Consider the following 140189-nt stretch of genomic DNA (forward strand, 5'->3'; position numbering starts at 1 on the left):
TTGCTAAGTCTATAGGTCATATTTGCTTTAACAATCTTATATGCTAACAATCATATATGCTAAGTCTAAGTGTCGTATATTAGAACCCTAGATAATCATTAAAACTGTACTAATCTTGTACTAAAACTCTAACAATCATATATGCTAAGTCTAATTACAAATCTAATAATCTTATATTAAAACTCAAATAATCTTGTATTAAAACTCTAATAATCTTATATTAAAAATCTAATAGTCATATATGCTAAGTCTAACTGTCGTATATTAGAACCCTAGACAATCATATATGCTAAGTCTAATTACAAATCTAATAATCTTATAATAAAACTCAAATAATCGTGTATTAAAACTCTAATAATCTTATATTAAAAATCTAATAGTCATATATGCTAAGTCTAACTGTCGTATATTAGAACCCTAGACAATCATATATGCTAAGTCTAATTATAAATCTAATAATCTTATATTAAAACTCAAATAATCTTGTATTAAAACTCTAATAATCTTATATTAAAACTCTAACAGTCATATATGCTAAGCCTAAGTGTCGTATATTAGAACCCTAGACAATCATATATGCTAAGTCTAATTATAAATCTAATAATCTTATATTAAAACTAAAATAATCTTGTATTAAACCTCTAATAATCTTATATTAAAACTCTAACAGTCATATATGCTAAGCCTAAGTGTTGTATATTAGAACCCTAGACAATCATATATGCTAAGTCTAATTACAAATCTAATAATCTTATATTAAAACTCAAATAATCTTGTATTAAAACTCTAATAATCTTATATTAAAACTCTAACAGTCATATATGCTAAGCCTAAGTGTCGTATATTAGAACCCTAGATAATCATATATTTACATCACTTGCCTGCGCGAATTCCTTCGAGGGCTAGCTACCACTCCGGCTTGAGGGACGACGATGACGACGTCTTTTCTGCAACATACAAAAAAATGTATTAGGCTAAACGCAAAGTAACATATATTGTATTTCACATTCGCGTTCTCGTTAAGTTCATGTTTCGTTCACGATCGTTCACGTTTGCGTTCTCATTAAGTTCATGTTTCATTCACCTACGTTCGTTCGTTCACGTTAACGTACGTTAAGTTCATGTTCGCGTTCTCGTTAAGTTCATGTTTCGTTCACGTACGTTCGTTCGTTTACGTCCGTTCACGTTAACGTACGTTAAGTTCACGTATCGTTCACGTACGTTCGTTCGTTCACGTTAACGTACGTTAAGTTCACGTTTCGTTCACGTTCGTTCACGTTCACGTTAAGTTCACGTTTGTTCACGTCCGCGTTCATGTTCACGTACGTTCGTTCGTTCACGTTCACGTTAAGTTCACGTTCGTTCAACTTCACGTACGTTCGTTCGTTCACGATCGTTTGTTAACGTTCACGTTGTCGTTAAGTTCTCGCCTAAGTCACGTTTCGTTCGTTCACGTGGCGGCAGCGGAGTGGCAGTGTGGTGGCAGCGGAGCGGCGGCGTGGCGGCGTGGCTGCGGCGTGGCGCGGCGGCGGCGTGGTGGCACGGCGTCGGCGTGGCGCGGCGGCGGCGTGACGGCGCGGCGGTGGCGTGCCGCGGCAGCGTGGCGCGGCCCGGTGTCATGGCACGGCGGGCGTGACGCGGTCCGGAGGCGTTGCGGCGGCGTCATCGGCACTGCCGGCGCGACGTCGTCGGCGATGGCGGCCGCATCGAGGTCGGGGTCGGCATCGGCGGGAGGCGGAGTCGTGTTCGGCCGCGTCGACGTCGGCGGCGGCGTCGGCAACGAGGCGGCCGGCGGTGGTTTGGGGAGAGAGAGAGAGATCAAGGTCATCGAGAGAGAGAGGGAGGCGGCGGCGGCTCTCACCCCAGAGATGCGGCGGCAGCGGAGGCGGCGACGACGACGCCCGTGAGACGACGGCGAGATATGACGGCGGCGTCGGTGCGAGGATGCCCTAGGCATTGGCGGCGAAGGAGAAGCCGAGAGAGATCGACTGGGGAAAAAACTTCTAAGTGTTGGTGGAGAAGACGAGGACGCGCATCAGGAATATATATACCCCTAGATCTTTAGTCCCGGTTCGTAAGAACAACCGGGACTAAAGATATCTTTACTCAACAACCGGGAGTAAAGATATCTTTAGTTCCGGTTGTTTTCATCAACCGGGACTAAAGATATTTTTCCGCTATTTCCAAATTCTTTTTAAACCCGGTTAGGGTTAAGAACCGAGACTACTAATAAACACACTGAATATTGATTTTCATTACACATATGTGTTTCTAAAATAGAAAATAATGCATTAAAATTATTTAAAGTCGAAAAAGTAATGACAATTACTTCGAAAAATTATTGTTGTCTGTTGTAAATTAAGTGGATAAAACGTAATAAGCAAATATATGATTTAAAATTAATAAAAATTCTAATAATCATATATAATTAGCATATGAATGATATTAAGTTGTTAAAAATTTTAATTAACATATGTACATACCACATGCATGATTTAAAATTAATAAAAATTCTAATAATCATATATAATTAGCATATGCATGATATTAAATTGTTAAAAACTCTAATTAACATATGTAAATACCACATGCATGATTTAAAACTTTTAAAAATTCTAATTATCGCATATAACTAGCATATGCATGATTTAAAATTGTTAAAAACTCTAATTAACATATGTAAATGCCACATGCATGATTTAAAACTTTTAAAAATTCTAATTATCGCATATAACTAGCATATGCATGATTTAAAATTGTTAAAAATTCTAATAATCGTACGTAATTAACATATGCCATACAACAATTGATTTATATGGATAATCAATACATTCAAAATAGTTTACATCGTGTACACAATAATTACGGCAATACATCGGCGGTGACGATTGACCGCACGTACTTTCTCCTCACTATTGTTCCCTCCTTGTGATCGCTACGTGAGTAAGGGGTGTCTTCATTTGATAGCAGGATGCTAGGGCCAATCGTCACCGTGAAAGGGGGTTGCCCATCCAACTGATCGTAATCCTCGTCAGTCTTGTCCTCAACTCCGACGATTTTTCTTTTGCCTGGGAGAACCACGTGACGCTTCGACTCGTCAGGCCCTTTGCCCTTCTTTCCTTTGCTAGACATGTCATTCACGTAAAAGACTTGCGTTACATCATTGGCAAGGACAAAAGGTTCGTCCGAGTATCCAACCTTGTTAAGATCAACCGTTGTCATCCCACTGTCATCAATCGTTACGCCTCCACCAGTTAACCTAACCCATTGGCACCAGAACAGAGGGACCTTGAGAGGACCATAGTCAAGTTCCCATATGTCCTCGATGGCACCGTAATACATGCCAGTTGTTCCATCGTGTCCCATGGCATCGATACAAACAACGCTATTTTGGTTCGTGCTCTTCATGTCTTGGGCTCTCGTGTAGAATGTGTACCCATTGATCTCATATCCCTGGAATGTCGCGATCGAGCCAGATGGTCCCCTCGCCAGGAAGGCCAGTTGTTGGTTGATCATCTCGTTACCCATGAGATGTTGTCGTAGCCACGCAGAGAAAGTATCAATGTGATGCCGTGTAATCCATGCATCGGACTTACCGATGTTTCTGGCGCGAACTAAAGCCAAGTGCTCCTCGATGTAAGGAGCTACCAATGAAGATTGTTGCAGAACCATGAAATGGGCTTTACGGAATAAATTGTTGTCTACCGTCATTATTGCTTTCCTTCCGAGAGTTCCCTTTCCCCGTAGTTTCCCTTCATGGCGTGATTCAGGTACCCCGATTGGGCGAAGGTCTTCAATAAATTCTATGCAAAATTCGATGACCTCCTCTGTTCCATACCCCTTGGCGATGCTTGCCTCTGGACGAGCACGGTTACGAACATACTTCTTCAGAACGCCCATGTACCTCTCGAAAGGAAACATGTTGTGTAGGTACACAGGCCCGAGAATACCGATCTCTTTGACAAGGTGACAAAGCAGATGCGTCATTATATTGAAAAATGACGGTGGAAATATCAACTTAAAACAGACAAGACATTGCACCACATCATTCTGAAGGGCTTCTAATCTATCTGGATCGATGACCTTCTGCGAAATTGCGTTCATGAAAGCACATAGCTTTGTTATTGTTGCCCGGACATTGTCTGGAAGGATACCCCTTATTACAACTGGTAGCAGTTGTGTCATCAACACGTGACAATCATGAGACTTTAGGTTTGTGAACTTCTTCTCCTTCGTGCTTATTATTCGCTTTATATTCGTGGAGTATCCAGACGGTACCTTTATAATCTCCAAGCATTCAAAAATACTTTCCTTCTCTGCCTTGCTAAGAGTGTAGCTGGCTGGACTTAAGTAATGGCTTCCTTTCTCCTTTGGTTCCGGGTGAAGGTCGCCGCGTTGTTCCATATGCTTCAGATCATTACGTGCTTCCAGTGTATCTTTCGACTTTCCATATACACCTAGGAAGCCAAGAAGGTTTACGCAAAGATTCTTAGTGAGGTGCATCACGTCGATTGCGTGGCGGACGTCCAAGAATTCCCAATAGGGTAACTCCCAAAATATAGAGTTCTTTTTCCACATCGCCGCGTGACCATCTTCGCTCTCTATAGGCTGGCTTCCAGGCCCCTTTCTGAACACTACTTTAAGATCTTTAACCATAGCAAACATTGTTTTCCCGCTGCGATGTTTAGGCTTCGTACGGTGGTCCGCCTTATGTTCAAAGTGCTTGCCTTTCTTCCGTACCGGGTGGTTTGCAGCAAGGAATCAACGATGACCCATATACACAACCTTCCTACAGTGCTTAAGATACGTACTTTCTGTTTCATCCATACAGTGAGTGCAAGCCTTGTACCCCTTATTGGACTGACCGGAAAGATTGCTAAGTGCAAGCCAATCGTTGATGGTTACGAACAGCAGCGCTCGTAGGTTAAACTCCTCCTGTTTGTCCTCGTCCCACACGGGGACACCTTCCTTTTTCCACAACAGTTTAAGATCTTCAACCAGTGGTCTTAGGTACACATCGATGTCGTTACTAGGTTGCTTGGGACCTTGAATAATAATCAGCATCATTATGTACTTCCTCTTCATGCATAGCCAAAGGGGGAGGTTGTATATACACATCGTAACAGGCCAAGTGCTATGGCCGCTGCTCATCTCTCCAAAAGGATTCATGCCATCCGTACTTAAACCAAACCATATGTTTCGTTCGTCCTTTCCAAAGTCTTTAAATTTTTTGTCGATGTTTCGCCACTACGAACCATCGGCGAGGTGTCTCAGCATCCCATCCTATTGACGCTCTTCAGCGTGCCATCGCATCATTCTAGCATTCCCCTTGTTCCTGAACAAACGCCTTAGCCGTGGTATTATAGGGAAATACCACATCACCTTAGTAGGAATTCTCTTCTTCGTTAGCTGCCCGTCAACTTCTCCTGGATCGTCTCGTCTAATCTTGTATGGTAGTGCTTTGCAAACAGGGCATGCTTCTAGGTTCTCGTACTCCTCACCGCGATATAGGATACAATCATTCGAACATGCGTGAATCTTCTGAACTTCCAGTCCTAGAGGGCAGACTATCTTCTTAGCCTCATACGTTGTCTCGGGCAATTTGTTTCCCTCCGGAAGAATGTTCTTGACGAGTTTCAATAAATCGCCAAATGCCTTGTCACTAACACCATTTTTTGCCTTCCATTGCAAGAACTCCAGAGTGGTATCCAACTTTTTGTGCCCCTGCTCGCAACCTGGGTACAACGACGTTGTGTAGTCCTCTAACATCTTGTCCAATTTATGGGCCCCCTTTTCACTTTTGCAGTCCTCCTTGGCGTCCTGCAACATCTGACCAAGATCATCCGCAACGTCGTTACCAGCAGCATCCCTTTCCTCCTCGCCCATTTGATTTCCTTCAAATCCAGCGTACTGAGCAAAGTCCGGAATATTGTCGTCTTCCACTTCATCTTCTTCCATTTCAACCCCTTGCTCTCCGTGGGATGTCCAACAGTTATAGCTTGGCATGAACCCCGACTCAAACAAGTGGAAATGAATAGTCCTGGATGCAGAATACTCCTTCTGATTCTTACACTTATTGCATGGACAACAAATAAAACCCTTATGCCTGTTAGCTTCGGCCACTCTCAAAAAATAATGCACGCCGTCAATAAACTCTTTAGACCGCCAGTCAGCGTACATCCATTGCCGATCCATCTACATGAGATGAAAAAAATCGTACACAAATAATTATTCGTACAATAATTATAAAATAATTACAAACTCTTTCAACAGTCATACAATAATGACATATCATTATTTATACAAAAATTATAAAATATTACACCAAATAATTCTTATTTACTATTTCTAAAGTTTTAAACTAATATTAATGTGTTGTACTTCTTTTAATTTTCATTTTAGTTTGTTTTCTATTATTTAAGATTAACTTTCACTATATTTTCCTTCTCAACTATTTTATAAAACTTTCTTTAGCAAATAAACTAAATTTTCATATATTCTTTCTTCCCCACACAAATTTTCTCTCTCATCAACTTACAACTAAATTTTGGAGACAAAAAAGTGTGCAAAACATAGCTCCAAATGTAATATGAAAAAAAAACATTGGAGGATGAAGTTGCTAACCTTTTAGGCACCTCCGATTTGTATATAATCACCAAAATAAATTCACTAGAAATTTTGGCATGACCTCCCCTCTTTTTTGAAGAAATTTTGAAGCTTGCTCGGGCAGCTGGAGGACGAAGAAGACATATATATATAGGGGTGGGAAAAGATCCCAGGGGGGCTTGACAAGCCCTGACAGCATTTGAACTGATTTTTAGTCCCGGTTGGTGGTTACCAACCGGGACTAAAGATCAAATATGCCCGTTACCCTTTTTAACCGGGACTAAAGATCACCTTTAGCCCTGATTTTTATTGCAACCGGGACTATTGTGGAATTCGTCCGACCGACGAAAGATGGTTTCTCCACCAATGGGGACAAAATAGGATTGGCTAGATCGGGCCTCATCCTAGAGCTGCGATTATCCGTAAGGCCTTCAGTTTGAAAAGGATTGGAGGGGAGTGGGGATGAATAATTCCACACCATATAATATATGTAGAATAAATATCCTTCCGTCCCTTCCTCTTGAGAATTAACTGAACATGGCCTAAATGTGTTGAAAGGAGTTTGATTATACATAACTTCCAACTTCCATCGATCTACTTCTTTTGTTTCATACTATAAGCCGCTTTGACTTTTTGCGCCCCTGTTCGCAACCTGGGTACAACGACGTTCTGTGGTTCGCTAACATAAGCTCTAATTTCTGGGCCTCCTTTTCACTTTCGCAGTCCTCCTTGACGTCCCGCAACATCTGACTAAGATCATCCGCAGCGTCGTTATCTTCAACAGCCCCGTCCACCTCGCCCGTTCTATTTCCTTTAAATTCGTCGTACTGAGCCCAGTCCAGAATGTTCTTGTCTTCCACTTCATCTTCTTTCATTTGAACCCCTAGCTCTCCGTGCGATGTCCAATAATTATAGCTAGGCATGAACCCCGACTCAAATAAGTGGAAATGAATAGTTCTTAATGTAGAATACTCCTTCTGGTTTTTTCACTTATTGCATGGACAACAGATAAAACCCTTATGCTTGTTAGCATCAACCACTCTCAAAAAATAATGCACGTCATCAATAAACTCTTTTGACCGTCGGTCCGCGTACATCCATTGCCAATCCATCTACATGAAATACACAAAAATCGTAAAAATAATCAACAAAAGTCAAACCAATTAAACAATCATACAATAATTGTATATAATTATTCATACAATAATTATAAAATAATCCCACATATTATTCTTGTTTTAATTATTTTTATAGTTGCAAACACATATTTAATGTGTTGTACTTATTTTAGTTTTAAATTAACTTTTTTTTCTGTTCTCTTAGATTAATTTTCAATATTTTTTCCTTCTCAACTCTTTTATCAAAACATTTTATAAAATTATACATAAACAAAAATTCTATATTCTTTCCTCCCTACACAAATTTTCTTTCTCATCAACTTCCATCAAAGTTTTAGACGCAATAATGTATGTAAAACATATCTCTAAATGTAATATGCTAAGCAAAAAACATTGGAGGATGAAGTTGCTAACCTTTTAGATGCCTCCAATTTGTATATTATCACCAAAATAAATTCACAATAAATTTTGGCAGCACCTTCCCTCCTCCTCAAGAAATTTTGAAGCTTGGCTCAGGCTGGAAGAAGACATATATAAAAGAAGCTAACTTTAGTCCCGGTTGATAACACCAACCAAGACTAAAGATTGGGGGGGGGGGGCTGATAGCCCCTGACAACAAGTGAACCGGGACTAAAAATCACATGTCCATTGCGCTTATAAACCATGAACAAAGATGATTTCTCTAGTGAACCTTGAAGAAACACATATATGTTTGGTTGATTCCGTGAACAATAGTTAGAGTTGATTATACTCTCTGTAATTTTTTATGGGAAATATATCATTTAATGGTGAAAGAACTGCAAGAGGGCCAGTGTTCTATAAAGGCTAGTTGCCTAGGACACCCATGATCCAACACAAGCAAACACATGACTTTTCTCTTTATTATTATGAACGAAATGTTCACACATGAAAGGAGGAAAAGTAGCATCTTTAAGTTTAAACATTGAGAAATAAATAAATGGATACTTTATGTTGCATTTCTTAGATAGGGTTTAGACTTCAATTTTTTTATTTAAAGTTTACTTACGCACCTAAATTTGACGCAAGCAAGTGGAATCAAATTTCACTTCCCTAATCTGCTGTAGAGCCAATATGCCTAACTGAGCTATATAAAGTTATAAACTCATTCCACTTCGTCTAATGTTAAACGAAGAGGGGCAAAATTACACATATGTGGCTCAAACTTCCTATGAAAAGCTAGCCCAAATATTTGCCTCATGCATGCCAAGCTATGGGCTGAGACACTATTGCTAACAAGTGTGGGCTTTAAAGCTTCACCGTCTGGTTTGGTAATTGTGGTCCTATCTCATGTTTTCATTTCCTTTGAGAAGTCCAACGAACTTTCACTCTCTCTCTTTAGTTCCACAAAGTTCCAGTGTTAGATTTCCTGTAAATTACTCAGATACACTACCCCTAGTATTTGAATAAATTTTATAAAACTACATATTTTGATTAACTTATTGCAAAAATTACAGATAAATCACAAAACTACAGATTTAATGACAAAATTATCACAAGCTATATATTTAATATTGAAGTTATCACAAAACTACATATTCTAGAACTTAAATCCTAGCACTATCGTTATATTGGAGCTATAAAAATTATAGTGTTATGATTAAATTGCCCAAACCTTTAGTTTTATGATAATCAAAATTGCTACTTATTCTTTATTTTTGTGACACTCCATCTTAAATCTATAGTTTTGTGAGAAATTTTACGCTAAATATATAGTTTTGTGATCAACATCTTAAATATAGTTTTATGATAGTTTGATCGAAGTATACGTAGTTTTATGAAATCTACTTCTGGTATTTTTATGGTTTAGAATCCTATACAACATCCTATTTATACATTTTTTTTATGTTCTTGCGTTATCAAAATCACATGTTTGAAAGGAGCCCAGAGAGTTAAACCTGCTAGAGAAGTGACTTTTAGATAATGGATGAAATCCGACATTCACTACAACCGAAGCTACAACCAATTATTATATAATTATTGGTTTATAGCCTAAAAAGGTAGCTACCATAAGATGAAATGGAAGATAAATAACCACTCCGCCACCAAAAAGAAGGGATACAACTTACTGAGACATCAATCCTATTAGAAAATCTTCATTCAAAGTTGATGAAAATATGCATAACCGTAATCTCTAAATTTTGATATGCAATATGAATGTATTCTTTCTCCTCATTACACCTTCATAAATTTGTGCAAAATAAAAACTAATATGGTGCTCTTAAGAGTATCTGCGTACAAACACATCCTTGTAAGTACACAGTGTACACTAAAATGTGAGGCAGAAAAGTTCCTCCAACTAAAACTACTATCATGTTTCAGACGGGATCATGTCCACCATCGCGTGCGATAGCTGATAAAGCTGGTGGGTGATGCCATTGCCACCGTTGACATTATTTCAGTATATTCTCACTTCTCAGGGAGGAGAAGAGGCAAAGGCTATTTGCTCAAAGTTTCCATAGCAACCCTTGCTAACCAGAATGGACGACGTCTCCAGGCGATCCCGTAGTAAAATGCATATACTCCTTTTTTTTAAAAAAAAAACAGGTTCTCACCTTAGGAGCTCCTCCGCCGGCGCACCCAGATTTTACGCCTTCTCCGGGGGAAAACCACTTTCTCTCTCCATCTCTCTCTCTCGCTCTCGCTCTCGCTCTCCAACCCCAACAACCTTTTCCCACCCGGCATCTATCCATTCCTCCGCTGCGAAGTATCTCCTCGGATCCCCTACGCCGCACAACCCCACGCACCACCGGTTCAACTACCCATACACATGTATCCCAACCCCCAACTACCAGCCGCCACACGCGTGCACGCCGCACCGGATCCGCCCACCGAACGCTGCTCGTCTCCCTCCCCACCCCGTCCGCCTACCCGTACCACCCACTGCCAGGTGGGTCCATATCCCAGTGGGTCCCACTCGTAAGTGAGAGGGGTTAGGATCGGGCCCCGTGATGTCCGGGAGATATTGGGGGACTAAGAGATTTCTTTTTTTCGTTTCCTCTCTCGCCCCTATAAACTTTACCACTACTCGCCCCGTGCGCTCTCCTCGTCGTCGTCGTCGCCGCCGCGAGCGAACCGGGAGGAGAAAGTCCAAACCCTCGCGAAGGCAGAGTCGGGGATAGGGATATCGCCGAGGTGGGAGAAGGCGACGTCGCCGACATGAAGCTGTTCGTGAAGACCCTGAAGGGCACCAACTTCGAGATCGAGGCGAGCCCCGAGGCGTCGGTACGATCCCTTCCCCCTTCCCCCCTCTCCTTCTCTCTCCCCCAATCCGCGCGATTTCGAGGGAATTCTCCGGGAATCCGCTCGATTCGGGGGGCGTTTGGGTGCGATTTTGGGATAGGGTTTGGTTCGGGGGGATCGGGCGCCTTGCGCGGGTGTGGTTTTGATCTGAATCTAGGGTTTAGAGTAGAGTAGTAGACGACGCGATGCGGAGCTTCGGATCGGTTTTTTTTTTTGGGCGCTCGGAGTTTGTTATTAGGGTTGTAATCTGAGTCGTGTGCTACTAATTCGGCTTGTTGTGAACTGATCGGTTTAAGTTACATGTGTAGATGTTTTTTTGGTAGAAATTCGAACTCGGCATCTGTAGGAGATGGTTTTGGAAATTAGAACCTGGCTGTTGTCAATGTGGTTGATGCTGCAATGTTTAATGTGTGTATGCTTGGATATGGGACTATTTGTGCCTTATACTTACAGCTAGCTCTGTTTTGCAGGTGGCTGAGGTGAAGAGAATCATTGAGAGTACTCAGGGGCAGAATGTGTACCCGGCGGATCAGCAGATGCTCATACACCAAGGGAAAATTCTCAAGGATGATACAACTTTGGAAGGCAACAAAGTTGCTGAGAACAGCTTCCTTGTTATAATGCTGTCTAAGGTATGTGATGATCTTGTTTAATGGCATTTGATTGTTTAGCAGTAACTATCCTTCTAAATTATTATTTACAGCTAGACAATAAGGGTATTTGCAGACCAGAGTATTCTCGATAATTTGCAGTAAAATCATGCTATATTTTGAATGCTGTGGCTTTGTTTCCCTTAAGCTGGGCCTTGTAGCTTTTTATAATCGTGCTATTATGTGTACATTATTAGTGAATATATGTATTTTTTTTGGTTAATGCTGCAGTTTCATACTAGATATTTCTTTAAATTGTAATGTTATAACTGAATGAATTGCTAAATGTATGGGATGCAAACTTTTGTGTGATTGGGGTATTCTTCCCATCCGATAGCCAAAATCAGAGCCCAAACTTTGTGTTGTGTCATCAAACCCGAACAAATCATTGATATGCAAAATCCGGGTGCAAGCTTTGCATGATATTTATTGCTGTTAAATACACCCTCTAATTACAGGAAGTAATTACCTTTTTTTTTTAGTTTTAACAGCCGTTTGTGTTATGTCCAGGAGGCTGAAATTAACATGTTTAGGTGAAGAACATTCCATGATTTGCCTGAGTTCTAAATGATATCTCGACTGCTCTTTGAGCCTTTGACCTCTGATGATCTTATGTTAACATTTTAAATTCTGCTGAAATTAACGGTGGAAGTGTAGTTTGAAGCTCTTTTAATTATTCATTTTTCTGTGAATATTAATCACTTGTTGAATATGTATAAAATTTCAGGCCAAAGCATCATCAAGTGGAGCTTCAACTGCTTCAAAGGCACCTGTGAGCCAGGTAATTTTATTGGCATATATAATTCTGTCAATAATCTCTGCGTGTCTCTGTTCATATGAAAAAGTTTTATCTAATTAGTTAGGGATTCAACCTGCACTCCTCTCTTTTTTTTTTGGTATCCAGTATTTGGGATAAATATATTCTGTTCTGTTATGCACCTTCATCTCTTGTTTGAAAATTTGTTATTTTCCTGGTAATTTTTCCATTTGTTAATTCGTAAATTGTTGCACATCTCCAATTCATGTGATTAATGACTAGAACCAACAAGAGCTTAGAGAGCTGTAAAGAAAGTAATCTTATTTTCTGATTATGGAAAGGTATAATTTGTCATTTTGTTTTTGTTTTAGCTTTAGCTGATTTTAGGTTCAAAAGCAATTGAATATGTTCATCATGTAATTTTGTTATTTCTGCAAAACTTTTGAGTGTCTTTGTTTCGTTCATGACCTGAAAATTCCTTACTGTTTATTTGCACTAGTCTCAACCAGCAACTCCAGTTGCCTCAGTTGCAAGAACACCACCTCCACAAGCACCTGTTGTTACACCTGAACCGTGAGTTATATCTATTCCTCTAATTTGTATAATGTCAAATATTGTTTTTCTTATTTATTATCACGTCATTCGTAGGGCACCTCCAAGTGCACAGCCTCCAGTTGCTTCTGCCACTCCAGCTGCTGCTGTGACCGCATCGTAATCTCCCTTTTGGATCCATTATTTCAATTTTTTATTAGGTCCCTGTGTTTGTTTGGAACACAATAAATTTGATAGGAATTTTGCACGAGACAATTCGATTCTGGCCTTGAATGAACTTATATTTTGTACTTCACTTGTGCAAAGATGTATATGGAACAGGATTCTGTTAACTGCTGCATTCTATTTTCTTCCACATCATCTGTTGTCATGTCTAGATTAGTTTCTATAAACAATGATCCAGTTTTAGGAATAGTTCCATTAATGTTCCTGTAACTCCATGGTGTAGAAATGTATCACTCGATGAGTTTCAATGTGGCATCCTGAAATGTTTCTCCAGCATGTTGTAAACTAATAGACAATTAAAGAATGCTAAAAAAATTAGGCATACCATAAGCTAGTGTGTGGTACAGTCATACACTATACACAATGTTTCTGGACTATGTGGCTTTGACTTCTGTAGGCATTTAATGTAGGGCCATTTTGGTTTGGTGCCAATTCTTGCCCTACCAATTCTTTGGTAGTTTTGAATAGTACATGTTAGCATTTTGGATTGGAGCCAAATTTTGCCAAATCAATAGAGTGGAGCCAAATCTGTACTATAAAAAATTTGGTAGTGCCAAAATGTGCCCAAGGTTTGGTACTACCAATATTTTGGTAGGGTTTCAAACCAAACAAGCCCGTATTTGTCTTTACTACATATTTGTAACTTGCACTGCAACTATAGTAGATAACACTATACTAAACAGTAGAATAGTTTTACAAGTGTATTTATGGAATTTTAAAGATTCAGCAATTCACATCGTATAGGTATCATGTTTAGAACATCACATGACTGATTGTCCTGGTCAAAAAAATAGAACACAACTGATTTGTTTATAACCAGAACGTTTTGGTACTGTCCATATTATTTTTTGTTGGTAAGATTTATGAATTAAAGTTAAGACTACGTAGTTGTGTATATTTGGCATAAACACATATGGTGCTCAGCTTGCTCGATTCATCTGTAATCTTGAAACTTACAAAGCTCCTGGATTTGGTTTTGTTTCACGTCCACTGTGATGATTCCTCTTTTAATGTCATATTAATGTTTCCCTTTTATTGTTATGATAAACAGAAGTGATGCGGATGTCTACAGTCAGGCTGCATCAAATCTTGTTTCAGGTAGCAACCTAGAACAGACAATCCAACAAATTCTTGACATGGGTGGTGGCACCTGGGAACGTGACATGGTTGTCCGTGCTTTGCGTGCTGCATATAACAACCCTGAGAGAGCTATTGACTATCTGTATTCTGTAAGTTCCATGTTTGATAATTTCTTTTCACAAATGCACATTTCTATGCTGATGGGGAATTGGAAAACTCATTTGAAGAACTTATGTTTTTAAAGAGAATTCTGCAAGGGCAACGCCCAGCAGTTTTAAAATTTATATAGAACAAGAGAGTTCAATCCAATTTTCTTACATTGTTTGTAACCAAATTATAATCCAATGTTAATTTTACTGTGCATAAAATTCAACTATTGATGTTGTACTCTGGTTCATCTGTTAGGGAATTCCTGAGAATGTGGAGCCCCCACAACCTGTGGCTCGAGCACCTGCTGCTGTTCAACAGGGAAATCCACAGGTTCCATCTCAGGCTCAGGCTGCACCTCCACCGCCTGTGCAGCCAGCTGGTGGTGCCTCAGGACCTAATGCGAATCCTCTAAACCTATTCCCCCAGGTATGTGTAAATGTAAATTGCTACCTTTATATTTGGAGGTTAGTTTTATAAGAAACCAAAATGTTTCCAACTTCTGGACTGCTTGTAAGTCTATAAGGATCGAGGCAGACCAGTTAACATCTTATTAGGAAGCTGTCATCATTAGTTTGTCAAGAATATTCTTGAAAACATTAGCACTGATGTTCTTGGGTAAGACAATTTCAGGACATCCGGCATCGTATTATATGCTTTTGAATTGTTAGTTCCATACATCCATGGTATTTTGCACTGGCACATATACATACAAGCAGTTCAGCACCTGTTTTGACTTTTGACAATGCATAGTCCAATGTATCCATATTCTGGGTTCAAATTCTGGTTAGCTGGTTACGCGTATTCCTCATGGGTGTTGGTAGAGCTGATATTACCAGTAACTGTCACCCATATTTGTAGTTTTCCTATATGTTGCTTGGATGTTTTGAGTTAAAGTCTGTGTGGAACAATCGAATTAGATTCATATAGAACCATTTTTATAGAAAGTTGCTTTTGCTTTATTAAACCAGTGGTTTCACAGAAACTGCTGTATTTCCTGGAATTTTGTTTCTATTTGCTTGCTATTGTGTTTGTTTTGAAAACATGATTTTTAAAATATGTTTAGGGCATTCCGAGTGCTGGGTCAAATCCTGGTGCTGCTGCTGGTGCCGGTGCCGGTGCTGGTGCCCTTGATGCATTGCGACAACTTCCACAGGTATTATTATATGTTGGTGTAACTTTTATACTTGTTAAAATAATGCATTGCCCTAACAGCTATTTACTTGTTTCTGCTCAGTTCCAAGCGCTGCTTGCATTGGTCCAGGCTAATCCCCAAATCTTGCAGGTGCTAATATAAATCAACTCATAAGCTTCTTGTTGCTTTTCTTTTTCTTTGTAGACATTAAAATGCCAGTGCATATGCTATTTTATGTGACTTGAGCAATTCTGTTGATTCACAGCCAATGCTTCAAGAGCTTGGGAAGCAGAATCCGCAAATCTTGCGGTTGATTCAGGAAAATCAGGCTGAATTTCTCCGTCTGGTGAATGAATCTCCTGATAGTGGCGCTGCTGGGGGGTAAGAACCAAGAGAACTACAAAACATGTATTATATTCTAATTGATACACATACAATATTTACATTACATTTTATACGCTCTGGTAAATCAGAAACATACTAGGTCAACTAGCAGCCGCTATGCCACAGGCACTTACAGTTACTCCAGAGGAACGGGAGGCCATTCAGCGGGTATGTTTGCTTTATATGCTATTTTGGATTTTTTAATGAAAGACAATTCGCTGCTTCTGAAATTTTCACACCTCAGTTTCCAAATGTTGACACTTATGTCCAATTTGTGATTTACATCAAGAAACTTACCCAAAATACCCATTAGTCCTTTTTGAAAGTTCTATATTTGAACTTTTGTTTTATAACCATTGAATGGATATTTTAAATTTTATGACCAGTTAGGGCTGTTCTTTTAACATGAGCCTGTTCTATTATTAGTTCTTTTGTTGAGACAATGGCATCCTTAAATAACAGCTTTTTCATTGATTTAATCATCAGCATGGTTTTCGAGTTTCCTTGTAAACTTTCATGTATACTTTCTTGACAGCTGGAGGCAATGGGGTTCAACCGTGAGCTCGTTTTGGAGGTCTTCTTCGCATGCAACAAGGATGAAGAGCTGGCTGCCAACTATCTTTTGGATCATGGCCATGAGTTTGAGGATCAACAATAGGTGTTGTTAGTTTGGTCTCATCGTGGCTGGGAGACCCCAAAAAAAAAATGAAATCGAGGCAGAAGCAGTGCAGTTCAGTATCGTTATTATTTCTGACTGCTGAGAGATACCTGGCCGTGTGTGCAATGCCGCTGACTATGTTTTAATTTCCTGTGTCTTGGGAATGCTTTTAAAGTACATATTAATTTCATATTCACATATTATACTGTGTATAAAAGTTGCATGTTGGCCTTGTGTGCAAGTTCTGTTGCAATAGGAAAAATGCGCAGCTAATTAGTTTTACGAGGGCTCGTCTGTGTTACGTGTTCCGTATGCTAGAATCGTTCTCACGTTGATGGGGTCACTTTGGCTGTTGTGATGCGTGGGATTGAGATTTGAGATTCGGTAATTCAGCGCGGTTATTATATATTTATTACGTAAGCCGGAGTACCAAGCACCAATTCTTTAAGGTTGCTAATGTGACCCAGTCCACGGTTCTACTGGGTTCAATGCAGAATGACTCATCCCTTCGTCAACTAGTTTCCAAGTTTGATTTATCCCTCCACTACAAAAACAGATCTGAAGGCTCCCTCTACTAGTTTTTTCCTCCCAAAATGGTTTTAACAGAGATTTTGTTCTAGGTGGCACTATCCGAGTGCACATCCGAATCCATATGAAAATATGAGAAAATATGAATAAATTAACTTTTAAACTGAAAAGAAAATGCTTGAAGGGAAGAAGTTATCTGTTTTTTAATGAACGAAGTTAGTTGGGAAAGAAAGGAAAATATGAAAATATGGGGCAGAATAAGGAAAAAGTTATATCCATCTATATAAAAGATTAGTTACCGTGACCCAACTCCGCTACTCAATATTGAGTGTGGCACTATTTCATCCCCTGCTCACTGCTCAGCCGCCTTGACCGGTCACCGGCGTTGCGTTTCTCATGGGCCATACTTACTATACTCACAGTGTTCTCTTCATCGCCCCCGTTAGCCAGCATTGTAGTTTATCGTGTCGGCGCTCACCTCCACTCCTTACTATCACACGTTGACACTAACGGCACCAAGACAAATTCTACCATTGACATCACCCTTCTAGGCTACCTCACCTGGGTCCTCCTCAACCATTTCCTCACCGCCACAAGCTACCTCTCAACTCTCGTCCTCACTCCTTTCCTTCGCACTGTCCTCCTTAAAATGAATTGATTTTAATAGTTAACAGAGTCTCTATAACTGGTTTTATGGTTGAGCCATATGAATTAGACTTGGACCATAGTCATGAGATTCAAAACAGACTTTTTCTAAATATATATATAGGCTGATGGCGGTATGGCTTGAGCCGCCAAGTGTAGGAGTGGAAGAGCGGGTGTAGTGAGACCCCTGAAACAAGAACATGCAAAAATTTCTTCTATGAGTTTGTGAGCCTCCATCAAGTTTAGATACTTTGGGCTGCTCTAAAAAAACGCTCCGCCACAGAAGTCTCGAAATGCAGATTTATAGTTGTAGAGAAGGAGCTTCTCAGACGTAAAGTTACAGGGACGTGAGTCCCGGACAAGTGAAACTCACTCTCATAGAATACACGTCAGAGACATTTCTCTAAAATATATTAGAGGAGGTCACAGCAGTTGTAGACATATATATACTTGATCATGCCCTCGTGCATATCCCTATCCAGATACCGTTGGCTCATCACGTCGGATTAATTGTCTAAAGTTTTGCTACGACTTCTGCGCGACAAACGAGTGAGGTGAAGGACGCAATCTTTTGTTGCTACACTGCAAACATCTAAGCCCCACAACCACGAAATCGGGAACTTCTTCTCGATTACTCTTCAGCGTCACCTAACATTAATTCTTCCTCCCAAGATTTCTGCTCATTGTCAGTCGTGACCATGCTGATTTCATCGTCTACCTTCGCTTACTCTTCATGCAGATCTTACACAGATTTCCCTGTGCGTATATATATATATTTCTCCTGTTCCTAGCGCAAAAAAGATCCTTCAAATTTTTTTTGAGACAATCCTTCAATTTAATCTCTGCTGGAATTCAGATTGAACTAACCATTTTGGCATCTTTTTGTCATCGTTTGCTAGACAGGATGTCTCAGCATATCAAATTATTGGGTCGTGTCATGCATGCATGTCCCTACTGGTAGATCAGGACAATAGACAAGGGTGGCAGCTTTGAGCAAATGTCCCGGTGCAGACATGGCACAAGAGATTTGGAAGTAACTTGAAATGACAGAATTGTCTCTATGCAGAGAACAGAGAGGATGTGAAGCAGTGCAAGTAACACACTAGATGCTTTCTCACTGAGACTAGCAAAGCTGAGGAGCTGCAGGACAAGGTGAAGAATCCCCAGAAACAAATAACTAATAAGTGACAGTTTTGGACATATCGACATGGTCATCAGGACACTTGTTTGATTATGAATTTTCTAGTATAAAGATTTGGAAAAATAGCAAAGTTATAATATTTTAAACTATTTTTAAGATAGATCTAACCGTACCATTTTTAACAGTTGAATTTGAAATACTCAAAATAATATCTATGGTCTTGATTACACGTATTTTAAAATGTCACTTGTGATTGGAGGGAGTAGTTGATCATTTGACCACCATATGACACCGGATTTGTCATACTCAAATGCTTTTTTTCTAGCTCAGGGCTAACATGCAATCCACGATGTTCAGTCACTGTGTTAGATAGTACAACTTACTTAGATCGAGCACCTCTGTTTCTGCCTAATCCTATCTTGCAGTCATGAGCTTGCTGATAATAAACAAGGTGTGGTTGCTTCTACGTAGGAATACTACCCATGACTAGTCCATGCTTTTGATATTGATTTGATAGGGTTAACGGACGCATCTGCCTCTGACAGGATAAGTTAGGACGACTGAAGTTTCATGGCTGTGGCAATAGGCAATTGTCGTTGCATGACTGTAGATGCTTTCCCATGCAGAGATCAGCTCAAGACCGTGACTGATACGGGCATGGTGCCACTTGCATTTCGATACTACAGATATCACTCCAAGTCACCAAGATGGCCCATGTTTTATTTACTCTTTTCACAAATGGAAAGCAGTAGAAACAACAAAGTAAGAAAGCTATGTGGACTCCTTTGAAATGCAGGATTTAAACACAGCAATAGCTAGGAAAAACATAACACCATATAAGATTTTTTTTCATAGGAATTCAATCGTTCAAAAGTCCCCTAAAATTCTTTTTTTTTTTCAAAGGAGGCTTATGCATGAGCCTGTGGAATGATGGATTACTTGGCAGGCTGCCTCGCTTGTCAGTTGTCACCGATCAGCTTGAGTGTCATATATAGGAACTGAGTGTCATATGCTGCAACTTCCATTTCCATGATCGAAAAGGGTGTGGCATGCAACTTCAATTATCTGAACCCAAAAGACGAGACTCAGACATTCAGACTCTTGGATGTCTTCGATCGATTCTTCATATGCATCTCTTTCAATATGTGAAAGCAAAAATGAAAGAGGCGCAAGCTAACACTACCACACAGGCACACATAGGTATTCGCTCTTCCTCTTCCCGATCGAACAGTAGGATCGATGCATTCACGAGTCACGACGGATTTGCCTTCACCGCCTGCCTACCTGCATGCCTATCAGCTGTCTCTTGCCCTTTGTCTCTTCCCTGCATTTTACTTCCCCAGCACAATCCGTGAGTGCGAGAGAATGAACAAAACCGAGGCACTGCCAAAGGTTAGCTCACGTCCATTTCACGGTCCCACCGTCCTAGCAAGCTAGCTCTAGGCCACATGAGAGGAACACACTCTATACGTAGGGTACTACATAACTCCTAATAGGCGGGGATAACTCATATATGCTGGTTTCTTCTTGTATGTCTCAGTTCTTAAGCGGAGCCTTAAATATAAAACTGGTAACGGCTCATCGGTGATTATCTTTTTAAAAAGTTGGACACTAATAATATCGGTACCGTTTTTTTTAACTAAACCAACACCAATAGGATGGATCAAGAGAGCAGAGCTGAACATTCACTAAGTCATCGGTTATTTTAAGCGCCTTGAAACCCTCTATCCCAGCTCACACACTCTCTCTCTCCTCCGCCATCGTACCTCCTTCTTGGCTGTGCCACTGCTTCCTCCTCACCGCCACCGATGTGTCTCCTTCCTAGCTGTGTCGCTAACATCTCTTCCTCCTCTGCTAGCAATGCTACACCATGTCCTCCTTATTGACACTGCACCGCTACGTAGCCGCCGTCTCTTCCTCCTCCCCTAAGCTTGGGTTGTTGGAGCTGACCATAGCGTCACTATCTCTTACACGCCGTTGAGGAGAAGGGAGGGAAATGTGGAGGTAGGGTGGATATCCAGCCACCACGAGCTTGGGGTGGCCAGAACTGTGCGTAGGGGCCCGTTTGACATGGAAGGCGGATGGACTTATCCAGGATGGCGAGTGCAGGTTGCTCCAATGATGGAGAGCGGGGCACTTCTACGTCACCATCACCCTGATCTAGCCTCCACAAGGTTGGCTGCAACGGAGACAGGGAGGGTGATCTATTCTTTCACTAGGGTAGAGACGATAACCTGTTACATGTTTTTTTCTTTGTTCATCTTCTTCTATTCTCTTCTAATGCATGCAAATGATATGTGTAATATATTTTGATTGCAGTGATTCAATTGTTTGTTTGTGTCAAAATTTGTGACTCGATTTTGTGAAATGTGATGTTGAAGAACAAATTTTGATTGATGGAAAATAATTTGAGATTATTTTTATCCTTTTTCTGAGATTATTTTTATCCTTTTTCTTTAATCCAAGCATTGGCTCGAATCAAACCGGGCCAGCTCTTTTTTAAAAAAAAAATCGTGTGACTTATCGGTACCCATTCTTAATGAGTCTTCATTATTAATGCAGTTTCTATGGTGCCAGCTGGAAATTCGGCATCTTTGTGAGAGGGATTCTCTACTATGTGGTCTCCTTGTGCATGTTTGAACCATATTATAAATCGGATTATTGCTAGGAATGAACTAATTGATTATAGGGATAAACAAAATATTTTGAAGACATAAATTAACAAATAACTTTAAACAATTGTTCTGTACTCATCTTTCCTAACTTAATTATACTCTCTCATATTCCGTGCGTATAATTAAGTATTATCTAGACAACTTGAAAAATGGAATTAATATGATTTTTTTTACATCAACCCTTTTTTAGAAATTTTTTTAAAAAACACCATTTAGCAATTTAGAAAGTGTGCGCGTGAAAAACGAGGGAATAGAAGTTGGGAGCTGGACACTAGAACACAACCGAAGCCATGTATGATTTCTTTTTAAAAAAACATGTTTTTGATACGTGAAGCAAATAATTTATGATAATGATGTGATAAAGAAGCAGAAAAGAACAGGGAGTTAGAAGAGGAAAATATGTGGTGTAAGTCACATATATAGTAAAAACTTGGGTACTATCTAGTAAAAATGAACGTTTGAGATTTATCACGTCACCAAGAGTATAAATTTTACTTGCAAATTTTTTACTGTACGTAAAAATTTTAATCTAGTGATTTGGATAAATCTCATACGTCTATTTTTTTAATCCAATGGTAGTTTCTAGGTAAATCTATAAGTTTTTTTTTTACTTTTGCTGACGTGAATAATTTTTAGACGTTCATTTTTGATCTGATGGTAGTATCCAGATTTTCACAATACATGTGATTTTCACTATATATTTTACATATTTCCCGAGTTAGAAGAAAGGAAGCTGTGTCCTACTTACTCCTACAGGAAGATGGTTGGTTCAATCACGCATCAACTTGTTGTCGACTGTTGCTTTCGCTAGACATAGCAGGGGGCTCAATGATTTGTAGTGCGTCGGGATCACGGGACCTGGCCGGCGATCGATTTCCCTGGTGGCGTACGTACGTCGCGGTCTCTGCTCATAAAAGTGGTCGTTTTTATACCTGTAAGGCAGATCTGAGCAAGACATAAAGATAATATATGGAGGTGCTTTGGAACTTCTGGATATCAAAGTACTTTAAGAGACCTTGAAAATATGTGCTCTGCTTTCATAAATGTGATTATATTTTTATATAGAACATCATAGATAAATTATGGTATTAGAACACATACGTGCAGCAAATTTAGATTTACATATCTAGAAAAAAATCGAACTAAAAAAGTATATGGACATATCAAAGTTACATTTGTTTTTTAGAGAAGGGTATTTTTTTTACCCGGCCTATACATCCAGCTGAGTAAATTGGATCAAATTTGTAGTTACATTTGTTGTTTTATTTCTCTATCGGTAAATTGGCTATGTACATCTCTGGTTGATATAGAGGCTGGACTTAATCAATCTATTATCTAAACTTAATCAATCTATTATCTAAACTTCTGTAGATTGAATTTCTCACTAATATCTCTAGAGCAATATAAAATTCAATAATATATATTATGTTTTCTTTAAAAATTCATAACCAATTAACAATTTAGATAATTTCCGTACACACCTGTTCACGTACGTGCGGAATCCAAGCACAATAATGGAAACAATGCTCTGCTGTAGAGAATAAGCAATATAGAAAGAAAACGCTGGTGGTATAATGGTGGAGTCATGGGTGTAATATATATAGGTGCTCATAAATATTAAGTTAAATTTGATCCATGCAACTACAAATTCGTCCTATTAAAAAAATTAAAATTGCTATCCAATTAGTTGAAACCATACCATTATAATTCTTTTTTTTTAGGGATAATGGCAGGAGCTCTGCCTAACCTATTCATAAAAGGAGAAGAAGAAGGTCACGTACAAGAGCACCTCCAAGAGGTGTCTATTGTTTGAAAACAGGAGGAAATTACAACACTTTGAGACAGTGCAAGGCCACTAACATCAAAAGTCGGCGTTCTATCATCTATCCATTTTGCGCCTCATCAAAAAATTTGCCCATGTTGATGATGGAATCAACCACATGTGACACCGTACCATAATCGTCATTAAAAATTCTTGCATTCCTTTGAAGCCAAATACCTATGTCGTGTAGATGAATAGGCCATCAAAGTTCCTTCTCTGTTCTTTGATCATTTCTCTCCGGCATGCTTCCCACCAACCTATTATGTCTCCATTGAAAGAAGAAGACGCAAGCATGTTGAGGCCTAGTTTCATCCAAATTTTTGTCCATACCAGTTTCGCGAAGGGGCAGTCCATGAAGAGATGTACCGTTGTTTCTGATTTTGTCTCACAGAGGGAGCATGTCGGGCTGTTGTCCCAACCTAGAAGTTGTAGCTTGTCAGACGTCAAGATTTTCTTTTGAACCATGAGCCATCCAAAGAATTTGCATTTGTTTTCTGTTTTTGCTCGCCAAATGAAGTTAGATCTATTGTCCTGTATGCTTCCAGTGAATTGGATTCTGTAGATCCAATTGACTGAGTAGATTCCATTTGCAGTCCATTTCTATGTTAAGTCGTCTTCCCTCTCCTCATCAATTTGTACCTGTTGTATCAAATGCCATAGGAGAATGAATTCTCGAACTTCGATTGTCGAGCTCATCCTCCGTAATGGCCTTAACCACCTGTGATTTTTTTAGTTCTTGGGCCACTGTTTTGTTTTTCCTCGTCACCAGCTTATAAAGGGAAAGAGTTATCTCTTTGGGGAATTGGCCATCAAGCCATCTGTCGTGCCAGAATTTTGCCTTACCCCCATTGCCTAAAGTAATGATCATTGAAACCCTGAAGAGTTGTTTGTCTGTTTCATCGCATGGTAGGATGGAGCCCTGCCAAGGTTTCCCTTCTGCCGTCCAGTCATATCAGAGCCACCTAAGATGCAAGGAATGGCTGAAGTACTCCAGATGAGTGAGGCAATGTGAGGCGGTGGCTGGACTCATTGAGGCCAAAATTTTCACTCGGGGCCTATGAGGTGGCTGTAGTGTGAGGCAGCATGCAGGATACGACACAGGCAAATGACCCGAGGTGATAGGAGGGCATGGAGCAACGACGCGGGTGGTACATGAAGATGCTAGCGGCCGCTTTGCCAATGGCATGTTGGAGTTCTGCGGCGCATGGGACACCATTTCCTTCTTAGGAAAGGGCCTCCTTCCTGATGGCCAGCTAGTGGTGGGGCACTGGTGCGATGGCCGCGTGCTGATGGTGTTCATATGGGATTCAGATCGTCTGCCTTCACAGGATGAAGGCACGGGCGTGCAGTTGACCATCATCCACTGTCCATGCCATCTAACGTTTTGCGTGGTGTATGCGTTGAAGAGAGCTAGCCTAGCCAAACCATCATCTTCCTTGCCTTTCTGTCACCGACGTCTAGCCCAGCCAACAATCTTTCCTTGCCTTGTCACCGGCGTCGTCTCCCACAGGGACCGGTAGATTGAGCAAATCATGTCACTACCGTTGTCACTAGTCACAATGTTGTGTCTGCCGTGACCCGCGGTGCGTCGACGAGGTGGAGGAAAACCTTGGCTTGCCATCTGCGGGAGGCTATGTAGGCTTGCCGCTGCGAAGTCGGAGGCCGCCGATGGATGGATTAACCACACCACATGGCCGGCCGGCGTGGAGCTTGACGACCGCTAGCTAGGTTTAGTTGGTTGTTGATTTCCCCTGTTGCTGGTTCTGGAAGGAGATGAACTGTAACATATATAATACGATCAAAGCACTAGATTAGCAGCAGATTAGTTAGCTGGTTTGATCAAGGCTGCTGATATATGTTGAATTGATAGCCTAGCTTGACTCCACGTCTCCACCTCACTGTCAAAATAGGTAAATGAAACAACTGAACAAATCATGTCGCTTGACGACCTCGCAGGCAGTTAGGTGACTATCTTATTGGCGCCCAGGCAGCGACTTCAGCGAGCGTGGGCCTCAACGCGGCCTTCAGCGGTAGCGACGCGAGAGGAGGCCGATGTGTGCGACGGGTTTTTTCCCTGACGAAAGTGGTGGTAGGGAATGGGATTGGGGAAGCCGTGGCTCTCGGCGCTGTCGGTGGCTGGTGGCGGCGCATACACAGGCGACGGCGAACACCATTGTAGCCAGGTGCATATGCTGCCACTAGGTGGCTCCATTAAGCGTCATGCCATGCGAGCCGTGAGCCATCGGATGACTTGCACGGTGGATGAGGGCTGACTGCACGCCTGTGCTGTGAAGGCAGACGATCCTAATCCGTTCATATGGTGGTGGATGATGGTGACAATGTGGATGTAGTGACAAGAGAGGGGAGCAAGATTTCCAGGCGAAAGGCTAACCCTATTCAAGGCCGGTCGTGGCGACGCTTAAGAGCACCCGCAATAGTAAAGTAAGGTGCTATCTATAAAACATGTACATCTCAGCAATAGACTAGATTAATAGTAAACCAACTTAATAGTATGTCTACATGGGTATCTATAGCTCTCTAATACATTGCCTCGTTTTTCTCTATAGACTATCTCCAGGTTAGTAGATAGCTTTGCTCTCTATCTTCATTTAATCTCTTCCAAGTAGGAAAATATGCTGACATGGATCTCTTATAGAGAGCCTATAGATAACCATTGTGGGTGCCCTAAGAGCACCGTTAACCCCCTAGAGGCGTAGTTGTCGTATCTCTCCTCATGTCTTTGGTGGAGTTCTTCAGTTGAAAACCACATCTTGATTTTCCAGGATGGGCGTGGCAAAGTCCTTGGCATCTCAATCATCTTGGATGAGTGGTTGAAGGCCTATTTTGTGACATCCTGACCCAGAGCTTAATAGGATTAATAGAATACTCATACCACAAGTTGCAGCTTTTTATCCGGATACTGATCTCCAAAGAACTCTGAGGTTAAGCGTGCTTGGCCTGGAGCAATTTCGGGATGGGTGACCGATTGGAAAATTCTTCTCGAATGAGGACAAAGTGTGCAGAAAAGACTTGTGTTGGTCTGTGAGGACAGTCGATGACCTATAAAAGCTGCCAGATGTAAGAGGTCCCGACCTGGCATGGCAGAGGCGGGACGTATGGGGTTGACCGACGAGGACGTCGATCTCTTAAGGGGGTGAGGATGTGACATCCTAGCCCAGGGCTTAATAGGATTAATAGAATACTCATACAACAAGTTGCAACTTCTTTTCTGGATGCCGATGATAGGAAAATTCTTCCCGAGTGCGCACGAGTGAGAACAAAGTGTGCAGAAAAAGACTTGTATCCCTCTGTGAGGGCACAGTTGGGATATGGTGCTTCTATTTGTTTTCTCAACAACGGGGTATTCTATTGTAGGCGTGTGGCATGGCTTAATGTCTATTTTTTTCTCAATCATGGTCTCTCATAACTATACTCTTGTAATTATTTTCTCAACAACGAGGTATTCTATTGTAGGCATGTGGCATGGCTTACTGTCTATTTTTTTTTCTTAATCATGGTCTCTCATAACTATACTCTTGTAATCTTTTACTATATTAATATAAAATATCACACTGTTATGTAGGCTGATCGCACACATGCACTACTACAAAAGGCACATAGATGTTGGCACTTTAGATACCGGAAATACTAAAACTGATACCTATAGATCTTTTCCCACCTCTGCGGGCTAAAAACACAAAAAACCAACACCATTAAGCAACTATAGGCATCGGTTCTGAAGAAAAACCGGCATATACTATAGGTGTCGGTTTTCTTAAAAAAAAGAGCACCTATAATATATTATAGTTTCAAAACTGGACCTATGTGCTGAGCCGACTGAGCTGAGCCAGTCAATCCTATCTTTTCCCTCCGTGGCTCCGTCCCCCCACCTTATCCACTCCCTCCTTTTCGTCCGTCCTTTCTCACTCTCTCTTTTGCTCTCGTTTTCTCGCTTCCTTTCTTGTTCCACCTCGATGACGACGGTTACTTGCGCGTGCGGATCCAGCGGCTTCGGCCACTCGCGCGCACGGATCTGGTGATATCGGCTCACGCATGGGGATCTGGTTGTGGGTAGCTCCCTCTTCCCAGGCATGGTGGCATCAACAATTGCTCCCTCCTCCCCGACGTGATGCCTGCTGCTCCCCGACGACGGCGGCGGCGTCTACTCCACCCTCCCTGGCATGGCGGCAGTGGCGACGGCTACTCCACCCTCCCTGGTGGTTGGCCCCACTTCCACCACCGAACCTCTTCCCCTCATCCTTCTCGGCGGTGAAGGCAGCGACGACCTCGTCATCTCTGAGCTTTTCTCAGCAGCGGGCTCCCCTCACCTTTGGCGGTAGCGGCAGTGTTCTTGATTTCTTCCTGACTTGTGGATTTTCTTAATTTGCTCTAGAGTTGTGGATGTTCTTGATTTCTTCACCTATGGAATTGTGGAATTGTTGTTTCTGAGATTCAGTTGTTGGCTGAAAGCATTGGCTCGATGCATTTGATGCCGGTTACCTTTGAATCTCCACATCAGTGCCGTCATTGGAGTGGGTCTGGATTTCCGACCAGCACCAATAGACTTTTATCCAGTACTGATGCATCAACTAATAAAACAGAGGAAGAAAGGCAACGGGTAAGCTAGTCTTCGCCATCAGTGCTTTTATTACTAGGTTGCATGCGTGTGTACGTGGATCGTATTGTAGGCATCAACTCTACGGGCCACGGCTCCAATGACACATTGACGCTGACCCTTCATTCCAATGAAATCTGCAGAGCGCACATGAGCGATTCTGCTCTTTTCATGCCTCCCGGCCCGATCTCGGTCGATCATCTGTCAATATTGCTTGATTTCTGAATTTCCATTATGCAAACAAGAATGTATTTTATAACCTGTTGCTATCTAGCTACATGCACAGTTGTACCTGTACAATCCAACTCTCTCTCGGCCGTACGTGTCCCCTTCTGTTATTTTTCCTGTACATTGCTCCGTATGAAAGTAAATTTAAATCTCAATTTAATGATATAATTTTTAGCAAATAAAATTCATTTCATATTATACTAGGTTTTGGTCAAATGTTTTAAAGGTTGAATCTTACAATGTGTACGCGTCTTATATTATGGGATGGAGGGAGTAAGAATTAGCTAAATATTTAAAAATGAATTAATATGATGTTTTAAAGCAAATTTATATAAAAAATATTTTTAAAAACATACCATTTATTAGTTTAGGAAACTTGTGCATGGAAAAGATGAAATAAAAGATGAAAAGGTGTAGTTGAAAACACACCCTTGTTGCTACAAACCTTATACTATATGAGAAATTATAAGCTAAAGATTAGTTTTAAGAGTAAAATACATTGGTGGTCCTTAAACTTGTAGGGTTATGTCATATAGGTCTCTAAACTCTTAAACTCTCAAAATGCATATCTGGGTTACAGAACTTGTCAAAGTGTATCATCTAGGTCCCAAATCGACACATCCCATATAGTATCCTACGTGGCGCTGATGTGGCATGCCACATGGACATGACATGTCCTTTTCTTTTTTTCTTTTTTTCTTTTTCGTTTTCTTCTTATTCTTCTTTTTTTTTCTTTCTTCTACTTAGGTTACAGAGAAAGGAGAAGAAAGTGAAAATAAGAGAAGAAAAAGAAAAAATTTTAAATGGATCCCATTTGTCAGTCAAAATGATGCCACGTCATGTCCATGTGGTATGCCACATCAACGCCACATAGGATCCTGAAGGGGTTGTGACGATTTGGGACCTAGATGACACATTATGACAAGTTCTGGGACTTACATATGTATTTTAAGAGTTTAGGGACCTAGATGACACACCTCTACAAGTTTAAGGACCGCCTGTACACTTCACTCTAGTTTTAAAGACCGTACCAACTTTGATCGCACTTTATATTATGGAATAGAGGAAGTAATTAATTATGCGCTTATCAGTTGGGAAATGGTTCCAACCCTTCCAAACTAACAAAGCCAAGCTCAAAAATTTCTTGATTGGGATTTATAATATTTTTTACCATTTGAATTAACCGGTAGAGGCGTGTCATTCTGACGCGGACGGCCACTTCAGTTTGATCTTCTTTTCGGAAATGTGAAAGAGAGCTGGCTAGCTAGATAGGAAGAACGAAACTTGAAAGCTCAAGCTATAAATATGTGTATATCCAAGCTATAGCTACCACCATACACACACCACTGACCAGTCGCTACACATCAAAGCACCAGCAATGGAGACGGTGGAGGCAGCCATGGCGGAGGAGGAGGAGGCGAAGAAGAGCAAGATGAGGAAGAAGGGTGGGTTCAGAACGATGCCCTTCATCTTCGGTGAGTAGGAAATCTCGATCTGTTTGAAAAGCTGTGAGTTTTTGTTTCAAATTCGCATGAGATTTGGCGTGTTTTTGCACGCACGCACGCACGCAGCGAACGAGGTGGCGGAGAAGCTGGCCGTGCTGGGGTTCACGACGAACATGCTCATGTACCTGACGAGGCAGCTGCACATGCCGCTCGCCAAGGCCGCCACCACCCTCACCAACTTCGGCGGCGTCTCCGCCATGACCCCGCTCATCGGCGCCTTCCTCGCCGACTCCCTCGTCGGCCGCTTCTGGACCATCGCCGCCGCCTCCCTCATCTACCAAGTCGTACGTATACACATCCACGCACGCACGCACGCACGCACGCACGCCGCCGCGGCGCGCTGAGCTGACCGGAGCGTTCGTGTTCGCGTGGCAGGGCATGCTCCTCCTGACGGTGTCGGCGGCGATGCCGGTGTTCCGGCCGCCGCCGTGCAGCGGCGCCGGCGGCGCGGGCGCGTGCGACGAGGCGGCGCCGTGGCAGCTGGCGGTGCTGTACGCGGCGCTGCTGCTGAACGCGCTGGGCGCCGGCGGGTACAGGCCGTGCGTGGTGGCGTTCGGCGCCGACCAGTTCGACGAGTCGGAGGCGGCGGAGCGGGCGCGCACCTGGGGCTTCTTCAACTGGTACTACTTCTGCAACGGCGCGTCGCAGCTGGTCGCCGTCACGGCGGTGGTGTACGTGCAGGACAACGTCGGCTGGGGCTGGGGCCTCGGCGTGCCCACCTTCTGCATGGCCGTCTCCGTCGTCGCCTTCGTCGCCGGCTACCCGCTCTACCGGAGGCTCCACCCGTCGGGGAGCCCCTTCACGCGGCTCGCGCAGGTGGTCGTCGCCGCCGTCAGGAAGCGGCGGGTGCCGACGGACGCCGACGACGCCGCGGCGCTGTACGAGAACGACGACATGGACGCGCCCATCTCGCTCTACGGCAAGCTCGTCCACACTGAACAACTCAGGTACCAGCTGACTGCGACCGGTTCTGATCGAGTGTTTCGATTAATTTCAGCTGAATTCGGACCGAATTTGGTTGTTTTCGGTCTTCCCGTCCCCGGCACCATCGAAATTTTGAGTCTATATAAATATATATATAAATATAAATATATATATATATATATATATAGTAAATTTGTTTGGTGCTCCATGGTGCCCGGGCACCATTGTTGAAATTGAGTATATACCCAATTCAAATGAGTATGAAACTTTTTCAATTACTTAGGTATTAACATTAACTACTTTACTAACTAGTTCAAAGCAAGTTTGAACTGAATTTGAACTTGTTTGGTGAAAATTGGATGATTTCCTTTTTTTGTGGTGAAAATTCAATCTTTGCTCCATTTATAGCATTTTTATCTTCTTTTTTTGGGAAAAAGGAACTCTTTACAATGCAAAAGGTGAACAACTATAGTTTCGACATGTGATCGGTTATTACCTGGTTAACTGGTTTTCTCTTACCTATCAATTATTTTGCACTACTATATCGAAGCATCCAAAGACTCACATATTTACCTTTCTTTTACTTTCAAAAAAAGGTGAAACAATTAAATAATGAAATAAATTAATATAAAAAATATTATACTTTTATGAATTTCCACCAATATGAAAAAAAAAACTAATATATAGATGAAGCATGAGAACACATTAACATAAACCAATAAAAATATAAAACAGAGCAGATTAATTGATTTAGTAAAGTTACATTAAAGTTGCGATTTTGTATAGTAGGAAGCCTACGTGGTAGACAAAACAAATTTTCAGGCAACTAATGCATAGAAAAATATTAAGTTTTAATTTACATTTCTCTTCTTGCAAAATATTTAAACACGTTTAGTCCATAAGGAAATTAAAATCATTGACAAGTAACACCACCTAGCAACTCTTATTTAGAGAACTACTACTAACTACCACATTCCAAAACCAGAAGAGACATGATGAGTCTCTTCTGGCATGGGTCACTGATTCGTGGACCCGCTGATTATGGGGCTATATAGCAATCACTCAAAAATAATAGAGGCGGTACGTTAGAGGATTTGTTTCTGAACTCTGAAGAGACGTGTAGCTGGTAAATAAAACAAAGGCCGAGTTTAGTTCTAAAATTTTTCTTTAAACTTTTAACTTTTTCATCACATCAAAACTTTTCTACACACAAGCTTTCAACTTTTCCGTCACATTATTCCAATTTCAACCGAACTTTCAATTTTAGAGTGAACTAAATACACCCAAAGTTTGAGGGAAAAAGAGATTTGGTACTCACTATCATGCAACCAGCAAAGCCGGGGGGTCGAAGCCAAAAACCATTGATGAACAAGAAGACATGGATAAGCAGATTAGGAGGAGATGTCGGCCAAAGGCGCCGAAACTTAGAACAGCTTTTTCCACGCTGCACTGCTGCAGCACAGTACTGAAACGACAGCAGCCGCTGGATAATCTATCTCTTGTGGACTTGTGGTCTCTGGCTTTTGATAATTTGACTGGACCAAAGAAAATATGGGAATTCATGGGTCCATGATTGATTAAGAGATATAACTATGACTACGAGTGACTCGTGATTGCAGCATCAATCATATGTCTGTCAAGATATGTTCTGGTCAATAGAGAATTAGTTATGGTTTATTTACTTTTTTGGATGAGAGAACAAAGATGATTGAACTTAACTAGTAAATAAACCATAACTAGTAAGCTAAAAATTAGTTATGTTTTTCTAACAATTATTGTGCAAAAAAATATTAGCAAAAAATGACAATATAAGCTTAAACATGAGGTTTCTTGAAACATTTTGTCATAAAACCTAGGATTATTCAGAACAAATAGTAATATCTGGAAATGGGTGCCTAAAACCTGGCGTTTTTTAATATAAAAAAAAAACCTGGTGTTTTGTGAAATTTATTCAATTGTTTTCATGAGGAACTTGGTAACTCTGTTCAAACTCAAAACGAGTCTCTGCTTTGCTTCCGAAGGCTAGCTATGTCATGCAACTTTGAGCTCGGTTTGGATAGGAGTAACAAGTAACAAACTAAGGCCAAACTTTACAATATATTTCAGGGTTTAGAGGGGTACTGTGTTTTCTGAAAACCTCTCTAGATTTGCTACTTTATGCTCTTGGAGAAATCCTCTAGAAATGCAATAAGTTTTGTAATGGCAGATAGGAGGTACCCTTTAGTACTTAGTGAAAGAAACCGTAAGTCCCAGAATGATGTAAAGCTCTGTCAGAACCTAAAATTATATTCAAATTTCCAAAGCTTTCATAGTCTCAACAAATTGTTATAAAGGTCTTTCAACAAAAAGAAAACGTACACTAATAGCAGCACAGCCTAAGGTTGAGTGCTAGAATGTCCATTGCAAATTGCAAACTCTTGCCATTTGGTTTCTTCTGATATGAATGTGTTTTGTGCAATGATTTCGACTTCGATCCAATTGTCCAAAAGTGTTAACTGATCGTGCAACAATTATGATCATTTTGATTTTTTTTCTGTTATTTTTGCACTGATTGTGATGTTTCTTGACTCCGGTGGTACAGCTTTTTTGACCGAGCGGCCATCGTCACCGACGGCGACCTGACGACGGACACCTCCAACGGCAAGCCGTCGTTGTCTCCCATCCCCAAGCCGTGGCGGCTGAGCACGGTGCACCGCGTCGAGGAGCTCAAGTCGCTGCTCCGCATGGGCCCGATCTGGGCAGCGGGCATCCTGGTGATCACGGCGTACTCGCAGCAGCACACCTTCGCCCTGCAGCAGGCGAGCACCATGGACCGCCGCCTCACGCCGGGGCTGTCGTCGTTCCAGATCCCAGCAGGCTCCATGACCGTGTTCACCCTGCTTGCCATGCTCACCACGCTCCTTGCCTACGACCGTGTGCTCGTCCCGCTAGCGCGCCGTGTCACGGGACTGGACCGTGGAATCTCCTACCTCCACCGGATGGGTGTTGGGTTCGCCATCTCCGTGGCGGCTACCCTCGTGGCCGGGTTCGTGGAGCGCCACCGGAGGGAGTCCGCTGCCGCCGCGGGCACCACCGACGCGGGGACGTCGCCGCTGTCGGCGTACTGGCTGGTGCCGCAGTACGCGCTCCACGGCATGGCGGAGGCATTCAACTCCGTGGGTCACCTCGAGTTCATGTACGACCAGTCGCCAGAGAGCATGCGGAGCATGGCGACGGCGCTGTTCTGGCTGTCCATCTCGCTGGGAAGCTACGTCAGCACGATGCTCATCTCCGCCGTGCATCGATGGAGCGCCGGCGCCGACGGGTCCAACTGGCTCCCCGACAACATCAACCGCGGCAGGCTTGACTACTTCTACTGGATCGTCGCGCTGCTCCAGGTGCTCAACCTGGCATACTACGCCATTTGCGCTAGGTGCTACTTGTTCAAGCCCTTGCAGCTCCGTGAGGTGGACAATGATGCCAAGCCCCAAATTGAGCTGCAAGAAAAGGCTTCACCTTTGAGTCATTGAGCCAGTGAAAGTGCAAGAAAAAGGCTTCACCTTTCAGTCATTGGGCCAGTGAAGAGCATTGATGTATCTGAGATGCAGGTCTAGCTAGAATCAAGTAGGTAGGTTGATCAACTTTGAGGTATATATCACTATATGTATGGATTTGTATGTACATCAGGAACAAACCAGAGAAGAATGCATCACTCGAATTGAGATAATACAGGAACCTGGAAGGCTAGAACATCTCTAGTTTGATGCAGATTATTCAGGCAAGCTGGATTATGCAGATCATTCCAGTGGCCAATGAGATGTAACTGGTGTGCCAATTCCAGAGAAGATTTGATATTGGCATAGCCCACAATTCACAATTCACAACTCAACATAGAGATGGACTATTATTGATGAAGAAACACTAGCATACATGGTACTACTAGTATTAGCATCACAACCTAACATGGATAAACAAATCAGGTTTTCTTGATCTTTATTCGTGATTGATTGTACCTGATGACGTGGCGGCGGCGGCGAAGATCAGACGGTGAAGTTGATCTCGAAGCCGAGGGAGGGGTGGATGGGGTCGGCGGGGGAGGGGACGACGGCGGTGACGGCGGAGGCGGGGGAGCCGACGGGGAGGTGGCGGGAGACCATCTCGTCGACCTTGGCGGGGTCGCCGGAGAGGAGGGCCTCCACGGTGCCGTCGCGGCGGTTGCGGACCCACCCGGCGAGGCCGAGGGACTCAGCCGTCTCCGCCGTCCAGTCGCGGAACCCCACCCCCTGCACCCGCCCCTTCACCACCACCCGCACCGCCTTGCGCGCCGGTGTCTCCTGCGGCGGCGGCGATGGCGTGGGCGAGGAGGACGTGGCGTCGGCCGCTGGCGTGGCCATGGCGAGCCCGAGGCGGCGGCAGAGGAGACGTGTCCTGCAATGAGGAATCTGGAGTGTGGTGGACGCTGCTGCTTGCTGGGCCTCTCGAGCTACTTGCAAACCGGCCGGCCCAATAAGTTAGTTTTATCACTTTTAATAAGGGGCAATTAATAAAGTACCGAAAAATACAATATTTTCTAATACAAAATTTAGTACCTTTAGTGCTAACATCGAGGTACTAAAATTTGTAGGGTAATTCCAGCGTAAATTTTGATACCTCTGGTACTTAATATTTCGAGGTATCAAAATTTCTAAGGTAAAATTTAGTTACCTCGAGACATTCTAGAAATCGTAAAATTTCTTCTCTAAAAATGGATTTTGGCGGAGGCAAGAGTAACCACGAGAAGAAACATACTAGAGCGTCAACGGGATCAAAAATCCCTTTTTCTTTAAGATCGGTCTCGGTCTCGTGTGTTTGCGTGATTTTTAACACCCTGCTCGATAACCGGTTTCGACCAATCTAATGAGCAATATTTTAAGAGCACACCAAACCAAACGCAACAACACAACAACAATGAGCAATAGAGAAGTCAGCGATGTTAACCTTTGGGTGAGATCACCATCATCTGCTAATAAACTTTCATTCTTAACAGAACAGAAGCACACAGTTTAAAAGTTGTGTCATGCTAACAGTTTCTGAAGACACAAACAGCGCATATAGTAACCGCAAAGTGGCACACCGCCATTATCAACATCTGAACAAATTTCTAAACATCGTATGATCAAATCGCTCATCGGTCGAGAAACAAACACTCCCAGTGAAACTCGTAAGGATTAGAGGTGAAGATTATTTTATCGCATCATCAAACAGCAAGAAGCAGTACGTCGTCTTCCTCCTCAGGCGGTGGGCTTGCGGGTGAAGCCCTCGGCGGGGTCGACGGGGTCGGCGGGGGAGGGGAGGACGGCGGTGACGGCGGCGGCGCGGGGGCCGACGGGGAGGTGGCGGGACACCATCTCGTCGACCCTGGCGGGGTCGCCGGAGAGGAGGGCCTCCACGGTGCCGTCGCGGCGGTTGCGGACCCAGCCGGCGAGGCCCAGCGCGCGCGCCGTCTCCACCGTCCAGTCGCGGAAGAAGACCCCCTGCACCCGGCCCTTCACCACAACCCGCACCGCCTTGGGGCTGGGAGGGCTTGGCTGCGGGGTGGCGGCGGAGGCCATGGCGCGGCGGGCGGCGGCGACGGAGCGCGGGGTGAGGGCGAGGCGTGGCGCGGTGGCGGAAGGGAACATTCTGGAAGACACGGGGAAGGAAGGGGAAAGAGAGAGAGAGAGAGAGAGAGAGAGAGAGAGATGGTTTCTGGAGCTTCGAAGCGTCGGCCCATAGATGGGAAACTGCGGTGCCATCTAGCACGTTAACTGCACCATTGGATTTGGATCGGACGGTTCATGCATGCTTCACACTACACGCAATGTGTGTGCCCGTGTAGATTTCTGTGTGTTTTCGTCAATTTAAGAGCAAGTTAAATAGTATAGCCCACTACTAACTTCAATTTATCTATAACCGATCTAATAGCCAATTCGTACAATAGTTGCTTACTATACTATTAACACATGGTCCCACCTACCATACACATATTGTGTCCTGGAGTCCGTGCTGCAGCTGGCTACAGATCTGTAGCCCGCTACTCCTCTCTCATCTTTTATCTCATTAAAATATGCTTATAGCTGGCTAATAGCCCGCTATTGTACCTGCTCTAATAGACCCCTCACTGAACTCGTAATAAAACAATTTGAAAAACCTATGTAAATATATGCTCCCTCAGCTTTCTCATTTTCATTGCAATCTATCAACCATACATCCGCTAGTAAAAAGAAAATAAAAATAAAATAAATTTTACAAAACTATTATATTTGAAACAAACTTTCGTAAAACTACAAACTTATAAGGATGTGTATTACAAACTATAGATTTAGTGTCAATTTTTTTTACAAAACGATAGATCTAAGGAAACTGTCGTAAAACTACAAACTTATAAGGATGTGTATTACAAAATATAGATTTAGTGTCAATTATTTTTACAAAACAATAGATCTAAGGAATTGTATCACAAAACTATAGATTGAACATCAATTTTATTAATAAATTATAACTTTTGTAACTTTAAATAAATAATAGTGCTACAGATCTAAAGCTAAAATATGTACTGTAGTTCTTTGATAACTTCATCACTAAATTTATAGTTCTGTGAAATGATATGTATTGCCATAGCTTTTGGCTTTGAGATACAAGAGTTCATGTTGGACCTCGTACCAAGTTGTCAATACATAATTGGCGAGATAAAAGGGATTTACTGGCATGTGAGCTATAGCAAAGTAGGATCCACATGTCAGTGACTCAACTGCATGTGCAGTTAAGTCAGAGGGTCTGCTTCCTTGGCAATGAAGCGTAGAAGCCTACAACTAAGGAATTTGGCAACGAAGACCGAACCCTTCAAGTGCTCACTTTGCAACCAAGGACTATTTGGTACTAATGGCTTATTCACTTTATTGCTAAAATCAACATTACCAAAATTCAGCCAAATTTTAGCACGTTTTTGTGTCACTAAAATTTGGCAGCGTTGGATGTGTCTAGTTTAATACCTTTGATATGCTGGTGATGTTTTTATGAGAGGAAATTCCTAGAGCTACCAAATTCTGGTATGATAGCATTAGTAAGATTATCTTAAATTCATTATCTTACCAAAAATTGATAGGATTAAAGGCAACAATAAAATAAACAAGCCTCAAAGTCTATAAGGCCCATGCCAATGAGATTGGATTAAAGATAGAAATAAAATGAACAAGACTTGGAGTCCATAAGCCTCAAACCCCTTGGCATGAACGAGGCTTGTGTTGACCCTCGGCCACATCAACAAACATGGTACTGAGCTGTCATATATAAGTGCCTAGTGTGCTTGAGGAGGATATATTTATAAAATACTTCATCTATTTTAAAATATAAGTATTTTAGGATTTAAATGTTGTACCACAATATAAGCATTTCTGTATTGGTTCCTATCATTAATTTTTTATGGGTTCAAAGCCGATCACATACTTAATTGTAATCTATTATATACTAAAAGTCCATAAAACTTCCTACAAACACTCTCAAGCCGCCATGTGGCCTTCTACAAACGCTCTTATGTCGTCATGTGGCATTCTAAAATCTCACCGTCGATTTTTTTTTAAATCGGTAGACCCATTAATTTTAATCATTAGATCTCCATCTAAAAAATAAATCGGGTGTCCCTACTTTTTTTTAAAAAAAATTACCATGTTTGCTCTAACTAATATATAGAAAAAGTCTGGATCGGACAGGAAACGTTAGTATTATTATTTTTTCCTTTTTTTTCCGGCGGCATACATACATACTCCACGTTAGTATTGTTTTTTTCCTTTCTTTTGCAAAGGTACTTTTCCTTTACACCTTCTGAAAACAGTACTACTACTACGCACATCGTACGTACACTAGGGGAGTTTAGGAGGTAGTGTTAATAGATATATAAAATCACATCTTACCGATTTAAGTGAAAATCCACAGTTAGATTTTTTTTCTTTTTCTTATAATTTTTAATAATTCTTTTAATTGAGAGATATGACATGTGGTGACCTACAAGCTTTTATATGAGTGTCACGTCACAGCTTAATAGCGTTTCTAAAAGTTTAAGGGACTTATATACTAAAAGTTAATTAAACTTCCAATAAATACTCTCAAGCCGTCATATGGCCTTCTACAAACGCTCATAAATCACCACGTGGTATTCTATAATTACACCGTCGATTTTCTTTTAAAATGGTGGACCCGTTAATTTTAACAATTAGATCTCCAACACAAAGAAAATAAATTTGGTATCCCCACCACCAACACCTTACGTACATAAGGTAAAAAAAAGGTAGTACGTACTCCTTCCATCCTCCGAATCTCCCATCCTCTCCTATTTTCTAGCTAACTTATCCTATTTTCTCATTAACACTCAATATATCAAAAAATAATTCGGACATCTAAATGATCACGACTCTCAAGTTATAATTTTATACTCAGTTTTTGTCAATTGTTGTGTTATTTATAATTAAATATAAAATTCAAAATCCATATTACTCATATTTTGTTATTAAAAAATAGATCGTGCTGCCGTTCTAACTACAAATGTCAGGGCCTAATGGTACGCCCATAAACACTTCTAAGTTGATCTCACCACGTAACACTCTAATAAATTAGAAAAATTTATAAGTATGACAAATGAAAATAAAACATCTAACCATCGCTTTCCACTTAAATCGATAGATCCACTATTTTATATGGTTAGATCTATCTTTAAAAAGAAAATCCCAAACCCCCCTCCCGTTCCTCCCATTCCTCCGATTCCTCTCTCCCTACCATTCCTTCTCTATTCTTTTTTTTATCTCCATAGTAACTAAATCCAACATTATCTTTGTGATAAAAACAAACTCCCACAAATGGACTCCGCCTAACAAGTCTAGCCAGTTTCCCCTGTGTCATGTGCTTTTCTTCTCTTTCTCCTCAAGCTAGCACTTATAAAAACAACGTAAACTAGACTTTAAAATACTCATAAAATTTTAAATCGTATATTCATTTATGATATTTCTACACTATTGTAATTTTCAATTAAATCAATAATTTAATATCTGTATTGACTTACATTGTGGACCACATCTATCCACCTTTAAGCCTCCAATAAATAAAATAGAATACTAAAATTTCTCATTAAAAAGTTAAAATATATCACTTATGTTTTTAATAAACGGTCAACCCATTATTTATACCATGCTAGACATCTAATCACCTTTTTCCAACTCCTTCTATTTCAGATTATAAGTCGTTTTAAATTTTGTCAATGTGAAATTACTTGAATTAGTTTATAAAAAATATAGTAATATTTTCAACACAAAACAATCATATTATAAAAACATATTCAATTTTGAATTCAATAAAAATAATTTGGTGTTGTAAATATTGATATATTTTTCCTCAACAGTGGAAGTAGTTAATTTATCTTAACATGCATATAGGGGGGCTATTTACTTGATCATAAGTAGATGCACTTTTATAAATAAATGATCTTTTTAGGGATAAATAAACGTTCCTAAGATGATCATAATATCTAAATTATACATATGATATCTGATGTCACTAATAGATTAGAGAAAAAACTTTTAATTATATCATTTTTTCATGTCATAACGTGTACCCCGTCTAGGATCTATTTGTCATACACAACACATTGAAAACATTTAAGGTATACCTTTATCTCATACCAAGTTGTATAGCCTTAACTCACTTATATTTCCATGCTTGATGGAATGGAAATCTATAAAAAAAATGATAAAAATAATTGAAGACTGAACTTTTTTTTTCTAAATTTAACATTTTCTTAAAAAAAATTGATACCCATCCTAAATAGCAATGTTTTAATATTTTTGGAGTACTGAAATAATGAAAATAACTAAAATTTTAAATAAAATATAATAGAAAATTTGAATTTTTCTGTATTATGTTGGAAACAAAATCTAACATAATTTCAGTTCAAAGTATACAACCCTAAACTACAACTTGGGAGCGATAAAAGTCTTATTTTCTAATATATTTTCTCACTGAGAAAAACATTTACCGCTAAACTGTAGTTTCATACTGCAATACTATATACACACAACTAAATCAATATTTCAACATATTCAGCTCATAATTATATGTAGTCATATTAGGCATATTTTTAATAGAAAATATCTTCAATTAATATATCCTAAAATTCATAAAGACATATATATTATACAAAAGAAAATTGTTACTTAGAGTTTAGAAAGTACAAAATTAAGTTATGCTAAATATTAAAAAAAGAAACGCATTATGTACAAATGATATATAGTTTCATATATATTTTTTCTTATAAAACCAAAACTGCATTGTTTTGAGTAATTTTAGTTTACAATTTATACGTCGGCGATGGTTACTAGCATTCAGAGAAACACCACACAAATTATTGAAAAATTAAAGATATTTATAATAGATTAATCATAAATATTCCTAATCAAATTTCTAACACAATTAAATATGATGTCCGCGCATATGCGCGGGCTACCTTCCTAGTTGATCTAAACAACTGAAAATTTAAAAATTAACAAAACAAAGTGATTAAAAAGAAATATTTTAACCTATCCTTAATATTTGCTAAACAACATAAAAATTCTTTATTTTTAAACAGAGGAAATAATTTTTTTAAGGACAAATATGAAAAATTCCTACGGTTGGTCCATTGCATTTCAACCCTTGTATGCGGGAACACCGTCGCTTCAATATGGGCCACATTCTGTGACCGGTCTCGCTGTGAATAAGCATTTCTGTAAATTGACTTTCTGCGGTGTCATGTTCCTTGTGTTTTGCATATTATTTTGGTTGTTTCACTACCTCCCGAATTGTTATAGAATCAATATTTTCTGGTGTTATTTGTTGTAGGAGATAATTGCACTTATGAAGATCTGAAGGGAGGAGTCATGGTAAACGGGATAATTGCTTCTTCATATATCAGCAGGATCGTTAATGGCCATGAGGGGATGCATTTCAGAGATGTTTATCATCAACTCATTTGCAATTCTTTTCTAATGAGTCGATCAACCATTCTCCGAGATATATATTCTCATTGTCATACGCCAGATTATATGAACACTTCCACGCAACAAGAAAGCGAAGAAATTGTTTTGAATTTCGAAGAAACAACTGATAGTAGGTTTGATACAGTTTTTGCACTACGCTGTTACTGCACATGGGAGCAGAACATATTCTCGTAGAGATATACAAACATCACACAGAGGAAGCAGCAGCAAGCACTCTAGAGAGTCACCCCCCAAAACTTCCCCGGACAAATGCAGCTGCTTAATTACTCCGTTCCAGCGATCTTCTTCTTCAAGGTCTCGATGTCGGTCGCCAACTCTTTCCTGCTCTCCTGTTGTTTATATCACACGAAAAAAAAAAACATTCACAGAAATTCAGATTCCAATTCAAATTGAAGTAAACTGATAGAGAAGTTCAGGACGATTATTCGACTTGAAAATCCAAACTTTTCAGTGCATGAATTGGACAAGATTCGGTTAATTCCCATGTTAATTAATACCGATGGATGCATCTGCATGGACGATTGATTTCTTAGTTACCTTGAAGAGGAGGTAGCGGTAGACGAACCAGCCGGTGTAGCCGAGGCCGACGAGCTCCAGGATCTTGGGGAGCTACAAGAGAAGAGCACGTCAGCCAACTCGTCATCAGTCACAGTTCAGACAAAGCTGCAAGTGATTGATTAATTCGATGGTACGTACCAGCGGCACGGAGTTGATGGCGCCGACGACGACGGTGGTGAGCCAGAGGGCGACGACGGCGCCGCCGCTGTAGAGGAGGAACGTCGGCTTGTCCTCGATCGCCTCCCACTGCATCCAACCATATGTCAAATTAAGACGTGATGTTCCATGGGACCATGGATGGATGCAAACGTATGCACGAACTCACCTTTGCCTTGAGGTCGGCGACGAGCTCGTCGCCGCTGGCCGAGGTGGAGGTGTCGTCGGAGGCGGCCCTGACGCGGAGCAGGGACAGTCGCGGCGCGTCCTGGAGGCGCAGCGGTTGGAGCACGCCGCCGCGGCGCGGCAGAAGCGCGGCGGAGCGTGGAGCGGCGGGGACGCGCGCGCCGGTGGCGCCGAGGAGCGCCACGGTGTACGCCGTGGCTGCGGCCATGTCGGTGCCCTCCTCCTCCTCCTCCTCCTTATCACCAAGTAAGCTAGAGGCAGCAGCTGAGCTCTCTTCGTGGCCTCTCTTTTTTTTTCAGCTCGATCTCACACTGTCACGCTATCTACTAGCGAAACGAAATTAACGGTGCACCCTTGCACCACAGCTCGGGACCTCGGCCTCGCATGGTGGGTAGCCACGTGGCAGGATGGTGTGCTGCCTCTGGCTGACACGTGGCAGGATGCTGGTCTGTGATTGGTTGGCTCCCTATCTTGGAAATCCCTGGATGGCCTCTCATTCCCGGCATTTGATTTGTAGATGATGGAGAATGCAAGGTCCACACTTTGGTACTTCTTGCTGCTTTTGCTTCTCTGAATTCTGGCAGTACAGCTTTGGTTTCTCTGAATTCTGGCAGTACAGCTATCTGGGTGTACTTTTTCGGTTAGGAGGCATACTGTACACTATACAGTACCATGTTTCCATTTTACCAGAATCAGTTATACTTCCAGGTCATAATCATAAGCCATCACTGTTCAATAGGGGTAAAATGTTTTGTTATCTCCTGGTAAATTTTCAATCAACAATGTCAAATAAGCCAGTAATATTTCTGGAATGATTCCATCCAGTACGCAATGTACAAGCCATCATACCACAGCATAACAGTTAACAATAGTTAGTCAACAAGTTCTTGCTTTGCTCTAGTGATGCAAGAACAAATACATCCATTAAATGCTAGTAAGTTTCTTTTCTTATTTTGTTCAGCACTAGCTAGTATCCATTAAATGCTAACTTAGTATTGCCTGCGAGTATTGAGGGTTCAGCTCCTCCGCACTTGCAGAGTGAGGCATTGGCAGAACGCCTCACCAACTAATGGTTTCTGCAAAATTCCTTGTGTGCAGACTGAAGGATACGGCGCTGTATAAATACAAGAGAACTGCTGTCTCACGATCATGACGAGCATGTGTCATTTTTATGCACTTCGCTTCCCATACTTCAACATTTGTATTAAATACTTTCCACCAAATAAATCATTAACCCACTTCACCTGAACTGTCACTATCTGAGGAGAAATATATGCGCTGTCCTCTAGTTGCTTCTTCCTCAGATTCCTTGTCTTCGTCAGATTCATCTTCTTGATCAGAATCGGTCGAAGCTGCTGATTCCGTGAAAACAAATTCAGCGACAATGGGCAAATGGTCACTGCCAATTTCCTGATTTTGTTTTTGGCATAAAATCATTGTTAGCAGTTAAAGATGAGAAGTATATAAAAGCAACAATATCAAATTATTCATGACTCAAATTGTTGCAGATGTTCATTTAAGTTACTGTGATGATCAAATGAGAATACCCTGGTTGGAAGACCCCTAGTTCTCCTCAAAAAACCCACAGGCAGAGTATCTAAAACTCTGGAGCATTCAAGCCCTGCAGTGTACCTTAAAGAAAGAATATCAGCCACATTTTTATTTTATTTTATTCTGCGTCATACTGTACTTTTGAGCAATTGCATCATACTGTATTAGAAAGTATTTAGAAGCATACCACAGGTAATCAACAGTGCCAAGAAACTTCTTGTGATAAGAAGTTGCAAGGGGTTCGCCATGATGACCCCTATTGTTTGAGTTTCCCTAATATAATTGGCAACTAGTTTCAGCAAAATATGAAATGGTCAAACAATCAGTTTTGATCTTAACTAGAAACTAGTACCTTTAACATAGCATACGAACTACAAATATTCAATGGATGTTTAGCAACCATGACATTTGAAGACCCAGTTGCATTTCTTACTTCTTCGCCGCTCCATTGGTACTTCAGTGAACTGCGAGGAAGGAAATGAGTATTGAGTAGAGAAAAAGACTATTTGACAGGTCAACCGTGATACAACGAGAAAGGTTCTGACCTACAAAGATCATATAAAGCAAACTCAGAGCTATCAAGTCCAGACAACTGCCTTCTATCATGCAAAGAAATGTCAAGCTGGTGACACAAAAACACAATATATGCAATGTCAATTTAATTATAATTGGATGTGATTTCAGCTTTGAAAAGGCCTAAGAAATATTTAAGGCATTATTCCACCTTCATTGTTGACAAGAACTTGTAGATGGCACTCTGCTCCCAAAAAAGAAAGAGAAGTGTCAGCGCTTTAACAAAAGGTACCCAAGTTCTTCAAATCAGACAAATCTACTTCATAACTTAAGATGGACTAAATGTGACACAGTATCAATCTAGAGCATGATGAGTAGAAAGTATTGACATGTTTACATTTCAGTTCTGGTAACCAAAAACTTTAAGTAATTAGTTTACCCTAGATATTTAAGAAATCAAAACATGCCAAGAAACAACTAATACATACATCAGGTGTGCTGTTGAAATCACCAGCAAGCACGATAGGAATTCCACCCCATTTTTCAGCAAGAGCATTTGCCTTCTCCAGTAGCATGCGGATCTGAACGGACAGATAATTGGAAACGAAAACTGCTTAGCAAACAATTAGTTGAGTAAAAAGTATAATATGTCGAATAGACATAGATAAAGTTGAGGTATAGTTTCAATGGTGCATCTTAATTGCAGTAAAAATATAGTGCGTTGAATATACATAGATAAGGTTGAGGTATAGTACATATGGTGCATCCTATTTACATCAGCATATATGAGCATTATGCAGTACATCAGTGATTAACATGAAAAAGGTCCAGTTTTTGTCCCTCAGTACTTTACACCCTAACCTTCAGTAATTTCTAAAAGATGTCATTCAACAAATAAAAAACCATGCACATCACATCCTGGTGATAGTTTTGAAGGAGGTTTATATGGATCCTACATGGTGTGTGCCCGTGTGCTAGTGAGGTAATGTGGCTTCATAATTTAGAAAAGGAAATTAGTTGGACCATTTTCCAGAGGACGAGTGGATACCATGCGTCAAAATAAAATGATGGTGCAGAAACCACATAATCCTATGCACAAAACCCAAATAAAAAAAAAGAAACATAAACAGCTTTGGATGCAATTTGCTCCAGTTTTAACATTTAAGGGAAAAACTAAAAGTTATTGAAAAACATGGTGAAAACAACTAAATTAGGCTCCAGTAATAGTTGAAGGACCAAAAGTGGACATTTTACAATGAATATTTTGTGCAGGCAATTTTAGGACATGATAGAGAACTGGACGAATGATATACGGGAAATGGATGATGCTGAAGTTAACTGATATATATACCTGGCCCAGTTTTACATCTCCCCTCTTTGGATTAAAAAGGACATGAATATTCCCAACTACTAACTTTTGTGCTCTATTAAGCTGAAACGAAAACAGGTAAGGAAAAAGACAATAATTAGTGCACCCAATGTATTAGCATTAAAACAGTAGTTACTTAATTGTAATGCAAGGACATCTGAAAACAAATACCAGATTAAACAGATGGTGCTAATTTGGAAATTATTTTGGACACACAATATTTGGTCTGGAAACTAATTTTAATGCATAATATGAGCTAATACTAAAATACTATGTTAAACTTAGACAAGAGTAGGTCCTTCTAATAAAGATAAGGCTCGTAGATAGTGTCCGGAATTGGGGATGGGAAGAAACCGACAGAGAAGTATCTAAGTCATCCCTTCTCTCTAGTTTCCTTTAGTTTTACCCAGCAACAGGGCTCAGGACAATATTAAATAGGAAAGCACCATTTCTGGAACACATGCAGTGATTATCCACTAGGTGCTGCCAGGATGTACGTGATATACTCTCCTTATTTTATCCTTTGAACAAACTGCTTTATTGTAAACCAAAGTACCTCAAAAACAAATATTTGAGCAACATTATTACGTAGGTTGTATTCACTAAAATCAATACTGTCTTCCTCAAGCAGATGTAACCTACATTTGGAAATAAAGAAAGAATATGAAAATGCGACTTGGTTTAAACCAATGAAGGTAACAAAGGATAAAATCCATTCACCATACCCTTTTGACTTCCAAAAGGTAGCACATCCATCTTTAGCATCACCAGTTCGGCCCTAAGGATGTCACCAGACTTGCTTCAGCATGATGTACATGAAGGTTGAAAGGTGGCATTCTGACAAAAATGTTATACCTTAAATCTACTTTGATAACCCCTGTTCTCCATTTCTGTAGCAACGTCTCGGAATCTATCCACCTCCTAATTTCGGAATCACAAAATGTTATAGGAGTACGGTCGCACAAGTGGTATAAACATCATGCAGATTGAGTTCTGACCTGTAGACACACTAGGTCAGGATCCCAGTGTCTAATTTCACGAATAATAAGCCTCCTCCGCGAATCCCACCTCATTGCATCCCAAGGGACATCCAAATAAAGGTCAGGATGGTAATGTGCATTGTTATCCGCCAAGATGTTGTATGACATGATTGTGCACGCATCTGACAAAAGCTTTATTACTCTTAGTATTACACTAACAAAGCCAGAATGGCATCATCCCAGAGTAATACAGCTCCATCAACCCAAACAGATGCAAGTCAAACAAAAAGGACGAACAAAAATCACAACTTTAGGGGTGAAATTGGCACTGGTTGGGGCGAAGCTTCATACTTGCACTAGCTGGGTCAACTGATTTCTCACTATTTACTCTAGCAAAACTAGCAAAGAGAAAAAAAAAAAGAAGCAAAAGTGCAATCTTCACTCAGACATTGGCACAAACAGATGGTGAGCAAAGGCAACAAAATTTCACCAACGATACATCCAGCATAATACCTCCGTCGGAGGTCGAGGCTTCCTCCGCAAGGACCCACCTCCGGGAGGGCACCCCGTACTGCTGCGCGCGGTGCCGCTGATAAACGCGACCAGGCGAGCCCGCGGCAGGGCTCTGCCAGCGGCGGCGGTGGTCGCGCGGCGCGCCGTTTCCGGAGGACGAGCAACGCACCAGCGAGCCCGAGGCCGGGGGAGAGCGCGCGCGCTTCCTGTGGGGGTGCATGGCCGGCGTCGGCGGCGTGAGCCGCGCGCGCGGGGCGGCGGACGCCATCGCCGCCGGCGAGATGTGGCGGTGGGGAGACAGGGAAGGAGGACTTCGGGTTTTCCCTTCCTTTTTTTTTTCTCTCTCTCTCTGATGAACTCTGTTATTCGGGTTTCTCCCATCTAGGGTGTATCGAAAAATCTGGACCGTGCATCCGCTGATGGACGATACAAATGCACTGCGAGATGTGTCGCAAATTTGCAATTCGTTTGAAAAGATAAAGTAATTTTTTTTTTGTTTTTTTGGTGTTGAAATCAAGAAATTTGTTCTGTCATGTACTCCTCCATTTGGTATTTTCATTTTTTTTCCTTTTTTCTTTACAAATTAAACATAATTTACAAATATTATTGAGAAAAAATTGGTTATATAGCATCGAAAGTTCACGTTTTTGGTTTTATATGTATTTATATCAAGGGAGGTATAAACTGTATAAATAACCCAATCACGTTTAGGAAAGAGAAAAATAAAGAGAAAAGGCCAACATGCAATATGACATGACTAGCATTGGTCATTAGGCTTGTATTCAGTGAACTATTTGAGATACTGTCTTCCTAGGAACATCAGGGTTTGTGTTTCGAGGGAAGAATATCAGGATTTGGTGCATCCATAAAGTAAAACCACATATATTGTAATTTGTTTTAAAAGAATTTTAGGTTTTAAGAGTTTTGGGGGGGGGGGGGGGGTTTATAAAATACAACTAAAAATATTATGATTTGTTTAAAGGAACTCTAGGCCTGTTCACTTTGATGCCATTTTCAACCTTACCAAATTTTGGTAAAGTTACTAAAAAAAGTAGCTACATTTAGTTTGCTACCAAATTTTGGTAATTATATAAGAAATCCCTGCCAAAATTTTGGCAAGTTACCAAAATTTTGGCAACTTTGCCAAAATTTAGTAAGGTTTTTTTTGGCATCAAAGTGAACAGGCCCTTATGTTTTAAAAGAAAAAAAATGTTCCGACAAACTCTATATATAAACTGATACCATCGATTTACCTACATATTTATCTATAATATTATTAAAAAAATTAAAATACAACGGTATCAATAATAGGCAAAATTGGTTATCTAGCATCTAAAGTTACGTTTTTGGTTTTATAGCACCGAAAGTTACCGGTTCACTTTAATAGCACCCAAAGTTCACCATGTTCCCATTTTTAACACTTCCGTCAAAATCTCGATCGTTTTTCGTCCGTCTTGATCCAGCCACACACACGATATGACGTTTCTACCCCTCACAAGTACAAGTATAATACATGTCAATGAGGGGTAGAAATATCATATCATGTGTGTGGCTGGATCAATAACGATCAAGACAGACGGAAAAATTGACGGAAGTGCTAAAAATGGGAACAGGGTGAACTTTGGATGCTATTAAAGTGAACCGCTAACTTTCGGTGCTATAAAACCAAAAACATGAACTTTCGATGCTATATAACCAATTTTTTCTTAAAAGAAGAACCGGTGTTCTCTTAAAAAAATTTCAAGTGTATGCAACTATAAACACCATCATTTAGTTTATTTAACGAATAAGTCAAACGGCATATTTACAAACAAAAAATAATTTGTGAATAAAACTTTTATATATACATATACTTAGCGATCTAAAAACAAAAACTAAAAAATAAACTACGATAAAAAAACCTCAAAATCAACTCCAAATTTAAGATTGAAAAAATAAATTTTAACTTATAAGTATAAATATAAGCGAAAAGATGAGGATGTACACTTTTATTCAATAACTTAAAGAACGCGGACATAAGCCACCATTAAAGAATACATTTACAGTTTCACACACTTGACAAAGGCCTACGGTATATCCATGAAATTAGGGAAAAAAGAACTCCTGTAGCAAATCACACGTAAGTTGCTTCCCAGTTACCATCGCCCGTAACTTCATTTCAGATGCACTTACACGGTTACACCCCAACACGGTTACACCCCAACAATACGCATACTGCATAACATCTTCCGATTCCCAGCAGAACATCAAGATTAGAACTATTGCAAACCAAAAGCAACTTGAGGATATCAGTCGCGGTTATTCATATTTACAATGTTCTGATCAGTCCACGACCAAACAGTTTGCATATTGGAAAAGAAAAGAAAACATACACGATGACAAGCATACAGTAACTAACAAGCCAGGAAAAGCACGCATCTCCATTACATGTTTGAAGAAACTAACGACATCTGAAAGAAGCTGGGATTGAACCAAGAACAACAAACTACGGAGTTTTATGCGACGATAGAAAGTTAAACGGCAGTGGCTGAAGCAACGGTTTTGACCATGCTTTCCCCAAGGACTGGACCAAAGCCGTTATCCAAGGCAGGATTGGCAGAGGCAGGAGATTTTTGTAGAGTATCTTCATATGCAGCATCATGAACACCAAGAGCAGCACGACCAGATGGATCAAGGTTTTTGGACCAGGCTGCGTCCCATTCAACAGCTTTAGCAGTGCTGCACGCGACGCTAGGACCTCCAGGTACTGTCAACCTAGCAGCATTCTGCATAAAACCGAAAGTTAATTAGCTAGGGCATAGCTCAGCATAGTATGAGAACAGCAAAAGTTGATAGTATCTTCCATGCCTTGGGAAAGAATTTCTCGAATATTGTCCTATAATAGTACGCTTCTTTTGTAACTGGAGTGTTTTCTGGGTAAACAAAGCTAGCGTTCATCATCATGGAATCTGATACCTGAAAATGAACAGAAAAATATGTGAATTCCAGCTTAGGTCAGAAGAAATCAAACAAACTGTAGGCTAAAAAATGAAAACCGCTAAGTTGTCAATAGTTTTAAAACAGAGAAGACAGTATACATGTTCATTTGCATGATCCTTCAATCCGTCAATCCAACTGTACCCAACACCATCACTGAATTGCTCCTTTTGCCTGTATAGAATATGCTGTGCAAGACGAATAAATTATAAGTTTAAGCACATATGGAAGTTTATGTACATTATAGGTCAAATACGACTCAAAAAGTTTAACTTTTTGCAACCTTAGGTAAATAGGGCTTCTCCTCATCATCAAATGCATTCCGGAGAACCCATTTCTCAATACGGCCAAGATCACGTTTTATCTAAAATTTACAGGATAATAAGTGTTAGAAAGTGACAGTACAGGTTACAATATAAGAAAAATAACTGCAATAAAAGTTGATGTCCGGTGTACATACCATTTTCCATTCAGGATCAATGTCCATAGCTACATTGATGAAGTTTTTGTCAAGGAACGGAACACGGGCCTCAACACCCCATGCAGAAGTTGATTTGTTCGCTCTCAAGCAATCATATAAATGAAGGGCTTTTATCTAAAGGTCAAGAAAAATAATTCTTGTAAGTAGACCAGCTACTGTAATGTGCATAAACACCAACCAAATACTAGTTAAGTGGTTAAACTAAAAGTGCAATAGTATACTACTGAAAATGCTTCAAAAATACATTTAGCTACCTTGGGCAGAAGAAGATTAATCATGAAAATATTCTCCTTAATTACCTTCCGACATGTTTCCTCATGGAATTCCTTCTTGTTTGGTGCCTTGTGAAAATAAAGGTAACCGCCAAATATTTCATCAGAACCTTCTCCCGAAAGAACCATCTTCACCCCCAAAGATTTAATTTTACGTGACATCAAGAACATTGGGGTGCTTGCTCTAATTGTCGTTACATCATATGTCTCAACATGGTAAATGACTTCCTCCAGAGCATCAATGCCTTCCTGTTTTCATTTTTTTTTTTTACAATATTGAATCAGAGCTTCAAAAGATTTTTTTTCTCACTATGCAAAAAAAACAGAGAACAGATACAGAACCTGCACTGTGAAGTGGAGTTCGTGATGAACAGTACCAAGGTAGTCTGCGACTTCCTTAGCAGCTCTAAGATCAGGAGAACCCTACAAAAAAGGGGAACATTGAAGAACTAGATCATCATGTGCCCAATATCTAAGCATATCACTCCTTTTTTTTTAAAAAAAAAATCCATTTTCTTTCAAAATACTCAGAACACCAGGAGAACAGGTAAAAATTGGAAAGATACCCTACAGGCTAACACAAATCTTCGCAATAATAGGACTCAATGCTTAAGAAACTTACTTTCAAACCAATGCAAAATGTATGCAGTTTGTTTCCCCACTGTGAGGCAACTTTTGCCTCTGCCAAGTGCCGCGAAACAACAGATGCAACCAAAGAAGAGTCCAGTCCACCAGACAAGAGAACACCAAATGGCACATCTGTCATTAGCCTCTTAATAATAGCCTGCAGAATTTGCATCTTATGTAAGATATAATCATTTGCTTATGTTACCATAAACATGCATAGACCATTCAGAAATGTTATGCCATCTATTTGAATATTAATACAGAGGTCAACATGGTGAACCATCATTGGTCAATCTGAGAACAGTATAATATATCATGCTAAAATAATCTATTGTATGAAAAACCATCTGAGGTTTGAACAAGCTTTTCCTAATCAGCGGCATAAACACAACATATCAAAAGTTTAGAAGAGATTTTGTGCAGCGTAAGAGATATGGGAATGGGACGTGCCTTCTCAAAGCTCTGTCGGAGAAGAAGAGGATTGTACGGGGTGGAGGGAATGCTTTCAGAAAACCATGGTGGGTTGTACCATCTCCTTAGGCCACCTAGGTTGGATATTAGAAGACAAGTCAGTAATCATAGACAAAACAAAATGATATTTGCAATATTATAATAGTTTTGATCATTTCTGCCTTCCTCTTTTTTTCGTCTTCTGGGCCTAAAAACAGTGTTTCTAACATCAACTGTTAGACGATACTGTCAGTATGTCACAAATGCGAAATAGCACACCTGTTTTGCTGGAGTACAAGTGCCCAGGGGGGAAGGATATGAAGCGCTCGCAATCATCACTTAATGCCTTCATCTCTGACGAAAACCAAACCGAACCTGAAAACACAATACACCTACAAATAAACACCAAGTATACCCTAATAAAAATCATAAAGGCAATAATGCTAAACTAACATCGCACTAGCCAAGATTCGAAGACAAGGAGAAATTATATTTCCAGACATATGGAAGGAAACGGTGCCTCTTGCCCTCTGCAAGTATATTATATTGTCATTCTGTATTATGAGCTTGGGCAACAAAGACCTTGAACAAGGACCCTGATATTACATCGAAAAAGAATCCTACTTCATGACCAGTGACGAAAACCTTAAATTTCTTAGAAGGAACATATATCAAAACCAGAATTTTTATCCTGCAAACTAAACGTGGAGATTTGGTAACCAAACATACCAAAGAAAAAAAGTGCATCTTCAAACATATTATATTGCCCTTGTTTTGTGTTTTTATGGGCTTGGGCAACACAAGTCTTGAAGGGTCCCAATATCAGATATTCGGATCCAAAAGGAATAATGTTCCATCATGGTGAGTAGCAAAAACCTTAATGTTCTTTGAAGCAACAGGCATCAAACCAGGATTTCTATAGTTCTATTTGCAAGCTAAAAGGGCAGATTTGATAACCTTGTCGAGAAAATAGGTAACTATTAAGTGAACTACTCCCTCCGTCCCACAATATAAGGGATTTTCAGTTTTTGCTTGCAACGTTTGACCACTCGTCTTATTCAAATTTTTTTTGCAAATATAAAAAACAAAAAGTTGTGCTTAAAATACTGTAGATAATAAAGTAAGTCACAAATAAAATAATTAATAATTTCAAAATTTTTTGAATAAGACGAATGGTCAAATATTACAAGCAAAAACTCAAAATCCCTTATATTATGGGACGGAGGGAGTATCTTATATTTATCTGACAGTCCAAGAGATTAGGACATGCCAAACAATTTAATTTCTTTCTTACACGCAGAAAGTAGGCTTAAAGCCTATGACCGTCAACAACATAAGTAAGAGAGAGCTGGCGATTGCTTGTTGAATAGCAAGTATCAAGATTTCCATCAACTGACTATCACATTTAACTTTTCAAAATGTAAATGCTTGCACATATACAGAATATCAATCAACAACATTCCCAACAGATATATTGAAAATTGCAAGAAATACTGAATGCCACAAATTATTCATTTTCTCAGACTCACTCGAAGTGATGCAATCCAGACGGACAGACGGTTACAGTTCCAAATTATCCTGTGCTAAAACTATGCATATGCCAGGTTGTTTGCAAATTTTGTTTGGTCCTTTCCATTTTAATTTAATTTGCAACACAATAGGCAATTGATGGTAAATGATCTGGCACTGTTTTTTCTCCTCATTGATCAAACAGAGAAAAATGGTTCCAGCAAGAATCAATGTGAACCCTAGCCTTGAAGCACTGACTAGCCACTGAAACAGTGGTATAACCAAACAAACCAATGGAAAATTGTGACCACCACAATTTTTTGTAGAAAAATAAGGAATCAAACCTCCTGGTTTCCAGCACAAGGATCAATAACTAGATGAAGTGGTGAACAGATTCACTGCAGGAGTGCACATACCATCAAGACCCCAGCCCATGTATAAAGGACAAATGCCAATAGCATCACGGGCTGCAATGAAGCTTTTATCACGTGTGTCAAGAAGAACAAAAGCGAACATCCCATCCAACATATCCACAAATTCCTCCCCATATTCCTCATACTGTGAAAAAGATCAATATGAAAGTGTCAATACGAAGGAATAGTAAGTGTATACCAGGCGATGCTTAGATGAAATTTGAGCAATAACAAGGTGCAACAAAGAGAACATGTAACTTACCAGATGAGCAATAACTTCACAATCGCTAGCAGTTTGGAATTTATGAGATTTCAGGTTAGCTTTCAATTCTTCATGGTTATAGATCTCTCCATTCACCTGGATGTGTCAACTACAAGATCAGATGTGGTTCCACAGAAACTATAATAAGGAAAGAAATCTTTGATTTATTTCATTACAAGACATTTTGATGATTAAAATATTGTACCATTATAAGATGCAAAGAGCTCAAGGGACATATTTGGAAAGTCCCATGACAAAATATTTCAGAAACATGCTATTTACCAAAAGTAGAATAGCGAGGCAAATCACATATTAAAACTTAAAAGTTAATGAAATACTAAAAAAAAAATCTGCGGAGGGTGCATAAGGGTCAATGGAACAGTGCGATTTTATTAACAGTCAAGGTACATACCGTCACAACAACAGATTTGTCCTCATTGTACAACGGCTGGTCTCCGGATGTGGGATCAACAATAGCCAACCGCTGGTGTGCAAGATAGCAATCCTGATAGCAGTGTATACCACTCCAATCAGGGCCTCTATGACGTAACCTATGAAAATTGGAAAACTTGGGTTAGTCAGTGCATAAGCAGTTCAAAAAATTCTATCAGAAGATTTATTAAATCTATGAAAACTATGAATTACATACCGTCACAACAACCTATGAAAAATGCAGCATGCCTTGAGTCTACAACAAGTTGGTACTAATTCTATCAGAAGATTTATTAAATCTATGTTGAAGAATTATTTGCTCTAATATAAGGACATACATAAGAAACTGTAACCATTCAGTTCCTAAAGATCAAGTGGTTGCAGAGTGCAGACTACAGTGATAAAAACATGCCACATTATACTACAGTAGAATAGAAAGATGCATTTTCTACATATTGGCAATCCATAGCATAACTCTGAGTTAGCATACCCACACTTCCCACAACAATAGAATTCCAGGCAAAACAAAGCTGACCGTATTTTACAGATTATTAAGCCCATTATATCGCCATTGTCGTAATTTTAAATCAGAACCCCGTACTTGTCACAGCAAGCACAAGGGGCACATCACGGAGGCATGTGTTACATGTTACAGTTGACGTATATAATACTACATTTTAATCAAATTGGAATCAACATCATTTAACGGCATTACCATGCAAGAGCACACGCCAGAGGCATCTCGTGCAAATAAAACTTGTTGATACGTTATCATTTCCGAATGAAAACTCTGAGGAATTAGACTCACCAAAACGGTACCTACACTACATAGAACTCCATGTCTCCATTTCCATAATCCATCTATATTCTTATCTCTTTACAAGCTTACACGACATAAACACTCCTAACCAGTAAAGTCACCATCCATCGAACAACCCGTCATTAATGATGCACCACAGCTCGCTCCCATATTGATAACCAAAAACAAAAACAACGTTGGATTTACCCCCCCCCCCCCCCCCCCAAAACATTCCGACGAACTTTTCGACCACGTTGAATCATCAAAATTCCGACGAACTATTTTAACGGAGCTATTTGATAGTCGAATAAACAGGACGCCACCTAGAGCACAACCATCTCACGGCGGCGACGAGTCCAACCCTTCCAGATCCACGGCCAAAATCTCCATCCCTCGATTCAGAACGAACACACGGACGTGCGCGGACCAGATATACAGCGAGAGACAGAGAGAGAGAAAGAGAGAGAGGGGAAGGGGACGAGGGCGGCATGCTACCGGCGGGATAGCTCGATGATGCGGGAGCGCTTGGCGAGGGAGACGTCTGCGACGCCGAGCACGGCGAGGATGCCACACATGGTGCCCTCCCCCCGGCGGCGAGGTCTCGTCGGCGGCGGCTGCGGCTACCACCTCTCCCTGTGTGGCTACTGGCTAGACCAAGCGGCGCCGCCTCGTGATGCCAAGAGGAGAATGGAATCCGCACCGCCCTGCCTCGCGTCACGGATGGGTTTAGGAGGGAGGAGAGGGGATCTAATTAGGGCTTTGCGAGCCGCTAATCGCGTCCCGGCCGTCGGATTCGCGTGTTAGCCGAGTGACTGCGTCATCGGTGGCGCACGCGGCACGAGGGCGGCTGTCTAATCCGGCTCGCGCCGAAAGGGTGGGGGTGGTTGTCTAGTGCGGGTGACATGTGGGGTAGAGTGCGACGTGGGTCCCGATTGCAGTGGGAGAGGGTAGAGTGGAGATGCGTGGGTATTGTGGAGGGTTTGGGGGGGGGGTCAGAATCTTGGACCGCGGCCGCGCGGGGATTCTGGCCGTCCACGTGAGGCGGATTCCGGGAGTTGTGGGCCATGCCGAGCCAGTGGGCTCTGGGCTGTGGGCTGCAATGGCTTTTTTTTTTTTTTTCTTCTGCCAACCTTTTTGTTGGTCTGATTCTCTTTAGTACGCTTCTGGGTACGTGCGGCATTTCCCTCGTGGATGTAAGGATAACGTTAGCGATATCGTCCAGCTGATATGATATGTGGCTCGTGTATGGCTCAGAAGAGTTAGCACTGATGGAATGAAGTTTGTTTCCATTTCCTCAACTCCAAACTTCAAGCTCGTTTTTCGTTAGCACATTTTTCAAACTATTAAATAGTGTGTTTTTGACAGAAAAAGCTTTCATAATAGTTAATACTTAATTAATCATGTGCTAATAAGATTTCTCGTTTTACGTGCAATAAAAATCTATCTCCAAACTGCTGCACCGAATAAGGCCTAAGGGACTATTTGGTTGAGTGTCAAACTTAAGCATTTTTTTTGGTAATTAAGGGTTTGTTTGGTTGAGGACTAATTATGTCACACATTTTTTGACTAAGGTTACTAAGTTGAGTCTTGCCATATTTTTGTGGCAAATAAAATGACAAACTAAGTTTAGACAAAGTTAGACAAGAAAATATAGTGTACAACATGTGGCCCAGGTGACTAAGGGCCTGTTTGGCACAGCTCTAGCTCTCAGCCAAACAGTTTCAGCTCCACCAAAACTGGGAGTGGAATTGGGTGGAGCTCTCTCAAAATGTACTAGAGTTGTGGAGCTAGGTTTAGGCAGCTCCACAACTCCACTCCAGACTCAACTCATGGAGCTAAATTTAGGAGTTGAAGCTGTACCAAACAGGCCCTAAGGGTTAGGCAAAGTAGATTTGTGGCATGAACCAAACACTACCTACTAAAATTGTGGCTTACCTAAGTTAAAGCATAGCAAATTTAGTTGCCAACCTTATAGACACTAAGTTTGATCTACTAAGACTAAAGTTTTGTGTTTGATTTAAGCCACAAATAGGTTATGCCATATTTTACCATAGTCTACTTGTCGCATAGCTAGCCACAAATAAGTTGACCTACTTGTCATAGAGCTAGCCACAAATAAGCTGACCTACTTATCATAGAGCTACTTTTTTACCATGGACTATCACAATTGTGACAAAAAATTCTTGGCAACACAAAGTGTGTCATGCTGCACTTTACAAGTATGAGAGCTATCCAAACAGCCCTTAAACAATGTGCACATGTTGTTTTTTTTTTGAAACTCATAAAGTTTTATTGCATATTAAACAGAGTACATTGGAAGGGAACAACATTCCCTGAAACATCGCCTTGCAAAAAATTGACAACAAACGTTAAGGACCATCTTCCTGAAAGAAGGTAAAGATTGAATGATGAAAGCAAACCTCCAGATCATCTAATACAGCAGTAGTGAATACAATCGTCGGAGATCCGCGGCATTGCCGCGACAATTGCACCCAAGGGCCTCTTCAAACGTGCTTCCCGCTTGACCTGCCAGCGATCCCTCCGGCTGCCTCCACGGATTTGGCACTAATTGAGGTTTGGATTTGAGTCGTAGATATGTTGATGGCTTCACCGGACTCAACCAATGATTGCCATGGAAGTCATCGTCAAATCTGAGGAACACTAACAACATCCCTGCCGACCAAAGTCTAACAGATAGTCGGTGCTCAACCCGAACGATAATCTCGACATGGATACTGCTGCAAAGGAATGAAATGGAAGATGCACCCAAAACCCAGCTGACCTTAAGCTTTAGAGAAGCTAGATGGTGGCGATGATAAAGTCTTACGAACTTAAGATGTATCCCATGGGTGAGGATTGAGAAGGAGACCTCGTTGCCGGCATGCACAGAATTGCCGGGACCAGCTTTGCCTTGTTGTGTAGCTTGTTGGTTGCCTGTATGATGCAGGGGATTCATGGCGTGCTCCTTGCTGGCCCATGACTTGTGCTACTGCTTGGATAATTGATTTAGGCACAGCAGCAAATTGATGGAGATGCTGTCGGTCGAGACAATGTTCTTGATGCTCGCATGGGAGGAATCAGCAAGCACGAACTGCTTCAACAACTCAGCTAACTCTGCACCTCCAAACCCACCAAATACGACGACGATCTGGGCGTGTGTGAGCCCACCCTCACCGGACACGACGCGGCTGAGCACATTGCTGAGGAAGGGCACAGCGCCAAGGATCAGATGGACAAAGGGGCCGTGGAAATCGGTTGAAGCCATCCAGATCCACCGCAAACTATGGCTAGCGACCTCAAAGAGTCAAAGCTTGAAGACTTTCGGCCACCGGCACTGTAGCTGAATTTTCCACAATCAGGCGTCGCTAGGGCCGACGAAATCGAGGTCTGGCACCGCGAAGACCGACCTCCCTGGCTGATCCACCCACAAGATTTCAAATCTGAAGAAGGGAACACTGGACTCTTCATAGAGGACCAAAGATGAAGAACAGGAAGGACACAGAATGAGACTAACTCGACTACGAGACTAACCCGACTAAACTACTATACGAAGGAGACGCGATTGAGCCTGACCCCTCTCCCTCCCGTCACCGGCGGCGAGCCACCGGAATCAAGGAGGAAGAGGGGCCGGAGAAGAGGCTTTTTTTTCTCTGTCTCTGGCAAGCTAGGAGGTTCCAGAGAGCACTGGAGTACTACTGGAGTTGAAATTGTACCATGGAGATTGTGCACATGTTGTGGTGGGTCATTTTAGTCATCACTAGCGGTGGCGCGATGGTTTGGCTTCTTATGATTGAACTTCGTTGGAATGTGCTACTTGCCTTAGAGCAAGTTTTATAGTAAAGGTGACTACTAGCTCTAATTTTAACCATATCATCTACTCATTAATTAAAAGATAATATGTACAATAATTTACTTCCAACACATAAAATCCCAATAATTTTCCAACACATAGATCGAAAACCAAATATTCTCTTGATTTTTATTTTCTTAGAATAGAGGGGTTTGAGGGGGTGTGAATCATACCTTAGATAAACTGTTGAAGTAATAACGAAATAGTTCATAATTAAATTAATTGCCAATTCTTGTGCAGCTACATATATAGAATGAAAATTGTTGCAATAACAAATTAGTTCTCCAAGTTGCCATTAGTGGAACGAAGGCGGAAATAAATCGTGTCTAGTCCTCAACTGATTAAATAGCTTCCTTTATTTGATGATATAATTCAATCTCAAGAAGAATTTTTCTTCTTGCTTATAGCATTGACATAGATAGTATGAAATTGATTTCCTTGCAGAAAAAATAAAACAAATGTAGATCAGTATGAGAAACATAGAGTGGCGACAACGTTTGGTGTGTCATTGCTTAGGAGAACTTTCCTTGTGCAGAAATGCTTGTTGACAGACTCCTCTGTTGGCTCGAGGCCTTCTGCTTCCGCACTGAAGCTCTTCTTACCTAGGTTGATGAGGATAAGGCTTGGGAGTTTTGGGTACAATATGGAGGTCATATGGGCTTTGATGTAAAAAAAAGATACAAAAATAAAAGCAAGTCTGATGACAAGATCACATCCTGCAGATATGTATGTTCAAATGAGGGTCGACGAACAGAGGACAAAAGAGATCATCTCACTAGGTATCCTAGAGCTGAAACTAGAACTGACTGTAAAGTACGCATGGGTCTCATAATAAATCGAGAGGTAGGAAATTATAAAGTGTCGGATCTAGTTCTTGAGCATAATCACATCCTTCATTTGCCAGAAACCATCCACTTGATGGCATCACAAAGAAAAATTTCAGAAATTCAAGCCTTTGAAATTGAAGCGGCTGGTAATTCAGGGATTAGGCCAAAAGCTGCAATGAGTTGGCATGTTAAGAAGTTACTGGACTGCATAATCTTGGCTACACACGCCGCTTGTACCCAGTGCAATACTTTTGTTTTTTTTCAATTCTACTGTTTTAGTCACAATAGCCACGCCTTGTAGTGTTCTCCAAACTCAGCTGTTGATTTGCAATGCATGAATGATGCTAGTTGAAACTTAGGTCTTATTTTGAATTATTCTAAATGATAGCAGTTTTATGCTTCAGTAGTTTTGGTTCTCTTGTTCTTGTTGTAGACTTGACAGCCTTGTCCTCTGCGAGACTGAGTCCTTGCATGTAGTAGCAGGCAACAGGGTCATTGTGACCTGATGGCCTAGCCGATGGCCACAGAAATCGAACTGGGCCGCACAATATGCAGTTCGAAGGAGGGAAGATGGATGCAGTGGTCAGCAGGGATGAAACCAACTGCAACACCGTGACTTTCCACCCAATGTCAGAGGATCTGTTTCCCTCCTCCTCCTGTGATCCACGCTCACCCTAACCCCAGATCATGGCCAGCCGACAGCGGTGCGAGGCGGGAGCGACCGCGATGGAGACGGCAGCGACTCCGGCGTCGGGCCAAACCGTTCCAATTGCTCGCGGGAGGGCATGGCTCGCAACAGACGCGTGATTCTAGGACTGATGTACGGGTACTACGAGGAGGCGCTCGACGCGCTGTCGCTGGACCGTGTGCTAGTGCTCGCCGCACGCTGTTGATGCTAAAAACACACACTGGCCTGTAAGATCTACTTAACTTTAGTGTAGGTTCAAAATCTTGCTTTTAGGTTCGTGAGCGTGCCAGTTGATTTGATCATGCAATCAATAAGAAAGAAAGATAAGAAAAACCGCGGTTAAATCTATAAATAAGATAAAACTAAATCTACTCGATCGGCTGTAGATATTAACGATATATAATGCTTTCTTCGATGTATATTTAAACTACGTGATTGGGATAGATCGGTCGCCATGCCGAGATAGTATAAATCACTAAAGTCGAAGTATACACTAAAGTAATGATTATATATATGTTTATAGCATAGCCGATCAGGTAGATCTAGCATGTATCGGCTAATACTCCGATACCACTTTATACTAAGATATTAAAACAGGCATAATATATCAAACAAAAAGTCTAATATACTTTAATGCAATAAGATCTCACTCTAAAGGGCAGATCTAGCCTATCAATCAAGCATATGAGATGTAAAGTAGCTAAATCAGGTAAGATCGGCTGAAACCCCGATGCTATCTCTCTTGATAATCATAAAACAAGCCAGATATCATAATTAATTATAGATATTACTTAATAGATCGAACTCAACCGATGTAGCATTAAGCATAAAGACAAGTATAAGATCTAGGCAAGAGGATAAAAACCTCTAAGAGATGGTAGATACACTATATAATCTAGATTAATAACAAAACATAACTCTATCGTTTACTTCCTAATAGTAAGAACCAGCCGATGACAAGTCATATAGCGCAACTAACAGAGATTACAAAGTGTATATGATAACTCGACGAATTACATAAACAGGATTAGAGTGTCATAAAGATGGACACACTAATCCGGAGAACGCAAACCGCCATGACAAGTTTACCTCTAGTTGAAGATCGAAACCGATGCAGCTCAACCCGAAAGTAGGAACTCGTCGAAATAGAACGAAAGTAAAAGGGTGGCGATGCGCCGAAAGTATTATTGAACTGTTGTTTTTTATTACATTGGGTTCAGCCGTTCAGGTCATATTTATACCTGAGATACAAAATATGTCCTTGCCGGACACAACTCTTATCTCTAACAAACTCTAATATCTCTAACAAACTCTAAGATACCATAAGTCTTTGCGGCAGACTTTTGCCGAAACATATCTCTAAAGAGAATTACACGAAATATCCTAATTAATATATATAATTGCCTTTATGAGAGATTTATCTCCATCGTGGCAATCCTTGTGAAGCACGTTGATTGATTCTAGAAACAGCCTCGGAGCCATCCCCATCGGAATCGGTTGTATTGACTCTACCGGCTGTATCCGTTGTTCTCTATCCGATCCATCTCAAACGATGCAGACTCCAGCCGATGCCTTCACAGCCGATGCATACTCTGTTCTTCGAATCTAACTCTTTGCCGAATCCGCTTCGATTCCAATGCCGAACCTGATTCATATCTTACCAAATTTGGTCGTTAACACACGCCTCCTCAACGCAGGCGTCTGCTTCGGCTTCGCCGACCCCGTCACCAACATCATCGCCAACACCCTCCGCGTCGTCCCCAGCGAACTCCCCGACTCCAACGGTGCCATGATTCCGAAGCGGGAGACCACCATGGCCTCGCGGTCGCGGGTGGCAAGAGCAAGTGGGGAGATGGTCCTCTCTAAGATCGTCGCCGGCGGCGATGTCCCCTCCCCTCCAGAGGCGCACACCGTCGCGGAGCGCTCGCTGGAAGGCCTGATCACCTTGACATCGTACTACCACTATCTCCCCACCTAGGATGCGCTCCGCTACCTCCGCCTATCCATGGCGGATCTCCTCCTCGCCGTCCACCTCATCGAGGTTGACCGCCACCATCATCGTCACAAGGACAGATTCCAATTCCGCTCACATGCTGCCAAGGCTGCTCTTAGATGCGCCGCGTTGTCCACGAGGCTGCCTGATGTTGATGCTGATGCTTTCCTCATTGGATTGGCCGCGCCAGTGTCTCACCTCGCCCACTCTTTGTCTGCAGAGAATTCCAGCCGCCGTCGTCGCCACCTCTCGATTCAAGATGTGACCAGGTTAACCAGATTGATGCAGAAGCCGCTGGATCTGAAGAATTTGAACAATCCTATGGATCTTGCTGCTATGAGATGCCGTCAATTCGAAATGAAGGTTCAGCCTACATTGACGCTGTCACTCCGGGGCATTCTTCTGGACAGAATCCATGGTGTGTACCTCAGGGCAATTTCTCGGATCCCTATGGAAGATTTCCGCGGCCGTTATCACCATGGCCTTCTCAAGGCCGGCTATTGTTACGGGCCACTCAATCCAATGTTTCCTGCACCGGATCAAGCTCTCAAATTTTTATACGTATCGAGTCTCAATCTTTGGATGGTCTCATCAATGTGTTGGTTGCCCGTGTTTCTGGCCTCTCTGAACATGATGCCATGGTTTATTTGCTCAAAAGTAATCTAGATCTTACTCAAGCAATCTAGACGGCGGGACAAAATGATATAAGGCATCAAGTTGGGATGTTACTGCTTACATAGCTACAGCATATGCATCGTCTCATCCGAAACCTGAGGCTTATCTGCATTTTGCCATGGAATTGCTACCTATGGTGCGGTCTGTTGTCATAGAACTATTGGCACATACTCTCTCTTCCAGCCACATTCTTCAAGAACTGTTGGCACATACTCTCTCTTCCAACCATATTCTTCACCTGCCAGAGTTGTTATCATATTCAAGGACTTACCCTTCACCTCTCAGAGTTGTTATCATATACAAGGAGTTACCCTTATAATTCATTGCAGCCAACTGATGAGCTAACACAGACGCCTTGAAAATGGCCTAAAGCTACAAATCAAACTTTTTCTCTCAACAGAACATTGTTCGCAAAAAGGTGGAACATACATTGTGAAACTATGATCAAAATAAGGTTAGTTCTGGTCCTACAACTTTAGCTTTCGTGTAATTTATGCCCTCCACATCTTACAGTTTAATGTGCATGCCCCGGTTGTAAAATCAGTTGTTTAGTTGCCCATTATTCCTTTTTGTGATTTTTAGGATGGGCACATGCGAGGCTCTTTGGTCCAGCAAAAAGTACCTGGAGGTATCGGTACGTCATGATACCAAATCGTTTTCGATCGTTGGATCTAGTTGGGCATGACGAGTATTGTTAGATCCAATGGTCAGAAATGATTTGGTACCGTGAGGTACTGGTACGTCGAGGTACTTTTTTATTGGACGGAGCAAATCTCATATTTTTGACACTTGTGACTGTAGGGACAATATGAACTACGTTTCATTTGCACCATGAGTGTGTGGGCAGCAAAAGCTTCAGGGACTTGAAGTATGTTGAGAATATAGGCATATAATGATTTAATATATTCCATAAATAAATCATGACATTACAGATGTATACTAGCATTAACGCATCATTAGATCTACACATGTAAACTAAGCAGTAAAACATGAACAGATCAAATATGCGCAACATGTCGAACACGTACCGAGGTGGCGGAAAGACCGGTTGCTTGGCAAGAACTACTCGCGGTTGCGAGCGTCGATGAAGGCGCGCAGCACGCGAGCGGAGAGGAAGGCGAGCCATCGCGGACGAACAAGGAGCAGTCGCGCGAAGCGCTTCCCAAAAACCTTATTGCCGCCTTCTCCCGGTGCAGGACGTCGAAGGCAGAGGTTCCGGATACCTGCTCTCCCGATCGCCGGTGCACGCTGGCGAGCGGGATGGAGTAGTCCACGAGCGACGGCACAACACAGAGGAGGAGGCAAACCCTAGATTGATTTCGTGTGTTTTGCGTGAAGGCGGCGGCTCGGTTTATATAGAGATAAACCCGCGTAACCGAACCGGATAAGGCGACGGTCGCTTGATCAGGGCGCCCGCACGATCTCCACTCCACGTAACCGAACCGGATAAGTCGCGTGTAACTTATCCGGACTCCACGCCATTTTCACGCACCGGATTTTTCGGAATGTTTCCAAAACAAAACAAATCCGAATTTTCCTGCAGCAAAACAAAACTGCAAAAGGAGGCTATATCTGCGCAAAGGTGAGGAGCCAATTTTGCGGACCATTCGACGCGTACGTCGTGCACGCGCGCCACCTGCCAGGCGAGGCGAGCGAGCGCGCGCGTGTGTTCCCCCTCTTCTCTCCACCACACATGCTTCAAGTGGCTAGGAGGGCATCCTCCCTTTTAAGGAGGTCCCCCTCTCCTAGAATAAGCAAGGTGGTACTAAACTCCACATGCATGCCATCTTATGAGGTGGGCTTTTGTGATTTTCCAAAGAATTAATCTTCGAATGGGCCTTAGCCCATCTATTAATTCCAACAATCCCCCACCAAATCTCAAAATCCCACTGAGATTTGTCTTTTCCAATGTATTGTTTATATACCAGCGGTTCGATGGAGACCGATCAAGGTAGAGCATCCACCTAGAACTCCAAGCTACACTTACTCACAACTTGAACAATGGACTACGCCTTGAATTGCAAGTCTTGTGCAAGCAAGTTTCACTCAGAGTCTTATCTGGTACTAGACCGTCTGTAGTTTACCCCTCGGGTGGAGCGTATAAGTCATACTCCTAGGTCTTTAGTAAGCCTAGAAGATTCACCCAAAATCTTCATAGACTGCGACCAACAGTCAAGCTTACAAAGGTGAGTTCTTTCAAGAATGCTCTGCAGGACAACATCTTCGCTAATTAAAGCAACATAACTCATTAAGGCATAGCCAACCTGCCTTGTAGCTCACGAGAGTACATGCATCTTCACATAGAGAGGGTATAGATTGGTACTCTCCTCTAGTTTACTAATGGTTTGTTCTTCCCAGGTTCTAATTCACGGGATCTCCGATCACATAGACTAGGTTACCACCATAGTATAACTCACATGGGTCTCAAACCCATCTCATTCGATGCATTATCTGTCACATTTCGTGATAGTCCCTTCGTGAAAGGATCTGCCAGGTTTCTAGCTATTTGGATGTAATCCAACGTTATAACTTCGGAGTTTCTCAATTTCCTGACAGACTTCAATTGTCTTTTCACATGTCTAGACGATTTCATATTATCCTTAGAACTATTCACTTTGACAATTACCGTTTGATTGTCACAGTTCATAAGGATAGCCGGCACCAGTTTTCAACAATAGGCATATCCATTAATAGATCACGCAGCCATTCTGCCTCAACAGTAGCAGTATCTAGTGCCGTCAGTTCTGCTTCCATGGTTGACCTCGTCAAAATAGTCTATTTGCAATACCTCCACGAAACAGCACCACCACCCAGTGTGAAGACATATCCACTAGTGGCTTTGATCTCATCCACATCAGAGATCCAGTTAGAATAACTATATCCCTCCAGTACTGTAGGATACCCAGAATAGTAAAGCCCCAATTCCATAGTACATTTCAGATAGCGCATTACTCGCTCAAGCGCACGCCAGTGATCATCTCCTGGATTAGAGGTAAACCGGCTCAACTTGCTCACAGCAAAGGAGATATCAGGCCTAGTTGCACTAGCCAGGTACATCAGCGAGCCAATGATTTGAGAGTATTCCAGTTGATTCCTAGCAATTCTCTTATTCTTGCGAAGCAACAAGCTAGAATCATAAGGTGTTGGAGAAGGCTTACTATCAATGTAGCCAAAGCGATTCAAGATCTTCTCCACATAATGGGACTGCAAGAGTGTAATCTCATTCTCACCTCTAATTAGCTTAATGTTTAAGATAGCATCAGCTACTCCCAAATCCTTCATATCAAAATTTTGAGACAAGAATGATTTAACCTCATTTATCACCTCAAGGTTTGTCCCAAATATCAGTATGTCATCAATATACAAGCACAGAATAACTCCCTCACCCCCACCATGGCGATAGTACACACATTTATCTGCCTCATTGACTGCAAAGCCTGCAGATGTCAATGTTTTGTCAAATTTCTCATACCATTGCTTAGGAGCTTGTTTCAGACCATACAAAGACTTCAACAATTTGCACACTTTGCCTTCTTGACCTTCAACTACAAACCCATCAAGTTGATCCATATAGATCTCCTCATCCAGCTCTCCATTAAGAAAAGCTGTCTTAACGTCCATTTGATGAACGAGAAGACCATGTGAGGCTGCTAGGGAAAGTAGCACACGAATTGTGGTCAATCTAGCAACAAGTGAGTAAGTGTCAAAGAAATCTTCGCCTTCTTTCTGAGTATAGCCCTTAGCAACAAGCCAAGCCTTGTACTTTTCAATAGTACCATCAGGCCTGAGCTTCTTCTTGAACACCCACTTGCACCCCACAGGTTTACACCCATAGGGTCGCTCTGTCACCTCCCAAGTCCCGTTAGTGATAATGGAATCCATTTCACTACGGATAGCCTCCTTCCAGTAGTCTGCATCAGGAGATGCGTATGCTTCTGAAATTGACTTAGGAGTGTCATCCACGAGGTACACAGTGAAATCATAACCAAAAGACTTAGCTGTCCTTTGTCTTTTGCTACTTCGAGGAGCTTCACTGTCATCCTCCTTAGTAACATGTTCATGTGTATGTTCAGTTTGTTCTGGTGGTGTGATTGAACTGGGAATTATTTCAGAGGGTTGGCTAGAACTACTATGTGTATCCTTCATTGGGAAAAAGCTCTCAAAGAAGGTAGCATCACGAGACTCCATAATTGTACCAACATGCATGTCAGGTACCTCAGATTTAACTATTAAAAATCTATAGGCAATGCTGTGGTGAGCATATCCCAGAAAGACACAGTCCAAAATCTTAGGTCCAAGTTTGCGCTTCTTCGTTATTGGTACATTGACTTTCGCCAAGCACCCTCATGTGCGCAAGTAAGAAAGTGATGGTTTTCTCCCAATCCATATCTCATATGGTGTTTTGTCCTTATTTCTGTTAGGAACTCTGTTTAACACATGATTCGAGGTCAACAATGCCTCCCCCCACCATGCCATAGGTAATCCCGCGGTGTCCAACATGGCATTCACCAAGTCGGTCAGTGTGCGGTTCTTCCTTTCAGCAATCCCATTAGACTCGGGAGAATAGGGAGGCGTCCTCTCATGTATAATGCCATGTTTCTCACAGAATAAGTCAAACTCGTTTGAGAAAAACTCTCCACCACGATCAGACCTAAGTCTTTTTATCTTTCTGTCAAGTTGATTTTCAACTTCTGCCTTATAAATTTTAAAATAGTCTAGAGCCTCGTCTTTCGTTTTCAACAAGTACACATAGCAAAATCTAGTAGCATCATCAATCAACGTCATGAAATATCGTTTTCCACCCTTCGTCAACACCCCATTCATTTCACAGAGATCTGAGTGTAGAAGTTCTAGAGGTGCCAAGTTTCTCTCCTCAGCAGCCTTGTGAGGCTTGCGAGGTTGCTTTGATTACACACAACTATGGCACTTAGAACCTTTGACAATGGAAAACTTAGGAATTAAACACATGCTGGAAAGCCGAGACATCAATCCAAAATTAATATGACATAAACGTGAGTGCCATACATTTGCCTCATCATCCACACTGCCACAAATATGGTTCACAGACTTATTGCAGAAATCAGAAAGGGAAAAGCAGAACAGGCCTCCGCACTCATAACCTTTACCAATAAAATATCCATGTTTAGACACGACTACTTTATTAGACTTAAAAACCAACTTAAATCCGTCTCTAGTCAGACGGGAGCCACTAACAAGATTCTTGTCGATAGAAAGGACATGCTACACGTTCTTCAGTTGCACGATCTTTCCCGAAGTAAACTTCAGATCTACCGTGCCAACACCATGAACAGAAGCATGTGACCCATTCCCCATTAGGACGGTAGAACCCTGTGCGACCTAATAAGAAGAAAACAATGAGATGTCAGCACAAACATGTACATTGGCCCCTGTATCAACCCACCAATTAGTAGACTGGTTAACTGAAAAAACAGTAGGTAAATTACCATACCCGCTTCCATCTCCAGTGTTGCCAATGGTCACATTAGCAGACTTAAAGGTCTGCCCTGTAGGTGCCTTCATCCCCTTGCGTTGTGGACACTTCCTGGCCAGATGGCCAGGTTGACCACACACAAAACAAGTCCTCTCATCCTGATTAGGATTGTTGTTGTTGTTCTTCTTCTTGAAGTTGGTGGTCTGCTGAGCTTTGTATTTCCCCTTGCTCTTGTTCTGGGCCTTGTGCACAACATTGGCAATGGACTGCCCACCATCGCCCTTAGACGCAGCATCTTTTTCCCGAGCTTTCTCCTCAACATCAAGAGACGCTATCAACCCCTCAACGGAGTATTCCTGTCTCTTGTGTTTGAGTGCAGTACCGAAACCTCTCCAAGATGGAGGTAGTTTCGCAATAATGCACCCGACCACAAATTTGTCGGGTAAGACACACTTAAGGAGTTCGAGTTCCTTAGCCATGGTTTGTATCTCATGAGCTTGTTCGACTACAGAACGGTTGTCAGCCATCTTGTAGTCATGAAACTGCTCCATGATATACAGATCATTGCTAGCATTAGTAGCACCGAATTTAGTATTCAGTGCATCCCACAACTCCTTAGCGTCGGTCATATGCATATACACCTCGACCAGACGATCGCCAAGCACTCTAAGAATGCATCTCACAAAGAGAGTAGTGGCCTCATCGAATTCTTTCTGCTGGTCAGTATTAAGAACGCCCATAGGCTTGCCAGTACTCACCCAGAAGCATTTCATAGTTGTCAGCCACAGAGTGACCCTGATCTGCCATCTCTTAAAGTGCACACCAATAAATTTATCCGGCCTCAGTGCATCGGCAAAAACAGCCATAGTAAAATCATAGCGCCTATATTAAGATTTTTGGATTGTTGAGAATATAGGCATATAATGATTTAATATATTCCATAAATAAATCATGACATTACAGATGTATACTAGCATTAACGCATCATTAGATCTACACATGTAAACTAAGCAGTAAAACATGAACAGATCAAATATGCGCAACATGTCGAACACGTACCGAGGTGGCGGAAAGACTGGTTGCTCGGCAGGAACTACTCGCGGTTGCGAGCGTCGATGAAGGCGTGCAGCACGCGAGCGGAGAGGAAGGCGAGCCATCGCGGACGAACAGGGAGTAGTCGCGCGAAGCGCTTCCCAAAAACCTTATCGCCGCCTTCTCCAGGTGCAGGACGTCGAAAGGCAGAGGTTCCGGAGACCTGCTCTCCCGATCGCCGGTGCACGCTGGCGAGCGGGATGGAGTAGTCCACGAGCGACGACGCAACACAAAGGAGGAGGCAAACCCTAGATTGATTTCGTGTGTTTTGCGTGAAGGCGATGGCTCAGTTTATATAGAGATAGGTCACTTGATCAGGGCGCCCGCCCGATCTCCACTCCGCGTAACCGAACCGGATAAGTCGCGCGTAACTTATCCGGACTCCACGCCGTTTTCACGCACCGGATTTTTCGGAATGTTTTCAAAACAAAACAAATCCGAATTTTCCTGCAGCAAAACAAAACTGCAAAATGAGGCTGCATCTGCGCAAGGGTGAGGAGCCAATTTTGCGGACCATTCGACGCGTACGTCGTGCACGCACGCACGCCGCCTGCCAGGCGAGGCGAGGCGAGCGAGCGCGCGCGTGTATTCCCCCTCTTCTCTCCACCACACATGCTTCAAGTGGCTAGGAGGGCATCCTCCCTTTTAAGGAGGTCCCCCTCTCCTAGAATAAGCAAGGTGGTACTAAACTCCACATGCATGCCATCCCATGAGGTGGGCTTTGTGATTTTCCAAAGAATTAATCTTCGAATGGGCCTTAGCCCATCTATTAATTCCAACAAAGTACCCGTATTCTCATGTCAACTTTTGGGAGAGTGCAAAAGATGAAGCAAATTTGACCTTATTTTTTTCCCAAGTCAGTAATGATGATGAAGATAAGCAACATAACCAGTCCTTTTGCTGGCTAGTGTCAAGTCTCTCAACAAACGGTACGTTTTATTTACTACACCGGATACATCTACATATTTTTGGCATTTTCTTGAACTTTTGATATAATTCTTTCATGTTTCTTTGTTGAAGCTCATTATTCATTTTCTCTTTAATGTTCTTTTCATCCTAAAAAGCTCGTTGCTACAAGGTGATGCTAATACTTCTTTTTTTTTCATGGAGTAGAAAAGACACATTGTCTCTTTGTAAAGTGGGGATCAAACCATTTCTGAGTTTAAGGATATATAGGAACTTGTGTATAGTTACTATAAGAAACTTTTTGGTAAGGAAGAGTGCAGGAATGTACATTTGGGGGGAAATGTTTGGAGTGCTTCTCTTAGATTGAATGATGCTTACAAGGAAAACATGATCATACCTTTCTCTCTTGAGTAACTAGACAAAAATATGAAGGTGATGAAAGCTAATACTGCCCCTGGACCATCAAACAATATAGCCCTATCTGTCTGCAGAATGTTTTTTTCAAAATCTTGACAAAGACAATCAATGGAAGGGTTTCAGAAGTGGTAGATAAAATATTAAGGGAGGAATATTCTTGAGGGGTGTGTCATCCTGCATGAGTTGCCAAGAAAGGGTGACATGGGGATTATCTTTAAGATTGATTTTGAGAAGGCATATGATAGAGTTAATTGGAACTTCTTGTATGAGGTGATGAGAAAGAAGAATTTTAGTGATGAGTTTATTGGCTGGGTGAAGAAGATAACAAAAGGTGGCAGGGTGAGTATCAATATAAATGGGGAGCAAGGTCCTTTCTTTAAGGCTCATAGAGGGCTTAGGCTGGGGGACCCTTTGTCCCCTCTGTTATTCAATCTGGTGGATGATGCTTTGGCAGCTGTCCTTGAAAGTGCAAAAACAAATGGGGTGTCAGAAGGTTTGGTGTCTAATCTAGTGCTTGGGGTTTAATTCATTTACAATATGCTAATGATACTGCTCATTTTATCAAGAATGGGGAGGACAACATTAGGGTGCTGAAATTTCTGTTGTTTTGTTTTGAGGAAATGTCTGGGATGCAAATTAACTATCAAAAGAGTGAGGTCTATGTTCTGGGTGTTAGTAAGGAGGAGGAATTGAGAGTTGCTAATATGCTGAATTGTAAAGTTGGTACTTTACCTTTTACTTACTTGGGGCTTCCTATGGGGGTTGAGAAGATAGGAATAAAAGATTTGTGTCACATTACTCAGAAAGTTGATAAGAGGCTGCAGTTCTGGAAAAGTGGTTACCTTTCTTATGGAAAAAGAAATTAAAATTAACTCTTGCGTGTCAAGTGCTCCTATGTATGCAATGGGTTTTTACTATCTACCTGAGAAGTTTCACAAGAGAATGGACTCTATAAGAAGTAGGTTCTACTGGCAGGGTTTCGGGGAAAATAAAGTATCATATGTTGAAATGGAAAGCTCTAATCAGACCAAAGGAGTTTGGGGGTTTGGGTTTTCTAGATACTAGGGTGATGAACCTGTGTTTGCTAAGCAAATGGATCATGAGAATTGAGAATGGAGAGCAGGATATGTGCTTACAAGTTTTGAGAAGGAAATTATACATGGTATAGCCTAGTTTTTTTCAGAGTTCTCCTCAAGGGGGGGGGGTCCAAGTTTTGGAAGGGTTTGCATGACTGTAAGGGTTGGCTAGAAAGGTTAGTGGTTAAAGAAGTTCACCAGGGAGGGTGTGTGAAATTCTGGAGGGATGTTTGGCTGGGTTAGGTACCTTTGAAAGTTGTTTTTTCTGAGTTGTTTGACATAAATTATCATCAAGAAGCGACTGTGAGTGATTTATGGGAGAATGAGACTTGGAATTTGGAGTTTAGAAGGAATTTGGATGATAACAGAGGTCAAGATTTAATTAGGTTGAGAGGCCTTTTAAATGAATATAATTTGGATGGGGGAGCAAATAGAGTGGTTTGGCCTTATACCAGCAACAAGATCTTTAATGTGAGATCAATGTATAGATTGATAACTTTTGGAGGTGTGAAAGATTCTGACATGATGAGTATTTGGAAGAGTAAAATTCCTCAAAAGATCAAGCATTTCTTGTATATGGCAGGAATAGGAAGACTACCTTGTGCTACTCAATTGGTTAAAAGGAAGTGGAGAGGGGGAGATGAGTTGTGTAAGCTGTGTGGTAAAAAAAGAAACCTCGAACTATATCCTTTTTATGTGCCCTTTAGCTAGTTTTGCGTGTTGTGTCATTAGGGATGCTCTTGGCTTGGATAAAAGACCAAGTAATATCAGTGAGGGTTTGGATTTGGTTAAGGGAAAGAAAATGAATAGGGTTTGGGTGGTGCTTCTGGCTACTGTGTGTTGGGCATTGTGGTTGGTTAGGAACGATTGGGTTTTTGAAAATGTGTTGATTAAATACCCTTTGCATATTGTTTACAAAACTCTGTCTTTTGTTCAGAAATGATGTATCATGCTAAAATGGGAGGAGCATGGTATCTTGGAAGAATGGCGTGATCGTCTGCTGGAGAAAATGGGACAACTGAAGGCAGATCGATTGCCTGAAGATTTGTAGCTATGTAGTTCAGTTGGTGCTCTTTTGCATCTAGGTCTGGAGTAGTGTGTGTGGATGTTTGCATGTACCTGTGCTTCAAGGGAAAAACAGCCTGTGTTTGAGCTGTGTTTTTCTATTTTTGTTCTTTTTTTATAAGACTCTGTTTGTTTGTTGGGCTTTCTTTCAAAGCCGTTCAATATAATTGATCTGTTAAAAAAAAAGCTTGTTGCTGTTATTGTGACTTTGAAGGGACCAGGATTCTGCATCCATTTGAAAGTTACTGTGGAGGTGCCATGGATTTCGAGAAGATGGCTTTGGGGAGACGTACTATTGACAATGAGCGAATCATCAGTCATGGGAAGCTAATAGCTTGTCGACGGGGTACATTTGGAGAGGACTACATATATTTTTGATCCTGCTAGGGACTCTAAGATTATCCATGCTTTTAACAAGACTGCTTTGGCAGCGAAGCTTAACTGGGGGGATGAAATTAGGAGAATCAAAGGTTCCAAAATGAAAAGGAAAAGGAAATTAGAAGAATCAGACGAAGTGAAGAGTAAGAACATACGGCAAATAGAAGCATATTGATGCCTTGGTAAGCATGTACTTAAAGTGTTACTTGCTTGTATATGTTTCGTGTACTGGGTTTTGAGGTGTGACCTGGCTGAATTTAAATGTTGGTGCAAATCTGACCCTAGAACCCATTGGAACTAGAAATTCATAGGAATCACATAGAAATTGCTTGTTACTGTTTTTACTTCCTATATGTGATATCTAGAACATAGCTGGCAACAGAATGATATTGCTTCTATTGTTAACGAAATTAAGTCATGATACTTCTCCTTATGTTGGTGCAAGTTTATACTACTCCTTGTCCAATCGAGAGCGACTGGCATCCACTCACTATCTAACCCATCATATATCTCTATACATAACTAATCATCTCACTCTAATTAGAAATAAATACATTGCTACCTTTAAGTGGATGAAACAATCCTAAAAATTCATTAGTATATCCTAAATTATGTGAAGACATCTATAGTATACAAGACAATTTGTTATTTAAAGTTTTAAAACTCACAAATAAGATATGCTAAATATTCCCAAAAAATAACATATGGTATCTAGAGATAGGAACCAACTCTATTATTACTACACTATTTTCTCATAAATTCAACACTACACGGTTTCAAACATTTTTAGTTTAAAATTTATATGTTCCAAGGGTAGTTAGCAAAAAGATCATAACCAATGCCCAAACAAATTACTAACGAAACATGTTTAAAATGAAGTAAAAAATATTTAGAAAAATATCACCAACTTATAAACATTTGTAATAGAAAATTTAAGCAATATTAAATATACCCACGCATGTATGTGGGCTACCTTAGTTTAATTTAATTGATATTTGTGAGGATTACACATGGTATCATCTAAGTCAATAGAAGTGCGCCAAGATGTTAAATAATCTAAACACACTTTGTGAAGATGTTATTTTCTGCTACTTTTTAAATTCCTTTTTTCTAATTATATGTACGATTTGCCCATCAAAGTATAGGTTTCGCACGGCCTTAAAGTGAAGGCTACTAGGCCTCACGGTCATAGAATGAGAAAGGAAGAAACATGCCGCGCATGTAACCAACATCAAAGAAGGAGACATAAACATGAAATTCTTTCACCCCAAAATGAATGCACACAAAAGGAAAAAAAACCACATCTATCGATTGCGTAAGCACAACAGATGGGCAATACAACACACAGAAAAGGAACTTTCCGTTGCCAAGCACCTCTAGCAAGTAATGGGCCAATTGGAGCCAAGAACGCAAGATCTCAACTGGTCTTCCATGAGGACCGCCCTGATAGAAATGTCTAGTTTTAATGACCCCCTTCACATAATCAAGGATTCGCAAGGCGATAAATGAAATGTTGGTTGACAAGGCACCAGGCCCAGATGGCTTCACTGGGAAATACTTCAAGTCATGTTGGGACATCATCAAAGACAACATCGTGGCGGCCTTCAACGCCTTGCATGACGCTAGGAGCACGCACGTAAACCTGCTAAACTCAGCAAACGTGATCCTCGTTCCAAAAAAGGATGGGGCTGAGGGAATCTAGGACTATAGACCAATAAGCCTGGTTCATGGCTTTGCCAAAATCTTCTCTGGAGTTCTGGCCATCAGGCTACGGCCGCTCATGCACTAGCTGATCTCAACAAACCAAAGCTCTTACATCCCCGATCGAAGCATTTACGACAACTTAATGTACGTCAGGAATATGGTGAGGAAACACCACGAGTAGAAGACCAATCCTGCTCTTTAAACTAGACATCTCCAAAGCTTTCGACTTGATGAGATGGGGCTATATACCTCCTCACCTTCAAAATAGAGGGTTCCAAAAAAATAAGAGGCAGAACTAGATAACGGGCCTCCTATCCACCTCCACCTCAAAGATCATCCCAAATGGGATCCCGGGAGAAGCGATCAGCCATGGCAAGAGGCTACGTTAGGGCGACCCACTATCCACTGGTGATTAGCAAGATGCGAGGTAGAGCCGTCCGCTTCTGCACATCCATGTACACCGACGACGGTCGTCTTCATAAATCCAGACAAAGAGGACGTAAGGGTCTTCTCTGAGCTACTCCGCTGTTTCGGTCAAGTAACGGGCTTATGCACAAACCTGCTAAAGTCGCAGGTAGCACCGATCAGATGCAATGACCTGGTCCTTGACGGCATCCGAGAGGGCTACTCTTGATTGGAAATAGGCCTGTAATAAAACTTCTCCTTTTGACATTGTACGCGGATTAGTTCTTACTACGCTAACACTACAACACGTTACAGGCCCAAGAGCCCAATCTAAAATATTCTCCTACTACTACTGCTTCATCACCAAAGCAACTGATTTTACAATGCCGATCGCAGTTAACGCTCTCTCAGGATTCAGCAATCAAAAAACAGGTTCACCTCCATCCATCGTCAGAACTCAGAACTCAGGCAAATGATATTGATCCTCTTTAGTCAGTCTAGTCCCTCGGCCGCGCCAGCCACAGCGAGCTCAGCGCCCGGAGCCGCGAGAAGTAGTCGCTGATGACGAGCAGCGCCCGCGCCGCCTGCCTCGTGGTCAGGATCCGGTGCATCTGCTGCAGCGTCTGATGCCTCAGCAGATCAGCCTACACACAATCAATCATCGCATCACGCTGTAGTAATGAGCAATTCAGCTCGCCTCGCCATCGATGTTTTTCCGAAGCTTCAATTACCTGACGGAGGAAGTTCTCCAGCGTGGTGAGCTTGGCCATGGCGATGGCCATCTGTCCCATGTAGTTGGTGACGTTGTCGGCGCCGCCGCCGCCGCCGACCACGGTGGCGGCCGCCGACACCAACGTGTCCCCCAGCGTCTGCTGCAGCGCCTCCATCCCCTGCGACAGCGCGTCCTCGGCCTGCTGCGACGACTGCTGCAGGTTGCAGATGCCCATCAGCTGCTGATCCGTCAGCGGCTCAAGATGGCTGGCAAGAACCTGCACAAACATCATCAACAATGGCGGTCAATGGTAGCTTCAGATTCTTTGCTTGTTGCTGAATTGGGTGGGTGATCACTCGATCGTGTCAAAACCTTGAGGAGCTCCGACGAGCGGAAGCCGCCGAGCCACATGAAGAAGCGCTCGGCAGGGCTCATCCACATGCCGGAGAGGACGTGGAACACGTCGGACTTGGTGGCGAAGCTCTTGAGGCGGAACACCTGGTCGTAGTGCATCATCACGGCGTCGACGAGCTCGCGCAGCTCGTCGTCGCTCATCTGCGTGTTCAGCGCCACCCGCAGGTCGTTGATGTGCCGCTGGTGCTCGTCCAGCCACCGCGCGTACTCAAGGTCGAACGCCAACGTACCTGCAGAAGCAAACACAACACAACACAGAATCAGAATTGCGATGTTTGCGCAGATGCCATGACAGATCAGAGAAATCAAGCAAGTGGAAAACACCACCATTTCCTCCGATCGAGTGCCCGTGATCGCCGGAGCCTCCAGTTGCAATGAAGATTCCCTGTAAAGGATAGTCGTCAATTGCATTTGCGTATTTGTTACTGAGCTGTTCAGACTTCAAACATTCGATTCTGCAAGGCGATTTGATAAGTATGCTGAACAATGCAGGGCTCACCTGCTGTCTTGCCCTTTGGAGCTCCTGCTCAAGGTGCATCAGCTTGGACCTGCTGCTCTCCAACTGCTGAATGTATGCCTACGACAAACAGCAATTCGCAATGTCTTTAGTCATCATCAATAACCACAAAACAAAGATGCAAGTAACAGCAGAGCATCTACTCCCAGAACATTGCAGCAACAGCAGCAGCAGTCAACATTGATTCCAAAGCAATTAATGCTCTAGTATATTTAACAGATATTGTAATTGTCCCATTAATCGAATGAATGATCGATAATGTATAGGTTCAGACGATCACCTTCTTCCTCATCCGGCTCTTCCGCGCCGCCTCGCGATTCTGCGCAAGCCTCCGCTGCATCTGCACACAAATTCGGGGACAAATCATATTCAGAATGAACACAACCAAATTGATCACTCATGAGATCAGATTTCGTTTCCCCTCTGACACAAAATGACTGCACCTTCTGATCCCCTCTTCTTTCCTTGGACACGGCGGAGGAATCCGCGCCTCGCTGCTCGCCGGCGTCGTCGCCGCCATCGCCGCCGCCCTGGGAGTACCACGAGAAGCCGCATTACACGAGTGGAGCCAGCCAAGAAAGACGGCGGCGAGAGGAGGTAGCTGGTGGCAGTGGCACCATTAGAGCGTGGAGGTGGTGCTTGTCGGCGCTGTCGTCGAGGTCGGTGGAGGTGTCGTCGGTGAACGGGCTGCTGACGACGACGCCGGAGTCGCCCCAGTTCTCCACCTGCGAGGCGGCCGCCGCCGCCGCCGCCATCCTCGGCAGGCAGAACCGGTCCGCCGCCGTCGCCGCCGCCATCCCCTGGGGCGCCGCCATGCCCACCACCGCTACGCCATGCTGCTGCTGGTCGCATTGCATCAGCCGAAGAATCAATCAATCAGAAAGAAGAAAGAACCAAACTCACCGCGGCGGCGGCGGCGGCGACGGCGAGCGGCGGAAGGTGTCCTCCGGCGGTGAGGTTGCTCGACGACTTGGAGCTCGGATTCGGACCTTTTCAAAAAAGCAAAAAACAAAATGCAGCAAGAATCAAACAAAGGAGCAGTTCTTGGAATGCAACAGTGGAAGAGACAGTGGCGTGAGTTACTAGTGCGGAGGAGCGGGAGGTCGGGAGGAGGAAGAAGATGATGAGGAGGGAAGATGGCGCCATCTCCGATGTGGTATCCAGCTGTGCCGATGCCACCCAGCTGCTGCTCCTCCGCCCTGCAGCTGAACAGTAGCACCGCCACGGGCGTGACGCCGCCGCGCAAGCCAACAAAAAAGGGGTTAGCGCGATGCCAAGCTAGAGCTTACAGCCAAGCATGGCGTCGTGGTCCAACACAAAGCTCGTCGCAAGACGACACGCACTGCTACAACACTACAGTACCTAGTAGTAAAGACGTGTGACGGATGGTGGTGCATCGGCGGCGACGGCGGCGGCAGCAGCGACTGCAAGCGGCGAGGACGACGACGACGACGAAGATGAAGAACAATGGCGACAGCGACAGCAGCGTACGCTTGCAGCCGCGCTTTATAACAAAGGATATGAATATTGAGGATTCATCAGACGATGCAAGAAGAGAGGGAAAAGATATCATGATCAGGACGTGTCGATCGGTGCATGTCAGAGATCGATCGATCAGTGCAGTCGCAGAGGCGTCAATCAGGGTCAAATGTCAATCAACCGATGGTGGTGGTGTAGTATTCGAGTGTGCTTGTGTACTCCTACAGAGCTACGCAAGCGACGACGACGAGAGAGGCCGTGACAGGGGAAAAAGCCTGGAGGAACCTTGAACTGAGCGTTGTGGATTGTGGAGTAGGGGACCCTGCAGCCTGTGCAGGTTTTTTGATGGTTCATCTTCATCATCCCTCTAGTGATGTGGTAGCCATATTGTTGTTTGGTCCAGGGTCGGAGGTTGGTGTTGCAACTTCAGTTGCTCTTTGACTAGAGGGTCTATTCAGTAAGGCTGCATTCGCTTGTGTGATATAGGGTGAGAAAGCATCTCGTTTTCCGTGCGCACGCTTCTCAAACTACTAAGGGCAACACCAATGTATATAGCTAAAGTAGTCCATATAGATGGGACCCACATTTGTGGACTTTAACTATTGCAACATTCACAATGTATATGGTTAGTAAGTAGTATGAGGAGGAGAGAGGAAATAGAGACAAATGACATATTTTATTCTATATGGATAGCCCATATGCTTATGGATGACTTTTGTTATTTCTCTCCTATGGACTACTTCCACAATGTGGTTAGATAGCTGAATGTATTATTTTATTGGCTATGGACTGGTTTTGAAGTACATTGTGGATGCCCTAAACGATGTGTTTTTTATAAAAAAAATTTTATAGTAAAGTTACTTTAAAAAGTTATATTAATCCATTTTTAAAATTTAAAATATTTAATACTCAATTAATCATGCGCTAATAACTCACTTCGTTTTACGTATATTTCTAATCCCCCAATCTCCTTCTCCTCAAACACACCTAGCTACTACTACGTAGAGGCGTGACCGCGAACAGGACAAAAGTGGGGGGGGGGGGGGGACACTTCAGATACTCTACCCTCATTAATTATAGAGTAGGAGTAGCCGGTTGCTCACGGGTGCCAACTCATTTCTATGTACTCCAATGTACAGTACTATATGACTGCATGCTTGCCACGAGCTGTGTATGGAGAGTAGTGAAAGGCTCGTTTAAAACGCAATGAAAAAAAAAATACTTGAGAAATAAAAACACATGAAGTAGTAAGATTTTGGCATAATAGTGAGCGTAAAACCAACAGTTGTAAATCACAGGAAAAATATGTAAATAGTCATTTAATTAGTCTGTAGAAATTAAATGTGGGAAATAAACTTAAAGATAATTATCGCTAACTTTTCTTTAAAATCTCTATATTATTGTCTATTTTATAGGAATTTTATAGAAAAAAATATGATTTAATCTTATAGTTGAAATATTCTTATAGGAAATTTTTCTATACAATTAAAATCCTCCAACAGCCGGCATTAGCAACCATCGTTGCCGACAGCTTAGGTGTGGATATAGTACGATCTGGAGTAGGAAATAACCCCCCCCCCCCCCCACAATCTGTAAGAAACATATAGGAAACTTGGGGCATTTCAATTCTATACGAAGAAAAATACTAGGATGGCTTTTGAAATAAATGATTGAATTATATCTTTTTATTTTGTAATTCCTATTGAATGGACAATATAGATATTTTAGAGAAAAGTTAGTACGAGATTCAACCTCTTGCAAAATTTTATTGAGTCTATCTCGCTCAACCGATTTCAACATTTTTCTCCCGTGGTATATTCACACAATCATTCTTACGTTTTCTTATATTTATAATCTTCTACAACCTCCATCTCTAAATACAAGAACGTAGACACGATTATTAAGAAAGTAGGTAGAATTAAATGAGAAAAAGTTATAATTATATAGTTTGAAATTGAAGATAGGTGGAAAAATTGAATGGTGGAAGGCACTTCAGATACTCTACCCTCATTAATTATAGAGTAGGAGTAGCCGGTTGCTCACGGGTGCCAACTCATTTCTATGTACTCCAATGTACAGTACTATATGACTGCATGCTTGCCACGAGCTGTGTATGGAGAGTAGTGAAAGGCTCGTTTAAAACGCGATGAAAAAAAAATACTTGAGAAATAAAAACACATGAAGTAGTAAGATTTTGGCATAATAGTGAGCGTAAAACCAACAGTTGTAAATCACAGGAAAAATATGTAAATAGTCATTTAATTAGTCTGTAGAAATTAAATGTGGGAAATAAACTTAAAGATAATTATCGCTAACTTTTCTTTAAAATCTCTATATTATTGTCTATTTTATAGGAATTTTATAGAAAAAAATATGATTTAATCTTATAGTTGAAATATTCTTATAGGAAATTTTTCTATACAATTAAAATCCTCCAACAGCCGGCATTAGCAACCATCGTTGCCGACAGCTTAGGTGTGGATATAGTACGATCTGGAGTAGGAAATAACCCCCCCCCCCCCCCCCCCCACAATCTGTAAGAAACATATAGGAAACTTGGGGCATTTCAATTCTATACGAAGAAAAATACTAGGATGGCTTTTGAAATAAATGATTGAATTATATCTTTTTATTTTGTAATTCCTATTGAATGGACAATATAGATATTTTAGAGAAAAGTTAGTACGAGATTCAACCTCTTGCAAAATTTTATTGAGTCTATCTCGCTCAACCGATTTCAACATTTTTCTCCCGTGGTATATTCACACAATCATTCTTACGTTTTCTTATATTTATAATCTTCTACAACCTCCATCTCTAAATACAAGAATGTAGACACGATTATTAAGAAAGTAGGTAGAATTAAATGAGAAAAAGTTATAATTATATAGTTTGAAATTGAAGATAGGTGGAAAAATTGAATGGTGGAAGGTTATGATTGTTTGGGAAGATAAGTTATATTTTGAGTCAAATTCTAGAAGGTAAAAAGTTTTTATATTTTAGGACGGATGGAGTACTTACGTTGCACTTATATTCTTATTAAAATCTTTCATTTTATCATCTAATAGCAATAAAGTACTATTCATGTTTTAACATCTAATAACAAAAAAAAATACTAATTATAAAAAATCAAATAAGATGAACGGTCAAACGTTGAATATGAATAGTGCAAAACTGTACTTATTTTGAGACAGAAAGAGTATCACTTAATATAATTGTCTAAAATCAATAAAAAACAATATGTTTCCCAAGCGAGACTTTGATGAAAACCTATTGACCTATTTGTTAGGGTTATGGATACCACATACCTAATAGTAGTTGACTAAATCTCGGCATGACCCACCACATACCATGTCTTATACGGAAACAATCTTCGGATATAGGAGGAGTTCCGCATAAGGAAGGATAAATAGAGTTCTACATAGAAACGAAAAGGACTACTCGGATTGTATCCATATTGGTTTCGCTAGTCCTACTTGGACAAGGGGATACCTATCGGTATAAATACAAGGCCCCCAAGGAGGAGAGGGGACACGGAACAACAGAAGCCACAACATACAAGCGAACATACGCCAAGACAAGACTCCGGATATCGACTTTAGAGATAGGCATGGCTAGTCCCCTACGGTGCCTATGGCTACTGTCAGGAGAGAAATAGTGTTGTCTCTGATCTCGCCGGATGCGGATTCGAGGAGGAAGGCTATCCTGTTGTCAACTACGAGTCAGACCTTCAGACCGCCATGTCGACAACAGTTAGATAGGCTACCCCAAATATTGTACTGGTGTGATTATGATGAATAAGAGCAACGACCGGCTTCGGCCAATAGGACTGTCGACGGTTGATGTCACGATTCCGGTATTTGCATGGTATGGGGATCGTTGGTACTAGGATATACGCTAGACTGAGATAAAAGAGATGGGGACGAGGAGTTTTATACAGGTTCGGGCCCCTGAATGGTCAGGTAATAACCTTACATCCTGTTGGCCGAAGCCGGTATTGCTCTTATTCACCATAATCACACCAGTACAATATTTGGGGTAGCCTATCTAACTGTTGTCGACATGGCGGTCTGAAGATCTGACTCGTAGTCGACAACATGGTAGTCTTCCTCCTCGAATCCGTGTCCGGCGAGATCAGAGATAACGTTTTCGTCTCTCCTGACAGTATCCGGAGACACCGTAGGGGACTAGCCGTGCTTATCCCTGAAGTCCATATCCGACGTCGTGTCTTGGCGTATGTTGGCTTGTATGTTGATCTTCTGTCTTGATCTATGTTCCATGTCTTCTATGGTGGATGTTGATTGTGTCCCCTCTCCTCCTAAGGGGCGTTGTATTTATACCCATAGGTATCCCCTTGTCCAAGTAGAACTAGGGAAACAAATATGGATACAATCCGAGTAGTCCTTGTCGTTTCCATGTAGAACTTTGGTTGTCTTTCCTTATCCGGAACTCCCTCGAGGTCAGTTTCCGTATAAGACATGGTATGTGGTGGGCCCTGCCGAGATTTAGTTGACTACTATTAGGTATGTGGTTTCCATAACCCTGACAAGGATGTAGGGTTATTACCTGACAATTCAGGGGCCCGAACCTGTATAAAAATTCTCGTCTCCGTCTCTTTTACCTAAGTCTCGCGTATATCCTAGTTCCAACGATCCCCATACCATACAAATACCGGAATCGCGACATCACACGTCGACAGTGGCGCGCCAGGTAGGGGGATTTTGGTGCTTCAGGATTTCGACGAGATGGGTTCAAGAGATAGATTCTTCAACAAACTACTCAACGACTTCATATGCTGGGTGATATGACCCGAACGAAGTGCGTTCTCCGACGGATCGGGATCTTCATCAAGCTTCGCCAAGTCATCGTCACTATGGATTTTTTGACGAGGGCTATATCAAGTACTTTGGATCTGGGAAGTCAAACCCAACCAGAGTACGTGCCCCAACAAGATCGGAACCATCATCGTCATCGACAACTTGGTCTATCGAGATCATTCAAGCCTCAAGCTTCGCGGCGTACCAAAAGATGTCAGATCGTATGATGTCGAATGAGTACGCAACAAGGTAATTGGTAGATTGGTTTTTTAAATTAATCTACTAATTTCGTAGATACATCCGGCATGTATCTACAAAGGTATGCAATATTTTATATGCAATTTATCGTACCTATTCAGATCATACAGCATTGTCAGATCAATAATTTATTTATGTTTACCTAGAGCATGTTTTTTATACAATATTTATTGTGTAAGTGTCCCCGATGTTAAATCGACTACGGTTTAATGCTGGGGGCTCGCTCTATTTTCTTCCGTATAAATCATGCTTGTTTACGGTTTACATAATACCTGATATTTACATCTGCTCGTTGTATCCCGATAATACTGGAAGATCCATGCAGTTTTTTGAGTACATACTCGATATTATCTGCTATATGTCTTGCCTTCTAGAAAATATTTTTCAGGAACAATTGAGCACTCGAGTAGGTTGCGGTCGAGTACACCCCATTATAGAGAACGATCTTGACAAATGCAGAGTCGTCGCGCCCAACATGCCAACAAAGACCGACGACCCATCTCATAGCACCAGCCATGGCTGGACTACTCGAGAAAAGGTTGTTAACGGATAAATTCCTCGCGAACGTCGTCGGCTTGATCACCCGACATGATTGCGAACTTACATCCGGATATGCTATAAGTTGGGTATGTGAGTCATGCTGGCCACATGAGATGCACATGTAATAAACCAACTCTAGCACCTCCATTGGTGTTCGAGAGATAATTCTACTCGCTCGCTGGTTCTCAAACCAGTAAACCGTAGCAATCTCTCGCACTGCAACCTCCATTGGTGTTCGAGAGATAATTCTACTCGCTCGCTGGTTCTCAAACCAGTAAACCGTTCCAACCTCTCACACCGCAACCTCCATTGGTGTTCGAGAGATAATTCTACTCGCTCGCTAGTTCTCAAACTAAAAAACCGTAGCAATCTCTCGCACCGCAACTTCCATTGGTGTTTGAAAGATAATTCTACTCGCTGGTTCTCCAACCAGTAAACCGTAGCAATCTCTCGCATCACAACTTCCATTGGTGTTCGAGAGATAATTCTACTCGCTCGCTGGTTCTCAAACCAGTAAATCGTAGCAATCTCTCGCACCGCAACTTCCATTGGTGTTCGAGAGATAATTCTACTCGCTCGCTGGTTCTCAAACCAGTAAACCGTAGGAATCTCTCGCACCGCAACTTCCATTGGTGTTCGAGAGATAATTCTACTCGCTGGTTCTTGAACCAGTAAATCGTAGCAATCTCTCGCGCCTTAACTTCAGATAGTCGAGGTACGACTACACCAATAGCGTAGTGGTCCTCGCACCACGACTTCAAATGACTTCAGATGGTTGAGAGACAGCTGCGACTGGTCTTCGACCGGCAGCATAGCGGCCCTCGTACCAACTTCAAATGGTCGAAAGACACCTACTCACTGGTTCTCAACCAGTCAATCATAGCGATCTCTCGTACATTTACCTCTAATGGTCGAGTTACGACTACTACCTGGTCCTCAACCAACGGTGTAGCGATTCTCCCACTACTTCCACTTTAAATAGTCGAGTTACGACTACTACCTCGTCCTCGACCAGCAGTGTAGCGATTCTCCTACTATTTCTACTTCAAGTGGTCGAGTTACGACTACTACCTGGTCCTCGACTAGAGGTGTACCGATTCTCTCATTACCTCTACTCCAACAAAGTTGATATCAGGTACACAATATCGCCAAGTGTTTTACCTAGAGATCCCTTACCACGACGACACCTAGAGTTGAAACCTATCCTCATGATCCTTTACGCCGTCCTGACAAGACCTCTGAGGAAACTAAGGGAACTTCGGCTGGGGACGCCCAGAGCGGATAAGGCCTTGTCGGATCATGTAGAGACAAACGACCATGTAAGATCTGTTCATGTAAGAGTTCTCGCCATGCGTGTTAAGCAAGCCGTGTAATCAGAAATTGAGTTTTCCAACTTCACGGCTGGGGGCTAGGATCAGTGCTTTTTCAACCAAGGCAGGTCAAGGGTCCACGAGCCTTATCATCCGAGAACGATTCTCCGACGACAAGGCTGGGGTCTAGGGAGAGTGTATGACTCAACAAACTGACTGATCGAAGTCGGTAAATGAGAAGACACTCATATACAAACATTGGTCTGTAAATTTAATTCATTTTTAGTTTTCCATACATATTATAACATGTCACCCTTTGAGCGTTCGTTCGGGGGCTATTTCTATCTAATATTCTTTTATGAGTATTGATTTCAGGAAAATTCTATTCAGCATTATCGAAGATTCCATGTCTCTATGATTCTATACCAAGATCGACTAAGGCGAGTACGACAAGTGTTGACAAGGCTCCGTTGCAGATTCTGCGCTTTCTCGATCACTCGAGAACGGTTGGTGGATCTCGACAAGGAATACGGAATGAAGAGATGGTATACCCGCCGAGATAAAATTTCTTGACTTCAATCCGAATTCTCGATTACAGCAAGACGGGAAACTTAGTCGTATGCTCTGTACTTTCTTGGTTGACATCGGAGATTGACTCAGACAAACCCTATAGGTGCCCGCATGAGGCTGATAAGGGAAGTCTAACGTTATCTCTGAACTCACTGAGAACGGTCACGTGAGCTCGATAACAGTTACTCCAAGGTCTACAGTTGAGAATATGAATTTGTTCATTTGCATTGAAGTCTGGGCTACTGTCAGGGTTATAGATACCACATACCTAATAGTAGTTGACTAAATCTCGGCACGACCCACCACATACCATGTCTTATACGGAAACAACCTTTGGATATAGGAGAAGTTCCGCATAAGGAAGGATGAATAGAGTTATACATGGAAACGACAAGGACTACTCGGATTGTATCCATATTGGTTTCCCTAGTTCTACTTGGATAAGGGGACACCTATGGGTATAAATACAAGGCCCCCTAGGAGGAGAGGGGACACGGAACAACATATGCTACAACATACAAGCGAACATACGCCAAGACAAGACGCCGGATATCGACTTCAGAGATAGGCATGGCTAGTCCCCTACGGTGCCTATGGCTACCGTCAGGAGAGATATATCGTTGTCTCTGATCTCGCCGGATGCGGATTCGAGGAGAAAGGCTACCCTATTGTCGACTACGAGTCAGACCTTCAGACCGCCATGTCGACAACAGTTAGATAGGCTACCCCAAATATTATACTGGTGTGATTATGATGAATAAGAGTAACGACCAGCTTCGGCCAACATTATGTAGGGTTATTACCTGACAATTCAGGGGCCCGAACCTATATAAAAATCATCGTCTCCGTCTCTTTTACCTAAGTCTCGCGTATATCCTAGTACCAACGATCCCCATACTATGCAAATACCGGAATCGCGACATCAAACATCGACACTATTGCACTAGTACCATTACCATCTCAAGGCTCGTTCGGTTCACAGGATTTTCACAACGTAGGAATACTATGTTGTACAGAAATACATGTACAAACCTATGGATTGAAAAACACAGGATTTTTCCTATGTTGTTGAGCAAGCCAACCAAAGGAATGCAAACATTAGGTTGGAGTGGATTAATTTTTCCTGCTTTCCCTTCATAAATGGCGGAATGGAAAATTTTCCTATAGTTTTCCTGTGGTGAATTCCTATGAAACGAATGGTAGTTTAAAACCCATTCATATTCCTATGTTTTTCCTTTGAAACGAATAAGCCCTCACTTTTATCACATTTGCATTTGGTAAGGTTAAAATCTATCTATTATATTAATAAAATAGCCTTGAAAGGAGGCACCACGTTCGCTGTGAGGGCTAGAAATTCCCACATTAATCGGAGAAAAAAAAAAGAAAAGAAGAGTCTACGTTCGCTGTGGAGGCTAGAAATTCCCACATTAATCGGAGAAAAAGAAAAAAAAGAAAAGGAGAGTCCAAGTAGAAATACAATCTAAAAACAGTTGAAATTCGGAATTAAAAATAAGCAATATTGAAACAAGTTTCCATATAATAACCCAATATGAGATTAATCAAAATTCGAAGTAAAAATAAAATAAAATTCAAAATTAGAAAATAAAAGGAGAGTCCAAGTAGAAATACAATTTAAAAATAGCTGAAATTCGGAATTAAAGTTAAGAAATATTGAGAGGAGAGTCCATATAAGAACCCAATACGAGATTAATCTAATTTCGGAATAAAAATAAAATAAAATCTGAAATTAGAAAATAAAAGGAGAGTCCAAATAGGAATACAATTTTAAAATAACTGAAATTCGGAATTAAAAATAAGGAATGTTGAGAGGAGAGTCCATATAAGAACCAAATACGAGATTAGTTAATACTCAGAATAAAAATAAAAATAAAATCCAAAATTAGCAAAAATAAAAGAGAGATTAGTTAATATTCGGAATTAAAATAAAAATAAAATCCGAAATCAGTAAAAAATAAAAGAAGAGTTTAAGTAGGAGTACAATTTAAAATTAACTGAAATTCGCAATTAAAATTCGGAATAAAAATTTCACAATTATAATCCATATAAGAACCCGATACGAGATTAATTAAAATTCAGAATAAAAAATAAAATAGTATCCAAAATTATAAAAATTAAAAGAGCGTTAAGTAGGAATAAAATTTTTAAACAGCTGAAATTAAACAATAAAAATAGGCAAAATTTCCTACAGGACACCCAAAAAACACGTAATTAGTTGAGGCACACCAAGAAAACGTGGAACTGCTTCAGGACACTACAAATGTTGTGAAATTTGCCGTAGGACACCGAGCTCATTATTTTATCATTTCCCGACTGAAAGTGGCGAGTATTCAAAATACCAAGATTGCCCGCGCGTCCCAAACTCGGTCGCCACACACCACTCGGCGGACTGCATCACGGAGCTCGCCGCCGGGGAGTCCGTACCAACGTGCTTTCTTCGGCTGCCAGGAAGCCCACAGGACAGGCGGCACCACCGCGGCATCGCCGCCACTGTTTCGCCGCAGTCATCGGGACACGGCCGAACTTACACACAACAACCGCCGTACGCCGCCTTCCTCCCTCCCTCCCTCCCTCTCTCCTCTTAAAAATACTTGCTCCAAACGCCATCCATCCATCCATCCACCCACACACACACAGCCGCAATCGCCACGTCATTCCCTGCACGCAAAGTCGTCGCGTCCCGCCACATCGGCATTTCGACAAACACCTCACGCGCGCGCTCCGTTGGTGTCGGTCGTCTGCCTCGCGGTAGGCTGCAACGTCGAGACGCGCTCCTCCTCCTCCTCCTCCCATGGCCGGTGCCAGCGGCGAGCGGCCGGCGAGCAACTGGGACTGGTCGGACTGTGATGCCGCATTCACCGAGGAGGCCGACGGGGCGATCGCCGCGCTGCAGGACACGGGCGGAGACGGCTCGCCACCAAGCAGCTCCTCGGGAGGTACCACACCATCCTTGCGCAATGGTACTTCGCGCGCGCGGATCAGCAAAAGGCGACGAATCACCTCAGGAGAGCGGCATGGATGGCCCCGTGCTGCCTGCACATCGCCTTTGCGCTCGCCTTTGTGCTCATCGAGATGGGCTCCTTCGATGAGGCAGACATGGCGTGTGCCCACAGCCTCCTCGTGCCGGATCTCACCAACCCTGCGCACAACTTCATCTCCCCGAAAGAGCAGGTTGATGCCATCATCAGCTCCAAAGCTCCAGAGTATAGATTGGGACGCAGGGCAATTTAGGCATTTTGAAAAAATACTCTCCACTTTCAGCTGGGAAATGATAAAATAATGAGCTCGGTGTCCTACGGCAAATTTCACAAAATTTGTAGTGTCCTGGAGCAGTTAAACGTTTTCTCGGTGTCCCTCGGCTAATTACGCGTTTCTTGGGTGTCCTGTAGCAAATTTTGCTATAAAAATATTAAAAGAACACTATACGGTATTAATTAAAATTTGGAAAAAAAATAAATTCTGAAATTAGAAAAAGAAAAAAGATTTAATTAGAAATATAATTTATAAATAACTAAAATTGGTGATAAAAAATAAAGACTATTGAAAGAAAAGACCATGTAAAACACATGACGACATAAATTAAGTAACAGTCCTATAAAAGAGTAGAGAGGTGGTGGTTGATACGACATATAAAAATTGTTAATAATACACCAATAGAATTCTAAGTAATTGGCCTATAAAGAAGTAGAGTGGTGGCGGTTGATACAACATATAAAAATTGTTCATAAAACACCAAATAGAATCCAAATGACGATTAAAAGTAGGGACGACAGGAAGGCCGTGAAGCAAACGGGCAAGGCGGTTGCCGGGACTTCTTGAAAGTAGAAAAAATAAACCCTATTGATAATCATATTCAATTTTAAAAATCTCAATGACAATAAAAAGGAGAAGCAGCGGGCGGGGTGTATAGGAGTATAGTTGCAGAGCCGTCGACAGTTGGCGGGACTTCTAGAAAATAAAAAATGAATTCCAACAATAGTTATGTTTGATTTTTAGAATCCCAATGATAATAAAGACTAAGAGGTGGATGGGCCGTAGAGGAGTATAGTGGCATCGTCTGACGGGACTTCAAAAGTTATAAAAAAATGAAACTCAACAAGACAATAAACCCTAAAAACTACATGATCCAATTTTTAAAGGTTCAGAACTTCTACAAAGTAAAAATGATGATAATCATGTTCGATTTTGAAATCTCAATGATAATAAGAAGGGAGGCAGCGAGCGAGTCATAGAGGAGTACAATGGCAAAGCTGCCGATGGTTTGGTAGGACTTCTAGAAAGTAAAAAAATGAACCCGAACGATAATTATGTTCGATTTTCAAAATCCCAATGACAATAAAGAGAAAAGACAATGGACGGGCCATAGAGGAGTATAATAGCAACATTTGATGGGACTTCTAGAAATTATAAAAAGAAACCCAACAAGGCAATAAACTCTAAAAATTATAAGATCCAATTTTTAAAGGTTCTAAGAAGAATAAATATAAATAGTGGTAGATTGAGCAAACAAATAAAGGAGATGCCAGAAGTAAGGGGTAGCGACTGTGACTTTTAAAAACTATATAATTAGAAACACGGGGATGATAACATTTGGTATTTCAAAGTTTGAAGACAATGAGTTAGCTATTTAATAAATTTTAAGTAAAATCATACTTAAAAAATATATGATTTTTTTATGTGCTAACGGCGTAATCGCGCGGGCCACCCAGGTAGTTGGAGATAAAATAACCATGCATTGAATTTAGAGAGAGTGTGTGTGTCAAACGGACATGACTGATTTTTTTTCTTTATAACCAATTTTTAGTCAATGTCCAATCGGATGCTTGACACTAATTAGAAGTATTAAACGTAGTAATGACAAAATCCATTCCATAGCCCTGGACTAATTCGTGAGACGAATCTATTGAGCCTAATTAATCCCTAATTAACCTATGTGATGCTACAGTAAACATGTGCTAATTATAGATTAATTAGGCTTAAAAAATTTGTCTCGCGAATTAGCTATCATTTATACAATTAGATCTATTATTAGTCTATATTTAATACTTTAAATTAGTGTCTAAACATCCAATGTGATAAAGACTAAAAACTAGTCTCTGGATCCAAACACCACCCAACTGATCAAGCATTTCAAACAACTCCGTTGATGCTCTATTATCGGAAAAGGATCGTCTGACGTTACTATTTACCGTGAAATATGTACTGTAAGCCTCACCACTATCGGGCCGATATGTCGGCCACCAAGGCAAGGGAAAGTTACGTTATCCGATCATCCATAGTTTGTGTCACGAGAAACCGAGAGAGTGCGTGGAGTTTGAAAGAGGAAAGTGGGCATTGTTTTCTTTTCGCTATCAAGCCGTGAACCCCTCCACCCCCACCTCTTCTTCTGCACTCTGCTGCCCGCGCGGGCCAGCTAGTTGCTCTGCGACTGCGACCAGCGTACCCCTAGTGGCTGTATCAAGTTACGGGAAATGTGTGGCGCATGCGACCTGCTGCTGCTGCTGCTGATGCGTGCGAGGAGAAACGGAAGCTAGGCAGGCAAGGCAGAGCAGCAGCTAGCGCCCAGAGATGGCAGAGCTGCCACCGCATTTGCTTCCCACTTTTCGCGGGAAGCGATGGACACTGGACAGGCCCGCAATTACTGCGGAAATGACGATAGCAGCAGAGCCACAGGACGACAGGAGCATCGCTGCACGCAGGCGCGCAGCAGCCCGGCCGCGGCAGGTGGTTGCCATGGATGGACGGGGGAGCTCCGATCCGCTTGCCGTTGCCGCACGCTGGCTTCCCGCGGTGACGACGCGCTGGATGTATTGGGATGATGGATGGATCACCGCCTGCGCGCTGCGCCTGCGAGTGCGAAGCGATGCGCGCGCGCGTGTGTTTGTGTTTGCGGGTTCGTGTGCGTGCGCGAGGTCATGATTTGGGCACGGCGAAACTGCCGCGGGGGGGGGGGGGCGGGGGGGGGGGGGGTGTGGGAGGCTGCATTGCGTTGTGTGGCGTTGCGTTGCATTGATGGCGATTCATTTCCTTTCCCCGTTGTTTCTTTTCTTTTTTTCCTTTTGAGATTATGTTGTCACGACTTGGGCTCTGAAAGCTTTTTTTTTTTTTTTTTGCTTCTCGTACTGTAGCCTGCAATGCAATGCGTTGCGTGGACGGAGAAAAATAAATACTCCTACAGGCTACAGCTTTACGAGTAAGACGTACGACTAGGAGTAGAGTGTACTGGTACTTCGTGCTACGAGTACTACCCCAGTAAATGGGAGTACCGAGAAACAGTGTAAGTATACCTGGGAGTATCTACTGGTATAGTTGGCATCAGAGTATTTTGATGCGAATCTGGTGGATCTAGGAGTAGAGCGAGCCCGCCACTCCAACTGGCTGTGTTCGCAACAATAGCAGGGTGTGTTATAGTTAACGTGAAAATTGGAAGTTTGATTGATATTGAATGATATGATGGAAAAGCTAAAAGTTTGTGTATAGAAAAGTTTTGATGTGATGGAAAAGTTGGAAGTTTGAAGAAAAAGTTAGGAACTAAACCATGCCTACCTAGCATGCACAGATTTTTTTAAGCAACTTTCGTATAGAAAATTTTGGTAAAAAAACACACTGTTTAACAGTTTAAAAATCGTGTACACAAAAAACGAGAAAGAGGAGATGTGAACCAGCAGTTCTAAGGCCCTGTTTAGATTCAACTTTTTTCTTCAAACTTCCAACTTTTCTGTCACATCGAACTTTCCTACACACAAACTTCCAATTTTTTCGTAACATTGTTCCAATTTCTTCAAACTTTCAATTTTAGCGTGGAACTAAACACAGCCTAAACACAACCTCGTTGTTGTAGGTCAAGATAAATATTTTCTTTTAACTCACACAATACGAGATTAAACTATTGCCGAATAAAGCAAGGCTGTCACTCCACCTATAACAAATCGGGTCTAGATGGAATGACGGCCCCGTTTGTTGTAGGTTAAGATAAAAGATTTTTTGATGCACATAATACGAGATAAGCTATGGGTGAATAATAAATTAAATACTAATTATTACAAACTTAAAAATAAATTTATTTATATCTTAGAGCATCATTTACAAAAAGTTTTGGTGCAAGACACATTATTTAATAGTTTGAAAATCGTGCTAACAATAATTAAGGTAAATTATGCATCTTATCATAAACAAACAGTCATAGTGTACACTTCTCCTCCATAAAATAAACCAATCTAGGTGGAAATGCAATCTATTATAGTACAAGAAATTTGGATAGAATGATGGATCCCATCTTCACCTAGCTTAAGTTTTTTTTTGGACAAAGTGAGTAAAAGATTACAACTACTAGTACTATTACTACGCAGGAGTATAAAATTTACTCCCTCCGTTTCAATATGTACCACCTCCGTCCCACAATAATTATCATTTTAGGTTGTTTAGTTAGTTTTATACTGTTTATATCAAACGATTTACCATCCGACTTATTTAAAATTTTTTTATGATTAGTATTTTTATTGTTATTAGATGATAAAACGTGAATAGTAATTTATGTGCGATTTATTTTTTAATTTTTTAAAATAAGACGGATGGTCAAACGTTTGACATGGATACCCACAGCTATACTTATTTTGGGACGAAGGTAGTAAAATCTAAATTTTAATAAAAATGATTATGATAAATGATATGGGGTTGGGAGTGAGATGATAGTTGAGAGTAGAATAAAGAAAACTTTGAATTCGAGGTGATTGATGTGATAAAAATTACTCTAAAATAACAGGCTTTTGGGATAAAATTTAAATCCTAAAATATCAACTATTTTAGAACCGAGGGAGTACTCCCTCCGTCCCAAAATAAATCAACTTCTAAAGTTCAAATTTGTCTTAAAATAAACCAACTCCAACTTCAAACTTCTTGCCTACGAAGTTCCACCAATCTGCAAAACGAGAAATTTTATTACTTCAATACCCCTTACCTACCCATCATTCAATACAACATCTATCTATCTATTATATTATTAAAACAGCTTTGAAAGAAGACACCACGTTCGCTGTGAGCGCTAGAAATTCCCACATTAATCGAAGAAAAAGAAAAAGATATTAATCGTTAGATTGTAGAAGATCTCTATTTTGATGGTGGAGATTAATACAGAATATAATCTTATTTATAGAAACTAGAAAAAAGATTTATAGATACAGTCCGTATGTTGAGTCATATAAAGAAAAGTAATTAATCAGATCGAGTACATTACAGAAGTTTGAAGAGAAATCGTAAACGGAGAAGATAAAACAAATTAGAAGTCCCCTTCCCTCCCGCTTTATGTATTTGTAGCATTGGTCGAGAAAGCTACTGATGGTGCTAAGTCATCCCTTCACCGTTGACGTTGTGGTGCCTGGCACTGGCAGCATGGACAATTGGACGACAATTCTCAAGTCATAACAGCACATGATGTGGCTGGCGCTCGAAAATTACAAAGCTAAAGTGCTAGCAGCAATCCAATTGAAAATAGCACCGTTTGTTGTTCCTCCTAACATTCTGGGTAGGGTATATATCTACGGTTTGGTGTATTATTTTTTTTAAAAAAATCCACTGTTTGCGTATACGTTTGGAAAAGAAATAATATTAGCTCACCAAAATCATTTGAGTAATTTTGTATGAGCGCAATCGCGCAGGCTTAATCCAAGAAAAAGAAAAGAAGAGCAAAATTAAAATATGATTTAAAAATAACTGAAATTCAAAATAAAAAATAAGAGTCCATGTAAGAACCCAACACGAGATTAATTAAAATTCAGAATAAAAATAAAATAAAATCCGAAATTAAGAAAAATAGAATAAGAGTTCAAGTAGAAATATAATTTAAAAATAACTAAAATTTGAAATTAAAGTAAGCAATATCGAAAGAAGAGTTTATATAAAAACCCAATACAAGATTAACTAAAATTTATAATAAAAATAAATAAAATAAAATCCAAAATTAGAAAAATAAAAAAGAGAGTTCACGTAGGAATACAATTTTGAAACAACTGAAATTTGAAATAAAAAAATAATGAATATTAAAAATAATAGTCCATATAGAATATTAATTAAAATTTGAAACAAAAAATAAACTAAATCCTGAAATTAGAAAAAGAAAAATAATATTTCAATTAGGAATACATTTTATAAATAAATAAAATTTCATCATAAAAAATAAAGGCTATTGAAAAATAGAATCCCAATGATGATTAAGAGGAGAAATGACGAACACGCCGCTAAACAACATAGTTATGGCGGTTGGCGGGACTTAAAGAAAAGTAAAAAAAAAAGTCAATGATAAACATGTTCGGTTTTAAAAAAATCTCAATGATAATAAGGATGGGAGGCAGCGGTAGAGCCGTAGAGGACTATAGTGCCGAAGCTGCTGACGGTCTGGTGGGACTCTTAGAAAGTAAAAAAGAACACACACAATAATTTTGTTCGATTTTTAAAATCCCAATAACAATAAAGAGATGAGGCAGCGAACGGGTGGTAAATGAGTACATTGACGACGTTTGACCGGACAATGAATAGATAATTTTTAAAGTTTAAAGAGAATGAATAGAAGTAGTGGTAGATCGAGTAAGCAAATAAAGGGGTGACAAAGGAGTGAGGTGTAGCGATTGACATGACTTTTAAAAACTATAAAATTAGAAACACAATAATGATATTTTAAAATAAAATCATATGTAAAAAATAGATAATTTTATAGGGTGCTAGCCGCGCAATTGCGCGGGCATTATTTTTTCCTTGAAAACTCCTTGGGAAGCTAGGGTTTGAGTTATTTAGGGAGAGTATTAGTAACTTAGGCCTAGCTTAGTTACCAATTACTCTCTCCGTCCTATAAAAAAAATCTAATTTTAAGAATGAGCTCAGACACACTTTTAAAAAACATAACGTATAATCTTTGAACACATTCATATCCTTAAGATGATACTCATACGTACATGCGCTCTCAGATTCTTTCGTGGACCACCGCGGCACGGGTCTCTGGCCATTTTGACGCAAAGCCCTAGTTTTGTGCCTTGGGGTGCAATCTACGAGGGTGAGGACAGTGACGATCCCGTCCATCTATCCGTCCAGTTACTCTACTGTACCTGTAGGAGTACAGTACGTACTTGTGCCTAGAGGCACATACTCCTATACTACTTTCTGCCATGCATAGCCTAGCTGGCTTTCTCTCTGTCTCTCTACCACCTCATCATCTGCAGGATCAGGCTGGCCCTGGCCATTGAGCAGCAGGCAGCAGCATAGCAGCAGCGCCTGGATCGTTTATTACTCGAGGGAAGGACCAGACTAGTGGTAGGCCCCCGGTTCAGAATTCATCGCATCATCATCTAGAGTGTGTTTAGTTCCAACCAAAGTTTAAAATTTAATTAAAATTAGAGACGATGTGATTGAAAAACTACTATATGTATGAAAAATTTAATATGATGGAAAGTTAAAAGTTTAAAAAAAATCTTTGAAACTAAACATACCCCTAATAACTGCAGCTTGCAGTTCTTGCATGTAGCTGGTGGCTTAAGGGTGTGTTTGAGGAGAAGGGGATTGAGGAGATTAGGAGTATATACAAAACGAGGTAAGGCATTAGCTCATAATTAATTGAGTATTAACTATTTTAAATTTCAAAAATGGATTAATATGATTTTTTAAAGCAACTTTCATATAGAAATTTTTTTATAAAAAATACATCGTTTAGTAGTTTGAAAAACATGCGCGTGGAAAACGAGACACAATCCCCTCTCTCCCCCAGAACGAACAGAGCCTAACTCCTCGTCCCCTGCGTTGCAAGCGGGGAAGAGGCTCCAAACCGGTCGGCACGGTGGACGTTAGCGCCCCCTCGCATCGCCGTGCCTGATGTTGCCATCGTGTTGGGAAACTTCAAACTTGCACTTGGTTCGTACAGTACGTACTACCTCTTTCCGTAAGAGCAAGTTTAGGGGCTGTTTGGGAGGGAGGGACTATCTCTCTCCCTCCAAAACTTTAATCCCTATCAAAGAGGGACTAAAGTCTCCCGAACACCCCCTTAATACTACAAGTCAACTATAACCTAAAAAAATAGGAAAAGTTTATATAAACATAGAGTAACTTTTTCTAACTAAGGGTCTCAACTTTTCACTTATATTTATACTTATCAGCCAAAATTTAAATTTTCAACCATAAATTTGGAGTTGAATTTAAGGTTTTTTTCATTGAAGTTTAATTTTCAGCATTTGCTTTTAGATCGTTAATAACACACATATAAAAGTTTTATTCACAAATTACTTTTCATTTGCGAATATACCGTTTTGCTTATTTCGCGAATAAGCGAAACGATGGTTACGTAAATTCTTAGTACTAACACTGACATGTCATGCTATGAATGCATCTAAATTTTTTATAACTTCCATCTACCAAATTAAACGGTTGAGATAATTATTAGTACTAGTACAAATTTATAACTTTCATCTACCAAATCAAATCTATGCTGCTAGAGGGCCTAATTTAACCCGGGATGCAAGTTGGGAGTCATGATTTATGGTATTGCGGTTCAGGGACGTGATTTAAACTCGACGTCAAGACGAGGGACCTAAAGTGAACCTATTCCAATTGCCAACAAACAGGCCCATTAAAGAAATATGCAAGGCCCATTTTTACAATCCTACAGCCCATTATCGCAAGCCAATCTCAGCCGTCCAACACTCCGACGCGGCTCACCACACTCTCACACCCCTTCCCTCCCGCCGCCGCCGCCGTCGCCGGAGCGCCGCCGCATGGCACGGTGGTCCTCCCCGAAGGACCCGGCGCTGGAGGCCGCGCTCCGCCGCAACCGCCGCTGGATCGTGAACAACCAGATCAAGCGCCTCCTCCTCCGCTTCCCGTCCCGCACCGCCCCCGTCCGCCTCCTCCAGTCCCGCTTCAAGACGCTCGACCTCCTCGGCCGAGCCGCCAACTGGCTCCGCAAGTACCCTTCCTGCTTCGACCTCTTCCACGGCGGCGCCGGCGGCGATGGCGATGGCGGGGAGGAGGCCTGCTTCGGGTTCACCAAGCGGATGGCGGCGCTGGTCGACGCCGAGGAGGCGGCCGTCGCGGCGTCCGAGCCGGCGATGGCCGACCGCCTCGCGCGGGTGCTCATGCTCGCCCGCGGCCGCCGCCTCCAGGTGTCCAAGCTCGCCGCGCTGCGGGGCCCGCTCGGCCTCCCCGACGACTACCTCCTCCGCCTCCTCCCCGCCCGCACCGACCTCTTCCGCCTCGCCAACCCTTACCCGCACCGCCGCAACGCCGCCGAGCTGGAGCTTCTCCGGTGGGTCCCTTCCCTCGCCGTCTCCTCCGTCGAGGCGGCGGCCGCCTCCGCCGCCGACTCCTCCGCCCCGCGGTTCACCTGCTCGCTGCCACCCTCCTGGGCCAAGTCTCATGCCAAGATAGAGGAATTCAATTCCACGCCGTACATCTCGCCGTACTCGGAGAGATGGGCGGCGATAGGCACGGACGCCGACGCCGAGAAGCGAGCGGTGGCGGTGGTGCACGAGCTCCTCTCGCTCACATTGTGGAAAAAGATGTCGGTTCTGAAGCTGGAGCATTTCAGGAGGGAGTTCGGGTTGCCGGAGGACACGGCGAGGATGCTGCACCGGCATCCGTGCCTCTTCTACGTCTCAAACAGGTACAAGATACACACGGTGGTGCTCCGGGAGGGTTACGAGGGGTCGGAGCTGAGGGAGAAGGATCCGGTGGTAGCGGCGAAGGATAGGCTCGGGGAGCTGATGCAGGAGGGGCTGCATGAGTATAATCAGCGGCGGCGTTCAGAGAATTTGGAGAAGAAGAGGAGGAGAGGAGAGATTGAGATAAAGGAGGAAGAGGAGGAGGACGATGAGGAAGCAGTGCGGTTGGATAGTGCTGAGAAGAGGGAGGAGAGGAGGAAGTTTTACAAGGTGCTGTTTAATGATGATAACCGCTGATAAGTTTGTGCATAGTTTTGTTTGTGACTCTATTCATCTCCTTGGTTGCAAGATATGCTTATTGAATTGATTCATTTGAAGAGTATTCAGCACCTCTGTGTTTCACAATCGATCAAAGCGATTGGATGTGATGGGGCCTGGGGGTTGCATACTTACATGTCTACAGAGGCATTAGGCATCTGTCTGCAAGGGAAGATTGACCTACTGAGTTCATGACCTGCAAATGTTTAAGGATATTTGGTTGAATAACTGCTTGGATGCCACCAGATAGTTTGGTATTTTGTCAGATTATAACCATCAAACCTTTATGCGGATACTTCTAGCATAATGACTACATGGAATTCTAGTGTGAAAGGGCTGCAAAGGCTTGATAAAAGAAATTAGTGATGTAATGTATATGATCAAAAGAAAATCTATGAGTTCTTCAGGTGAGATGCTGATGTAGAGTTGGTGTTTTGTCACCATGGACAAAGGAATTCATGACCCATGAACTGTTGAGAAGTTTCAATTGCAGACCTCAACGTAAGCACATCAAGGTTGTTGATCTTTTCAACCTTTTATGGTGTCTGTTACGTATAGCAGACATCTTCCGATTGAGAATTGGAACAGCACAGAGGGTGGACTAAGGTCAGTTTCTCTTGCTTGTACCTCTTTCACCTTGGATTGTTCTGTTTATTAGCATGTGTCGTTCAATATTCTCAAAGCAACATTTTGATCATTTATTTGGATACTTTGCCATTCGTAAGGTTTTATTTGCATATGCTAGTGTAGCAGCGCATGATCAGTCGTGTCCATAGATTGACCGCAATGCAATTTACAACCCGTGATGCCTGTTAATCTTGGAACATAAATGGAACTCGAGAATAGGATGCTGTTTCGGTACAACATTTTTAGTAAAATTTGTGCGTCCTAAGCGAACTAGTTGACATTTGGTTACAGAATATCCATGTTAACCACCCAAAATAAATGAAATTAGAATATACCCAGTTTGATATTTTTTTGTGTTAGTACATATTTATCAGTAGCTAATATTAATCATATCCCTTTGTGATATTTAGCGTTCATAATGGACATATGCTCAAGCAAAGCTTGAAATACATGGAGTAATAGATATGTAAAGGAAATTTTACAGTTTGAGAACCAAATGAGTAGTGAAGGTCATGAATGCGCCTTTATTTTCCTTGTTGAATGGCATGGCAACTGTGGGAAATGAGGATTGCCACAAAGCCATTTAAAAGAGAGTGCTAATCTTCGCAAACATAAAATTCTTTATTTTCCTTGTTGCAGAACTTGGAAAACATTGATAAATGAAGACTAATAGATAGCCATTGAAGAAAAAGTGCCAATCATTGCAGAAAGCAAATGCTGGAGCTATACATGTCCTAAAAGCACATTCTTTGCGCCTCCACCAATGCGCCGCCCACCAGCCGAAACCAGTGTTGCCACCTGCCTACGTCACCGTACCACTCCTTCACCTGGTACTGATGCACAAGCCTCGCCTCCGCCGTCCTAGCAGCTACGGGATGTCAGTAGCTCAGGTGGCATGGCAAGGGGAAGAGGCAGTGAGGGTTTCGGGTGGGAGGGGAAAGGATAATAATTTACATAATTACTCACTCTGTCCTATAATATAAGGGATTTTTGTGGACATATCCTAGTACTAAGAATCTGAACAAGCTCTCTGTCCAGATTCGTAGTACTAAAATGTGTCACATCCCACCAAAATCTCTTATATTATGGGACGGATGGAGTACATGTGAGCACTTTTTTATGAGTGTTGAAGTCATATGCCTAGATGACCAACATAGTCAGTTTCTTCGTTCTGCTAGCTCTTAGCTTCATGGTAGCTTCGCCCTAACAAGTGGGAGATTCTACCCAATACAGACATAAAGTGAAAATGGGTCTTTCTATAGAAGACAAAATGGGTCTTTCTGTAGAGGACACCAACCATGTGTGATGTGTCCATGTGCGCGCCGAGAGAATTTGCTCATGCTGGAGACCCTCGGATCCCATAACTTACCAACAATTTAATCATCTGTGAGCTTTGCTGCGAGGAAGTAACATGGATGCCAACAGAGACTCGTGGTGCCATGAGGTGCGACGCCATACTACGTACAGACAGTGTGTGCTGCGGAGATTATATTATTAGGCCAGTAGCAGTGGACCCGAAAAAACCAAAATTCCGATACATTGAGATTATGAACACCTTCTTATATATACACCTGAATTAACTCCACCGGTGTTTCACACCCAATTCTCACATAAATATAGATTCTTAGTTTTCTCCTAGTGCCGATCGATGGCGCTTCTTAATAATCTCTGCAATTTTCGTGTCAAGACGCAGTACTACAACGGCAGGTGCTTGATTCCCGCCATCTCTATCCTCCTACTCGTCGCTGTCATCGCCGTCTCCGACACATACTTCCCTTTCCCGGTGGTTATGCCGCGAACACTGTCCGCCTGGCTGTCCTACTCTTCCTTCTCCACCTCCTCCGGTGGCCGGAAGGCTGACGGCGAGGCCTGCGACATATTTAGAGGCGAATGGGTGCCAGACCCTGATGCACCCTACTACACCAACGACACCTGCTCGTTCATCCACGAGCACTATGACTGTATGAAGTACGGCAAGCTGGACCTTGGCTTCATGCAGTGGCGGTGGCGTCCGGACGGTTGTGATCTCCCCCGTCTCGACCCGTCGCGCTTCCTCTCTGCCATGAGGGGCAAGACCTTGGCCTTCATTGGGGATTCCCTTGCCAAGAACCACATGAACTCCCTCATCTGTCTCCTGACCAGGGTAAAAAGTAAAAAACGTGCCGGATTTTCTACAGTACTAGCTTCGATCTGAATCATTGATCGCTTGATCGGACGGTCAGAAATGGGCCAGCAGCAAAGGGTGTGACGTTTTATTGGCCGGCCTGCAGGTTGCCGAGCCAACGACGAGCTGGCCGAGCAGCGAGCACACGGTGTACCACTACGGCGGCGGCTACAACTTCACCGTCCTCAACTTCTGGGCGCCGTTCCTGGTCCGGAGCGAGCTCGTCGACGCCGACGGGCCGGCGCACACGGGCCTGTGGAACCTCTACCTCGACGAGCCCGCCGCCGTGTGGGCGCCGCACGTCCCGGCGTTCGACTACGCCGTTGTGTCGGCGTCGAGCTGGTTCTACCGGCCGTCGATGCTGTACGAGGCCGGCCGGCTCGTCGGGTGCCACCACTGCCTCCTCCCCAACGTCACCGACCTCACGCTGCGGTACGCGCTCCGCATGGCCACCCGCGCCGCGCTCCGCGCCGTGGTGGGCAGCGACGGCGGCGGCGTCACCGCCGTGCTGCGGACCGTGTCGCCGTCGCAGTACGAGGGCGGGGAGTGGAACAAGGACGGCAACTGCGTCCGGACGCGGCCGTACCGGCGTGGCGAGAAGACGCTGCAGGGCTTCGAGCTCGACTTCCACACGCTGCAGGTTAATTTCTTGATTTTTCTCCATTGATCTAGTGATCAATTATCTTGTTCTTTCTAGTAAACGTGTGTTCTGAGCTTCGTAGGTGGAGGAGTTCGAGGCGGCGAAGAGGGCGGCGAGCGGCGGCGGGGTGAGGATGATGCTGATGGACACGACGGAGGCGATGATACGGCGGGCGGACGCGCACCCGAGCAGGTACAGGGGATGGACGCGTCGTGAGGAATGGATGAAAGAGTACTTCACCATCTCCAATGACTGCGTGCACTGGTGTGTTCCCGGCGCCATTGACGCCTGGAACGACATGCTATCACACATGTTGCTCACATCGCAAAGCTAATTAGGTTATTGATCAAACGAATGTATCAGCCAAAAAAATAGAGAAAAACATTCACTCCTGAATTCACGCTAGAATTTCAAAATCACCGTCCACGATCCATGTGAATTTCTAGCACGTTGCACAAGCTGAACTCAAAACAATTTGGTCCTGTTTGCTGCATATGCAAGGGTTATTCTGATTTCATCTGTATGACTGTATGGGGCTTCTTTTAGATAGTGAAAAGAATTCCGGCATTTGCTTTAAAGATGCTATAGCCACTTATTACATAATTCACAGCTTATAAAAACCAAGAAATGACTAGACAATAACTAATGATACCAACACAAGACATTTATTTAAGTCTGTTTGTAAATCTTCATTCGAAGTTGGCAAATATCTACATGATCGTTGTCTCTAGGTTCCGGCACACAGTATGTACTGTCCTCATCACACCTTTATATTTGTGCCCAGAACTGAAGCCAATATGTTACCTGAATAGTATCTGCATATAAGATTTCATTGGGGATTTGTCAAAGACCATATCATTTATGCATACAAGATACACACAGTGGTGCTCGGGAGGGTTATGAGGGGTTAGAGCTGAGGGAGAAGGATCCCGAGGTAGTGGCGAAGGATAGGCTCGGGGAGCTGATGCAGATGGGGCTGCATGAGTATAATCAGCGGCAGCATGCAGAGAATTTGGAGGAGAAAAGGAGAAAGGAGGAGAGGTGAGATTGAGATAAAGGAGGAGGACGACGATGAGGAAGCAGCTCGGTTGGATAGTGCTAAGAATAGGGAAGAGGGAAGAGGGAAGAGAGAAGTTTTACAAGGTGTTGTTTAGTGATGAATTAGGGATGGAAATTTCGGTTCACAATTTTGGAAATTTGAACCGAAATTTCGGGAATTTCATCCCCCATCCGGCAAGCAATTATTTTAAGTGAAATTTTCAGTTTTTTTTTCAAATATTTGTGAATTTGATCATAATTTCTTCAAATTTAGTAAATATGTGCTAAAATTTCGTTTGAAATATCCGAAATTTCGGAATTTCGTTGCCCACCAAAATTACCTTACTTTTTGAAAGGGAAAACCCTAGTGATGATAACCGCTGATAAGTTTGCGTGGAGTTTTGTTTGTGATCCATTTCATCTTATTGAATTTATTCATTTGAAGAGTATTCAACACTTTTGCACTTCATAATCAATCAAATTGATTACTGATGGATGTGATGGGAGTTGCATTGCTACAAAGGCATTAGGCATCTGTCTGCATGGGAAGATGGTCCTATTGAGTTCATGACCTGCAAATGTTCAAGGATATTTGATTCAATAACTGCTTGGATGCCACCAGATAGTTTGGTATTGGCAGATTATAACCATCAAACCTTTATGCGGATACTTCTAGCATAATGACTACATGAAATTCTAGTGTGAAAGGATTGCTGCAAAGACTTGACAAAAGAAATTAGTGATGTAATGCATACGATCAAAATAAATTCGATGAGTTCTACAGGTGAGATGCTGATGCAGAGTTGGGGTTTAGTCACCATGGCATGGAGAAAGGAATTCATAACCCATATGAACTGTTGAGAAGATGCAATTGCAGGTCTCAAAGTAAGCACATCAAGACTGTTGATCTTTCAACCTTTTGTGGTGTTTGTTATGTTTAGCAGACATCTTCCGATTGAGAATTGGAACATCACAGAGGGTGGACTAAAGTCAGAGATTAACTACAAAGCAATTTACAATGCAACCTGTGGTGCCCAATTCACAATCACAGAATATGTGTTGCCTGCTGATCTTGGAACATAAATGGAACTCCAAATAGGATGTGTTTCGGTACAACTAGTAAGGTTTATGAATCTTCAAGCGAAATATTTGACATTTGGTTGGGGAAAATCTATGTTAATCCCCCAAAATAAATGAAATGAAATCTTTTAATTCTGATATCCAGTTTATTTTGTATTTTATGTATACATATTTAGTAGTAGCTAGTACTAATCGCATCCCCTGACGATAATGGACGCATGCTAAAGCAAAGCTCGAAATTCATGGAGTAATGAAATGTATATGAAATTTAACAGTCTGAGAACCAAATATCTAGCAAAGGTCATGAATGTGCCTTTTTTTTCCCTTGTTGAATGGCATGGTAACTTTGGGAATTTTGGGAAATGATGATAGAAAGCCACTGAAAAGAAAGTGCCAATCTTCACTAACATAAAATTCTTTATTTTCCTTTTTTGTAGAACTTGGGAAACATTGGTAAATGAATATTAATAGAAAGCAATTGAAGAAAAAGTGCTCATAGTTGCACAAAACAAATGTTGGAGCTATACATGTCCTAAAATCACATTCTTTGCTTTCGTGGTGGTTTCATGCCTTGTACACACCCAACCATCTTGTTGCTACCTTCCCATCCTGTAAAAATATAATGATCAAAGATCATGATTAGTCATGAACATCTGTCTTTGTGAACATCCACTTCTTTTTTCTTCCCTGTTTTTGTGTTCTTTCAGTAAGAATTGGGAGGGAGCAAGAAGACCTTTGGACATGTTGAAGCCGCGTTTTTCGAGCTCCTTGTATTCTTGGGATAGCGCACAACTATCGCAGAAGAAGTGGACGCAGCAGTCCAAGCAGGGCGACTGTTGCAAGTTGTACTGTGCCCGCATTGAGGATCGTTTGGTACAAGCATACAGCCATTGGCAGCCTATTGTCGCCAGCAAAACATACAAGGTCCCGTGCATGCAGCACGCTGGAAACAGGGAGAGTCAGCATACAAGATTGATGGTTTTCTGTGCTTGAACCAAAGCGCGAAGTGATAAGTTAATATGCCTACATGTTGAGCCTCTGTCCACAATCTCAGCAATGCGACCGAACGTAATGCAGGGGCACCAGCAAGTCAAGCAGCCTGTGTAGTTACAAAAGAAATGAAATCATACATGAAGAATTGGAAACCCATGTATAAGAGGTGCAAGAACAACTGAGAAACAGCTTTGCATACAGGTTCCGCTATCTCCAAAGCAGTCGAAGAGCTTAACTGACCACTCCCCAGACATGCTGTTAGTATTGCTGATTGAGAATCTGTGATATAAGGTAGGAGGATTGACTGAGATCTGTGTCTCAAGGTAATATACAAGCGTTATACCTGTGTAGTTTGAGCAGTTGGTATCTTTGATCCTGCTGCTATTTATATGGCTGTGGCATTGCAGTGCCTTGATGTAGAACATGTCAAATTCAGAGCCAGCAGTTTATGTTATTTTGCTGGTTTTCGCTTTCCTATCACACGGGGTGATGTACGCTTAGTGTTGTGTTTGTATGTGTCTTTGAACTGGTATTTCTGAGAATCCAACGTTCAATTGGCATGTTCTGCTTTGAATCGTTCTATCTGAGAACACTATGCTCGATCAGCATCTGGCAGCATTTGGACCTTCCATGGCTTGTTAGTCTTTGATTTCTTGTCTATCATATATATTGGGTGGATGTGAAAAATGGAAGCTGTTCAGTGTTCACCTTTCCTGACAGCCTGCGTTTTCACATTGGAAAAGTCTGGAACAAAACCTTCACAAAGATGTTGTCTCGTGATATATACCCTTTGATGAAAGGGACAAAATTGTTCGTCAATCTTCTTTACGTCCAAATTCAAAGTGAGTAGGATGATCACCGCACAAAGCACCTGATGTAATCCCAATTAATAGTAGTATGGAAGATGCACTGACAAAGTTTAGTTTAAAAACCACAAATTGCCCAAGTAAAAGTCAACGTCTAGTAGAATCTGTTATAGTCTCCGTTAGGTAGAATTAACAATACTCCACCATTTTTGGGCTGTAGCTAAACACCCAAACCTTCTTGGGAACCAAAGAGGACTAAAGTAAAAGGATTTTTTTTTTCACTCAGTCTTTTCACATGAATCCACCTGAGGTTTACTCATGACATGACATCTCATCACACAAGCTAGTACTCTCTCCGTTTCACCGTTTCAGATTATAAGTCGTTTTGACTTTGATCAAAATCAAACTATTTTAAATTTGATTAAGTTTGTAGAAAAAAACTATAATATTTTTAACCCAAGATAAATATATTAAGAAAATATATTTAATTATTGATCTAATAAAACTAATTTGGTTTTATAAATATTACTATATTTGTCTATAAACTTAATTAAATTTAAAGTAGTTTGATTTTGATTAAAGTCAAAACGATTTATAATATGAAAGGGTGGTAGCAGTAGTTGCTACTCTACTGACAACCAAAAGCAAACCACACACCACACCCCACATCACCACTGGTCAAAACCCTGTTTGGAAAACGCAGGAACAGAACAGAGAAAAGGGTTCCCGCGGAAAACCACGCTATCAACCATTTCAACCTGGGACGTGCAGGGGACACACACACACGCACAGTTGATCATCAGAGAGCCAGCACAAGAAGCAGAGCGACGCCGATCGGAGCCTACCACGCCTTGACGGCGAGCTTCATGCCGGCGTCGCAGTGGCCCGGCATGCCGCAGATGAAGTAGTTGTTCCCTCGCCGGAGCGTCACCTGGTCGTACCCGGTCCGCAGCACCACCGTGTCCTTGTTCCTCGGCACCTTGCACCGCCGGTACCCCTTGCCGCCGACCACCGCCACGTCGTGGTACTCCTTGTTGTACTTGAACACTGAATAGCCACGAGTCAGTCACATATGCTTTATTTTTACGAGCTTAAAATTCTGAGAAATAGTTGATTAGTACTCTATCCGTTTCACAATATAAGTCATTCTAATATTTCCCATATTCATATTGATGTTAATGAATCTAGACATATATCTATCTAGATTGATTAATATCAATATGAATATGGAAAATACTAAAATGATTTATATTGTGAAACGGAGGTAGTAGTAGAAAGCTTTTGAAAATATGATTTTTTTAGTTCTGACTTCTAATTTATTTTATAAATTCTATAACTATAATTTTTTTGGAATCTAAATGAGAAGTTGAACTATTTAAGACAGTTTCTAATTTTAAAAAGGATGTAGTTGTCGGAGGTTTCACCAAACAGAGCCATCCCTGAATGCATGGAGCTTTGACATCAGCTTGTGCACTTACCGAGCACGTCGCCGGCGTAGAAGGTCTTGCCGGCGAGCCACCAGTCGAGGTTGCGGCCCCACCCGGCGGCGTCGCCCACGTAGTACGTCTTGCCGCCGGCCTCGGCGGCGGGGATGGCCTCCATCAGCAGCGCCGCCGCCACAAGGCACAGGAGCACCACGCCGCCGCCGCTTGCACTGCCTCTTCCCCGGCGAGCCGCCGCCGCCGCCGCCGCCGCCATTTTCTCGCTCGCTCAAATCAACCGAGATTACAAAGGAGATCACCAGTTTAGGTTTTAGCACAGTTTTGCACGGTGTGTGTGTCTTCTGACTCGTGTGGTGGCATATATATAGCCCGCGAAATCGACGCAGTGCAGCACGTGCTGGCACGTCGAGAGCACGCATAGCGGCAGCAGAGATGAAGCTTCTTCCGTGGAAGCAGGACTCATCGATCCCGGAATACAAGAATATTAATTCTGGGAGATCAAAATTTCAAACAAAAAGAAACACAGAAAATATTTTTAAAAACTAAAAAGAGAAAACATTTCCGTGAATCAAAATAAATTTTGAATTGAAATTGAGCCCAGTGTGAAAGTATGGAAAACTGAAGATCCGTTTGAAACACAGAAATTTTATAGGGAACGGCTGAAATGTTGTAAACTACTCCCTCCGTATCAGAATATAGCAACCTACAATCAGATGGGACATATCCTAGTATCATCCTATAATACTAAAAACGTGAACTTTCGATGCTATATAATCAATTTTGCCAATAATAAATGAGAAATGGATATATTTTTCACAAGGCCCTGGGACTGGGAGGGAATTTGGCCGGCGACAACATCGATCTGCTTGTAATTTAAATAATTTTTCTCGGAGAATTTGACTTCCATAAAAGCGTGAAAAATTGATAGTACTCTCGATCGCCTCGCCACGCCACCGACGATCGAAGCTGCGTGCTCAAGTCAGACCTGATTTAGTCCTGGATCAAGTTAGTCGCTGTCATTAGATTTCTTGTCAGCGTCTACGTGTTTAGCGCCAATACACTCGCGGGGTGTTCAGTTGACCACGGGATGCAGTGATGATATGCCTCGAATCGCGCGCGAAAAATTGCAATTTGTTCCGATCTTGGCGGGAAGTTAGGCCATTCACATTAGCTTCTTAGGCGTGTGATCGAATTAGTACTAGTTAATCGTCAGGCCGACCCGATCCGTAGTCGACGGTATAGCCAGCGCCCAACCGCTAACAATTGGTAGATACAGATAGATAAACAAGGAGAGATGTGTTGCTCCTGCCTGCCATTTCGTCGCTGCTGGTGACATGTGGGTGGCACGTTTGAGTATATAGCTAGGTTATGTATTTAAAACCACCATGAATTAATATATAGACCTAGCAATAGCACAATGGGGATTGGATTTCAATGACCAATTCAAAGGTCTTAGGATGTAAATATATTTATTCTCTCCACCGCAAGTCGTTTCTATAAATGATTTTTGTGGGGGTATGGATCAATTGTTGTATAAGGGAAGCATTTTGTAAAAAAAAAAAAGAGCGCAAACGTTTCGCTTATATTTATTCGTTCAGCTTATTAGCAAAAAAATAATATTCGTGAATAAACTCTTATATTGGTGTCTTTAACGATTTATTAAAAATAAGTGCTATAAAATTAAGTCCCAGAAATTAAATTTTGACATATAAATATAAGACAAGGCTGGAATCTCATTTTCCCACGGTGATTGGAGCAGATACATTCACCATTCGTGCAAGTGCATCATGCCCTCAGATGTGCCAAGTCCTCTTCAATTCTATTATATCATCAGTAGGATGAGTGGCGAAGCTAGGAATTTAAGCCTGTGGGGTCAATTATTAGTGGTTTGTATTTAAGTGGGGTCATGTATCTAAATTTTTTTGGATTCATACATAAAAATTAAGGTTTATAGGATTTTTTTTTTCAAAAAGCTATGGGTCAGCCAACCCCACAAAAGAGGCCTAAATCCGCCACTGAGGCAGATCTAATTGCTAGCGGATTTAACTATTTGCCGTTTAATTTGATGTTTAACTACATGTGTCAATAATTTATGAGCCTTCATATACCTACAATATATAGATTCAGTGGTAAATAGTTATTTGCTACATCCACGACGGGCAAATAGTCTCATATTTAAATATCTCCTAATTGCTTGCGATATCGACTGCCTGGATGATAAGATTTGAGGAAAGAGAATAAAAGAGAGATAAAACTGGGACACATACGACCAATGTTGTCAGTATCCCGATCGTAAAATGGTATCTTATGGTAATTTTTTTTTACATGGGATGAAGATGAATTGAGGGGAAAAAAGGAGATGAACCAAAAGTATTGAGAAAATCAGCATATGTCTCTTTTGTTGAGAGGAAGAGTAGGGAAGTAAAGCAGAGTTTGGTTCTAGATTTTCGATGGGCTCAGTTCACCTACTATCCCTCTACTTTACGTCGAGTCTGTCTAACATCCCTTATGTCCAATACCAGAAATCCCCCCCCCCCCAACTATACGAAACCGTGTAGAATAGGTTCTATGGCAGTATAAATAAATGGTTCCGTTGACGTGACATCCTAATCAGTAAAGAGGGAATAAAAAAATTATGGGGCCCACATGTCATCCTCACTCCTTCCACTTCTCTCTATCTTCTCTCTCGCATGCCATGAGCAGGGCAGGCGGGGCGGTGTTGCTGTGTCGAGCGAAGCAGCGGCGCACAAAGCTGGCAGGCGGCGGGTGGAGCGCTGTGGCGGGGGTGGAGTGTAGAGGACGGCAGCGAACGCCATAGAGGAGGATGGCGCAGCGGACGGAAACGCAATGGGCGAAGTAGGCTGGAAGAGGACAACGACAACGCGCTTGGGGTTTCACTGGGAGACGATGACAACGACTCCCCCTCCTTCTCTCCCACTCTCCCGCTGGCCTCATTTCCCCCTTCTCCCGCCGGCGCGACAGGTAGCCTCTCCCCCTTCTCTCGCCAGCACGGGCGGCGGGCTCTCCCCTCTCTCACCGGCGCGGCCAGGGCAGTCGGCCTCCTATCCCCCTTCTCCTGCCGGCGCGGCCGGCGGCCTCTCCCATTTCTCCAGTCGATGCGGCCGGCCGCCTCTCCTCCTATTCTCGCAGGCACGGCCAGCGCGGCCGGCCTCCTCTCTCCCTTCTCCCGCCGGCACGGCCGGCGACCTCTCCCCTTTCTCCCGCTGATGCGGCCGACTGCCTCTCTCGCCGACGCCCCCCTCTCCCGCCAGCTGTCCCGGGCTGGAAGAAAAGAAAGACGATTGGCTGACATGCGGACCCCACATTTTTCTTCTATCACTTACATATGGACCCCCACAATTTTTTTATTCCCTCTTTGCGGATTAGGATGCCACGTTAGTAAAACCATCTATTATACTGCCATAGGACCTATTCTACATGATTTCGTATAGTTTAGGGGGGGAGATTTCTGGTATTGGACATAAGGGATGTTATACAGACTCGACATAAAGTTGAGGGACGGTAGGTGAACTTATTCCTCGTAGGAATCATGCAAGCTGGGAATAAGTTCACTTTGTGACCCTCAAAAGTGATTGAAATCTAATCCGTGACCCTAAACCACAAAACCGGATATCTTGACCCCCAAACTATGAAAACCGGTGCAATTTGACTCCCTCGGCGGTTTTGGAGGGCGGTTTCGCTGACGTGGCGGTATTGACGAGGTCTTCTTTACACGTGGCGTTGATGTGGCGCTTAGGTGGCATTTCAATTAAAAAGTTATACGTGGGACTCATTTGTCATTCACACACAATTGTGGGGCCTACTAACATGTGGGCCCCACACGCCATCTTCTCCCTTTCTTCTTCCTCCCCTCTCTTCTCTCTTTCTTTCTCCCTCTCCCCTACGGCCGTCCGCGGGGAGCGAGTGACGGTGGCGGCGGCCGTGGGCTGGAGCTGAAGCGGCGGCCGCTCGCCGTTCCTCTCGCACCACCACCACCCGCATCACCCAGCGGCCGGCATCGCATCACCCAGCGGCCGGCATCGAGACGTCGTTAGCGGCCGGCATCGAGACGTCATCGGCGACCGAGTGGCGGCGACGGCAGCCCGCGGGCGGCGGCGGGCGAGAGAAGCAATGGGAGGACGAGGGGAATGGCGGCGGGCGGGAGAAGCAGGCCGCGGCGGCGACTTCGACTTTGACTTGGATACCTCGGAGATGGCGATGGCGGCATGGTCAGCGGCGAAGCGGCTGAAGAGGAACTCAGATACCTTGGCCGCCGCTTCCCCTCGTCCTCCCTCTGCCATGAGCCGCCACCGCCCTCGCCCGCCCGCCCTCCCGCCACCGCCGGCTCCCCACGTCCTCCCACTGCCACAAGCCGCCGTGCTCACCGGCCCGCCCTCCCGCCACCGCCGCCGGCCCCCGTCCCTTAGCCGCCGCTCGCACCGCCGCCGACTCCCCTCGTCCTCTCACTGCCGGGCCGAGCTCGCCGTACCCCGCCACGTGTGCCTCCTGCCACCGCCGCTGTGGTCTCCTCCGTCTTCGTCGCGGTGGAGCTCAGCCCGGGTGCCGCCGCGCCTCCGCCCCTCGCCACCATCTCCGCCTGCCGCGGGAGAGAGAGAGGGAACAGAGGGAGGGGAGAGAGAAGGGACACGTGGGTCCCACAATCTATTTTCTGTGTCATTGACAAATGGGTCCCACATATATTTTTTAATTCTAAATGCCACCTTAACGCCACGTCAACGCCACGTGTAAAGGAGACTCGGTCAATACCGCCACGTCAGCGCCACATCAGCGAAACCGCCCTCCAAAACCGCTGAGGGAGTCAAATTGCACCGGTTTCCATAATTTGGGGGGTCAAGATATCCAGTTTTGTGGTTTAGGGTCACAGATTAGATTTCAATCACTTTTGAGAGGCACCAAGTGAACTTATTCCTGCAAGCTAGGATGAGCCGTGGGCCGTGGCCTGTGTCTCCATATGATGGACCATCAAAGAGTTGGTTTCCAAGCGTTCGGCCAGAAGGCTAGAAAGACGTGAACAGAGACAGCCAATGGCCTACTGCCGAGAGGCCCAAAAGTTGCTAAGATTGGTCGTAGTTTTTGTCGGCCCATGTAGGATAGATATGAGGTCCCTTTGACTTGTCGACAAATCCAATTTTTATCCTTCAACCGAAAAACCAAATACAGCGGTCAAAACCGGTGTAAACTAACTCCGAAGGCGGTTTGGACGGTGGCGGTGGTTTCAGCTGAGGTGACGCTTGACTCTATCTTTATCTGACGTGGCACATGAAGCAAAATCTAAAAATTTAACAAATAAACAAAATATGTGAGCACGCATGTCAGTCAAATAATAAGATTGAAAAATAGTAGAACCCACGTATCAGTGGACCTACTTCCTCCACCTCATCCCCACTTCTATGTATCTTATCCTCTCCCAAGGGAGTAGGGTGAGCAGAGCGGCGCGGCGCGGTGGCAGAAATCCGCTGCCGACGCCGATCTCCACAGCTTCGACGCTCCCAACTCCTTCCGCCGTCATCATCACGCCTTCTCCACCGAGCTCCACTACTGTCTTGGTCGCCACTCCTACTTCCCCACCTGCTTTGACGATGACGATGGCAACATGTTCGAGGATGCACACCTCATCTTCTTCCCAGTCTCCTCCGTCTTTGCACCACCGGCCCTTGCCATGTCAGCTGCCGCCGCATCATACAGGCCCCTCTTCTCCCTGCTCCCAGGCCCCTCTTCTCCCTGCTCCCACAGCACGCCATGCTCCCCCTTCTAGCTACCGGACCCCTCTCAGCACAGCCTCTGCCACTTCGTCCACTCCACCTCCTTCCTCCCCTTCATCGACTTCGACTCCCTCGAGGACAATGCTCTCCACTCTGTCACCATCCTTCTCAGCACTCTCCAACTTGCTTGTCGTCCTCGAGCCCCATCTCCGCCGTCCTACGCGCCACCCCCCGACCTCGACGGCATCCTCACCATGGACAGCGGCTCGCCGCGCTGTCCCCTCGCCATGGGTGGAGAAAGTAGGACCACCAACATGTGGGTACCATTATTTTTCTTTATCTTAGTTTGACTGACCATATTTTGTGTCAATTATTTAGTTTTCAATTTTGTTTTTTTCCAAACAAAACTGCCACGAAAAAGCCACGGGTAACAAAGATCAAGTTAAATTAGTCACGTATATACCGATAGTACCGAAGAACTTCGTTTGCACTGGTTTTATAAGTTAAGGGGTGGTTGTATCTGGTTTTCGGTTTAGGGCGTAAATCGGATTTGGTATCAAGTTAAGAGATATCAAATGAACTTATTCCAACTTAGTTTCGGTCGGCCCATATGCACAAAACTCATGGAATCAGCCGTACCTAAATTGAAGGAAAGAAAAAGAAGAAAGAAAAGATACTGATTTTCTTTTTAGAAAATGAATTAAAATCCGGCTATATCGATGTACACAGCACAGAAAAGATACTGATCGGTAAGCAGACAGCCATTCGATCTCTTGAGATGAGCTCAACACGCGGGGGGTGCACGCAACAAGATCACAACAAAGCTTGCGAATGAAATTATACTACTCCAGTACTTAAGTATACTAAGCATTGTCTCAAATTTCAATGCTGGGTGAGCAGAGCACCAAATGATTCCGGCAAAGCTCACTCCAGTAGTAGCAAATCAATCAATCACTACAGGGAGAGGGGATCCAAGTTTTTGACCAGCTTTGACGAATCCTCACTCTCCTCTCTCACACACATTCCCCCAACCAACAACCTTACTAGAACAGGATAAACTAATACTTATAAGCCCAGATCTAGCAATAAACCCCACCACCAATTAACTAATCAACCGGATCCATGAGCTAAACCAGTGTCAGTGAGGCAGTGACACCAATGTAGAACAAGTAGGAGGAGGTATTAATCATAGGGTAAAAAAAAGAAGAAAAGAAACAAAGCATGCATCTTAGGGGCACTTGGGGCCGCCTTCCTTGGTCTTCCAGTTGTTGTAGCAGGGGCAGGCGCCCTTGTTGCCGTAGGTGCCGGGCGGCACGCACAGGCACTTGGCGCAGCACTTGTTGCAGAACGTCAGGCACGCCTTCTTGTACTGCGTGTTGGAGCACCGGCCCGCGCACTTGGGCGAGCACTCCCACGGCCTCAGGTTCCCGCCGCCGGCCACCCCTCCGCCGCCGCCGCTGCTTCCGCCGCGCCCGTGCCCTCCTGCCATCACCTCCTGCATGCGAGAAAACAAGAACCGTCAAGATTAACCCAAGATTCAAGACATAGTAATCAGGTTGAAGAAGAGGTTAGAGAGATTGCGAGGTTACCTCTGGGAAGGCGACGGAAAGGAGGAGGAGGACGGCGAGGAGGAAGGGGATCTTGGTGGAGGACGCCATTGGTGGGTGCGGTGGTGTTTGGGTGGGTTAGGGTGGTGTTTATATAGAGAGGAGGAGGAGGAGGAGGGGAGGACGGCGAGATTGGTGTGGAGGAGTTAAGATATTTGTGTGCAGGTGCGGTGTTTGGTGCTGGGGTTGGGGCATGTGACGCGCCACAGTGGACGCGTGAACCGGTCGATGGGCGCAGGCTCGCAGCTGGGCCTTAGCACTGGCATTGGGCACGCACCGCTCTGTCCATTATTGCGCCGTGCTGGTGTTGGTGGTGGCGGGAACAGATGAAAAACATCAAAAAACCACTCTGCATTAATAGTTCCAGTACTGGTAGTAGTAGAGGTTTTCACCGGCCGTGGTGGACCAGTACGATACCCCTTTGGGTAGCTTTGGGCGGGCAATTCGAGTTTCGAGGTAACGACTAAGAGCAAGTTTAATAGTATAGCCTATTGCTAGCTCTAATTCATCTATAGTCAATTCATATAATAGTTGTTTAATATACTATTAATACCTGGTTCTACCTGCCATACACACATTAGTCTTGGAGTCCGTGCTGCAGCTGACTATAAATCTGTAGTCCGCTGCTCTTCTCTCTTCCTTTATCTTTTTAAAATATGTTTACAGCTGGCTTATAGCCTGCTATTGTACCTGCTCTAATATCGGGAATCAAACGAACCCGAGGAGATGTAAGAGCAAGTTTAATATTATAGCCTACTACTAACTACAATTTATCTATAGTCAATTTAATAGCTAATTCATACTCCAGCTGCACGAGGAGTTGTTTACTATTTTATTAATATATGATCCCACCTGTCATACACACATTGCGTCTTGGAGTCCGTGCTACAGCTGGCTACATATCTGTAGCCCACTACTCTTCTCTCTCATATTTTATCTTATTAAAATATGTTTATAGTTAGCTAATAGTCTGCTATTATAAATGTTCTTAAAAAAAATAACACGACGAGGTGGTGAGATGCTACTCCAAGTCTAGATTAAATCGGTGAGTGGGTCATATACTATAAGTAATAGTACTCCGTAGTATACGTCCACTAGATCGGCGGCACATGCTGATGCCCTTTTTCCAGTGCACCTCCACTAGCTACTAGTTCTGGTACTCCATTCTACTCCTGGAGAGGGCACCGCACATGCGCGGTTCGTATCCACAGCTTGCGGGCACCGCACATGGATGATGGATCGTTCCAGGTTTGTATTCACCACAGCTCTTGCGGCACATGGACTCCCCATCTCTCTACCCTACAGATTGTCGTGCACTCGTGCAGCAGTTCAATTCGCCATGTAGTAGTAGTAAAAAGTAAACACTCGTATATATACTCAGGTACTTGTACTAGTAGTAAAAAGGCGTCCCTCGTCGCAGAGCTGTTCAAAATTTCGGTTTCACGGGGCACGAGCCACGAGGGCAGCCGGCAAAATCTCCCTGTTTTGCTGGGGGCTTTTCGCACGCCAAAAGTCCAAACGCTCTCTCGATCTTGGTCGACGGATGGGGGCACGAGGCCTTTCCGTTTGCAATGCATGCCACGCGAGCGCGAGCCTAGATCCGCGGCGCGACCGGCGGTGTGTGTGCTGCTGCTACGCCGCCGTCACCGGCTTTCCGGCATCCACGTGGTGGGGGCTGCGTACGACGGTACGACGACGAACATGCAGTGTTTCGGGGCCCAGACGGCGGTGGTCGGCAGGCAATGGCTTTGCTTTTGGCTGGCCTGCGACTGCGGGAGGGAGAGGAGAGGATCAGAAGAGGGTAACATGGGGAGCGGCAGGTGGGCTTGGGGAAAGTATTACAGCTCGGCGGATGGGACGACGAGTACTGGTGGCCGGTGGCTGCTGCTGTTTACTGCTACTACAACTGCAACCCTTTGTTGCCTTGTCGATTTGTCATCCGCGCGAGAGAGCTCCGGGACAAATCGATGGTGTCCTCACTGCCGACTCTCTCTCAAGTCTCGGGCCGTGTTTGGGAGGGCTATAAACTCCAACTCCTAGCTCTAAACTGCTATTTCAGTTGGAGCTAGCTTCTATTAGAGTTAGAGACCCATCCAAAAGTGTTTGGCAAGCTTTTAGCTCCCGATCTAAAAAATATTGAAAAAAAAGGAATCCATGCTGCCGGCCGTGCGCCGCCCAAGCATCGTCTCCACGCACGCCGGCCGCGCACTACTTCCCCTGCACCACCCATCCGCCCGCGTCGGCGTGCCGCCCGTCGCAGGCTGTGCGCCGCACACACGTCGTCCTCGCTCACGCTGACCGCCCCCGCCGGAGCACCGCTGCCCGCGCACCCCACCCGTGCGCCGCCACTGCTCGCATCACCCGCCGTCACTGCAGGAGCGTCGCCATCGGCCCGCCGCCTTTGCCCATCTGTGGAAGTTAAGTTTTTTTTTAGGGGGGAGAGGAGGTGAGTTTGGGATAATTCAGTGACATTTTTATGTGAATATGTTAAAAAATAAAGGGTAGTGGGTCTTTTGGGTTGGAGTGGAGCTGTGGAGCAGCAAAAACCCAGCTCTACACCCGTAGTTTATTTTTTGGGGGCTGCTATATAACGGAATCCCCTTTTTGAACAAGATGATACTGGTTAGGTATCAGGTCCGGTATCGGGTGATACATATCAGGTATCAGGCGATTCTATCACGTTTTTAGGTGATACTCGCAACGTATCAGGTGATACCTATCAGGTATCATGCGATTCTTGCCACATATAAGGTGATACTTGCGAGGTATCGGGTGATACCTATCAGGTATCACGCGATACCTATTAGATGATACTTGTGATGTATCAGGTGATACCTATCAGGAATCATGCGATAGCAGCCAGGTATCACGCGATACACACCCGACATTGACGCCGCCGACCACTGCCGCCCCAGCGCCCCTTCCTCCCTAGCTCTGGCCACCGCTGCCGCTTCCTCCTCCGACTCCGGCGACGCACCACTGCCACCCCCTCCCATCTCCTGGATCCGGCTCCGGCCACCGTCGCCACCCCCTCCCCTGCCGGCTCCGGCCACCGCCGCCACTCCCTCCCCCGGCTCCAGCCACCGTCGCCGTCCCCTCCCCCGCCGGCTCTGGCCACCACCGCTGCCCCCTCCCTCAGCTCTCTGGCTCCGGCCACCACCGCCGCCCCATCCCTCCGCTCTCTGGCTCCAGCCGCTGGCGCCCCGGCTCTGGCCACCACCGTCGCCCCCTCCCCCGGCTCTCTAGCTCCGGCCACCGCCGCCGCCCCATCCCTCCGCTCTTTGGCTCCAGCTGCCGGCGGCCGGCTCCAGCCACCGCCGTCGCTCTCTCTCTCGGCTCCGGCAACCACCGCCGCCCCTCCCCTGGCTCTCTAGCTCCGGCCACCGCCGCCGGCTCGGCCCTTGTGCCTTATGCTCTTGCAGCTAATGGAGGTGGAGGGGAGCTATCCCGTTGGGGGCAACGTATCCCGTCTCCTAGCATTCCTGTATTTTTTAGGAGTAGCTCTGCTAACTTCACTCCTAAAAACAGAGAATATGGATCGTTTGGCACAGCTCCGACTCTAGATAAGTTGGAGTTGAAAGTTAGAGCTGTGCCAACAGACCCTCGTACTCCAGCTGAGTTCGCAATGTTGCAATGCACGGGCGACGATCGTCGTCCGTGGAGTGTAGATTCCCATAATTTTGGTGACCTTTGCAGAGGGCGTTGTTGATCGATGATGTGCATTTCGGCCATTGCAGATCAGGTGAATCACGATTAGCGCCCTATAGTTTAGGTTCCCGGTCAATATGGTCTTACTACTGTATATGCGTCTGATTAATTTCGAATTATGTTTATTTATTTCTTCTCCAGCATGTGTAATAGTAGAGTATGGGTGTGTTCGGCACTGCCGGTTCCTAAACTTTCCCATCTTATTTTCCGCGTGCACGTTTTTCTAACTACTAAACGTTTTTTTTTCAAAAAGTTTATATATGAAAGTTGCTTTAAAAAATCATATTGATCATTTTTTTAAAAAAATTAGCTAATACTTAATTAATCATACACTAATGGACCGCTCCGTTTTTCGCGCGCAGTGTTCCCGGTTGGGAACCTCCAGTAGCAAATACACCCATATGTGTGGTAGGGATCCGGATCCTCTGCCTTAAGAAAAAGGCAGAGGCGCACGATAAAATGAGTCTACTGCTAAGTTAGAAAACAATGATTTGCACGATAAAATGAGTCACTGTAGCAACAGTATAAAATAGTGGAAAATATTGTACGTAGTTACTATAGTGATCGATCTCGTCCATTCCTTGTGAATTAGACAACTGAAAATACAACCAAAATTATGGTACTGTTCACCTCTAACTTTAACCCCGGGACCTCAATCCGTGTGGTAGTAGATAATATGCTATGCGATAATATGCTATGCACTTCTCCCGTGAGGCAAAGCGTAACCTTGTGGATATTGTCCTCCCCAAGAGTAAAAAAAAACTAAAATGTATTCGATAGAAAATTAAGTTTAAAATCTTGTATTTTTCTTACCTAACGATTTGCTTTGCGTTCCGTGCTCTAATGACCCAAGCTCTTATTCTACAGCTCCAATGACTCCTTCTCCTTTAGTTCTAGTGACCCCGATAAACATTAATGGAGCTAGTGTTTAGGGTCCTGGATTATGGCTAGGGGTAAGGGTGGGGGAGGGGGAAGAGAGGGAAGATTCGTTGGATTTAGAAGGATGGTCATGGGAGACGACGGCTCAGCGTTGGGTCGTGGACACGAGCAGGCGGTGAGGCACCCACGGTGACGTCGAAGCCATGGGAATATATAGAGGAGGATGATGAGCCATCGTTAGTGATGGGAGCAAAGCAAACTTGTGGTGAGGGGCGGATCGACTGTGTTAGGTGTGGTGTCACCTGATGCCAATAGATTCTTGTTTAATCCAAGTATCTATGTTGTTCTTTAATGGATGACACCAGTGAGATTTATCCTTTGACACCACCACGTCCATGGAAGCAGCCATGAAAGCCCGTCATTTGCTTAAATTGCTTCGGCTAAAGTTAGCTAATACAACCCAGCCGGCTAGCTATTGCCTGTTGGGCTTTTGGCAGTGAGCAGCAAAACATGTTGTGTCTAATCAATAACGCATATCCCAACATCTCAATGAATTTTTCCAACTTCCCATTCAGTTTGCAAACTGATTTCTTTTCCACTTACATTTACATAACATGTCACCTAAATAATGTTTAAAAACTTCTATTAATTTCTTTGCTTTAGGTATTTTATTTCTAGAGATTTTGGGGGCTCTAAGGTTCCGAGTCGTTAAGTGTTGTTCTTTGGTGCCGGTTGGATAGTGTACGGACACCTGGTCTAAGGTTTTTAAAATTCATTTGTAATATTATGTTTGTGTAGAAAAATACTTGTGGTGCTATTTATTTTGCATACTAGGTGAAACCCCGCGCATTGCTGCGGAAATTTAGTATGATAACAATAAAAAAAATAACGTGTAAGATAGCTAGATAACATCATATTAAGTAAATTAATGCGGTTTATGATAATTTAAATTTAAATAGTATGTAGAATGGTGATTCAAACGTAAAAAGTAAGGTGGCATGACTTTATGGAAGAAGAAAAGTAGGGAGATAGTTTGGACCGTAGATTAATCATTTAAAGGCTAAAAACAATTGATGTGATACGACTTAATTAGAGGAGAAAAAGAGAAATATAATTTGGATCATAGATTAATCATTTAATCACTAACTAAGTGAGGACGAACTATATAACTATATAGGATATCATAAAGCATAATATATAGGATATCATAAAGCATAATAAAGATATACATTGAAACATTATGTGAATTATGTTGGATGATAATTTAACATGTTTGTATTTGAAAAGCTCTTAAATTATAAAAACTATAAAGATATAGCATGTTTGCATGATGTTTAAATGTGATGATTGTTAGTGGATAATGATGTGGCATCTTGTTAGTGGATGATGATGTGGCATCTTTGCACGTTAAGCTTAAGAAGTTAGTGGGGGATAACTTTATAGTAAGATAGGATATGTATCTAGTATGAGATCTTTTACGGTGCTTGAGAGGTACCTGAGGTACCTCCTTAACAAATCAACATCCACCATTCATTCATATAGGTTAATTTAGGAATAGGAAATAATATTAACAAGGGTAGCTTAGTAATTGCCACATCCCCATTTGTTTTTCATGATGTTGGCATGACCCTGAACCTCCCTTTGTGTTTAATCCTAACCCTATACGCAGAGTGAAAGAGCGAGGTTGGAGCAGGCACAGAGCGTGCGGCGGCGGTGATAGGCAGGAGCGACGGGCGCATGCGGCGGCTGCAACCGCGGCGCGCGTGGAGGGCGCGAGCAGCGGCGGCGCCAATTAGCCAAGTCAGCCAAGATAACTTAATTTGATTCCGGGAGTGGTAATCTTGTCGAACTCATGCATGATTAATTCTTAAAAAGTATAGTGAATTCCATATTGGACTAGGGTTTGCTAAACTTTGTATTTCACACCATCTAAACTTGTTAAAAGGTTGCAGTTTGGACTAAAGAAATGTTTCGGCTGCCAGCTTGCCGCTATGGTTCTTCGTCCCACCTACATGAGCGTGAGTACTCGCACGACAGCGGCAAATGAAGTGCTCGACGGGTCTTGCTGTGCAGACAATCACCTGAGACACTACAGTGATTCTACTCTGATCCTCCCAGGTCCCGTGATGTCATGTGATTGTATTCCCACAGAAAATCCATTCTGGTGAACTCACGTCTATGCAGAGCGGGAGGCACACTCGAAATCAGCGACGGCGACGGCAACGGTCGTCGACGGCACACTGCGAAGGAAGGGGAGCCCGTGCGCCTCCACCACAGCCACCACCACCTCCAATTCCACCTTCGCTTGGAGTGGATCGGGGAGGCACGCTTGACACCGGCAATGACCGCCACAGCCGTCGCAAGCTTGCTGTCCCGAACGAATCGGAGAATACAAACAAAAATATTGAAAAGATGACGCATTTTCCCTTAACCGCACAAATCAATACTATAACAAAAACCTTATGTAGAGGCTCTTTTGTAGAGACAATTTTCAAATTACCTCTAAATTTTGAATCTCAATAGTCTAGAGACACTTTTTAGAGGCACTTTCAAAATCGCCTAAAATATTTTTACTCTAGAGACACTTTAGAGACAGTTTTAGCATATTTTATTAAATTTATCTTGTAGAGACATCTTCTCGGCACTTTAAAATTTGCCTCATATGTAAAGGCATTTTCTTAAGGCATTTAAAACGATATAAGAGCATTTTTCCGAATATTAATATATATTAAGTAACTAGATATAAGTAACACGAATCACATATTAACATGTAATTTACATTATATGAGGTTGAGATTGTTAGTATATTGAAGATAAAAATGATCAACTCAAGAGGTCATGAGTTCAAGGATTGGTAAGGGATAATATTTTTTCTTTTTTTTTTCATATTGATTTGCTATAGTTGCCGCACAATTTAATGCCTCTACAAAGTGCCTCTATTTGAATAGAGACATTTTATAAAATGCCTCTTAGTTCGTAGAGACAATTCACCAAAAGGCACTTATGAGACACTTTTCAAAATGTCTCTATAAGATTGTAAAGACAATTTAAAATTGTCTCTATATTATTAGGAAAATGTCTCTACAAGGCATATTTTTTTAGTCAACTATGAAAGTCAATTACCATTTTAACCTTCCACCTCTCATACCTGGTCCACCCTTTTAATACCTTTTTCTTAGTACCTTCTCATCAAGTGCATTGGATTATTGATGATCAAAGGTTGTAATTAATTCCAAGCACCGAAGAAGATCTCATCTATATAGTTTGTGGTTTTTCAGGATGGTAACTTTAGTTTTAGTACTATGTGATCACTGGATGTTTAACTGCTGGTTATTTGAATTATTATGCAAGTTCATCTACATTATTCCATCTATTAACTCTATTGCTTATCACTATTTTTATTACTTTTCGTGCATATTATTAGTTTGTTAGAAACTACGATAATTGTTATGATTTAACGATGACACCATCGATCCAATATCCTAGATCCGCCCCTCCTAGTGGTTAGGAGCCAACGAGGATGGGGGAGCTGGTGGGGCGGGGTACCTCACCACTATTGACTTGAGAAGAGAGAGGGGGAGGGGGGCATCGAGTGAGTAGCGCTTGATCCCGATTCTCGTGCAACACTGGTGTGAGGAGGGATGTGGTTAGGTTTATGTTGTACTGCACGAATCTTAAAGCATCCGATGATCTAAAATCCGCAATATTTTATTAGGTGTTTTCTGTCAAATGCTATATAGTAAAAAGAAAAAAAAAAGAGAAAAGGGGAGAGATTTTTGTGCAAGTTGGGGTAGTACAGCTTTACTCAAGATGTTTGTCGGGCTCTAGTTACCAAATGGACCAGCAGGTCCAGCACCGACCGGCCCAATCAATTTTTTCCAAAGAAACAATGGCCCAATTAACAAGATTGCCCCGTGTGGACGTGTGGAGGAATAAGTTCATTTTCACTCCCTTATCTAGTGTCGAATCTGATTGGTACCCTTAAACCACAGTACTGGATATCTCGACCCCCAACTATTAAAACCAGTGCAATTTAACTCTTTCAGCGGTTTTGGAGGGTGGTTTTGCTGAGGTGGCGCCTACGTGACAATGTTGACCCGGTCTTCGTCCTACGTGGTGTTGACGTGGCACATTTGTGGTATTAGAATTAAAAAATATGTGGGACGTATTTGTCACTAAAAAAATATGAGACCCACATGCCATTCTCTCTCATCCCCTTCTTCCTCCTCCCTCCCTCTCTATTTCTCTGCCCTTTCTCTTCCCTTTCGACTGCAGCTGCCTGTGCGACGCCGGCAGGGACGCAGGGTCGACGAGGCGCGCAGCCGCACAGGTGCTCGAGATGCAGCTTAATGGCACCGTGCCGGGCGCTGCCACGTACGGGGGTACGGCGTTCTCGTCAACGGGTGCTGCATGCAGAGCGCGTGACTTCGAGCTGGGTTTACGGGTTTTCAACGCGATGATAGCGATCGAGCGGACACTGTCCTCAAGCTTGCACCTTCAGACACCTGGTGGAAAGGCTCGGCGAGGACAGGAAGGCGGAGGGGGCGTGCTTCGTCCTGCAGTAGATGGCGAGGAGTGATATGAGCTTGGATGCAGATGGGTGGCAAGCTGTACTGTTGTCACCTGCGTTAGCAGCAGCTTTAGCACCCAGGCAAGTGAGATCAAGCTTTGTCAACTCATTTGCATCAAAATCAGCCGGAGTGGTGTGGCAATGGGCGGGAGGGTGGGCGTTGGAGCGGCGGCGGTGGGAAAACCATGGCCGGCGTCATGGCCGTGCCAAGTATATACGGTGGGGAAAACCACTGTCCAGGAGCTGTGTACTGGCAATCTGGTTCTCACCGGCGATGAGAAGGAAACCGTGCGGAAGCTGATGGACGAGCACAGCGGCAAGGTTGATCTCGGAACGTATCTCTGGGAGACCAACCTCGCCGTGACATTCTCCTCCAACCTCGCCAGCGCCAGCCGCCGCTTCTGCGGAGGCCACCTACTCCGACAGGAGAACCGCGCTGCGGGTGATCTGTAGCCATGGCCAGCTGGCGCAGGCGCGCTCTGGCTCCTCGAGTCCTCCTCGGAGCCGCCCGACGAGGACGCCTACGTCGCGCTGTTCCGGCTCCGCGAATGGCACCGCGCGGTCGACGGTGGGATGCGGGGTGCGCGCATGTGGATGCCGAGCACCCGAGCTTCGTTCTCCGCCTCAGGAACACCATCTGAGCACGCTCGTCATGTTCGGGGCGATATGGTACGCGTGGAGGGTGTTGACCGTGTTGGGATAAGCTAAGGGTACGATAGTATAAATCATAATTTTCTGCCGTGTAAACCAGTAACCATTCAAGCATTAGATCATAGATCGTTATCACTCAACGCACTGCGCAGCGGAAGAATGCGCTAAGAAGGCGAAGTAACTCTCGCGGTGTAGCGCGCGTCGATGTAGAGGAAGTAGTCGATCGAACCGGCTCGACCTTCTCCTCCTCGTGTGTTCTCCTCGCCGTACTCCCACGCCGATCAGCACCACAAAGCAGCGACGCCTCTACCAGTATCCACATGTACAGGGACGGAACGCCACGCGCAGATGTGCTAGAACCCGCGCGCGGCTAGGGTTTTGCTCAGGGATGGGAGTGACGGCTAGGGTTTCTCACGTGATACTACTGCTCCGCCGGTCACACCCCTCATGAATATATAGGATCCATGACTCGGGCCTCCAAGGCCTGTAGAATTCTTATTCGGATCCCTATCCGAATTAAGCTCATATTGGATCGATCTCCATCCAATCCCCTTATTCCGGCCCATTAAGCGTGCGACCCTGTAGGTTCATGTACACTCGGCTGTAACCCGAAAACTCCTTTTCGGTCCACGTGTCAACAGCGGTCCCTAGCAGAATGTATTGACCCACCGAGCATACATAAAGATCATATCGGCTGAACCTCTAGTGTATACTTGTATGAACCCCTTTGCCTCACGATATCGATTAAGCTAAAGGCTAGATATGTGCCATGCTCTAATAGCTCAATCATTCACTCGAACCTGTGATAGATTATATAACTTGTGATTGACTCCTCAATCACCTTTGGCATGGCCATGCACTTTCATAATCTACAACATCGAGGGGCCCAAAGATATCTCTCCATAGGAGGGGCAAATCCCATCTTAATTATTCATATCCCACTATATGTTTCACAGCATACCCGAAAACTACTTTTATAACTACCCAATTACGAAGTAGCGTTTAGCAGTCCCTAAATAAGCTACTTCACATGTTGGGAACCATGATAATCTCAGGTCTAAGGATTCAACACCAACACTAAATGAGATCACTGATGACACAACACATATGGCTCTTGCAGTGTCTCATGTTGGGTCTATCCAACAACATGTTCCCCAACATGTGTTCACATTATTAATTTGGTATCTCTATACCATGATCCATAAGACATGATCATCAATTAATACACGTGCTGATCATTTAAAAATACTTATTCCACATATGATATTTGATCAGGGATCCTTTAGAAATAGTAACAAACAACATAAAGAGTCTCATGAAAGAATTACATATTCATTAACCAATAATGAGTTATCTATTTCAAGGAACAAAGTCGGATAAATATGTAAACATAGTATGTGATATAATCATCTCTATGATTGCCTCTAGGGTATCACTAACACACCGAATGCCTGAGAGGGACGTCTCAGTAGCCAGAAAGAAATATTAGTGGAGTTTAAGCAAACTATATAAAGTTACAGTCCATGCTGATCACGGACAAGATCGACACGCTGATGAGCACGGAGTAGGAGGACATACTGAGCATGGGCCGCATGCTAGGGTGCCAAGCTGGGGGCTCGTCGGACTCCACGTGCTTGTCCAGGTACGGGGTGAGCATCGACGCATCGAGGTCCGACTACAGTGGTGGTCAGAAGCCCAAGGCCGGCGCCGGAGGTGATGAGAGGAAGAAGGAGCAGATGAAGAATATTATGCGAACACTCAAGGGGATCATCTTGGCAGCGGCAAGATGGACGCGCCCACTGTCCTCGACGAGGCCATTAGGTACCTCAAGTTGCTCGAGGTGGAGGTCAAGAAGCTCGGTGTGCGTGGCTCAAGCAGCTAAGTGTGCTACCAGCCGACCCGACGTCGACAGTGACCTTGCACAACGGCTAACGGGGACGCGGATGGAGTCAAGATGGAGAGGGCGGCGGGCAGAGGCACCAGAGAGAAGGCCGCAGGCCACCACACAATTCTCCATGCCGTCTTTCTCTCTATCGAGTGACGTCCTTCTCCTCTCCTGTCGACCGCCGGGCACCGCCCCTTTTCCCCGCCACTCGTCATGTCGTCCTTCCCGTCAGTTGTCACCCTACAGGGCAAAGGGGAGAGAGAGAAGAGAGGGAAGAGGGAAGAGAGAAGGGAGAAGAAAATGTTAGCCACTGACATGTGGGCCTCGCATGGGTCCCACGTTGGCTCGGCTTGCCACGTCAGGTAAAAGCCGGGCATGATACTGTCTACGATATCGGATGATCAGATTTTATAAATTAAGGGATCCGTTATATCTGGTATTTCGATTAAGGACAAATTCCAGGCTCGACGACAAAAGGAGGGACTTAGAGTGAACTTATCCTTCCCATATGGACCCCAAGAGGCCCAGACCGGGTCAATCCTAAGAGCACGTACAATAGCATACTATTAGCCAGCTATAAACATATTTTAATGAGATAAAAGATGAGAGAGAAGAGCAGCGGGCTACAGATCTGTAGCTAGCTGCAGCACGGACTCCAAGACGCAATGTGTGTATAACAGGTAGGACCATATACTAATAGTATAGTAAACAATTATTGTATGAATTGGCTATTAGATTGGCTATAGATGAATTAGAGCTAGTAGTGGGCTATACTATTAAACTTGCTCTAACAATGACAGTCAAAAGGGGCCAGCACTGGCGTCAGTGGTGGCAAGGGAAGAGCGAGCACGGTGGACGCAATGGTGGTGTTGACGGGAGCTCGACAGCGTTGGAAGACTGGAAGAGCGAGCGCGGTGTTGGCCTGTTGGGAAGATCTCGGTTCCGACTCCGGCGAGGGCATTAGTGGAATGCAGCAGCGGGGACACGTGAGGAGGAGCGAGGAGGCGCGGAGGCGGAGTCTTCGCGCTGGCGAAAATCGCGGTGGATGGATAGGGCGAAATCGCGGTCGCGGTGGAGGAGGGGGTAAAATCGTGGGTGGAAGGTACGGATTAGGGATTAGACGATGCGGAGGCGATGCAGATGAGGATGGATGGTAGGGATTAATGTAGATGATTTGGCATGTAGGATTAGAGGGTGCAACTCCTCCTTTTTTATATATTTATAGATTTGTGTAGAAATTATCATTGCAAGAGAGATGGCTCATTCACGAGTGCAGATCCTCTGCAGTACTGCTGGTGTAGTAGCAGTGGCTGACGTGTGGACACCAGCATTCCTGCAGGTAATCCCCGTGCTCATTCACTATTTCATCCCTTTTCTCTTCCGCGCTGTTGGCCCAATAGCTGGGCGTGTATCAGGGCATGCATACTGAAGTAGTACTCCAGTACGGAGGGCCTGTTTGGTACAGCTCCAACTCCTAAATATAACTACGGGAGTTGAGTCTGGAGTGGAGTTGTGGAGCTGCCTAAACCCAGCTCCACAACTCTAGTATATTTTGTGAGAGAGCTCCACCCAACTCCACTCTCAGTTTTGTTGGAGCTAAAACTGTTTGGCTGAGCTCCAGCTTCAGGAGGGGTGGAGCTAGAGTTGGAGCTGTGCCAAACAGGCCCGGAGTACCAGTGTACCACAGCTCTTCTGTTCGCTCGCCCTGCCACGATTTTGGCGGCGTGTGCTGTGCCTGTGCGCTGTACTGTGATGATCAGGTTCACCTCGTCATACGGCGACAGCTTCATGTCAGGTGTCTTCATCTCTGTCGCCATCATTTGGCCCGTTTTCGGTGCTTTCATCTGGTTGCAGCTTGGTGGGCTGGTCCAGTAGGTAGGTTACGGGCTGGCCTGGTTCTTCCATATTCAGGTCCACTAATTCAACCCACATATGAAAAACTGGAAATGGAGTAAAGCTGCGCGAACTGTACTATTATTAAACTACTAGGTGATCCCCGTACTTTGTTGCAAAAATTATTAAACAATTCTCAATATATATTTTGAGACAATGAAGATAGGAGTTAAAATAAAAAATAATAATAATGAAACATTCTGGTTTATCAGTACTTATCATGAAACAAACAAATGATATCCGCACTTTAATGTGAAACGTATTGATAAGTATATTTTAAATATTATAAAATGGTAGATAGGTTTGTTGAAATATTGTGTAAATTATGTAATGGTTGATAATTGGATAAGGTTACATGTTGATTTATAGAAGTAAATAAATTGTAGATGAAGTATGCTTGCATGAGGTTAAATATGTAATTATTGATAGTGAATGATGATGTGTTATTGTTACGCGTTGAGTTTTAAATTTAGCGGACTATAACTTTATAGAAAATATAAATAGGTAGATACATCATATCATCATTAGTGTTAATCATAAAGCTTAGCATAGTTGTAAATGTTACTACTTCCTCCGTTCCGATAAAAAATAAATCTAAATAAAAATGTGACATCACCTATAATGAATCGGATAATCTCAGGTGGTATCACACTTCCATCTAGATTGGTGTTTTTTTTTTTTTTGACAGAGGCAGTACTACGTGTTTACACAGGAGAGTTGAAAAAAATACTACTTGTATTTTTTTACAGAGGTTTCGCGGTGAGGACCAAGAGGTTGATGAGCCCAGGCGACAAACCGCTCGACTCGACGACCTCGAACGACTCGACGTCCTGCCCATCGGGGAGCTCCCACTCAAACCAGCACGCCATGTTCGCCACCGCGAGCTCCGCGAGGCGCGTCGCGAACGCCATGCCGGGGCACCCCCTCCTGCCGGCGCCGAACGGCATGAACCGGAAGTCGCCGCCGCCGCCGTAGTACTCGACGCCGGCGTCGTCCCCGCCGTCGGCGAACCTCCCCGGCCTGAACTCCCCCGCGTCCTCCCACGCCGCCTCGTCCCTCCCGATCGCCCACGCGTTGATCATCACGCGCGTCCCCGCCGCGACGCGGTGGCCGTGGAGCACCGTGTCCTGGATCGCCTCGCGCGGGATGAGCAGCGGCAGCGGTGGGTGGAGGCGCATCGCCTCCTTCATCGCCGCCCGGAGGAGTGTCATCTTCCCCAGCTGCTCCTCCTTGACGATGACGATGGCGTCTTCGTCTCCTTCTTCTCCGTGTGCAGCTGCGACGACATGTCTCACCTCTGCTTGCACTTTTGCCATTTCTGCTGGGTTCTTGATGAGCTCCGCCATTGTCCATTCCATCGACTTGTAGACTGTGTCCGTGCCTGCCGCGAACATGTCCTGCAATGCGACATGAAAGAAATTGAAACGAATTTTAGCATGATTATTTGATTGGTGATAATTGGAGAGAACTTACCAAGATGAGTCCCTTGACATCGGTCCTGTCGAGCTTGTAGCCATGGTCGTCGCCGCCGCCGCCACCGTTGGCCATGGAGAGCAGGTCGTCCATGAGGTCACGGGCCTCGTCGTCGTCGTCGTCCCCGCGGCTCTGCTCGTGGTCACGGAGCACCATCTCGAGAACCTCGTCGAGCTTGGCCGCCGTCCTCTTCGTCCTCACGTCGAGCCCCGTCGCCCAGTCCACCCACCGGAGCCGCGGGAACATGTCGCTCACTGCGATCGTCCCCAGCAGGTCGGCGAGCTCCCCACCGTCTCGCGGACCTTCGCCGGCTCGACGCCGCCGAGCTTCTTCCCGAACGCGGCCCTCGACACGACGGCGTGGGTCAGGCCGACGATGAGCTCAGTCAAGTTGACGACGCCTCCGCCTCCGCCGCTCGCCGCGCGGATCCGGTTCACGAACGACGCGACCTCCTCCTCCCGGAGGGCGCGGAACGAGTCGACCCGCCTCGCGCTGAGGAGGTGCACGACGGCGACGCGGCGGAGGCGGCGCCACCGCTCGCCGTAGGGGCTGAACGCGACGTCCCGGCAGCCGTACAGCGTGCCCCGCGCCGTGTGCTGCTGCGGCCGGCCGCAGAACACGTGGTCCTGGTGCCTGAGCACGGCCTCCGCCATGGACGCCGAGGAGACGACGAGCGCGCGCACGGAGCCGAGCCGGAGCTGGAACAGCGGGCCGTGCCGCCGCGCGAGCTCGCGCAGCGCCCGGTCGTGCCGCCCGCGGCCGAGCTGGTGGAGGTTGCCAATGACCGGCAACGCCGGCGGCGACGGGATCGCCGCACCACCACGGCCACCGTCCGCGCCGCCCGATCTCAGGTAGCTCCTAACCGCGACGACCAAGCACGTCGCCAAGAAGAGAAAGCCCATGAGCAGGCCGGAGTCGAGCTGCACGCCCGCCATGAACAGAACTCACGACACACACGGTGTACAAACTCGATAAAAGATGATATGCGCTATAGGAAGATGTGCAAGCCTTCACTGATTTCCTTGGTCACTTTGGACATGCAACTAGCTTATGCACGAACCTCCAAAAATCCTATGTGGCCCAATCAGGTCCAATAACATGGACCTCGATGACATCCTATAGGACACACCAACAACCATAGCAAACTTGCCTATGAAATATCTGGGTCTCCCCCTGATTACAAGCCGGCTGAGAAAGACATACCTCCAACCGCTTGTCTACGCAGCCTCCAAAAAAAAGAATAGAGCACTTCAGCAGGCTTCGCAAGCGGACCAATAGCTTCTCGACTTGGACCTGCAAGGAAATGCGGGCTGGACAACCAACCTGATTGACCAACTTGTCGGGTTTTGGAACGCCATTCAGGCACTACACATGGTAAAGCACGAGGAGGACAATATAACATGGAAGCTTACTAACCACGGTGAATATATGACAGTGTCATCCTATAACGCGCAACTCCTTGGAACCACCGCCACCAACTTCAACAAACTAATTTGGAAAGCCTGGGTGCCACGTAAGTACAAAACCTTTGTTTTGTTGATCATCCAAAACAGAGTCTGGACCTTCGCCAGGTTGGCGTTCAGAGGTTGGCCAAATGGTTCCCTCTGCCCCTTATATTGTCGGACCCAGGAAACAATCCTGCACCTCCTCGCGGAATGTAGATACACAAGGAGAATCTAGCGGCATTAGCGGAGTGGGCGGCGTGCGGATGACTAAATCCTAGCCGGTGGCGGCAAAATTCGACGGTGATAGATTGGTGGGAGGTAACCACAAACATACAAGAGGCACCCAACAAGGCACTCCGCACTTTGATGCTGTTGGTCGGCTAGAAGATATGAAACGAAAGGAATCGCATAACCTTCCAACAAAAGGAGCTTTCAGCTACCTCTCTTCTAGCCAAGATCAAAGAAAAGGCCAAAACTTGGGCCTTAGCGGGAACAAAAAGTCTTCGTAATTGGTTTTCTTTTAGTTAGCTCGGACCAAAGGTCCTAAGCTTCTTTTCTTTCCTTTCGCTATGTAAAGCTACTTCTTCTCTATTAAATGAAATTGGCGCTCGTCAATTCATTAAGAAAAAGATATGTGCTATAGAAGTACGCATCAACGCATGGGCACAGAAAAAAAAATTTCAGGCGGGAAATACAAATGCAAATGCAAATCGAGGAGGCAAATCCAACATGGGGGGAGAGGCATGATGCCACGTAATACAACCATGGATCAGGCGACGACGACGTTGGCCGGTGCCAATTTTTCCGTAGGGGATTTGCTAGATTTCAGGCACGTGCCTTTTCCCCTTCCATATGCAGCATTAGGACCTGTTTAGATCCCTGCCAAAAATTTTTCACCCTGTCATATTGAATGTTTGGATATATTCGGATACATTCATGTAGTATTAAATATAAACCTAAAAATAATTAATTAAATAGATTGTGTGTAAATTGCGAGACGAATCTTTTAAGCCTAATTGCTCCATGATTTGACAATGTGGTGCTACAGTAAATATTTGCTAATGACATATTAATTAGGCTTAATAAATTCGTCTCGCAGTTTACAGACAAAATCTGTAATTTATTTTATTATTAGTCTGCTTTTAATAATTTAAATGTTTCTTCATATATCAGATGTGACACGCTAAAACTTTTAGATCTAAACACGGCCTTAGTTGCTGGTTGGACAATCGGGCCTCGGCTTCAATCTAGATTGAGCTAACTTTTGGGGCTTAATCGTCTGATTTGGCCCAACTTGGATATGGGCCGTTTACAACATTTGGCCCCACACGGATTCTCAAGTCTTACGGGGACGGACACACCTCATGCACTCCGTACCATCTCGACCGTCCAAAATGCAATCGAACGGATGCCGATCCATCTCACCATGGACGCGGTCCAGCCAAGCAATGCCCAGGATAAACCGCGTGCACCTGGTTTATGTGCTGGTGTCTGTGTCGTCTCGTCGCAGCTGCCATCGCTGGTCAACTCCGGTTCAAAAAAAAAAAAAAAAGAAAATTTAGGGAGACCAACCACTCATCGTCTCTCCACTTCCATTTCCATCCGCTTCAGCCTTCAGGTGCGCCGCCTTCGCCCTCGCCCTCGTCGGATCCCTAGTAGGGAGGGGAGGTCTCCGTCTGCCGGCGGGAGGCGCGGGCGCCGCCATGACCGGGTTCGTGCGTGCGTCTGCCTGCTCCCCACTCCTTGATTGGCTCGTGTAGCACTTGCCCCGAGCTGTTCCCCTAGGTCATCGGAGGGAATGCGATATGGGGAGGCCGGGAAAGGAGGCTCCCTTTTTGGGGGTGGGTTGGGGATTGGGCGGGATGCAAAAGAAGGCGTCCTTTTGGGGTTTAGGGTTTCGCGGGATTGCGTTCCCCTGTTATCCTCGCTGATTTGTTGTTGTTTTAGGCTCGGTTTGGTGAATGCGATTTGGATTGGGGACAGTTTGCTGTGTGCTACAGTGAAAACATGGAGATTATCGCAGGATCCTCAGACTTCTAGTATTGTTTTTTTTGGATTGATATAGATGCATTGTCTTGTTTATGAGGCCCGGTGTTCGGGGCGCGTCATACATTCGTGGAACAGTGTGCTCATGCCTTCGGTGTGAGACGAAAGGTTGTTTTTTTTTTGTTTTTGTTCTCTGGCAGGCGATGACTGAATTTCGTCACTAGTTTGTAGTGTTGTAGGCTTTTGTAGCTTGGTCTGAGATTGTATAGTAGAAGGATGACGCTTCTGCATTGATTTTAGTTCAAAGGAGATACTTTTGTTTTTGCCATTTCGGGGGGGTGCAGTTATGCACTACGTATGCATTCTGTTCTCTTGCAATTGATTGAAGGGCACCCAGTTCTGCTAGGTGTTGCACCGTTTTAGTTTAGCTGCTGCTTTCTACAACGTGGTTGTGCTAGTTATAGCGGTCTCCATTATATCAATTTTGTTTGAAAAAACACTAGTGGTGTTACTACTCCTTTGAGTTGAAATGTGCCAACTATTAGTAGCTTGTATTTGGGTTATTGGGTATGCATGCACCTCTCCAAGATGAGGTTGAATTCCTCATATTCATATAGTCATGGATAGCAATAGATAACCTTTTTTCTTTATATGAGGCCTGCTGATAAGATCATGTCATGCATTGTGGAACAATATTTTGTTGCTTTTGGTTTCAGATGAAAGGCGGGATCTTTTTTTTTTTTTTTAGAATTTTTTTTGGAGGGGGGCAATGATTGAATATCGTCACTAGTTTGTAGTTTATGCTTTTGCAGTTAAGTTTGAGATTGTCTAGCAGAAGTACAACGTTTTTGCACTTCATTATAGTTGAAAGGAGGCATCTCCCCGTTTTCTGCCATTTCTGGTGGTATGGTACCTATTTTATCAATCTTTGTTGGAAAGACATTGGGTATAGCCTTTGGGTTGAAATTTTGCTAATTTTACTATTGTTAGCTTGTCTTTGGTCCATCAGGTATGCATATACATCTCTGAAAGCTAGAGGTTGCCCACTGCCTTGTATTCATACTTTAGTACCCTTCACAAAATGGTGAAAAAAGACTATTGTTCTTAGTTTACGTATCATTGTGACCAGCATTTCAAATTGTGTCAGAAGAGCATAGTTTTGAACATATGCCTGTCATCCATACTGGAGATCAATGTCTCTTGATTTTTGTAAGCTGGTGCATGATTGGTATTAGTATAGATATACAGTTCTGAGAAACTACATGTTGTTGTAGATTGAATCGTGGTGTAGGAGTACTTGTCTCCTCAGGATTAATTGGATCATTCTTTGGGATCATTTTAATGATATTAGATGTGCCTTTACCTGCATTTGGTGTGTTGCTGGTTAATTATGCCGATCTATATGGGAGTTCCTGCAGTTAGTGTTCTTGAACAAATCTGCTTCATTCATCTGTCTTAACTCTATAATCAATATTTCTGCAGGACATCCTGGATAATTGACAGCCATAGAATTGCTTCAAAAATAAAAAATGCATCTGGATCAGTGGATGCCAGTAAGCACAAATGGGTTAGCAACCCAACTAAGGCTTGTCCAAGGTGCAACCACATCATTGATAACAGTGATGTAAGAGATGTGTTCTTTTATCATGTATAAGAACCAAATACGCACGTAGTATATCATTTGTATTTCATTGCTGCTTTATACCATTCTAAACAGATTAAACAATCAAATAAAACTACATATGAACACCTACTGAGTAGTGTCATTGCTATGCACCTTTGTTTTCGTCGAGTCGCCTATATCAATAAATGAATGGATTTTTGCTACTAGCAACTTACTATTTATCACTTTGACAGTGACTCTTTTGTATATTATTCTGAAGTCCTCTGACTTTCTCTCTAACATTGAAGCTTTGTTTGTGTATACTTTCAGATACACCACTCAGTAGTAATAAATAATGTGTGCTATTGAGTGCAGTCCTCTAATGATTAATATTTCACCACAGGTTGTTCATCAATGGCCTGGTTTGCCAAGAGGTGTAAAGTTTGATCCAACTGACCAAGAATTGCTTTGGCATTTGCTTGCAAAGCATGGCAAAGTTGGTGCAAAAGCTCATCCGTTCATTGATGAATTTATTCCAACTGTCGAGGAAGATGATGGTATCTGCTATACCCATCCACAGAAACTTCCAGGTAACCGTTAGTGAAAGGATATATATTTTTGTTCCTCTCTTCGTGGGGTGAGCAAGAGAAGTCCAATTTTATTTTCATATAAGAGTAAAATTCACATTTTTCAGCTTGTATCAAATGCTTGCCTTTGGTCCGTTTTCTTTTGGTATTTATTTTCTTAGTCACACCATATGCACAAAGTTCGGCAGTAGTGCGGGTGTGGCAATAAGGCTACTTATTTTACTTCTCTTTATTGGCTTATTAACCCTTGATTTTTCACTATTCCACTCAGCAACACTCTACAACTAAGTAATTCTCAATGACTGGTTTGCATTTCTTAAATGGTTCCGATAGGGCATTCAAATTCCACTTTCTTTTGACATAGGAATCTCAGTTTCTAACTGGAAAATTGTTGTTTTTTGTACCTCTGTTGTATTGCTTGTGGTATTCTTCAACTGATTTTTTTTCTTTTTCAGGTGTCAAGCAAGATGGAAGCGTATCACACTTTTTCCATAGAACATTTAAGGCCTATAATACTGGAATAAGAAAGCGCCGGAAGATAAACACTGGTGATCTTGCTGATGTCCGCTGGCACAAGACTGGTAAGACAAAGCCAGTAGTAGTTGATGGAAAACACCTTGGTTGTAAGAAAATAATGGTGCTATATATGAGCACCATGAAAGGTGGTAAACCTGAAAAGACCAATTGGGTGATGCATCAGTACCACCTAGGAACTGGGGAAGATGAGGTAGAAGGGCAGTATGTTGTCTCTAAATTATTTTTTCAGCAACAGTTTAAACCTGGGGAGAAGAACGCACAGGACTTAACCTCTGCAGATGCTTTAGAATCTATAGTTGCTGAAGATCTTCCAAATATTCCTCCACTTCCCCTGGAAGAACATGTTTTTACCAACCAAGAACTAGAAGTTCTTGAGAAATCTGAAACTATCACTGACCAGGTAATTGAACATCTATGCTTTCTTTATTTCCCTTCCACCTTTTCCCTATGTGCAGCACATATTTCTAGGTAATTCGACATAGCAAAGAAAATGTCAATATAGTTTCTTTATAATGATATTAAAGGGAATTGGATAAATGTTGTGCCTTCTTCTGCTGGCAAATGTACAGGGAAAAGAGACTAGCGAAATAAACGACGAAGATAACGCCGTAGAAGATGTTGCGCATATGGCTACTGAGAAACCTGAGGATAGAGATAACCCCTCATCGCAAGATCCGAAATGGTGGGAAGGTGAATCCCAGTTCCTGTTAGACTCTCAGCAACTGGCAGAGAACCTTGCGATTTGCGATGAGTTCCTTCAGAGTCAGAGCCAGACCTCATGCGGCGGTGGAGATGATGAACCCGATAAGATAAAGCCCCGTCTTGCTGTTTATGCCCAGTTGCCAGTAGAGGACTTGAAGAAGGATCTGGAAGAATGCCAGAGGTTGGACCCCTCAGATGGCACAAATCTTGAGCTTGAAAACGCGTCTGAATTTCGACTGAGCCAAATTGTACGTTTCCATTGTCTCATGTTAAAACGTCCAGTTTTCTCTCCATCCTGTACTTTGCTAAACTTGTGCTTCACTTGCAGGAGTTTTCGCAGGATAGCTTTACGACGGCATGGGCTGGTGGCAAGGTGATCGATTGACATGCCTCCAAGGTGCTGTCGACACCATTTTGTACATTGAAGAAACAACTGAAGCCTCTTCCTTCTGCGAGACAACAGTAAAATGCTGTCGATATATGTGGTGAAGCAACTCTTGTCTCGGACAGTAAAAAGTCATATTTTGGCCCGGCGGCTTTGCCGGGGTAGGCAATAGGTGAGCTTAAGCGCTGGCTTGCCCCTGAATCCCCTGATGCATATGAACTGTGCACCGGTGACTATTCAATGCTAAAGATCACATATTCCTGGCTGTAAATTGTGATGGTGGATGTCTCATTTTGCTTGGATACTCTGGACCATCCGGTGGTAGAAGGGGAACTTTTGCTTCTGGTTGAACTGATTACTCCAGTAACTTTCGTGTTAATAACTTTTGCCATCATGATAGTGCCTATTATATAAATGTGGACACAAGTCATTTTCTGGAGCTTGTGGTAAAGCAGGGCTGAGAATCTCGTGCAAGCTTCATCTTGTAAATTGCAGTAATCAGCATAAGATTGTGACAGATAACTTCCATGTTTCGGGCAATGAGCATGAACTATGCATGAGACTGCTACAAAAGATTTCGGATACGACCATACGAATGGACTAGATTTGAAGGGACCTTGGAGCAGCATATACTATAGCAAATGAGGATGCTATTACTGGCCGCCAATTTTGCTTGGCATTATGGTGGATTACTCTAACATTGTTTTGTGAAATTGTTCCTACTACCTCCGTTTCAGGTTATAAGACTTTCTAGCATTGCCCACATTCATATAGATGTTAATGAATTTGGGCACATATATATGTCTAGATTTATTAACATATATATAAATATGAGCACTGCTAGAAAGTCTTATAATATGAAACGGAGGAAGTAATTTTTTTTTCATTATCAAAATTATTTCTTTTAATTCATGTTACAAATGATAGCTCCTTGAAATTTGAACACCATTTTTTTAAACATGAGATAGAAGCTCCACCGATCAATTAAAAGGGAAAAAAGCTTAACAAGGTCTATAAAACAAAGCTATACCGATCCTACTGGTAACAAAGTTAATGGACGCTTAAAAAAGTATGGACACAATAACTAGAAAGAAATTTGAGAATATACATTTCCTTTTAAAAAAATGGACATGATTGTAGGAAAATTGAGAAAATATACACGTCATGTGGCGCAAAACTATGGAGTAACGGGACCAACTAACTCTACCCCACGCATTGGCTGAGCGTCACTGGGTTAGTGGGTTGGTCCCACAGCCCGGCCACGTGAGACCGAGGGCAGCAACAAGTACCGCGCCGTGGGTCGGTCCCATAGCACCGGGTCTACAGGCCCCATCGTTTGGCCAAGTATGGATAATAGCACTGTAATAATAATTTATAAGTAAAACTTTTATATACGTGCTCTTAACGATTTAAATGGCAATGCTGAAAAATAAACTTTGATAAAAAAATCAAAATCAACTTCAAAATTGAGTTGTAAAATTCAAAATTTGGCAGCGGCTGATATTGTATGGAGGAAACGATGGGAATCTTAATACACTGATGCATATTGATTTTCTCAGTTCATCTATCTCTACCGAGTTTCTAATCCCTACTCCCTCCGTAAAAAAAAGTTTGGACATAGCTAACTACAAGTGGTTTTTTATGTGAAGGGCACATGTTATCACGATGCATCATAACTTCACTACCCCGGACTAAACAAGATTATAATATGCTGCAATCTGCATGGTTTCTGAAACTTTGAATCCATTTTGAAAAAAAAAAGGTTTTGAGATGACATGTAGACCTAGTGGTGCGGAGCTATATGTGATATGGAATCGATTGGGTATTACGCCGTCCCGACCGTTGCTACCTTCGGTCCCGCGTTGCTGGGCCACAGGACTAACCCACTGCCCCGCAGCCGAGGCGCAGGGTGGAATTGGTATCACGCT

At 43.1% G+C, this 140189-nt stretch overlaps 13 protein-coding genes and 3 pseudogenes across 19 annotated transcripts; 5 read left to right on the forward strand and 11 right to left on the reverse strand.

Annotated features, from left to right (window-relative positions):
- Positions 1–10759: 10759 nt before the first annotated feature.
- Positions 10760–16814, forward strand: LOC127776615 (ubiquitin receptor RAD23d-like). 2 transcript variants are annotated; one of them, XM_052303089.1, is made up of 12 exons: positions 10761–10967; positions 11456–11617; positions 12363–12416; positions 12892–12965; positions 13041–13103; positions 14221–14398; positions 14655–14825; positions 15463–15552; positions 15634–15681; positions 15797–15912; positions 16005–16083; positions 16451–16814. In XM_052303089.1, exons 1-12 carry the CDS (start codon positions 10902–10904, stop codon positions 16571–16573), a joined length of 1224 nt encoding a protein of 407 aa, XP_052159049.1. In that variant the 5' UTR covers positions 10761–10901; the 3' UTR covers positions 16574–16814. The 2 variants fall into 2 exon arrangements, with proteins under 2 accessions (XP_052159050.1, XP_052159049.1); XM_052303090.1 differs by lacking the exon at positions 13041–13103 and having other exon boundaries at positions 10760–10967.
- A 12612-nt stretch (positions 16815–29426) lies between these two features.
- LOC127776621 (protein NRT1/ PTR FAMILY 3.1) lies at positions 29427–34393 on the forward strand. The gene is made up of 4 exons (XM_052303099.1): positions 29427–29702; positions 29799–30016; positions 30108–30679; positions 33238–34393. The coding sequence occupies exons 1-4, from the start codon at positions 29606–29608 to the stop codon at positions 34163–34165; spliced, it is 1815 nt and encodes a 604-aa protein (XP_052159059.1). The 5' UTR covers positions 29427–29605; the 3' UTR covers positions 34166–34393.
- Positions 34394–34505: 112 nt separating this feature from the next.
- On the reverse strand, positions 34506–35085 carry LOC127776622 (uncharacterized). Its single transcript, XM_052303100.1, has one exon. The coding sequence runs from the start codon at positions 35027–35029 to the stop codon at positions 34676–34678; it is 354 nt and encodes a 117-aa protein (XP_052159060.1). The 5' UTR covers positions 35030–35085; the 3' UTR covers positions 34506–34675.
- A 550-nt stretch (positions 35086–35635) lies between these two features.
- LOC127777433 (uncharacterized) lies at positions 35636–36369 on the reverse strand. The gene has a single exon (XM_052304026.1). The coding sequence runs from the start codon at positions 36293–36295 to the stop codon at positions 35906–35908; it is 390 nt and encodes a 129-aa protein (XP_052159986.1). The 5' UTR covers positions 36296–36369; the 3' UTR covers positions 35636–35905.
- A 5365-nt stretch (positions 36370–41734) lies between these two features.
- On the reverse strand, positions 41735–42901 carry LOC127777156 (protein CURVATURE THYLAKOID 1A, chloroplastic-like). Its single transcript, XM_052303694.1, has 4 exons — positions 42558–42901; positions 42371–42478; positions 42212–42283; positions 41735–42003 (listed from the first exon to the last, which is right to left on the reverse strand). The coding sequence occupies exons 1-4, from the start codon at positions 42780–42782 to the stop codon at positions 41938–41940; spliced, it is 471 nt and encodes a 156-aa protein (XP_052159654.1). The 5' UTR covers positions 42783–42901; the 3' UTR covers positions 41735–41937.
- Positions 42902–43305: 404 nt separating this feature from the next.
- On the reverse strand, positions 43306–47853 carry LOC127777154 (carbon catabolite repressor protein 4 homolog 3-like). Of its 2 annotated transcripts, none has more exons than XM_052303693.1 (13): positions 47501–47851; positions 47006–47169; positions 46863–46928; positions 46733–46785; positions 46564–46645; positions 45990–46070; positions 45127–45219; positions 44850–44882; positions 44671–44747; positions 44478–44589; positions 44313–44398; positions 44122–44206; positions 43306–43984 (listed from the first exon to the last, which is right to left on the reverse strand). In XM_052303693.1, exons 1-13 carry the CDS (start codon positions 47766–47768, stop codon positions 43805–43807), a joined length of 1380 nt encoding a protein of 459 aa, XP_052159653.1. In that variant the 5' UTR covers positions 47769–47851; the 3' UTR covers positions 43306–43804. The 2 variants fall into 2 exon arrangements, 1 of the variants encoding a protein (XP_052159653.1); XR_008018266.1 differs by having other exon boundaries at positions 43936–43984; positions 44122–44195; positions 47501–47853.
- A 1908-nt stretch (positions 47854–49761) lies between these two features.
- LOC127776691 (asparagine synthetase [glutamine-hydrolyzing] 2) lies at positions 49762–56443 on the reverse strand. Its single transcript, XM_052303199.1, has 14 exons — positions 56217–56443; positions 54903–55041; positions 54491–54586; positions 54232–54373; positions 52586–52681; positions 52307–52401; positions 51852–52013; positions 51572–51652; positions 51257–51478; positions 50937–51071; positions 50760–50840; positions 50578–50664; positions 50348–50455; positions 49762–50265 (listed from the first exon to the last, which is right to left on the reverse strand). The coding sequence occupies exons 1-14, from the start codon at positions 56294–56296 to the stop codon at positions 50014–50016; spliced, it is 1776 nt and encodes a 591-aa protein (XP_052159159.1). The 5' UTR covers positions 56297–56443; the 3' UTR covers positions 49762–50013.
- Positions 56444–58544: 2101 nt separating this feature from the next.
- On the reverse strand, positions 58545–59189 carry LOC127775695 (uncharacterized; annotated as a pseudogene).
- Positions 59190–62673: 3484 nt separating this feature from the next.
- Positions 62674–65365, forward strand: LOC127775972 (uncharacterized; annotated as a pseudogene).
- Positions 65366–76474: 11109 nt separating this feature from the next.
- LOC127777997 (transcription factor TGAL3) lies at positions 76475–79673 on the reverse strand. 3 transcript variants are annotated; one of them, XM_052304630.1, is made up of 11 exons: positions 79255–79673; positions 78976–79091; positions 78796–78881; positions 78510–78731; positions 78336–78422; positions 78173–78232; positions 77875–77952; positions 77703–77760; positions 77334–77605; positions 76981–77238; positions 76475–76893 (listed from the first exon to the last, which is right to left on the reverse strand). In XM_052304630.1, the coding sequence occupies exons 1-11, from the start codon at positions 79287–79289 to the stop codon at positions 76747–76749; spliced, it is 1419 nt and encodes a 472-aa protein (XP_052160590.1). In that variant the 5' UTR covers positions 79290–79673; the 3' UTR covers positions 76475–76746. The 3 variants fall into 3 exon arrangements, with proteins under 3 accessions (XP_052160590.1, XP_052160588.1, XP_052160591.1); XM_052304628.1 differs by having other exon boundaries at positions 78976–79097; XM_052304631.1 differs by lacking the exon at positions 79255–79673 and having other exon boundaries at positions 78510–78728; positions 78796–79232.
- An 18912-nt stretch (positions 79674–98585) lies between these two features.
- LOC127778089 (protein trichome birefringence-like 20) lies at positions 98586–103827 on the forward strand. Of its 3 annotated transcripts, XM_052304741.1 has the most exons (4): positions 99831–100443; positions 101104–102607; positions 102735–103268; positions 103351–103827. In XM_052304741.1, exons 2-4 carry the CDS (start codon positions 102113–102115, stop codon positions 103600–103602), a joined length of 1281 nt encoding a protein of 426 aa, XP_052160701.1. In that variant the 5' UTR covers positions 99831–100443; positions 101104–102112; the 3' UTR covers positions 103603–103827. The 3 variants fall into 3 exon arrangements, with proteins under 3 accessions (XP_052160704.1, XP_052160702.1, XP_052160701.1); XM_052304744.1 differs by lacking the exons at positions 101104–102607; positions 103351–103827 and having other exon boundaries at positions 98586–100443; positions 102735–102879; XM_052304742.1 differs by lacking the exons at positions 102735–103268; positions 103351–103827 and having other exon boundaries at positions 98586–100443; positions 101104–102097.
- Positions 103828–106012: 2185 nt separating this feature from the next.
- LOC127776389 (cell number regulator 11-like) lies at positions 106013–106804 on the reverse strand. Its single transcript, XM_052302743.1, has 3 exons — positions 106579–106804; positions 106414–106485; positions 106013–106329 (listed from the first exon to the last, which is right to left on the reverse strand). Exons 1-3 carry the CDS (start codon positions 106802–106804, stop codon positions 106013–106015), a joined length of 615 nt encoding a protein of 204 aa, XP_052158703.1.
- Positions 106805–107692: 888 nt separating this feature from the next.
- LOC127777742 (basic blue protein-like) lies at positions 107693–108945 on the reverse strand. The gene is made up of 2 exons (XM_052304359.1): positions 108664–108945; positions 107693–108232 (listed from the first exon to the last, which is right to left on the reverse strand). Exons 1-2 carry the CDS (start codon positions 108881–108883, stop codon positions 108027–108029), a joined length of 426 nt encoding a protein of 141 aa, XP_052160319.1. The 5' UTR covers positions 108884–108945; the 3' UTR covers positions 107693–108026.
- Positions 108946–115163: 6218 nt separating this feature from the next.
- On the reverse strand, positions 115164–116104 carry LOC127775485 (gibberellin-regulated protein 5-like). Its single transcript, XM_052301738.1, has 2 exons — positions 115940–116104; positions 115164–115845 (listed from the first exon to the last, which is right to left on the reverse strand). The coding sequence occupies exons 1-2, from the start codon at positions 116006–116008 to the stop codon at positions 115579–115581; spliced, it is 336 nt and encodes a 111-aa protein (XP_052157698.1). The 5' UTR covers positions 116009–116104; the 3' UTR covers positions 115164–115578.
- A 13988-nt stretch (positions 116105–130092) lies between these two features.
- LOC127776024 (cytochrome P450 71A1-like) lies at positions 130093–132280 on the reverse strand (annotated as a pseudogene).
- Positions 132281–133992: 1712 nt separating this feature from the next.
- LOC127777164 (SUPPRESSOR OF GAMMA RESPONSE 1) lies at positions 133993–138700 on the forward strand. Its single transcript, XM_052303705.1, has 6 exons — positions 133993–134172; positions 135930–136071; positions 136454–136640; positions 137093–137574; positions 137744–138124; positions 138205–138700. Exons 1-6 carry the CDS (start codon positions 134165–134167, stop codon positions 138259–138261), a joined length of 1257 nt encoding a protein of 418 aa, XP_052159665.1. The 5' UTR covers positions 133993–134164; the 3' UTR covers positions 138262–138700.
- The last annotated feature ends 1489 nt before the right edge of the window (positions 138701–140189 follow it).

Source organism: Oryza glaberrima, chromosome 6 (genome assembly GCF_000147395.1).
Source record: "Oryza glaberrima chromosome 6, OglaRS2, whole genome shotgun sequence".
Lineage (NCBI taxonomy): Eukaryota > Viridiplantae > Streptophyta > Magnoliopsida > Poales > Poaceae > Oryza > Oryza glaberrima.

Excerpts from the sequence above, each read along its gene's own strand:
- LOC127776622 (XM_052303100.1), bottom strand. The coding sequence starts at position 35,029 with ATGGCCACGCCAGCGGCCGACGCCACGTCCTCCTCGCCCACGCCATCG.
- LOC127776615 (XM_052303089.1), top strand. The coding sequence starts at position 10,902 with ATGAAGCTGTTCGTGAAGACCCTGAAGGGCACCAACTTCGAGATCGAG. Across the intron at positions 12,966-13,040 it reads CCTGTTGTTACACCTGAACC|GGCACCTCCAAGTGCACAGC; the intron begins GTGAGTTATATC and ends CGTCATTCGTAG. Across the intron at positions 14,826-15,462 it reads CTCTAAACCTATTCCCCCAG|GGCATTCCGAGTGCTGGGTC; the intron begins GTATGTGTAAAT and ends AAATATGTTTAG.
- LOC127777997 (XM_052304628.1), bottom strand. The coding sequence starts at position 79,289 with ATGCACCACCATCCGTCACACGTCTTTACTACTAG. Across the intron at positions 78,423-78,509 it reads ACCACCTCCACGCTCTAATG|GGCGGCGGCGATGGCGGCGA; the intron begins GTGCCACTGCCA and ends TGGTACTCCCAG. Across the intron at positions 77,953-78,172 it reads AGAGCCGGATGAGGAAGAAG|GCATACATTCAGCAGTTGGA; the intron begins GTGATCGTCTGA and ends TGTTTGTCGTAG.
- LOC127778089 (XM_052304741.1), top strand. The coding sequence starts at position 102,113 with ATGGCGCTTCTTAATAATCTCTGCAATTTTCGTGTCAAGACGCAGTAC. Across the intron at positions 102,608-102,734 it reads TCATCTGTCTCCTGACCAGG|GTTGCCGAGCCAACGACGAG; the intron begins GTAAAAAGTAAA and ends GCCGGCCTGCAG. Across the intron at positions 103,269-103,350 it reads TCGACTTCCACACGCTGCAG|GTGGAGGAGTTCGAGGCGGC; the intron begins GTTAATTTCTTG and ends TGAGCTTCGTAG.
- LOC127776621 (XM_052303099.1), top strand. The coding sequence starts at position 29,606 with ATGGAGACGGTGGAGGCAGCCATGGCGGAGGAGGAGGAGGCGAAGAAG. Across the intron at positions 30,017-30,107 it reads CCTCCCTCATCTACCAAGTC|GGCATGCTCCTCCTGACGGT; the intron begins GTACGTATACAC and ends TTCGCGTGGCAG. Across the intron at positions 30,680-33,237 it reads GTCCACACTGAACAACTCAG|CTTTTTTGACCGAGCGGCCA; the intron begins GTACCAGCTGAC and ends CCGGTGGTACAG.
- LOC127777433 (XM_052304026.1), bottom strand. The coding sequence starts at position 36,295 with ATGTTCCCTTCCGCCACCGCGCCACGCCTCGCCCTCACCCCGCGCTCC.
- LOC127775485 (XM_052301738.1), bottom strand. The coding sequence starts at position 116,008 with ATGGCGTCCTCCACCAAGATCCCCTTCCTCCTCGCCGTCCTCCTCCTC. Across the intron at positions 115,846-115,939 it reads TTTCCGTCGCCTTCCCAGAG|GAGGTGATGGCAGGAGGGCA; the intron begins GTAACCTCGCAA and ends TCTCGCATGCAG.
- LOC127776691 (XM_052303199.1), bottom strand. The coding sequence starts at position 56,296 with ATGTGTGGCATCCTCGCCGTGCTCGGCGTCGCAGACGTCTCCCTCGCC. Across the intron at positions 52,014-52,306 it reads TCCGACAGAGCTTTGAGAAG|GCTATTATTAAGAGGCTAAT; the intron begins GCACGTCCCATT and ends CAAATTCTGCAG. Across the intron at positions 50,665-50,759 it reads AGAAGCCCTATTTACCTAAG|CATATTCTATACAGGCAAAA; the intron begins GTTGCAAAAAGT and ends CGTCTTGCACAG.
- LOC127776389 (XM_052302743.1), bottom strand. The coding sequence starts at position 106,804 with ATGTTCTACATCAAGGCACTGCAATGCCACAGCCATATAAATAGCAGC. Across the intron at positions 106,486-106,578 it reads CTTTGGAGATAGCGGAACCT|GCTGCTTGACTTGCTGGTGC; the intron begins GTATGCAAAGCT and ends GTAACTACACAG. Across the intron at positions 106,330-106,413 it reads TGTGGACAGAGGCTCAACAT|CGTGCTGCATGCACGGGACC; the intron begins GTAGGCATATTA and ends CCCTGTTTCCAG.
- LOC127777742 (XM_052304359.1), bottom strand. The coding sequence starts at position 108,883 with ATGGCGGCGGCGGCGGCGGCGGCGGCTCGCCGGGGAAGAGGCAGTGCA. Across the intron at positions 108,233-108,663 it reads CTACGCCGGCGACGTGCTCG|TGTTCAAGTACAACAAGGAG; the intron begins GTAAGTGCACAA and ends GTGGCTATTCAG.
- LOC127777154 (XM_052303693.1), bottom strand. The coding sequence starts at position 47,768 with ATGGCGTCCGCCGCCCCGCGCGCGCGGCTCACGCCGCCGACGCCGGCC. Across the intron at positions 46,071-46,563 it reads CTCAAATATTTGTTTTTGAG|CTTAATAGAGCACAAAAGTT; the intron begins GTACTTTGGTTT and ends TTTTCGTTTCAG. Across the intron at positions 45,220-45,989 it reads GAGATGTAAAACTGGGCCAG|ATCCGCATGCTACTGGAGAA; the intron begins GTATATATATCA and ends CTGTCCGTTCAG.
- LOC127777156 (XM_052303694.1), bottom strand. The coding sequence starts at position 42,782 with ATGGCCGCAGCCACGGCGTACACCGTGGCGCTCCTCGGCGCCACCGGC. Across the intron at positions 42,479-42,557 it reads TCGCCGACCTCAAGGCAAAG|TGGGAGGCGATCGAGGACAA; the intron begins GTGAGTTCGTGC and ends GGTTGGATGCAG. Across the intron at positions 42,284-42,370 it reads CCATCAACTCCGTGCCGCTG|CTCCCCAAGATCCTGGAGCT; the intron begins GTACGTACCATC and ends CTTCTCTTGTAG.
- LOC127777164 (XM_052303705.1), top strand. Across the intron at positions 136,072-136,453 it reads ACATCATTGATAACAGTGAT|GTTGTTCATCAATGGCCTGG; the intron begins GTAAGAGATGTG and ends ATTTCACCACAG. Across the intron at positions 137,575-137,743 it reads CTGAAACTATCACTGACCAG|GGAAAAGAGACTAGCGAAAT; the intron begins GTAATTGAACAT and ends GCAAATGTACAG.